Raw genomic sequence first — 144,179 nt, forward strand, 5'->3', positions numbered from 1 at the left:
ATCATGTCACCCCTAGTCCTTCTTTTCATAAAACTAGACATATCAAGTTCCAGCAACCGTTCTTTATATGTTTTATCCTCGAGTCCCCTAATCATCTTTGTTGTTCTTCTCTGCACTCTTTCTAGAGTTTCAGCATCTTTTTTACATCATAGCGACAAAAATTGGATGCAATATTCCAAGTGTGGCCTTGCCAAGGTATTATAAAGTGGTATTCTATCCCTCTGTCTAGAACTGTGTTGGCTTTTTTGGCAGCTGCAGCACACTGCTGGCTCATATTTAAGTGATTGTCCAGTAGGACTCCAAGATCCCTCTCACAGTCAACACTATTGCGCAAGGTACCACATGTACTGTACCTGTGCATTAAGAAAAGTCAAAGGTGGGTAGAAAGCATTTATAAGGTAACATTTTAGGTAAAGTAAAAAAGAATACATTTATTTTACAAGACATCCAATGACCTAAAAGGGTCAATAAATATTTTCAAGGGAGGCTTTTTAATTTTTCTTTTTTACAAGGGACAAAATGAGGGGAGGCATTTCAGAAGATTGGATTATAAAAATGTCAATCTCTTTCATGAGGAAAAATCCAGGTGTAGTTGTCGGGAGGTTTGGATGATGGTGCTAGGAAAACAATGGAGAAAAAAAATGAACAAATGGGATGAACATAATAAAACTTGGTGTAATTAAGTATGAAGCCAGGATTCCTGGGAGAGACGTGTAACCTGTTTTGGGATAAATGTTAGTTTATTATTTAATAGTATATAATATAATATAATAATTAATATAATATATTATTATTATTATTATTATTATTATTATTATTATTATTATTATTATTATTATTATTATTATTATTATATAATGCTTCTGAGAAGTAAATCTAAGGAGAGCATTTTCCAAATGATAATTTATTTGTTGAATATTCTCTCAAAGTGTTAAGTTTCTTCTTTCAAATGTAGTTAGATAGAATCTTCAGATCTTCTGCATTTTGGATTCTGCCTTCTTCCTCCTCCTCCTCCTCTTTTCTTGGTGTCAGGCAGTGTTTTAGTTGCTTAGTGAGTGGTATTTACATGACCACTGCAGCTATTATATCTCTATCTAGCAATAGTTAGTGGATAGATTAACAGTGTTCATAAATACTATATTTTTGAATACCTGATCTGGAGAAAACCAGGATGGGGTCATTGTCTTCCTATTACTTTGTAACCCAAATAATCCGTTTGCATTTCTTTATTCCTGCCAGCTTCCATAACCAACCCTGTGCTTCCTAGTCCTAGATTCAGAGAGCCTTAAAATGATGTTTAATGAGGCAGTCCTGGTGAAGATGTTTACAAATAGCATCAGATATGGCACGAAAAGAAAAGGGCTTAAGAAAACATCTGGCTGGCTAATGCTAGAATCCTCAAGATAGGTCAGTGGATGGATTTTAAATAGTTTTAAATAGCCATAATACTACTTTTTTAAAAAAGGCACGGACAAAACTTTTTGCTCACTTTACAAAACAACACTTTTATGGAACTTTTGAACAGTGCCCCATCTAATGAAATAATGACATTATTTTTTTTCCCTTTAGATGCTTTATAGGTAGTTCCAGCATTAACTCAGAAATCATTTTCTATTCACTGAAATGAATAAGGCAAAGTAGATGAGAGTTTCTTACATTCATGTGCACACAGAATCTTATTATTATATTTAGTGACCACAGGACCTTAAAAATAAACTTGGATGTGGAAACTCTTTGTTCTTTAAAGAATGGAAAATATTGTGTACTTTAAACCCTGCTGAGTCTCTAAAATTACTTGGATATTACTGCAATAGCAGTTGAATTGCATTCCGCATGCCTTAGGCATAAAGAATGCTTGAACAAGAAGAGAAAATAAAGAAGTATTTACTCTGAATGGCATATTCAAGTTCTTGCCTTTTCATCTTCTCCAGATGATTTCTGATACAGGCTTATTTTTATTTTTTTTCTCATAAGGGAGACTTTCAGAGAAACTTCAGCGAGAAATATTTTGCAATTAAATCAGCCATTGTTTGTAAAAGGATGTAAATCATCATCGAGATGTGATGGATTTCTTGTCATTAATGACTTATTGACTTGTGGGTGACAGTTTGATTGTCTGGGACAGGAAATAGAACCACAAACATTTGCATGCAGTTAAGAATGAAACATGCAAGGTGGAGGAAATGGCTTCAAGTGAATTGCTCTTTGGAGGAATGGGAAGAAAATGTTTGGAGGAATGGGAAGAATAAAGCATACTGATTTCTAAATCCATCACAAATGATGAACCTGCAGGCCAGATACCACTTCCATTGTAAGTATTATTATTTTTTTTGTTACAGATCAAAGTAAATTTCACAATTGTTGTGTCATGTCAATGATTCAAAGGGTTTGAACTCAACGGCTGAGATTTAGAACCAGACCAAATGAGTAAAATCCACATTGGGGAAGCTAAATATTAATTGTTCCTGCTTTTAATCTTAATACTTTATTTGTCAGATTTTCAGAGCATAAGAACGATATGGAATTTCATACACTTCAAGCCTATATAATTAGTTTATTCAGAAATAGTTTTTTCTGAAACCAATGAGATTTATGTTTATTTGAAAGGGAAGCCATAATTTGCTTTTATATTAAAAAAGTACATCTGTATATGTATTGCTACATACATAGATTTCCGTAGCTGAACAACTTAAAACTTAATTTAAATATTACACTGCAATTTATTATCTTTTCTACAATTTTATTTAGGAATAAAATACTTGACCTCAGTAGGACTAACTTCTAAGTCAACAAGCATATGATAAGTGCTATATCCCAACTGACATTGGATTTTAATCTTAATTTCCTCTTAGCCATGTCACCTATGAAATATATTGTATTTTACAACAATGTATGAGAGCCAATTCATACAAGCCTTTACTTTGCCTTCCACATACAATAAGCTTTTTCTTTTTTACATCGTATATTATGTTCTTTGCAAAATATATTTATATTTGCAAAATATAGTTGAAGTCAATGCTTGATGTAAATTTCCAAAGAGATTAAAATTAAATTAGACTGACAGCTATCTACACATATCTCCAACATTTGTTTCTTTTTAAATAATGAAGTAAAACTAGGTTACAAAATAATAGGAAGGTAAGCTACCTTTTGGGGGGGGGGCATTTTTCCATTGCCTGATTTATGTCTTCCTTGATTTTTTGGCAAATACAAGAGAAAGGACGCTTACTTGAAGATATCTTCCTTCAGCCAAAAAAATGCTTTTAAAAGTAAAAAAAAAAGCTTCTGATGATCACATGGCTCAGCTAGGATCGTCAGAGCCTTTTAAAAGCATTTTTTTTCTATAACCTCTTCGGCCGAAGAAGTTGTAGAAAAAATTCTTTAAAAAGGCTCCTCCGACGATCCCAGCTGAGTTGCCTGATCGTCAGTGGCTTTTTTTGTCTTTTAAAGGCAAAAAAAAAAGCCTTTTCTTTTCTTTTAAAAGCATTTTTAAAGCCAAAGAGGTTGTAGAAAAAATGCTTTTAAAAGTAAAAAAAAAAGTTGGCCATGCCCACCCTGTCACATTACCCTATCCCACCAAGCCACGCCCACAGAACCAGTAGTAACAAATTTTACATTTCACCACTGCATGGAACATTTGGGTCTGTGCAATTCTAACACTATTTCTTTTCAGATTTATAGCAAATTGCTGATGGCAGAAGGATGCAGATCCCCCAAATCTCGCCTATGAAACCCTGTGGTCTTCAAACCTTGATCCCAGCTCTTTCTTTGAGATAGTGATTTGATAGTTCCTGCAATAAACCTCTATTGCCCAGGAATCTCCTCAAAAGGGATCCAGCCCATAATTCTGGGTGAGGATTCTCACACCATCTACCACTTCTCATATGATTAAAAGCCAAATGCAGCCAACCATATTCAAAAGTCTAATATAAAGCCCTGGTTGTTGTCTTGAAGCAGATGAACCTCTTGTTCATATTTTTGCATTTCACCAGTTTCTGTGAAATCAATCAGATGCTCCCAGAAATAATGGAATTCCATTTTTATCCAACCTGTTTTCTTGGATTAATCAGCTGATTTTTTTCCCTCCAAGGGAAGTTTGTGATTCACAGATATCAAAAACTATGGTATGAAATAAAATGGACCTCTAAATTATAGCATTTTAGCCTATGTCATATATTCGGTAGTTTAAGTTGATTATTAAGTGTTCTTATCTAACTCTATTCCAGCCTTTCCATGAAAAAATGTGATGCTGGGTACAGGGCAGTTTATAAAATATTCATTCCTGCAACCAAGATCTGAAAACAGCCAGGCACAAAAGAGTGGCAATGGTTATTGGATATTTGTATTCTCAGCTGGAGCAATCAGTACACGACTTGCGTAGATGAACTGTGACTCCCTGAACCTTTGTTATCCTTCATAGTTTGCAACTGCAATCCTGCTTTTTTCAACATTAGTGATTTACCAGGGAAGCAGCCAAAGAAGTTTCTAAGGCCCAAATTAGTGGATCCATAAATTGCATATCTGTGTTCTTCATTTTTGAGTTTTATTTATCCTGATTTAAGCACATACTTGATTCCTTCAGATATAGGAAAGAACTTAAACCTTCTGCAACTTCTTAAATGTATGGAGGGAGCAACATGGGACAAAATATGAAATGTATATCATTATATCACGACATAAAAAGTCACACGTACTTCAGTGGTGGTTTTCAAAATTTTTTACTACTGGTTCTGTGAATGTGGCTTGGTGGGCATGGTGTGGCTTGGTGGGCGTGGCTTAGTGGGCATGGCAGGGGAAGGATACTGTAAAATCTCCATTCCTTCCCCAATCCAGGGGAAGGTTATTGTAAAATCTCCATTTCTTCCCAATCAGCTGAGGCAGAGAATAGATGGGGGTGGAGCCAGTCATAATTTTTACTACCGGTTCTCCGAACTACTCAAAATTTCCGCTACCGGTTCTGCAGAACTGGTCAGAAACTGCTGAAACCCACCTCTGAACTACTTCTGTCAAGCATTAAGATACAAGTACACAGGGAAGGAGGCAGTTTGTGTCTTGACTTCTATGTGTGGCTATGCCAATCTTTCATTTACCATTTCACTGTTTGTTTTAAAGAAAAAAATAAAACAACCCTGTATATGGTGTGCGTGTACATTTTAAAAATCAAGTTGTGGAGGAAAGAACCAGCTTCACCCACTCCATATGTTGGTATCTCAACCTAGAACAATAAATAAAAATCTAAAGTGGAGGACTGTCATGTACAATTCTATATTCACCAGCTTAGTTTGAGTTCTAGACCCAGCAGTTCATATCAATGGGAGCTTTTAGCATACATGGATAATCTATTTCTGGTGTCCTGTTTATGGAAACACTGAATAATCAAAATGATTGTTGGTTTGTTTATTAAATCTTAGGGATGAACAATTCACAAGGTGAGCTTCCAAATGATTGTTCATAAAACTGTGTTCCTAATTTTATATTAAGGTTAAAGAATGCATAGAGAAAAAGTTGGGGAGATACAAAGTTAGGGACTGAACACTGGAAAGAAGTCAAGAAAATCTCTTCATGTGATTTGTTTTGATTTGTAATTAGATATTTTTTTCCTAGAAGCCCTTGGAGTGGGAACAGAAAAGGAGACAGGAAAGAGAGAAAAAGAGAAAAAAGGGCTAATTCAATACACTTTAGGCTGTGACCAATGTATGAAGGAGCCTTCACCTGCATCCCAGATATTACATCTGAAGGAATACTGTCCTTTATAAAAATAAGATTACCCAACACATGAATAAATGATGTATAGATATGTGGATCCATATTCACATGATGAAAACGCTCAATGCATGAGCAACACTATTGACCATAGGTATAAAGATTTGGGCCTATAGATGAGGAAGAAGGAAAGAGGAAATCTTTTTTCTCTTAAAAACGGTAGCATCCTCAAGATATTCAATATCAGCCTTTTTCACAAATAGCATTCTCCTATTTTTATTCTAGGTAGCAGAGCCACAATATCATTAGTAAGTTCTTCTTTCATTTATCCATTAATTGACAGGAAAGAAAGGGGAACAATGAAACTGGTAAAACAATTAACCCAGATTCTATTGTGTTCTGACCCTTGAATAGTAGAGGAATGATCAACCCACTAGTATTGTTCTTTCAACTTGAAAAAGCCATGGTTCATGCCTTAGAACCAGTTTCTCATATTCAGAAGAACCATTCTACTTCTCTGCTATTGGTAGTTGCCTCCATTAGGAGCAGGTGTATCATCTCAATTATTTGGATGATGTGCTGCTTTGAATCACAAATAAGGAATTTTCTGTACCTAAAGGGTACATCAGAGATTGATAGGGAAATTATACTCAGAGATAGAAGCCTTTTTACAATAGGAGTTGTTTGATAACTGGACAAATACCTTCAACCTTAATTATTAGCTGGCACGTAAATTCAGGTGTTTCAGTTCCCTCTTAATGTATTTATCTAATGGACTTCAAGGTCACCCAACTCCAAAAAGATTCTGGGCAGCTTACTATTTTAAAAGCATACTTAATAAAGAAAAGAAAAACATGAATTCCCACATGAATAAAAACCAAAAAATCACCAGGGGCTTCATAAACACGCCAGATCTTCAGAGACTTATAGAACATTCAAAGGACAGGAACCATGTGCTTCCCCAGAGGGATGCTGTCCCAGAGGGCAAGTGTAATGACAGATTGTCTACTGCAATAGGAAAAGCAAACACAAACATAGAGAAAGAGAAGGAGGAAAAGACAAGGGAGGAACATTTTATGTTTTTTGAGATGAGATTAATTCGAACAGTCTTCCCCAGGTATCTAATGGATCCTATTGGGCTTCATAGGGAGGTTGGAGTTGTTCCTGTGGCTCTATTATATGGTTCATTCATCCCAGTGGTGGGTTGCTACTAGTTCACCCTGGATCAGGCAAACCGGTAGCAGCAGTGGCGGGAAGCTCCGCCCACCCACCCGGATGCTTCTGCGCATGTGCAGAAGTGTTGCGTGTGTGTGCAAGCATGAGCCCATGAGCCAACCACTAGTGACAGGTTTTGAAACCTGCCCCTGGTTCAACTAAAACCTTACTCTCTCACTGCTTTGAATATGAAGAGAACAATGGACTTAGACCGAATATGCAGAGTCCCTGTATGTGCGTGGATGTTCTAGATTAGGGGTTTCATACTCACATCGTTATGTCATCACTTGACGTATCGGGACTTTTTTCCCCTTTGCTAAACCAGGGGTGGGGGTGGCCAGGACATGACACATCCGGCCCATGGGCCATGAGTTTGACACCCCTGTCCTAGAGAGTCCCCTAATTTTCAGAGGAATTCTAAATGCTGAAACAGCATGACAGGTGCCTAGAGTAAGAAAAGAGTGAATGCAGCTGAGTAGGAGTAACAGCTTTAAGGATTGTCTCATAGCAATAAAGATGAGAAAATGTTATTTTTTCATTTGTATTACATCTGGGGACAGTTGGCTGGTGGCTTTAATTAGGGTAATTTAGTCTTTCATAGGTAAGAGATACCTGGGAAGCACTTAGATGCCTATTTTAGGCATGTGTTGGATAAAGTTGTTTGAACTCACTGATTCAGATGGCCCGAGATATGACCTTACCTGGTAATCTGGGGAGAAATTGGCCTTCTTAGCCTTGGTAGGGATTTAGGGCAAAGTCTCTGCTCTCTGGGGTGTTCCTGGGCTCTACCCTCTTCCCTGATCCTATTCACCATTTGTTAAGCTATTGGGTAAGATAGTCCTTGGACATGGGGCATATCAGTATGCTGATAATACCAGCTGCACATCTTTGCATTGGATCGACTAAATGAAGCTGCTGATGTTCTTTCCCAGTATCCAAAGCTTGTAGGGCATGATGATGACAACCTGCCTTTTTTATACATGTAACTCAAGGAGGTAAAGATACGTAATGCTCCTGCCTTCTATCTTCCCCACAACCACCATCCTGTGAAGTGGATTGGATTGAAAAAAAATGACTGGTCCAAAGTCGCCCAGCTAGTTTTCATGCTTAAGGATGCTCTAGGTCTCACAGTCTTTTGGTTCCTAGGTCAGCACCTTATCATACTGGTTCTCAATCTGTAGCTGGGGGAGAAAGAGGCCCTGGCACAATCTTGGCCAAGAGGTGCATTTTGCACTATGGTGTTACATGGTTTGCTTTTCATTTATTTGTCTATCCCATATGTGGCAGTCTTATGCCCCAGGTATGTATGGTGAACAGAATAAAACACAAAACATGACATTCCATTAAAACAATAAAAGAAACCAAATTGCATCCCCAATAATAATTTTAAAGTCATTTCCCACTTGCCCCATGTGCCTATATATTTTCCCTTTTCTCTGGCAATATATAAGGGGCAATAGAAAAGTAGATAGAATAAAATAACAGAGTTGGAAGGGACCTTGGAGGTCATCTAGTCCAAACCCCTGCTTAGGCAGGAAACCCTATACCATTTCAGACAAATGGTTGTCTAATCTCTTCTTAAAAATTTCCAGTGTTGGAGCATCACAACTTCTGGAGGCAAGTCATCACACTAATTGTTCTAACTGTCAGAACTCCTTAGTTCTAGGTTTTTCTCTCCTTGATTAGTTTCCATCCATTGCTTCTTGTCCTGACTTCAGATATCCCTCATCCTGTGATCCTGATAATATATCCCAAACTGTTGGAAATTCTCACCCAGAAGCTTCATGTAGATGTTAAACAGGAGCAGAGAAAGCACACAGTCAATGAAGCACCTCACAATTTAGGGGTTGTGGGCTGGACTTCTTCCCTCTGAATACTGATTGAAACTACCTCCAGAAGGAAGAGGAAAATGGATACAATATAGTTTCTCAACCCCAACTTGAGCTGGTCCAGAAGAATAACATGATCAATTCTGAGTAGAATTTGCGGTATATTCAGTTATTCCGGAGAAGTTATAGTAATTTAAGAGTCCTCCTCTTGTAGTTCCCTGCCTTACTTCATTTGGCAGGAGCATCTAGAAAACAGAAGGATCTGGGAACTCCATAAAGGAAAATGAATTATTTGAGATACTCTTTTCTCATGTTTTTCAGGACTTCGGTTCAATAATATACTATAAAGCCACTGAGAGATCAAAAAGAACCAGGATAGATATACTACTCTAATCATAACCGAACCTTAGGGTCCATCATTCATTTTTTATTGAAATACTTTTGGGGTAAGATTTGGGGGAAATCTTGTATCCTTTCTCCTATTAAGATGATTTATCCTAATTTGAGTGTGACATATATGGCTCCAAGAAAGAACTTCAACTTTTGTTAACTATTTAAAAACATTTTGTAGATTTGTGCTTTATTTTTATTTGGAGCATAAATAGAGGTCTCCTGCTTTGTCTTTATCGGTCAGCCTTTATTGATTTGTGAAAGAGATAATTCAATATACTGTAAGATTTGTGGAAGCTGAAGCTTCTCTATGCTGTATTTGTAATTCTTCATAATAAATTTCTTACCCTATAGTTAGATCACTTGCTATAAGCTACATGACCAAAATAAATAAAAGTGTAGGTTATAGCACAAGTATTAATAGAACAAACCCATTACACTGTCATTTAAATAAATAGCAGCTGTAGTAATAAATGGTAGCTAAGAAGACAATTTACCAAGTGTCTCTTTTTAATATTGCTATGTAATTTCTGCTTTGCTTTAATTCACGAGCTCTAGCATTAAGCAACTTTAGGAATAAAAGAGATTTTTTAAAAATATCACACTTGCTTGGCAACAGTTCTCTCAATGAAGACTTTGAAGTGTGTCAGGTCAAACCAATATATTATATAATTCTAATGTGTTGTATGGGTATGTAGCAGATATGGAAGGATAGGTGGCCAATTGTGTTGCACAACTGTTACTTATCCTAATTATGTGCACATCAGCTCATGATCCTTGTCTGTATGAAATACAGCTATTCTAGATACTGGTGGAGCTGATTCTGAGTGTCAGCCAGTCTGATAGATATTGTTCAAGGAGAATTAAAAGTAACTGATGTAGAAAGAGAGTTGCTTCTTGAAAAATTAAATAGCAATAGCAATTGAACTTGGACTTATATACCACTTCACAGTGCTTTACAACCCTCTCTAAGCACCTTACAGAGTCAGCAGATTGCCCACAACAATCTGGGTCCTCATTTTAACCACCAAGGAAGGAAGGAAGGCTGAATCAACCTTGAGCCTGGTGCAGGGGTGAAATGCTCTCGGTTCGGACCGGATCACTCGATCCGGGAGCGATCGTGGCGGGTGGTTCAGAGAACTGGTAGTGATCCTGGCGCAAGGCTCCACCCACCCGCCCAGTTGTCATTATTTCCTGGTTTTAACCAGGAAGTAATGTGTTTTGTACCCTCTGCACATGCAGGGGTACATGCCAGAACTGGTAGTTAAAAATGCTTTAAAAAGTAAAAAAAACCCTTCCATTGATCATGCATCACTCAGCTGATTGTTGGAACTTTTTTAAAAAACTTTTTAGGCATTTTTTTACTACCGGCTCGGGTGAATAGGTAGTTAAAAAAATGCTTTAAAAAAGTAAAAAAAAGGCTCCAACGATCACAGCTGTGCCACACAATCATCAAAGCCTTTTTTTTTTACTTTTTTAAAGCATTTTTTTACTATCTATTCACCCGAGCTGGTAGTAAAAAAATGCTTTTAAAAGGTAAAAAAAAAAAGGTTCCGAGGATCACAGCTGTGGTGCACATTTGTCGGAAGCTTTTTTTTTGTGGGGGTGGGGGTAGAGGGATCTGTTTTTGCTCCCAGCAGCCTTCCCTGAAGCCTGCTAGGCCAAAAATGGGTGGGGGGTTTGTAGGCCAAAAATGGGGGTGAGGTAGGCCAAAAATGGGGGGTGGGGTGGGGGATCCATTTTTGAAAGAGTCTCCATTCTCACTGAGTAGAATTTGCACTATATTCAGAGATTCTAGAGCAGCTGGGGCTCCTCTTGCAGTTCCTTGCCTTACTTCATTTGGCAGGAGCATCCAGAAAACAGAAGGATCTGGGAACTCCATAAAGGAAGCTGAATTCTTTCAGATATTCTTTTCTCATGTTTTTCAGGGCTTCAGTTCAATAATATAATTTTCTGGCTTCAAGTCAATCTTGATATCTGGCAACAGTCTGGACAAGTCCCGCAGTTTTCTTGGAAGGATTTTCAAAATTGGTTTGCCATTGCCTTTTTCTGAGGGCTGAAGAGATGGTGAATGTTCCAAGGTCTCTCTTCAGGTGACTTTGGCTCTAAGGACTAGAACTGAAGGGGCACTTCACTTCAGTGAAATGAAGCATCCCTTTGAAGATCTGATGGCATTTGTTTTTGGTATCTTAACTCTTAGCTGTTTGCTTTGTTTTCTGACCACATTAAGGAAACACCGAAAAAGGAAACAGAAAAGTTAATTATCAAGGTATATTAGTGCTGCTTTTGGAACTAGTGCCCCATTAGCTTTCCTTCAGAGAGATAATATTAATTCAAAAGTAGTAATGAGCTTTTTCTGCTGCACAATTAATCCATTGCAAATTCAGTCATTAATTTACATTTCTCTGGGAAGGAGACAAGCAAGTTGAAAAAAAAATCACATCACTACATTTTTTTTCCTGAAACCTTCCAATGATTAAAAAAAAAGTTGTAAATGCAAATACATATATAATATACATTTGGCAATATCTATATGCATTAATTGTTTTTAATTAAAGTGATAAATAGGGATAGCTATCTCATAAAATGGATTCTATCCAATGGAAAGTTCCTGAAATTACTGAAAGCAGCATGCAGTTTAGGCTTCTGAATGATAAAAAATCTCCTTTGAGTGGAGCCACGTTCCTGGGTGACTTTGGGGAGAGATTTTACTGAGATATAGATTCAAATGTAATATAGGAGATCTGTGTTAAGATTTCTCAGTGTCTTTTGCTTTCCTTCAAAGTAGGACAGGTGGCTATTGATTCGTCTTGATAGAAGACGAACCAATATCATATGTGTAAGTTTGGGAATTCAAGGAGAGTCAGAGAATGCAAACACCTAAGGGTGCCACCAAAGAGGATTTCCAGTTAGGGAGATCATAGTATTAGAATGTCCTTACTGGCCTCATCATCCTCTTCACACTAAGCAAAATGATCACATAAGAAAGTAAGAAGCATTTGCAGAATATCAAAATGAGGTCCAGAGTATTTTATCTCACATTACAACAGATATTTTGAATCTTACTTGTGAGAAGAAATAAGTTTGGAGCAGTGGTGAAATCCAATTTTTTTTACTACCAGTTCTGTGGGTGTGGCTTGGTGGGCGTGGTGTGGCTTGGTTGGCATGGCAGCAGATGGATACTGCAAAATCTCCATTCCCACCACACTCCAGGGGAAGGATACTGCAAAATCCCCATTCCCTTCCCATCCTGGGAGAAGGATATTGCAAAATCTCCATTCCCACCCCATTATGGGGCCAGCCAGATGTGGTATTTGCCAGTTCTCCGGATTACTTAAAATTTCTGCTACCGGTTTTCTGAACTGCTCAACGTTTCTGCTACCGGTTCTCCAAAACCTGTCAGAACCTGCTGGATTTCACCCCTGGGTGGGGTTTAAATCAGGAAAACAGGGTGGGATAGCAATCTTGTCTAGCTCGGAGCGTAGCCATTGCTGAAGCCACAGTTGGGGGAAGGAGGTTGCTGTGTGGCATAATGGAGAGGTTCCCATTTACAAAAAGCTTTTCTTCATACAGCAAGTGGGTCAGGTATAGTGGCAGTCAATTCCCCAACTGAACCATCTCTAAGATAAAAAACACCACCACCACCAGGTATTATACAGCATTCATTTTCTCCAATGGACTTGTGACAGCCTTGAGTGCAATTTACATTTAGGAAATTTCACTTAATTAACAAAGCAAATCTGGTAAGGGACTCACTCAGAGTCCAGCAAAACTAATATTATGCATGCAGAGGATTGAAATAATAAGTTAGAACGTTGTCTGTTTCCAAACTAGGCATAGGATATGAAATCATTATGCCTCAGTTAATCATCTTCATACTTTAGCCATACTTTATGGGTAAGGAAGAGACACAAAGACATCTGAAAATCTATATCTATCACACACTGTTTTTTCCCTTATTTTATTTGGAGACAAATGGAAAAAAAATAGCACAATATGTATAAGTGTATATGACCTTTGGTGTTTTTTTTTAATGTTCACATTTTACATTGACAGTGACTTTCAATAAAAATGAACTTCTTACGTGCTGATAAAGGAGAATATTTGTAGTTCAGGGTTGAATTGAGGGCTCCTTGGTGCTCCCTGAACTTGGTTGTTTTCCTGCAGATGTTTCATTACCCAAACTAGGTAACATCATCAGTGCACTTTGTTTGGGTAAAGAAACATCTGTAAGAAAACAGGCGAGCTCAGGGAGTACCAAGGAACTTTCACGTCTTACATGGATTCATTATTAACTTTGAAGGCATACTATTTTATAAATCTATTTTTAACTGATCTTTTATGAGTGCAGAATTATTTTGACTAATATTAATATTAAAAATTAATAGCCTTTTGCTTTATTACAAGGATTGCCTTCTTGTAATTAATTTGTAGTTATTTCTGGTAATTTGCTCCAGCCAATTTTACAGTAATTTGTTCTTTTTATGTAGTTTTTTTGTGAGGCACTGGTTGCAATCAGTGGCATTAAATGAAATGAATTATTTTCTTTAAAAATAATGAATTATAAACCAATTAATTGAAAAACAAGTGTAAAAGGTGTTTCCTGTTTCAGTATACATTTCCAATCCAAAACAAATATTAAATGGAGCAATCACACTTACCATAATATATATATATATATTTAAAACCAGTTGGAATTATCTTCACATATTTGTCAAAGGTATTAAACTTTGTCTTTCCTGCTGTGAGCAGATGTTATGTCCAGTAGCATAGGAAACATTTAGAAAAACAAAGAAAAAATGTAAGTCCATATGTTGCAATTCTAGTTACAGCAAATGAACCATATTTTATTGGTGCTAGGAACAATTTGCTTGGAAACACGTTTAATTCTACTGAATTTTTTACTTGTGATGAACCCAATTTCTGCAGGTTTTTAAAAAAGTCTAATAATTTGCTGCTTGAACCTGCTGAGGCCTGTTGATGTACTTTTGAAAAATTGGATTTTTCCTGGCATGAATGAATATAGTTTCTATACCTGGATTATTATTATTTTTTAAATAATAAATCAATTTGTTTAAACCTATATTATCATTCTGATAATGATAATTATCTTAACCTTTAAGAAAGACTTAAAGGTGCTTTATAGTTCATATTAAAATAATATGTTATACCAGAGAATTCATGCCATTCTAATATTTGAGGGGAGAGGGGTGGGTCAACTTATTTTCAAAGGCACCAGAAGGCCAGACAAGAAATAATGAGAGATTCAATCTAGAAATAAGGAGAAATTTTCTGACAGTGACAACAATCAACCAATGGAACAACTTGCCTTCAAAAGTTGTGGGAGCTTCATCACTGGAAGCTTTCAAGAAGAGGTTGGACTGCCATTTGTCAGAAATGGTGTAGGGTCTCCTGCTTCAGCAGGGGGTTGGATTAGATGACCTACAACAGTGATGGTGAACCTTTTTTGGCACTGAGTGCCCAAACCAGAATTCCGTATGCATGCATGCTGCCAGCTGGTCATTGTGCGCTCCAGTGTGTGCGCGGTGAAAACTCAAAGACCAGGTGGCCAGTGCTGGTCTTCGTGTTTCTGGCACTCCAGCCTGCTCAAAGACCAGTTGGCCGGTGTGCATGCACACACCAGAAACCAAAAGAGCAGCTGACGACAGCGCACGTGCCCACAGAGAGGGCTTTGTGTGCCACCTCTGGCATGCATGCCATAGGTTTGCCATCACGGATCTACAAGGTTCTTTCTAACTATTCTGTTCTATTCCATTCCGTTCCATTCTGACAATCATATGATTAGTCACATTTTTGGAGCAGTCAACCATCCGCACTAAAGAGAAAGTTGTGATTACATGGTCATGGTCTTGGTGTATTTTGTTCCTCTTATCGGCACTTCTGATCCCTATCCAACAGAAATAGGACCACAAGAAGGGGTTAGCTACAAAGAAGATTCACCCTTGGGAACTATGATGATGACACTCCTTGGGGTTTTACTGGGTGGCTAGTTTTTATTTGGAAAAAGCTGTCTCAAAGATGCCAGATTCTGAGCCATACAGGTTTTACAGGCAACAATTAACATCTTGATTTATACCTGGAAGCCTACTGGCAATCAGCCATGCTGAGTGGATGGACCCAGTTGCTCTTTGGTTGTCTGCATTTAGGATCATTTGCTGTTTCTAAAATGAAAGAAGTTATGGAATCCAATCACAAAATTAATGGCTTTGATTGTAGCAAAGCACATACAGTTTTAATAGAGCTGTGGTGGCGCACTGTGAAGAATGCAGTATTATTGCAGGCCAGTTCTGCTGAGTGCCAGTTATCAGCAGTTCAGCTGAATCTCACCGGCTCAAGATTGCTTATCCTTATGAGGTCGGTAAAATGAGGACCTAAACTTTTGGGGTCAATATGCTGACTCTGTAAACTGCTTGTAAAGCACTGTGAAGTGGTATATAAGTGTAAGTTCTATTGCTATTGTTAATAATGGAAATTACAATTTCCTTTTATTGTATATTTTATGAGGGTCATATATGTAATCCTTGAATTTTGCAAAAATTGAATTGTTATACAGAATGGAGAGAGAGCCACTTCAGTATAATGCTTAAGGCACCAGGCTAGAAACTGGGAGACCAGAAAATAGTGTGCAGCTTTAGCAGTGGTATGCTGGAACCAGCACATACTGACTGTCAAGTATATATGGATTATGTTTTCTGCATTTTTCTTTTAGTTTATAGATCTTTCCATGTACATTTTATTACATCAATCTTCCTATTCAGATAATCATCAGATCTATTCAGCTCTGGCATAATCTTATTATGATAACGATTTTGTATTTAATAAAATAATATTCTCCTGAAACCAGTTTCTGGAATTAGTTTCCCTTTTTGTTTTTTAATTAAATATAGGCCATTTTAATTAAATATAGCTCATTTCACAGTCTACCCGAATGAGTGTTTCCTATAAATCATTGATTTGTAATGCAGATTGCACTCCTAGTTTATCAGGGATGGTATCCTCTAATCTAATCAGTAATTTCAGGTTTCCAAGTATGGACCAATGAGGCTGCTCAGGACTAGCTATTTCTTTCCAGGTGCTCTAAAAAAAACCCCCACCATTATTAAAGTTACTAAAAAAGATTTTTTAACTCTAATGTCAGCATTCCTACATTGGAAGTGGGGGATGAAATGCATTAACTGTACTCACATTAACTCAATTATTAAAAACCAGTTTTCAGGGTTCTTACAAAGCACTCAATTATACATGAACCAAACAGATTGGTTAGCAAAAAAAAAAAAAAGATTGATAAAAAAATTCTAACCAAAGTTAAAACAAAATATGCTTAGCATGTTGTACCAATGAAATCACTAGCTCTTTCTCTGACCTGGTTAATCATCATTGTGATAGGAAGCCTACTAAAGGTGATGCCTCAAGAAAAACTATGGATTTATTATATAACCATGTACTTCCTGTTGACACATTCAAACCACCAAGACATCTACATCAACCTAGAGCTGATTTGGATTAATTTTCTACCAGTAGGTACAGTTAAAAAGGAAAGATCCAAACTGGGGAATAAATGAGTTAAAGAAAAACTGCTTCTAACCTAATTGTTGGTCCAAAATGGTTTGAGATAATATTTATTTACTTTAGATTTCCATTTTCACCCATCTCTCCTCTTCTGTAGTATCTGTTCTGGTAGAAAACAACACAGACATGATTTCCAACATCATGTAACATCATTTAAATGCAAACATACATACTAAAAAAATCAAATGTTATTAACCATTTCAAACTGAGCTTCCTACAATTAGTGTGATTTAAGTGTGCTTAAAACTGCAATCTTAAATCAATTGCAATGAGTTGTGGTCAGGAGTGAAATGCTCCAGTTCGGATCTGGTAGCGATGGCGGCTGCTGGTTCGGAGAACCGGTGGCAAAAATCCCTGGCCCCACCTCCCGCCTCATCAGCAGAGGTTTTTTTTTTTACTTTTAAAAGCAGTTTTTCTTCAGCCGAAAACATGCCTTTAAAAGTAAAAAAAATCCTTTGAGAACCCCGCCCCTCAGCTGAGATCGGCAGATCCTTTAAACTTAAAAAAAAATTATTTTTAAAGGCTCCTCTGCCGATCTCACCTGAGTTCCTCATCAGCAGAACCTTAAAAACATGTTTTCTACAAGTAGAAAACACCACAGACAATACATCTATTATTATTATTATTATTATTATTATTATTATTATTATTGTTGTTGTTGTTGTTGTTGTTGTTGTTGTTGTTGTTGTTGTTGTTGTTGTTATTTATTCAATTTTTATACCGCCCTTCTCCCGAAAGACTCAGGGCAGTGTACAGCCAAGATAAAACAAAATGGTACAAAAATATACAATTAAAATACAAATTAAAAAAACTTATTATATAGTTGGCCTAAAAACTTTAAAAATATATAAAACTAAAAACCCCTTAAAATTAGTAATAAATTTAAAACCAATAAAATTTAGGCCAATAAAATTTAGATGTGTTTTCAATTTGCGGCGGAAGGTCCGAAGGTCAGGTATTTGGCGTAAACCCGGGGGAAGTTCATTCCAGAGGGTGGGAGCTCCCACAGAGAAGGATCTTCCCCTGGGGGCCGCCAGCCGACATTGCTTGGCGGACGGCACCCTGAGAAGTCCCTCTCTGTGAGAGCGCATGGGTCAGTGGGAGGCATGAGGTAACAGCAGGCGGTCCCGTAAGTATCCAGGCCCTAAGCCATGGAGCGCTTTAAAGATAGTAACCAAAACCTTAAAGTGCACCCGAAAGGCCACAGGCAGCCAGTGCAGTCTGCGCAGGAGCGGTGTTACACGGGAGCTACGCGAAGCTCCCTCTATCACCCGCACAGCTGCATTCTGGACTAACTGAAGCCTCCAGGTGCACCTCAAGGGGAGCCCCAAGTAGAGAGCATTACAATAATCCAAGCGAGAGGTAACGAGCGCATGAGTGACTGTGCACAAGGCATCCCGATCAAGGAAGGGGCGCAACTGCCAAACCAGGTGAACCTGGTGGAAGGCCCTCCTGGAGACAGCCGTCAAATGATCTTCAAACGACAGCCGTTCATCCAGGACGACACCTAAGTTGCGCACCCTATCCTTTGGGGCCAATAACTCGCCTCCAACAGTCAGCCGCGGCTGCAGCTGACTGAATCAGGGTGCCGGCATCCACAGCCACTCCATCTTGGAGGGATTAAGCTTGAGCCTGTTTCTCCCCATCCAGACCCGTACGGCTTCCAAACACCGGGACAGCACTTCAACAGCTTCATTGGGGTGGCCCGGGGTGGAAAAGTACAGCTGAGTATCATCAGCGTACAGCTGGTATCTCACCCCAAAGCCACTGATGATCTCACCCAACGGCTTCATATAGATGTTGAACAGAAGGGGCGAGAGAATCGACCCCTGAGGCACCCCACAAGTGAGGCACCTCGCGGCCGACCTCTGCCCCCCTGTCAACACCGTCTGCGACCGGTCGGAGAGATAGGAGGAGAACCACCGATACACGGTGCCTCCCACTCCCAATCCCCCCAACCGGCGCAGCAAGATACCATGGTCAATGGTATCAAAAGCCGTTGAGAGATCTAATAGGACCACGGCAGAGGAATAACCCCTGTCCCTGGCCCTCCAGAGATCATCCACCAACGCGACCAAAGCTGTCTCCATGCTGTACCCGGGTCGGAAGCCGGACTGGAACGGGTCTAGATAGACAGCTTCATCCAGGTATTGGGGTAGCTGCCACACCACAGCACTCTCTACAACCTTCGCAACAAAGCGAAGGTTGGAGACCGGACGATAATTACCCAAAATAGCTGGGTCCAGGGAGGGCTTCTTAAGGAGGGGTCTCACCACCGCCTCTTTCAAGGCGGCAGGGAAAACCCCTTCCAACAGAGAAGCGTTGATAATCCCCTGGAGCCAGCCTCCTGTCACCTCCTGAGTGGCCAGTACCAGCCAGGAAGGACACGGGTCCAGTAAACATGTGGTGGCGTAGAGCCTCCCCAACAACCTGTCCACGTCCTCGGGAGCCACAGGATCAAACTCATCCCAAACAGACTCAACAAGACGTGCCTCCTCTCTCTCGCTTGGATCATCCCAATTTCAGTCCAGACCATCCCGGAGCTGAGCGATTTTATCGTATAGATAACCACTAAACTCCTCGGCACGTCCCTGCAAAGGGTCATCCCGCACCTCCTGATGAAGGAGGGAGCAGGTCACCCGAAACAGGGCGGCCGGGCGGTTATCTGTCGACGCAATGAGGGTGGAGGCATAGGAACGCCTCGCCTCCCTCATTGCCACTAGGTAGGTCCTAGAATAGGACCTAACTAGTGTCCGATCAGCTTCGGAATGACTGGACCTCCAAGTACTCTCTAGGCGTCTTCTCTGGCGTTTCATCTCCCTCAGCCCCTCGGAAAACCAAGGGGCCGGACGAGACCTACGCTGGGTCAGAGGCTGCAGAGGCATGACACGGTCCAAGGCCCCATCCGCGGCCTGTTCCCAGGCCACAACTAGTTCCTCAGTCGAGCCGTGGGCCAGATCCTCAGGGAATGGCCCAAGCTCCGTCAGGAACCTCTCAGGGTCCATCAGGCGCCTGGGACGGAACCAACGTATAGGTTCCGTCTCCCTGCGATGGTGGGTGGAGATTCGGAAGTCTAGGCGAAGGAGAAAATGATCTGACCATGACATCGGTTCTGTTACTAAACTATGATTCAACTATGAACTATGATTCAAAAAGACGTTGAACATCTAACCGCTTGGTCTAAAACTTGGCAACTCCAAATCTCAATCAGCAAATGCTCAGTCTTACATATTGGAAAAAAGAACCGTAACACTAACTACATACTTGATGGACATTACCTTACAGATGACTCCCATCCCATTAAAGACCTTGGAGTTTTCATGTCAAATGACCTAAGTGCCAAAGCCCACTGCAACTACATAGCAAAAAAGGCTCTAAGAGTTGTAAACCTAATCTTGCGTAGCTTCTTTTCCAAAAACACTACACTACTAACCAGAGCATATAAAACATTTGCTAGACCAATTCTAGAATACAGCTCGCCTGTTTGGAACCCTCACCACATCTCTGACATCAATACAATTGAACGTGTCCAGAAATATTTTACAAGAAGAGTTCTTCATTCCTCTGAAAACAACAAAATACCTTATCCCACCAGACTTGAAATCCTAGGCTTAGAAAACTTGGAACTCCGTCACCTTCGACAAGACCTAAGTTTAACTCATAGAATCATCTATTGTAATGCCCTTCCTGTTAAAGACTACTTCAGCTTTAATTGCAATAATACAAGAGCAACCAATAGATTTAAACTTAATGTTAACCGGTTTAATAATGCAGAAGATACGACTTCTGTAACAGAATCATCAGTGCTTGGAATACTTTACCTGACTCTGTGGTCTCTTCCCATAATCCCAAAAGCTTTAACCAAAAACTTTCTAATATTGACTTCACCCCATTCCTAAGAGGACCATAAGGGGTGTGCATAAGAGCACAAACGTGCCTACCGTTCCTGTCCTATTGTTTTTGTTTTTCTTCTTCTTATATATATATATACTTATACCTCCTAATATTTACATATATATATATGTTTATATACTATATAATCTTTTCTGTATGATACTTATATATATTGTTGTGACAAAATAAATAAATAAATAATAAGATTCTAAGGCACTTACCTGATTACTGATCTAACGCATGGCTTTCCCAGCCCGAAAGGAGCAGTTTCACTTTCAGCACCAGACAGAATCAGTTGCTAGCTAATCTATTTCCTCAGCGAGCAACTAATGCTGGCTGGCTTGCTGGCTGAGGAACTCTGGGAATTGAAGTCCACAAACCTTAAAGTTACTAAGGTTGGAGACCCCTGATCTAAAAAATATAAATAAAATAAAATAATAAAATATTTGTGCAGCTTTCTGAGATTTGGTGTGTTTCTGTAGTGTTTCACTCTAACTACAGAAACACACAAAATCTCACAAAGCTGTATGTGGCATTTTGTATGTATGTGTCAGTTGCGTTGTGTTGTGTGTGTATGTAAAGTGTGAAAGTTGGTATTTGAGATTTTTGTGGCTGTGTGAGGTTCCTGCTTGTTGCAAGGGCCATTTTGTGTGAAGTGCAGCTGCTTTTACATTGTGTGTGTGTCAGTTGTGTTGTGTTGTGTTGTGTGTGTGTGTAAATGTGAAAGATGGTTTTTGGTACCACTTATTGTTTTGCATACTTTGTTTATTATTTTTATTATTTATTGTTATTGGCCATGCCCACCCAGTCATCTGAACACCAAGCCACACCCACCAATTAAGCCACGCCCACAGAATTGGTAGGGGAAATTTTTAGATTTTATCCCTGGTTGTGGTTGTGTTTAATTTTGCCTTTAAATCACTTGGTTCATATAAAGAGAGGTATAGAAAGACTTTTCTGAGTGGCACCAGAATTAATTAAAATTAATTGCATTAGTGAACATTTCATGTGCAATTGGACTTATGAAAATACAGCTGGTGGACTGGGAATCCTACAATAAGCCTTGCACACAGGTAAAGGAGATTATACTTTCACAATATTAAAAATTATAATAAATGCTCTGCAAATTCTCAAACTTGCCACTTGCTGGAGAAGAAAGAATAGGATAGCACAAATTTGATAAATTAATAGTCTGATTATGCACCATTCAGTTTTGGCTATTTAGTAATCACATAGACAGACCGTTTTGGGGATTAACTCGCCCTAGTCTGCCCCTTCAAGTTTTCCAATAATGTATTCATTGCCACTATAATCAAGTCATCTGCATTAATGCTAGTTATCTTTTTTTCCCTTTTCTTCCACTTTTCCCATTATGGACTTTTCAAGAGATCTGTGTTTTTGTAATGTGCCCAAAATGTAATTGGTGTTACCACCATCTCAGGCAATATCATGAAAGGCTAATCATTACCTTAGGTTTATCTGTGACTTAAGAAAATTGCCTATGGAAGAAGTTATTTCTCCATTTTGTATAACATAGGGTACTCTTGTTTTTATTAAAAAAATATTTTTATTTAAATATAATGAAAACATGAAAATTTTTCTATATTTCTAACAAAATATTAACATTAGGTTCTTTCTCTTCACATCCTCATATGCTTTCAAAATGGTCTTAGGCATTTTTAAGATGGATGTTGCTAGCATATTATATTCATCTAAGATCTCACTGCCATTGCTGAAGTGATATAAAGTCTGTGTCAGTTTTGGAGCCACATTAGCCCGGAAACTTCCAAACTGCTACTGTCTCATGTGTGGGAAAGTAGGAGGGGGATTTAATTGAGGGCTTGTATTTAGAAAAATAGCATTCTTCCCGTCAGTCAAGGTCAGGATGAGCCTGCATCTGGAGAAGGAGTAGTTGGAGTGCTGTCTCGAGATGGGACGGATAGTGATTGGAGCATGTGATTGACTGATGAGTGAGGGGATGGTTTTGGTGGTTTTGATTTACTGAGAGAAAACCTGGAACTCTCAGATTTGGGTTTTCTCAAGATGTGCCAGTATACCTACTCTAATAAATGGAACTTTGAGAAAATGCTTACCTCAGAGTTTCTAATTGGAGCAGAGGTTTTTCTGGAACACTCACAGTCTGTCTGCATTATTGCCATTTTGGCACCACAATGGTCAGATAACTGTAGAAAACACTATAAATTGCTAGTGTAGGAATGGCCTAATTTTATGATAGTAATGTGCAGGGAATACAGCATTTGATTCAGAGTGCTTTGGAAAATATGCTGGTGCAATTTGAATAAATCATTTCAGGTTAGGGTAGGATTGATGGCCTTCATAGTTTATTGTGGGGAAAAAACATTTTTTGCAGTTAAACGAGTTTAAGTTTGAGGAATAGTAGAAATTTCTAGGACTAATGTTATGGAAACTACCAGTTCCAGAGAAAATAATTTTTATTTTAGACAAAAATTCCTTCAACTTTTCTTTTTGTTTGTTTCTTTGGAGGTATTAAAGGATGTTTACTAAGATGCATTACTTAGGCAAATAGTTAAGCAAACATTTTTTATTTAAAAATGACAAATGTTTCTTTATGGAAAGTACTTTAAGTGAAACCCCTAAACTCTTCCAGTGATCTGCTTTGGCCATTTGGTGACCATTAGGAGAGTCTAAATATTATTTATATATCTGAGATCAAATCAGACACATCTGCATGATAAAATGCTAGAAGCAGAGGTATGGTATTTTGATGCTAGCTGCATCCCTATATGATAACACAATGCTGCTTTCTTAATTTGGGACCTTCCTCTCTCCATAGATGTCTCTGAATCAATTTTTTCCCCTTATTTTCCTGAAACATGAATTATATTGGATTAAGTACTAAGAAATGTCTCAGAAGATGACATGGATCAGGTGAAGAATGGAACATTTGAAAAGCTCTAAATCATCTTTGTTCCCAAAAAGTTAGAAGTTGAGACTTAAAATATCAAGTGGGTATCATATACTGTTCATGTTGTGTCGTAAGGAGCAAAGCATTGTGTGAGAAACTAGACATCTGGAGTTTAAGTCCAGATGTTAAGGCCATCTTAACTGGCCTTCTTTTCCTTTTGGTTTGAAACATTTTACTACTTATTCAAGAATTGTCTTCAGTCCAAGCAAGTTGGTTAGGGGACCCCACATATGTCCTCCAGGGTGGTTTCATTTCTTACTTCATTTCTTCAGACAAGTTGTGTCTGAAGCCTCCATCACTATTGAGGAAAGGCTTTTCCACTTTGGCATAAATGGATTTCTTCACTAGAAATATACCGTATTTTTTGGAGTATAAGATGCACCTTCGTTTTTGGGAAGGAAAATAGGCGGGGGGGGGGGAACTGCCTATCAGGTGTTCATCTGGCTAGCATCCTTAGTCTGGTCAGCTTCAGCACATTAGTTTGCTGGTTTTGAGTGCACACACACTTTTAATCCCCTGGTTGGGGATAAAAAACATCTTCTATAGCACAGCTGATTGTCAGGGAGCAGCAATGAGAAAAGCAGGTGAAGCATAGAAGATTGCTTCATTCGCTAGTGCCTCATTAGAGCTGAAAAAGACCTTCTAAAGCACAGCTGATTAGAAGCAATGAGAAAAGCAGGCAAAGCGCGGAAGATCACTTCACTCGCTAGCACCTTGTTAGGGCTGAAAAAAAGCATTGAAAAAGCTACATTCGGAGTATAAGACACACCCAAAATTTCAGCCTCTTTTAGGGGGGAAAAAGTGCGTCTTATACTCTGAAAAATAAGGTACTTTGCAGTCTCAGTCTTTGTTGACATGTCTATCTTTTTGTGATATGTTTTGTCAATGTTTAAAAATGCCTGCCCAATAAAGTTTTGAACTAATCTAGCATCCAGACTTCAGAAGTAATCTGTAAATTGGAGTGCAAAATGATTACCCATTCTTGTGGTACTGGTATCAAAAATATGAGATGATCTGGTTTCTGAAAGAGATTGTAAAACAAAGAATCTGCAACTAAGGTCGATCCAGTCTGTTTAACACATATCCAGTCCACCATCTCTCTGCATAGTTGATTCCACTCTTAAACTATATTATCAAGATTTTTTTTCTTCACATTTATCCAGAATCCAACTTCCCAAAGCTTAATATTTTATTACACCTTCCCCATTTTGGTAAATCAAAAACAGGTGGCCAGGCCTAATTACCTATCACCAAATTAATTTCTATCCTATTAGTTGCTATTTGAATATAAACCAAGTTTTTTTATTGGTTCCACTATTCTTATAAAGTATCTGTGTACAAATGCTATGGATAAGAAGTAAAAAAAAAAAGGACAATTTGAGCTACTGAATGAAACTCCTATTACAGATTTCAAAAGAACATAGAGTGCATGTATTTAATATAACATCTTACATGAAGTGTAATGGGCGCAAGAAAACAAAGACAACTTTGAGTTGAAAATCTATTTTGGTAATTCAATGGATACAGCCATGCAGTTTACTTGGCAATAATAAAAATGGCCTGATGTTGTCTTTTTCTAGATTTCCCCCTCACCAATTTTCCAGTCAAAGACTGTAGTCCCGGGATTTCCTGGTAGTGCCTCAGCCAAGTGCTACTAAGAAGCTAGTTCCAAACCCAGACAAGATAGGCCACCTTCTGCCACCTTCTGATACATTCAAAGGGAAAATAAATGCAAAGAAAATAGAAGAATTAAAAGGCAGTGAAAACATAGTTTAACCACTTTTGCAATACTTTTATTCTGCATCCTTGAAACCTTAGGAGCAGATGAGTATGTGTGAGTAAGGGCTAAGAAAAGATACAGTATGCAAACTTAGCTAAAGATGTCTAGGCAAAATTCCAACCCATCCAATCCTGAATCAAAACCCTGACTCATGCATGTTTTCCTTGCTGGTTGGTGGCACACTAAGGGGAGCAGCAGCAAACCCTTGGGACAAATGCTGCAGAGAAAGGATGGCAATGGGTTACACACATTTTATGCCAATTTTCTTTTTTACTAACACAACAAAGAGACGGTAGCACTTTAATTCAGTAGTGAGAAATACTTTTTGAGACCAATTCTTAAACCCATGTTTTATGTGTGTTTTATTGAGTTCATGTGACAGCTCACATTATTCTTCTTTCTGAAAAATCCCCCCTCCCTACATGTGTAAATTTATTATATAAACTTTCCTAAATCTGAGATTGTTAGTTAGTTTATTAGTTTCAGCTAACTTGATCAATCAATCAGAAGAGCTGGAAGGGACCCCAGAGGTCCTCCAGTCCAACCCCCTGCTCAAGCAGGAGACCCAACACCATCCCAGACAAGTGACTGAATTCCAGTCTCAAGCAATCTGAAATTAAGGAGAAATGTCTAAATAAAGGAATGTTTTCCACATAAGTGTAGAAAGAATTGTAGGTCAAGAAACTTTCTGCCCTTTGGGGGGACCAAACAGTGATCCTGTTTGTAGAGGACCAATGCTATCAAACTTTTCAGGAAAAAAGAATGGTATTTTATGCATGAAATTTTCCAGGCCCTGACAGAAAAGAATTAGGTCAAGTAAATATGTTGCTATGCCTTTTTTAATCTAGAAGCTTTGTTTCAAAGTTTGTTTCAAGTTTTGCAGATGCTTTTAACAATCAGGAGAATTTCAGCCAAAATCTGCAGACAACATATGGCTGCTCTCCTAAAACAACTCTAGATTATTGGCACAAATGAAAATATTCTAAGGTCTAATGTCAAGAAAAGCATAGATACATTTATTTCATTTATGCATACTTTCTCCATGAAGTGGACTCATGACGCTAAATCCATTGATATCAGTTGCTCTGAGCACTGAAATTCAGTAAACACTTCACTAATGGGTGTATCCTGGGGAAAGTGTTGTTGCAACATAATTATTGTCACAATTATTAGAAGTTGGTTGAATGTGTTACTTGCTGAGACCAGGGCTTTTTCTGTTTCTGAGAAGCTTAGTTTATAGGAATATCTTTTGGCACATGTTCATCTAGTAACTTCATTTGATAGTATTAGTTTAAGACTTCAACATATTAGTTCAAGGAATGATGGCTGCCTTAACAATCTAATTACTCATTTACACGTTAAGGTAATTAGTTAACAATGGCAAATTATAGTATAATATATTCATATAGCATTCTTAAGGTGGAAATAACTTGACATTTCCTTTTTCCGGTTTTTTTTACAATTTCCTAGTGGTTTCTTATCCACATAATTAGTCTAATTCTTCTTAGGAATTTGGAAGAAGTAGGGGAGAGTATCAGCCAAGGTCAACTAGGTGCTACCATTTGATGCTATTTAGGCTGATTTTTTTAATAGCATTATCCGAGCTTTGGGATGCTGTCACACAGAAGTATTTTAAATATGTTAATATTTAATTGTAATGTACTTTTTGAGGCATTTTTACATTGTTTGCTAAATTTAATTAGCATCATTAATGTATGTCAATGTATAAATGGTACCATATTCAAAAAAATCAGAAATAAATAGCATGAAGCATCATCACCTACTATACTTTATAGATCTAAAATTGTATAATCACTTGAACCATTTACCATCACCTTTATTTGGCAGCATGAGTTAAATTAGGAGAAATATTATGTCTGCAGTGCAAGGTAACTGGGGGGATAGGGAAAGCAAACTACTGTGTAAGGAAAGCAGATCTAAACTTAGCATCTTTCCTGATGGGCTACTTTTATATGTATATGCAAGTATGACATTTACTTCAAATAAGAAACCATTTATAGTTTAAGCAAAAGGTTAAACATTCTAATGCAGTCTAAATCTACCACAGATGCATTGGATAATTTTATTTACTATTTAGCTTAGTTCTTAACCATGTGGAAAAATAATACAATAGCCAATATCACATACACCAGCTTTCTTGGCACTGAGATAGAGATAACTAGGATCAACCCCTAGTTACAGAAGAACACACATTTTCATTCATCTGTAAGCTAAATTAGCCAAATATCTTCTATTTTGTACTTACTGTCTTGATATCAGCTCTCCCGGGTAAAGCAGACAGGAAACACAACTGGATGAGCTAATTCTATTTTATTGTAAAGCTATATCTTGCAAGTCTGAAGGCAGAAACTTTCCACCACCACTTTCCACCACCTGAACAAACTTTTATTGTTTCCTAGACAGCATTTCCCCCCTCTCATCCCTCAAACTCATCTACACATTCCATTACCCTTGTCTATAAATGAATTAGCAACTAACAGTGACAGGTTCAAAGGAACTAATCCAAATGTCACTTGTGAAAATGTCCCAGGCTCTTTCTCTAATTTTCAACTCATTGGTCTTTATTCATACTGTTATTTTGTCTCACATTGACATGTATCTGGTTCAAACATTCAGCCTAGACAAGAGGTTGTTTCAGGGTCAGGGTAATAAAAGTGAAAAATGGCAATGCTAGTGTGTATATTTTCTTTCCTTTTCTACTCCCCTCTGGCTTCATCCTCAAGTCCACAGATAGTTATGATGATATCATCATGCAAATAACAATTACATATTTGCATTGTGTTGCAAATAGCTATCTCGGTCACTTCATGTTTGTGATGAAGTCAACATATCTGTGTCCCTTTTGCCCTCCTCCACAGATACTCATGTCTCTCATCTGCTGAATGAATATGCTCCGGTCATCATTTTGTATAGCTTGTCCTTATCATGTATTCTTTGTCTTATTATCTGTATCTTTAAAGTTATATTGAGTTATTCCAGTTCGTTTTCTCGTGGCACATTTGTCATGCATTTTTTGATGTTGCAGTAGATGAAGCTCCTATTGGCCACTTCTAGGGCTTGGCGGGATGTCATCCCCCACCTTGGTGACTGGAAATGATCCTTCTTGGCTTGGGATATAGGGAACCTGGCAGTGTCCTCATCATTTGGCACGTCATGTCTGATCAGTGTTTCCCAAAGGGCCCAATGGGTCTCAAACAGGTTCCTCTTTTGACACCGTGAAACCTATTTTTAAACTGATGTATCTAGACTGAAGGTTGATTTAAACTAGGAAAGAGTGCAGGTTCTGCCAACTGTGTTGCCAGTTCTGTCACCCTTGTATGAATTATTGGTTTCTGTTGCTTCAGGCAACAGGGCCATTCTTGTGGACACACTTTTTTTTAATGGTTTTGTTTTGCATACTCCCTTTTGGCTTCACAGCTGGCCTTTGGGTACTTTCAGGTACTGTTGGCCATCAGGACAGAACTAGACTTGTAGCCAGCACTGCCATTCTCTTAAGCCCTATTAGTCAGAGAGAGAACTCCAGCATTATTGACCACCCTGCTTTCTTCCCATGGCACACAATCTGTGGCCTGTCAGTCGGCTTGTTAAGGACCAGATATAATATAACGTTCTTTCTGTCAGTCAGGCAATTGACAGGTGCCATTCCAAGCTCCATCTCTCCCCCCCCCCACCATACCATTTATTAAGAAGAGCAATTGCTTTTGGAGGAAAACAAAGGCAGGGAGGAAATCCATCCACCGCTCTCCATCAATTGTCTCCCTTTAAAGCAGTAGCTGGCCGCATTCCTCATTCATTCTGTGGCAGAGGAGGGCTCGACTATCTGGGCAGCCATTGCTAGGTAAGTACACTTGTCTTGCGAGTCATCGCGCGGGCCATTTGTCTCGGCGCCCTTTGCCTTTGGAGCCCGCCGTCCTTTTCAGGCTCCAGGCGCTTCTCTGACTTCGCGGGCGAGTTCACGGACTAGTGAACCTGTAGCCACGTGTAAGCCAACGACACCGTGGATAGTATTAGGGAAATGGGGGAACAGCAGGCAGAGTTCAGGCGGGAACTGGATTCAAGCGGCTCTCGAGCTCTTCGAAGAACCCACCCCGCGTGAAAGGAAGGTCTGCAGATGGAGGTTGGACGAACCTGCTCCGGCGCCCGCCTTAATTCAGAAGGGGCAAGCCGTGCCACGCACTGGCGGAGGGTGTGGGGGGGGGGAGGTAATGAAGAGGGACGACCAGCAACCCCACGGTCACCTGCTCCAAGGAGCCGAGGGAGGCGGAGCCTGAGGGAGAAGTCCCCTTCCGTTTTACAAACCAAAACGCCGAGCCATCCGGAGAGATCCCGCGCGCCTGGGAGAGAGAGAGCAAGGGAGCGACAGCGTGCCGGCGGCCGAGCTCTGTTTCTCAGAGCGCGAGTTACCCACGGGGGGGGGGGGGGGGAGGAGCGAGCGAGCCACGCTTAAGAAAGCTCAGGGAGTGTCCGGGAGGGGTTCAGGCGGAAGAAGAGGAGCGGTGCTGAGGGAGTTTCACACATACACACCTTGAGTGGTGCCCAGACACCGCACGAGACGCACGCACGAGACGACACACACACACACACACACGCACACGCAGACACACACGCACATTCGCGCACGACTAGGCGAGCGCGGGCGGCTCACACACCCCAGCGAGAGGGCGCGCGTGGAATCCGAGCTCTCAGCATCCAAGCCTTCCCTGCTTTGCCTCTCCCTATCTCTTTCTGTCTGTCTGTCTGTCTCTTTCTCTGTGGTTCCTCTCCAGTCCCACGCGCTTTCTGGTCCTCTTGTCTCCCCTCCCCTTTCCTCCCCAGCCCTCCCACCCCCACCTCTTTGCTCTCAAACTCTGCCTCCCCGAGTCCTGAAAAAATGCCTGCCCGTGAAGCGAGGAGAGGGCACCGGGTCTGTAAATAAGAAGTGAGTACTCGTACAATGGCGCGTCTCGCTGGCTCGGAAAAGGAAAAAAAATAAATCCGGCTGCCTGGAAAAAAAAATGCTGCATGCTCCTTTGCTTTTGCCGATGCATCTTCGCTCTAGGGCAAAGGAAGCCCCCACCCACCCAGCCACCCCGGTCCTACCTTCCTCATTGCAGGCGAACCCGTCTTGCCATGCCCCCCCCCCGCGCCTTTCTCCCTCCCTCAACACCCTCCCGCCTCGCCATCCCTATTGCACGGGCCTCTTCCTGCTGCATGCAACACCTTGGCTCAAAAGCTCTGGGTTACACTTCATCTTTGTTGGAGGGGTGCTTAGCTTTGAGTGACGGTGGGGGGGGGCAAGGTGGGGAGGGCAAGGAAGGGAGGCTTCTGTTTTGAAGGCTCAAGCAAAAATAGGGTGATATTGTTATCAAAATAATAATAATAATAATAAAAGATGGGGCTTTTCCCAACTCGTTGCCTGCTATCCTTGTGGACATAGAAGGAAGATGTGCACTGGTGCTGTTGATTGGTTTCAGGAGCATCTCTTTCGGAGAACTGGTTGCTTCTTATTAAAAAAAAAAAAATGAAGAGGGAAGAATGGGGGTTTAATTTTCTTCCAGACATCCACAGGATCGGGAAGGCTTATTCCTTGTGTGTGTGTGTTGCTGTGTGTGAAATGAAACCTTGAATCTTGGCTGGATGGGAAAGCTTCCTATGAGCTAAAGGAAACAGGGAAGAGTGTGCAGTAGCACCAATTAGAACAGTGCAAGAGGAAGACACTTTATGCTGCCATCCCATTCCCATTGTTAGCTTAGCTGCATGCAGCTTCCTTAAAGGGGAGTGTGGATGAAGGCAACTTGGGAACTGCACTTACCCAGGATGTCAAGATTTCCTAGGGACTCTGGGCGCACAATGCCCCTTGAAACAAGAGGGGGGCGCTATTGTTATCGCTATGATAAATCACTGTTAAAAAAAGAACAGCAGGTGCAGGTGAATAGACGAAGGTTTGTTGCACTAAACCTGGATTGCCTCCATTTTGGGGTGGGAAGATGGATGGAACAGGGGACAACACACTCAGGGACAGGAGATCAAAATGGTAGGTGTTGTGATGATGATGATGAAATAACAGGATAGTTTTGAGTTTCTGCCCTTTGCCTGCTTTTCCTCCCATCACAAAATTCTCAAGATAAGCCACCATCCACTTAACATCTTTTTTTGGTGGTTGCATCCCCAGGAAGTCCACAGGGCTTCACAGCTAATACTGCAATTTAATTATCTGGTAGATTGCTTGGTTAAACTGCCAGACATTACCATTATCAGCTAAAAAGGATCTTACATGGAAGCCTCTAGGCAGCATCCTTTAGTTACTGCCCTCAAATCAATGACTCTGGGATACTCCTCTGAAATCAGAGGAATTACTACTTTCCTATCTCTTGCAGTTGGAGGTGGTTGTCAGATTGCATTTCTGGGCTCAGAAGAAGGGGATTGTATCAGGAACCTTGTTTTTGTGGCAAAACTTGTTCCAGAGCCATGATAATAAAGGAATAAGGTACCAATAGAGACACTCGTCCTAGGTTTGTAGAACTTGGGAAATATTAACTACTTGATGTCATTGTGCAGTAAAGTCATAAAGAATATTCACCTGCAGCTTCTTCCACCTTCTGTCCTTCACTGTGGACGAGAAAGCTCAAATTAACTCTGCTTTTTACATATTATCTTTGTCTTCCAAGCTCATCTTCCTATACCTCTTTCAACATTTGAAGATGCTGCAAAGTTATAAAGAACATATCCTGAAAAACATAGTTTGCATATGGACAATAATGCATTATGCTCTTTAAAACTTACCTTCTTTCAGAGTAGTGAGGATGGAAGAGGAGGGACAGATTTATATCTCTATTTAGGTGTATGATTTACTTTGACTATGAGGTTCATTCAGAGAAAAGTTAAATGAGAAGGAAGGACTACATTGGATATTGCCAATATCTTAATGACTTGAAAGGTAATAATATATATCTTCGCTGCACATGTTGTTTTTGGCAATAATGATAAGGAATGTTGGGACAATGCATCAGGACATTATATCAATAACAGTGTCAATGCATCAATAGGCAGCTGCAAATAAGAGAGGAAGGGAAGACTTTTATATGAGCTAGCATCTTATGGACCAAATTATCTAAAAATGTAATTCTGGCATTTTTTGGTTCGTTGTTGATTCTCAGATATGGGCAGAAATTTTGCAGCCCAGTTTCTTTAAAGGGCTTTCACTTAATAATATCAGTTGGTGATACTCTAATAAATAATAGTTAAAGAATTTCCATGAGAAAAAATAGAGTTGGATTATTAACACATTAATGATAGGCACATCATGTGTGAAGTTTCTGATATATGGTGCATGCATGCACAATGTGTATACATATATACATAAAAGTATCTGTTTTAATTAATATTCAGCATCATTGGCAATATTTAAAGTAGATCAGGATTTGGAAAGCAATGTGATAATCTGATAAAATATTAATTGGAAATTGTATCTTCAAATAATCAATATTGCATCATTAGTTTTACAGCCAGTAATTTGCATGATATTTGGGCAATAGATCTGGTAATAAAGTTACATGAGACTGTGGAAAAGAAAACGTAATAATTTTATCACAACAGATTGCTGCAACCCTTGATCCATAATAAGTTATTCAACAGGTAGAAAGTTGAATTCATTTCTAGGGCTACCATCTCTGAACTTAAATTAGAACAATTAGTAGCTTATCTTTCTCCTTGTCTAACAAGGAAAATACCAAGATAAGCACTGATAGGTGTTTTAAAAATTAACATTCTGTTTCTTTTCCACCCCTTTTTATTAGTGGCGGCACCTGACCTGTTGGACCCCAAATCTGCCACTCAGAACTCCAAGCCACGGCTGTCATTTTCTACCAAGCCCACTGTACTTGCTTCACGCGAGGAAAGTGATACAACTATTAATGTGATGAAATGGAAGACAGTATCAACCATTTTTCTAGTTGTGGTTTTGTATTTAATTATTGGAGCTACTGTATTCAAAGCCCTGGAGCAGCCACATGAAACCAGCCAGAGAACAACTATTGTGATCCAGAAGCAAATGTTTGTGTCACAGCATGCCTGTGTGAATGACACCGAACTAGAAGATCTAATTCAGGTAATTTCCTATACTGAAATGTGTTCTTGCTATATATTTAAATAAATTTTTGGCACAGTAATTTGAGTTACGTTGTAATGTATAAAAAGCATTGCTAATCCCAATTTGGTTACTAGGCTTGCATTCAACACAATCTTTCCATTAAATGCTACTCTTGTGTTTCCTAAATCGCTATTCATTGGCAGATGTAATCCAGTGAACTTCTGTTATATTGGGTCAGTTGCAAACTGATTTACTTGGAAAACAAGACAGAAAATATTATTTCTGGGCAAAAGTGAGGGGATTTTGGTTTTAACATCTCACTTTTTACTTGGATATTTATATTCATTCTTTACTTCTTCTCTGCTACTTAGACTACCACTATTACATGGAAAACAGTGCCAAATCATTATACTAAGAGTCCCATATATGTTATTTTAAAATATTCTTGCAAAGTTTACATTATGTTCTCATGTTGTGATTGGATTCATCATAGAAACTTACGTTTTTCTTGTTTTTTAGAAACTTGTCATCTGTTTCTACTAACCTGTCATCTTTTATGATTACTTTATTCTGCTTGAAAACACACTATGTTGAGGACAAGAGCTCAGTTGCTCATTCATAGCAAGATCAGTTTTGCTTCAGTGATGGTGTTTCCTTGTATGATTGAACATATAAACATTATTTCAGAACTTTTTTCAGAAAGATTTCTTGCTCCTAGTACATTATTAATGCACTGTTTAGAATAAAATGGAATACTTTATTGGCAACGTGTGATTAGACACATGAGGAATTTGTCTCCAGTGCAAATGCAAGCTCTCAGTGTACATGCAAAGCAACAGGGTGAAAATAATCATAATAATGATACCAATAAAGTGGGTAATGAAGAAAATGAGAAGGATAATAATACTACTACAGCCATACAATGTGGGGTCTGTAGATATTTTCTCAATATTCCTTCTGAACCAAATTATAACATTTGTCTTTAAAATAAATTTAATAATAAATAAATTATATATATACACACAAACACACACACACACACACATATAATTACATATATAATATAATTATATATATAATATGTATAATTTACTTTATATATATATATAATATAATTATATATATAATATGTATAATTTACTATATATATATATATATATATATATATATATATTTGTTTTCTGAGGTTTTCACGGGTGTTTGTATATAGGTCTTTGGTTGTTCGGGTTTTCTCCCGTGTAAAATTGGAAGTGTCTTGGCGACGTTTCGGCGAAGTCTCATTCGTCATCTTCAGGCTTCAGCTTCGTGCTTCTGGGAGCAATGTGTGATCGCAGCTGTTTCTTCCTTTTAACTGCTAGTGGGGGTTTGAACTGATTGGGTGGGAGCTTGGCTGTGCTCTGATTGGATGGGGTTTTTTCTGTGCTCTGATTGGCTGGGGGTGTGTCCTGTGTTGGTGGGGGCTTGGTTGTGCTCAGTCTAGTCTGTGCTGCAGGGGGATTTGAGCTGGTGAGCTGCATAGCTGTTGTTTGGCTTTGTGGTCGTGCTACATCTTCATAGTGGGTGTCAGTCTGCTGCATGAATGGATTGGAGGGGTTTGAAATGGCTAATGTTGCATATAAGTTGTAAAATATAAGTTGTAGGTCTTTGGTTATTCGGGTTTTCTCCCGCGTAAAATTGGAAGTGTCTTGGTGACGTTTCGACAAAGTCTCATTCGTCATCTTCAGTCTTCAGCTTCGTGCTTCTGGGAGCAATGTGTGATTGCAGCTGTTTCTTCCTTTCAAACCCCCACTAGCAGTTAAAAAGGAAGAAACAGCTGCAATCACACATTGCTCCCAGAAGCATGAAGCTGAAGACTGAAGATGACGAATGAGACTTTGTCGAAACGTCGCCAAGACACTTCCAATTTTACGCGGGAGAAAATCCGAATAACCAAAGACCTACATACAAACACCCACAAAAACCTCAGAAAACAAATAATATAAGTTTATTATATAATTTATATCATTATAAAATAACATAAATAAAGCACAATGTATGCATTATGCTTCAGCAAATTGGCAAATAGCTGCTTCAAAATGAGGAATAATTGGCTGAAGCAATCATACAAGTTCAAAAATGCTGAATTTTATTTATATATATTGTCAAGAGAAAAATAGATTGGTGGAAACATCCATGATGAATCCAGGCTTCTTTTCCCTTCTTGCTAGAAAATTTCTCTAAGCAAAAGATACATCTAAATATTCTCAAGTTAAAACCCCATCAATCCACATTTCATAATGATATTTTTTTATATTACTTCACCTTTCGTGGATAACAGGTCATCCATGATCCTGATAGATCACTTTGAATTTTGCTGACACGGGTAAAACTACTCACAAGATTAATTTAAAAAAGATTAAGTCAGCTCATTCCTAGACCAGTAGTCTTATCTAGCAGAGAAATCCAAAGCTATTAGCTACATTTTAAAACAAATGTGACTATATAAAACTGACCGATATAGCTATTTAAATTTATCATGAATCTCAACCTTTGATGGCACTTAAAAGGTAACTTCCTGAAGCTCTGTTCCTTATCAACCACTCAAAAGACAAAACAAAATCTTTAAATCAGGGGTGTCCAATCTTGACAACTTTAAGATCTGTGGACTTCAATTCCCAGAATTCCCCAGCCAGCCCCCACCAGCTGCCAATTCTCAGAGTTGAATGAGAGGATCACATCTATCAAAGTACCCACCATCTCTGTGCTGTGCTAATATACTTGTTCCCTCTGGAACAAGATTCCCCCCTGAGATGTGGATAGATCTGGTGACCCCCTCACTTCATTTGGTTTACCATCTTTATCTTTTATTGGTATTAGTTTAATTTATTTGATTGTTCTGAGCCACCCACAGCTGTTCAAGGTTGGGCAGCAAGCAAGTTTAATAAATATAATGTACCCAACAATGTGAAATCACAGCTGCAGTCTTTAGCTCTGTTGGCCTTTATAAGGATCTTCTCAAGAACCTATCTTGTGGTAATGTATCAGCATAATATATCCAAACAGTGTGGCCTTTTTTAATTGATGTGCAGATCTTCTAAGGTTTTTCTTTTTTGTATGGCACCTATTGTGTCACCACAGGACCCACCACATGATCAACTGTCTACTGTATTTGCCATAATCTTTCAACTTTGATTTTCAAAGCTTGATACTTAGTAATCCTTTCCGATTCTTTGTGTTCTGTTATATTATATCCTGGTATTATTACCACATCAATTATCCACACTTTTGGTTTTCAAACACAGTTAAATCCGGTGTGCTATGTGCCAAGACTTTTATCAGTTTGTATTTGGAAAGCCTACAATATTCTAATTTGCTAATTTTTAACCACTGTTTCAACTATATGTTCCTACCAGTTTTTGGTTACGGCACATGATGCTTTTTATAGATGTTCCAGTAAATAATTTTGGCAACTGTGGCATTATCATTAATATTATTATGGTTGATCACAGAGTGATCAGAGTATTTAGATTGGATTTGGCATTTGATCCACTTGCCAAGTCCTTCTCAAGGACCCATAATCATCAGATGTTATTTGATGGTGTTAAAGATATCATTGCATAATGTAAGCTGTTCCCAGTGAAGCTGCATTTTGAAATTGAATGATAGGGATTCTGTCAGTGCTGATGGTATTCATGTAGTGCTCCAAATGATTTGGGATTGCACCCAAGACACCTATTATTATCGGTACTATCTTTGCTTTCTTTTGCCATTGTCAGTCTACTTCTATTTTTTCTCTTCTGTTCTGCTGTCCCCAGGTACTGCCATGTCGGTTATCCAGACTTTCTTTTGCCTTTCTTACTTTATTAGGCTTGGGGTATTATGAGGCAGGTGCTTGTCTGCTTGTATTCTAAGTCCCAGACTTCGCATCTTCCATTTTTTATTAATTTCTTTATTTTGTGGTCCCACCAGTTCTTGCTTGCAAAGAACAGTATTTCTTGCATATATGAAGTTGCTACTTTTTCAGGTTTTTGTGGTCAGTCTGTGCTATCTTCTTGCAAAGGCTAACTATGTGGTCCATTGTCTTTTCAGTTTTTTTTTTTTAGATGTGGCATTTGCTGTCTGTTGCTGTCTACTTGCATAGATGTGTTCTTAAGGCTTGGCCTTATGCAGCCACAATTAGCCCCTCTTCAACTCTACTGCTCTTAGTCTTTGCCAGGTCTTGTTATCTGTTTCCCACTGGTTTTTTTTTTAATACACTGGCCATATAATACACTGGCAATATAATAATGTCTCTTTCCTATTCTGCAGTTGGTCTTTCTTGTAGGCCAGTTTGGTCTCTCCAATACTCACCAATCCTTCATGGTATATTAGCTTCAATGCCTCTTCTTCACTGTCCTTTAGATAGTCTCCCTGTGTTCTTTTTTCTTGTTCAACTGTCTGGGTATATTTGCAACATTGCTACATTATCGTTATGTTATTATTATGGTTGATTGCATAGTTAGTCACATGTTTAGACTGGATTTGGCCTTTTTATTCACTTATTGAACTCTTCCCAAGGATCTGGGATTATAATATATTAATAATAATACATTATGGTTTGTCAATTATTAATATAAACCCTGAGATTGTCATCTATAAGGAGTTGACATAATTATCCCCTCCTTGGAAATAAAACCCACCCAGATATTCTAAAGGAACTTTTGTGAATGTCTGTAAAGTTTGATTTTTCCATTAAGTTTTGGAGGCAGAGTTGTGCCTGTTGTGACTATTCTTCTACATGAGTTATTCTGTGGTTCTGTATGGTTAGACTTTCAGTTTATGTGTAGTTATATTGTAATCTACATTTTTTTAGTTTTGATATTGATTGTGTTGCTGATTATATTATATTTATCTTGTCTACTTCTTTTCCCAAGGTATGAAAGTTGGGGGAATTTACACTCCTCAGAGCTGATGTGGTTAGAATGCTTAAAAGTCCTGTAAAATGAATGGGCAAATGAATGGATGAGTGTATGTTATCCAGGAAGGCAGTGTCTACCTGTTTGATTCAAATAATGCTGTCCAGCTTAACTGCTCTGCTTCTTTTCATTGTAGGCAAATGACTCTATTCCATCTGATTATGGTGCTCTCTGCAGGAATGCCTCTTCCCCCTCCAGTCACTTTCTTTCATGGAAGTCCAGGAGTTTAAGGTTATGATGCAGAAAAGCTTTCTGATGAAAGTCTGCAAAGTGGCTGAACTACTATTAAGAAACACACAATTAGGAATAGAAGAGTTATAAATGTGATTAAATAGATGTGCTTAGTTCAAGATCTTAGATATCAACTTTCCAAGGCACTTTTTCACCATAACCATTGAAAGGAAAGCTAGTGATTAATTAGTATGATGAGACTGACTCAGGCACTGGTATTTTGGAAAAAGAAAGTGCCAGTTGTGTCACAGAGATATCATAAGTATCCAGTTGATCTGCCTTGGAAGTAGGGATGCTTCAAGCTTTGCTTATATATTTGTATAAAGTATTTAATCTGTAAGACTCTGGGGGAAGATTTAGACCAGCGGTTCTCAACCTGTGGGTCGGGACCCTGTTGGGGGTCGAATGACGATTTGCCAGGGGTCGCCTAAGACCATCGAAAATATGGGAAGTATACTTGCGAGTCGAAGAATCGCGCTCCAATTGTTGACTCCACAAGCCAGCTGCAGGCTCTTCAAATCGCTAGCCGAATTCGGCTTCAGGCGCGATGAATTAAAAAAGAGAGAAATCTTTGCCCTGATGTCTCCCTCTCAAGCCAGCTGCAATCACTCCCAATCACTAGCCTAATCTGGCTTCAGGCGCAATAAACTTAATAGGGGAGGAGTCTCCGCTTTAATGCATCCGTCCTCAAGGCAATCGCAAGCAGTTCAGATCACTAGCCAATACGGCTTCAGGCGCGATAAATTCAAAACAAAAATAATTTTATGGTTGGGGTCACCACATCGTGGGAAATTGTATTAAAGGGGTCGCCACATCGTGGGGAATTGTATTAAAGGGGTCGCAGCACTATAAAGGTTGAGAACCACTGACTTAGACAGAGGTTTGAGCTTGTTGCTTGGCTCCCAGATGTTTCATTATCAGACTAGGTAATATATTCAGTGGGTTTTTTTGTGAAGTGTCTTGTTAATATAGACCCTGGGTGGTCGGATGGTCTTGTGACTGGTTGAGTCCCAGGATTGGTTGAATCATAAGACTGGATCAAAAGGCTGGATCACAAAGACAAGACAATTCACCCCAAAATCCCACTGAAGATGTTATCTAGTTTGGTAACGAAACATCTAGGAGGAAAGCAGCAAGCTCGGCCTAAGTCAACTACAAACTACAAATATTCTCTACAATTTCTAACTCTGGATGAAGAAGTTATATAACAGGTTTAAAAAAGAATAATGGAGTAGTTTGTATATGAATCCCAGAATTAAAACTGAAATTATTGTTGACAGGTAAACATGATAAATATGTTGCAGCTGAGGTTGAAATGCAAAGGATTCAATCTATAATTGTTAGTCTCTATGTTCCAAAGGAATATAAAACAAAGTTTTTTTAATCATCTTATGAATTAATTATGTTTTTATATGAAAACTGATGTATCATGAGAGACTGGAGGACTGGAATGGGGTCAGTCTTCCACAACTTGAGAAAACTTCAGATAAAGAAATTAAATTTAACCAAGGCAAATTACCAAAATCTGTTTTTATGGACTCTTGGAGACAGAGATAATGACAGATGCAAATATTACATGTCAGATTAAATTTCAACAATTATCTATGCTAACTGTGAGAGAAATTGAGACAAAATTGAAATATGTGAATGAGAAGAATTCTGAATTTGCAAATAAATCTGAGAAATGGTTGGCTGAGAAAGGAAAGAGAAAAGAAAATGATGTTGAAAATAAGATAAGGACAATGCAAATATATAGAAAATTGACTGACTATTATTCTAATTTGTATAAAACACAAGATACTCATTTAGGAACAAATGGAGGAATAACTTAGCAAGACAAAATTTACCAAAACTTTCAAAATCCCAGAGATAGATTGTGTCCTGTATCTACAATGGATATTTTGGAAGTTATAAAAATATTTTGCAGGTGACATCACACTGCTTATTGAAACAAAGGGGTACTTGCAAGAAATGTCCATCAGTTTAGATAATAATGCCAACAAATTGGCTCAGATATAAATTTTGAGAAGACTAAGTTCATGAAAATTGGAAGCTCTCAGTATAATATGCTTATAACAGACTGTGACCAGGCTATAGAACAAATACAAAAATTTACTTATCTTGACAGTATTATATCTATCGATGGGAGTACAGATAAGGATATTAAGTATCAAATTGGAATGGCAGTGGCCGTGTTTCAATGCATGTACCAAGTCAGACTTACACCAGCCATAAATATTACCATAAAGATAAAACTCTTTAAGAGTGTTGTACCAACTGCAATATATGCTTGTGAAACATGGCAGAGTACAACCAAGATGATTACATAGTTAAATGTTTTCCAAAAATGCTCCTTGAGAAGAATCCTCGGTGTCTCATATCACGATCCCATCACTAATAAAGAGGTGCTACAAAGATCAGATTTAGATCTGATCTAAACACCTAGAACACCTATCAAGAACTGTGAATGAACATTGAATGCGAATTGTTGGTTATATCTTACATACACTTAAAGACTGGCATCCCAGAATTGCACTATGTTGGATACTTCATGGAAGAAAGAGGAAAAGAGGCTGGCCTCAGAAAACTTGGTTCCAACACTTAAGAAGTTTTTAAGATAATGAATTCCCTTGGAATGAGGTTGAAGATGCTGCAAATGATGAAAACCAAAACACTTGCTGCCCAATGTGCTCTGCACAGGACATGATGATGATGATATGATGATAAAAATATTAAAACAGGGAGGTCACCAGGTTTGGATGGACTACCAGTTTTGAAGATCAACTTTTGCAACCACTTCAGAAATAATGAATTCTATTTTACAAGGAGATGCAATGCCAACATCTTGGAAAAAAGTCAATATTATATTGTTACCAAAGGCAGGACAAAATTTAACTTCTATTAAAAAATATAGACCAATTTCTTTATCGAAGAAGGATTACAAAGTTTTTTCATTAACTTTAACAGGCAAGACTGAAAAGTTTTTACAAGAGTTTATTTAGGAAGATCAATGTGGATTTCCACCTAAAAGACAATTAAAAGACAACATGAGAACTATACTGGATATAATGTAATATTTATAACAACATAATGATAAACAAGTCTTATTAAAAGTTTTAGTTGTTGAAAAAGCTTTTAATAAGCTGAACTGCTTCTTGTTTAAAGTTCTGGAAGTTTTTGGTGAGAATTTTCTTCATGGAATCAAGTTGATATATACATCTCAAAAGGCTTGAATTACAGTTAGAGGTAATTTGACTAAACCGTATGATATCCAAAAGGACACAAGACTCTGTCCCCTTTGTTGTTTGTTTTGATTCTCAAAGTTTTGAATAGATACATTAGACAAGGTGAAAATACAATGGGTCTAAAAATTTAAAAAATGAGACCTTTAAATTGAAAGCTTTTGCTGATGATTTGGTTTTGATCTTACTGGACAATCTGAAGGGGATTGAATCTTTATTGATGAAACTGATTTTTTCTTTGGTGAAAAAATTGAAAGATATTGGCATATTAGCAGGTTTTAAGAGTAATAAATAGAAAACAAAGTTGTTGGTTAAAAGTATGACTATGCAAAATTAAGATATTCTGATGAAGAAATCTATTTCAAAATTGAGAAAAAGGTTAAATATTTGGTTGTTACTTTGTCTAATATAAATTGTTCAGAGTTGTTGTTTCAAAATAACTATGTCAAAGTATAGAATGGAGTTTAAAATGATATGCTGATATGGAAAGCATTGTAATTTTGGGAAGAATTTGTGTGATTAAAATAAATGTTTTACTTATAATGTTATTTTTATTCCTGACTATACTCATACTGATAACTGATTTACCATTTAAGCATTGGCAATAAATGGGTTCTTGAGCCAGCATGGCTGGGTAATGATGAAGAAAAAAGATAAATCACAATTATAAATGTAGATAAAGCTGGTGTATTGGAAAGTTTTTACACAAGGTGTTTTCGTTAGGAAAAGATTATGTGATTGGTCTAAAACTTTGCTACTGCTACAGCTTGGGATCCAAGCAGTGGTTCAGTCAACATCAATTTAACTACTGTATGAACTGAATCAGTGACAATGTTCATATCTACCAGAGTAATGATCAATTAAAAGAATTTTGAGGAAGTTAGATTTTCAAGCTCACCTTTTCTTATAAAGTAGTAATTATTCAGGAAGGTAGAAGTAACACAAATAAATTTGTGATTAATTTTGAATGGTGACAATGTTGGCACTCCCATAATTAAGTCTAAAGTCAGCAAACTGTAAAATATGCTGCATGTGTTCTTATTTTAGATTCAAATAAGATGAAATATAAAATACTATTAAATTACAATGAATGTAATTATACCACAGCCTCTATATATCTTGTTGTCTATATTTCTGGACCACAGAAATTCCCAGAGCACCACTGATGGCAGCTATAATTCAAACTATCTTGAAAATATCAGGTTAGGATATTGTTACATGCTGATTTGAATTATAGGTAGTCATCGACTTACAACCATAATTAAGCACAACATTTATGTTGCTAAGTGAGAGTTGTTAAGTGACTTTTGCCCCATTTTTAGGACTTTCCTTGCCACATTCGTTAAGTGATTCACTGCAATTGTGAAGATAATTACTCAGTTGTTAAGTGAATTTGGCTTTCCCATTGACTTTGGTTAGCAGTAGGTTGCAAAAGGTGATCATAAATCCTAAATATGAGCCAGTTGCCAAACATCTGAATTTTGATCACATGACCAGTCATCTGATTTGAATTGACCATTGCCTGTCCAGTAAAACTCACTGATGCAAAGGATATTTAGATTCACACTAATCATTTCCCTTTTTGCAATTTAAAGTTTCCCAAGGGTGAAACTCTTTCATCATGGGCCCCATCAATGGTTGGGCTTCCTGAAGACTTTCCTCCAACAATGTCATAAAGTCTACTAAAAGCTAGCTTTTGCTCTTCTCCAGTAGCTTTCAGGCTATCATCCAGCCTGGAGGGTCCTCTGTTGGTATCCATATCTGAATCACTGAGTTATTGCCATAAAGTATTCTGGTGAGATTTTTTACAAGGTAGTTCACCATTGCTTTCCCTCCCCATTTATCCAGGCTTGGGAATGGCATATGGTTGATGAATCAACCATATGGCTGGGTTGAACAACTAATTAGAAATAATAATAACCCTTCCAGGTAGCAATTCTATCATACATAATACACAGCTGTTATTTGTGGTGAATCTGGATGCATTTCTTTGTGACAATGACATAACACATTTCTTCAGTAGTCAAGCACTGTTTATTTATTTCCTGAACACTGTTTTCATTATGAACAATTATCCTAAATTTGAGTTAATTGTATGGGTTCACTACTATTTCTATAGTGCAGAGCTACAGGATAAACAATGGATAATTAACTGATTTTAGAAATTGGAATGGCACCCACATTTAGGATAGCATCAAAATATGCCAGCTAGGATTGTATTGAAATACTCCTACTTTTATGGAGGATAAGAAAGAAATAATTGTTAATTCTTATCTTTTAGGTACACTACCCTATTCTACATGATTAGCATTTTAGCATCATCCTTTTAGATTTATCTTTCTGAAGGTGCGCTTCACTTGTAAAAAGCTATTCTGCTTCTCTGTTTTGTTGTAGGTTCTGTCTGTCAATGCTTTAGCCTCTAAATATCTGAAGACACTAAAGCAGGGGTAGTCAACTTTTTTATACCTACCGCCCACTTTTGTATCGCTGTTAGTAGTAAAATTTTCTAACCGCCCACAGGTTCCACAGTAATGCACCGTGTATCGTCATCTGCGCATGCCTCTTGCGCATCGTGGATTGGGTTTGGGGGGGGGCACCGGCTACCAGCTCTGCTTGTCTGTTACAGCTGGGTGGTGTGGGGGGAGATGCACGAGCTATTCTGGGATGAGGCTCTTTTGTTTGCAGTCGCACTATAGTGCTACTTAGTTTCACTTACGTAACGTGAACTAAACTTATGTGATACAAATAGTATATTTTTAGAAATTTAAATTGTCACAGGGAATTTTATGAAAACCTAATGAAAATATTTTTGAATAATGCTATGAAAATTTTTTAAAAAGTCAATTAAATTAAAAGAAAGGAAAATGCTTCAGTATCGGACAAAACCCCTACTGCCCACCATGAAAGCTGGAACGCCCACTAGTGGGTAATAGGGACCAGGTTGACTACCATTGCACTAAAGGGACTATTATTTTTTTTTTACCATGTTCATTCCGGGGCAAAGAGTTTGCATTTTTCATACTCATCCCCATATGTACAACTATGAAAGTCAATTTCAGCAGTGAAAGCTTTGTGTATTACTTGGACCCTTTAATAAACACAGACAGCAATCTTTTGTAAATGTTATATTGCCCTTTTATAGGTTTCATTGAGTGATCAAAACTGGGGGAGTGGTTTTTGAAAAAGAAGATCAAGTTTGTTCCACAGTTCTTTTTATTAGGAATAATTCCAGATTGCACTGTTATAGAGACAAAACTGATTTTGAACTTAATAACTGCTGCAAGACTATTGATTGCACAATATTGGAAGAAAGAAGACTTACCTACAATTGGAGAATGGATTAGTAAAGTATCAAATTTAGCAGAAATGGCAAAAATTTCTGCCTACTTGAAAGACTGTACACAAGAAAAATATATTTTGGAATGGAGGAAGTGGATTGATTATATTCAAAATAAGTATCAGATTAAAAAATATCAATTAGTTTTTGAGTGAAGTTAGGAATTGCTATGTATTAGTTTAAGAAAGAAGGGAATTGATAGTGTGATGGTGTGAAATGGAATATGTTTTATGTTATATTTTAGATTATGTTTGTTAGTTACAATACCCTGTATTCTGTTCTGGGAAGTCTCGGGGGGGGGGAGGGGAGAAATGGGGGGGGGGAAAGGGGAAGATTATAAATTGATTGGTTGCCATTGTACAGGAATAATGGTAGAATTAAACAAGTTGGAATGGTGTAAAGTCGGGACTGCTCGGTAACCACTCCCGAAGGGAAAGGGTAAGGAAAGAGGAGTAAAGAAGGAAGAAAGTAGGTAGGTAGGTGGGTAGGTAGGAAAGAAGGGAGGGAGAAGAAAGGATAGGAGGAGAAGAAGAAGGAGAAGATAGAGGGTTAGAAAGGATGGTAGTGAGAAGTGGGAAAGAGGTGGGGAAGTAGGAAAGCGAGGAGAAGGATGGTGGGGAAAGTTGAAGAAGGATGAGAAGGGAAGAAAGGATTAAGGGAGGGAGTGGCGGTCGAGCAGCCCTGATTGAGTATAATTTGAGTATAGGATTGATTGTTGGATAAGTGATTGTATTGTACACTGGTCAAATTGTGGGAATTATTATGGAAAATAAAAATTTTGATTAAAAAAAAAAAAACCTGGGGGAGTGGTGCGGTGGCCTAGAGGTGGCGTTCTCACCTTACAATCATGAGGCTGTGAGTTCAATCCTAGGTGGAGGTAGATATTTCTCCCTCTGGGCACAATGAGAATATATCTGCTGTGAACTCCGCATTGGCTACAGGAAGGATATCCGGCCAGTAAACACTCAGCTCCATTCAGTTCCCACAACTCGACTCCGAAGCAAGGGATTATGGGATCATTAAAAGACAAAAAATAAAATAAAATTGAGTGATCAAAATTGGGAAGTTATTTGCAAACATATCATGCCATTTTTTCTCTCCTTTGGACTAAATATGTTCTTACTAAGCTAGTTATCAGCTTGCGGAAAGGTTACATTATTTAAAAATCTTGTTCATGAAAGTTTTGCCTATGTTTTCTTGCTAGTTGTATCTTTGTTTGTTTGTTTTGTCTCAAGGGCACAGACTCCTTTGCACAGTAGGCTAATAAAATGCATGGTGACAACAAGCCAATCATGCTGGATCCACCAACTGAGTCATGATTTAATACTAATGTAGTTGGTTACCACTGGAATGAATTAGGCCAGAATATTGTTCTGAAATCAGAAATATGAAGAGCTGAAGGAGTTGACCATTTAAGGCTACAAGAAGTTTGACACCACACTAGTTTCCCAAGAAGTTTTATGTTAACAGGGTGCTCAATCATATTGCCACATATATCAGAAATTAAATGGTTTAATGGGCTATTAAATGTTATAAAGTGACAAAATACATTTGTAAAATCACACAATCAAAATAGAGTGTCATGCAATGGATCCAAAGTGAGGCAGAATTGCATGAATGATTTTCATTTCTGGACATTGAAAGATGTGGTTGGTGACCTGTAAGGCCTGGATAATACAGTACTGGAAGCCCATAATAAAATACAAGTTATTTTATAAAGTGGTATTGGTATCTTATAAAATAGTAAAACTTATAAAGTGTATTGATCTAATGCATTATGATACTCATACTTCTACTCAGTAGGAAGAATGTCATCATTTATGGTATTGAGATCAGAAATATTGCCACCAAAAAATGAAAGATTTGATATGAAGCATCAAGTTTGCTAAATGAAACACAAATCCATTTTCAATTGCTAAAGGAATGTGCACATTATTTTGTTATACAATTTGATTAATAAATAAATCACTCTTTAGTTAATCCCTTGTTGTCTTTTACAGTGATACTGAAATAATATTAAATACTGTGGATATTACTTATTATAACTTTACCTGAAATGAAATATTTTATAACACATACAAGTGTTGTTTGGGAAGTGTGTAACTGTTTATTTCCTGAATTAATTTGTGTACTAGATGGCAGTTATTATAAAATAACTTAAAGTCATTAAATTTAAGTCATTAAGTGACTTAAATGACTCTTAATATGGCGGTACAATTCTACAGTAAAATATAAGCAAAGCAGCATTGTTTAAGTTAAGATATGTATGTCAGGATACACTTTTTAAAAATAAAGCAACTTTTTTTTTAAAAAAAATATTTTCTCTACAATTTTTTCTCAAATGGTTTCACAGGTACTCTTCCTCTGGGGAAAAAAAAGTTACGAAATGCAGTAATGAATGCAATAGATTGATGGACCCATGCAAAACTAGGGGCGATCTTGAACAAGCTGATCCATTCATCCTTACCAGATTCTATCTCTTCACCTGTTTCCCCAGCTCAGTCCTTACTCTTAGTGAGGAGCTTCCCTTGCTTCTCACAGATTTATTTATTTATTATTTATTTATTTATTCATACTTTTATACCGCCCTATCTCCCTAGGGACTCAGGGCAGTGTACAGCCATATAAAAAACACATAAATATACAAAGTAAAACATTAATCTAAAAAACTTATTAAATAGGCCAAATATTTAAAATAGACATATAAATAATAAAACCCGGTTAAAATTTAGTTTTAAAATTTTAAAAATATTAATAAAGCCCCAAATTAAAATTTGACACTATTATGCCAGTCCCGCTTGAATAAATAGGTGTGTTTTGAGCTCACGACGGAAGGTTCGAAGATCAGGCACTTGACGTAAGCCAGGGGGAAGTTCGTTCCAGAGCGTCGGTGCCCCCACAGAGAGGGCCCTGCTCCTGGGGCCACCAGCCGACACTGTTTGGCGGACGGCACCCTGAGAGACCCTCTCTGTGAGAGCGTCTGGTCGGTGGGAGGCATAAGGTAACAGCAGGCGGTCTCGTAAGTACCCGGGTCCTAAGCCATGGAGCGCTTTAAAGGTGGTAACCAAAATCTTGAAGCGCACCCAGAAAACCACAGGAAGCCAGTGCAGGCTACGGAGTAGTGGTGTTACGTGGGAGCCACGAGCGGCTCCTGTTACCACTCACGCAGCCGCATTCTGGACTAACTGTAGCCTCCGGGTGCACCTCAAGGGCAGCCCCATGTAGAGAGCATTGCAGTAATCCAACCTATATGTAACCAGAGCGTGAGTGACCGTGCATAAGGCATCCCGGTCAAAGAAGGGACGCAACTGGCGGACCAAGCGAACTTGGTAAAAGGCCCTCCTGGAGACGGCCGCCAGATGTTCATCAAAGGACAGCCGTCCACCAGGAGGACGCCCAAGTTGCGAACCACCTACTTTGGGGCCACTAACTCGCCCCGAACAGTCAGCCGCGGATGCAGCTGACTGTACCGGGGTGCCGGCATCCACAGCCACTCCGTCTTGGAGGGATTGAGCTTGAGTCTGTTTCTCCCCATCCAGGCCCGTACAGCTTCCAGACACCAGGACAGCACTTCGACCGCTTCGTTGGGGTGGTCCGGGGTGGAAAGGTACAGCTGAGTATCATCAGCGTACAGATGATAACTCACCCCGAAACCACTGATGACCTCACCCAGAGGCTTCATATAGATATTGAACAGGGTAGGCGAGAGAATCGACCCCTGAGGCACCCCACAAGTGAGGCGCCTCGAGGACGACCTCTGCCCCCCCGTCAACACCGTCTGCGACCGGTCAGAGAGATAGGAGGAGAACCACTGATAAACGGTGCCTCCCACTCCCAATCTCTCCAACTGGCGCAGCAGGATACCATGGTCGATGGTATCAAAAGCCGCTGAGAGGTCTAATAGGACCAAGGCAGAGGAGCAACCCCTGTCCCTGGCCCTCCAGAGGTCATCCACCAACGCGACCAAAGCCGTCTCCGTGCTATAACCGGGTCGGAAGCCGGACTGGAACGTGTCTAGATAGACAGTTTCCTCCAGGTGCTGGGGGAGCTGCCATGCAACCACACTCTCTACAACCTTTGCCACAAAGCGAAGGTTGGAGACTGGACGAAAATTTCCCAAAATAGCTGGGTCCAGGGAAGGCTTCTTGAGGAGGGGTCTCACCACCGCCTCTTTCAAGGCGGCGGGGAAAACCCCTTCCATCAAAGACGCATTTATAATCCCCTGGAGCCAGCCTCGTGTCACTTCCTGAGCAGCCAGCACTAACCAGGAAGGACACGGGTAAACATGTAGTTGCATGTAACCTCCCCAGCAACCTGTCCACGTCCTGGACGTGACTATATGCTACAAAGCTTCCCCATGCAAAAAAATAACTCCCCACACCAGGGGTCTCCAACCTTGGTCCCTTTAAGACTTGTGGACTTCAACTCCCAGAGCTGAGAGACTCTGGGAGTTGAAGTCCACAAGTCTTAAAGGGACCAAGGTTGGAGACCCCTGCCCCACACAAAGGAAACAAGCACACACAAGCATCCCTACACAAACAGAAATATTTTAAGAGCAGATACACTCTAATCACATGGAAATACAATCTAGCAAAAAAAGCAAACCAATAAATCTGAGTGGCTGGTGAGACCTTACATTATGTTTAGTTTAACAAAACAGTAAGACTTCAAGCCTAGAAAAATATGATTGAATATACATTTGAGTAGATTATGAATACATTGGATTGACTATTACGCAATTTAATACTAGAAAGGATTATACATAGCATATCCTCTTATATTTATCATTTTTGTGTTATTCTGTATACAATATCTACAACATTTCCCCTTTTTTTGGAAACAGAACTTTGAAATTAATTGCAGCCATACAGTGCAAAAAATATTAAAAATTGCAGCCTAAACCATTAGCATAAAGGAATGCGAACATATTCTTACTTCTTTGCTTTTATTGTTCTGTTGGCCCTGTTTAAGATTATTCATTCCCTGCTGGAACACTTAACAGGATCCTTATTTTGATAATAAAGTCACTCAAAGTTGCTAAAATCTTGAATCACCATAGATGATCTCAATAGCTATGTCTGGGCAATGTTCTGCATCCATTTCTGGGATTCATTCCAACTTGTGGATTTTGAAAAAGTGGATAGGATGCGATCCACCTAAAAGAAGATAATATGGCAATGGAAGTTTGTGTCCTTATACACTAATACCCTGTAATTTACCTTGGGATGCCTTAGAAGCAGCAACTGATACAGGCTTGCATGCTGATAAGTGGGACCCATCATAATCAATTATTACCTTTACTACAACCACTACATTGGTGAGCAGTAGACTTCTACTTAAAAGTTTGCCTTTTAAAGCCTTAAATACATCAGCTCCCAGCTTTCATGAACAGCTACCTTCTCCAAGTAGAAACTTTTTGCCCGTATCCTTATCCTGAATGGGAAAAAAAAATACAGATTCTTACTGCATAAGAGGTGAAGTTGGTGCTTTATGGAAGGATGTTTTGTGATCTAGGATTATAAAATAGTCTCCGTCTCAGAAATAATCTTGGTTCTCTTTGAAAAAGCAGTTATTCCATTGATTCTTTGGAAATTGATAGGCCCTGCCTGCCTGATTATTGAAAGCAATTATGAGCTTTGAATTCTGGCAGTATATAAATATAAATATAGTAAATACATATAAACTTCTTCAAGGCTGGCTGAAAAAAGGATAGGTGATACTGTATCACATTGTCATACACTTCATTCTATGTTGATTTCTACTTTAAGATCATTAAGGCAAATTGTTGACATTGTTTTTTCATATATCAATTGTACTAAGTTTATGTAAGCAGTGTCCGTGCTTTGGTTGAACAATGCCTTAATTATTGCTTGCTGGAATACTGAGTCAAATGCCTTTTCGTAGTCAATGAAAGCCATGCACAGAGGCATGGTGTACTCGTGCCTTTCAATGACTGCTGGACAACCTGGATGTGATCCATTGGCCAGTAGCCACTTCTGAACCTTGCCTGCTCCTTTGGCTGAGCATCGTTTAATGTTCTCAATATTCTTGGCACAAAGAGCCTTGGAAAAGTACATGCTTGGCATTACAAGACACGATAGAAAGACCCGCACATGGATTAGAGAGAACCAACAAAAGTATACGATATCATCAAGAGAGTAAAAGAATTGAATTGGAAATGGGCTGGTCACACAACAAGAAGAACTGATGGCAGGTGGACCAAGGCAGTCATAGAATGGATTCGACTTGATAAAAAGTGTCCACGAAAAAGATCTAAAACAAGATGGATTGATGACATTATCAGGTATTGTGAGCCCAATTGGCAAAAGAAATCTCAGGACTGTATTGGTTGGAAGCATGTGGAAGTGGCATTCATTCTGCAGTGGATAGTCAATGGCTAAAATGCATATAAATGTAAAGAAATGGATATCTGGTTAATTGTAATTTTGTTTTTCTAAAATGCCAGCTTCAAAAAAATAATTAGCGGCAAAACCTTTTTGTTTATTAAGAAGTTCCAAATGTAAAAATTTGCTACAAATGTCTAGGAGAGAAGAAGAGTGCAATGCACTGGCAGTGTTCTTGCATAATTTCTTATTGTATTAAATTTTCTTAACATTATTTATTGATTGATTATTGATATTTTTCCCACCTCAATTCTTATAGTGTTATATATTTGGAAATATTTTTTTGTTAAAATGTATCCCACTTGTGATTTATGCAAAGTAATCCATTGATTGTTTCTTCTAGAAATTGAGTCTAGCACTTAGCTTATTTCTGAGCAAGACTCATCTCATTGAGTCTCTTGTAATCTCTTGGGTCTGCTAAGGGATTCATGGTGTCTTTTAGCTGAGTTTTTCTTAAAATTACATATCTGTAGCACATGTTCAGATTTCAGCTTCCAGAATTCCTATATTGTTTGCGCCCAATTTAATGTAAAGCTGATATATTTCAATTGAAGTTTTACTTAAATAACAGTAAGAAAAACACATATTTCAATGTATTGATACCTTATTTACATAGGCTATTTTCCCAGGGAAATTGGGACCCCAAAGATAAATGTTAGGTAAATGTAAATACATTAAATAAATCTGCTTGTGTCATGCCAGTATGAATTGAGTAGTTTTATAGCAATTGCCACCTATAATGCTCCATATGAAATGACTGATATATTACTAATGCTATAACATGTGTTTGTATGGAAATATCAGCCGGTCATAAATGTGCCATCATATAAATGTATCAATCGATAAATTGTTCTGGCCTAATTGTACAATGCTTTTAAAAAGTGGGCAAATGTGTATCAGTGAAAGTGATAGTATGGTTAATACCACTATATATCAGAAATAGGATTGAACTAGGGAATGAAACAAGTAATTAAATTTTTTTTTAAAAAAACAGAAAAAAAGAATATAAAATTAGGAAAAAACTTGCATAAAACACCCCTTTTCCAATATATAGAATAACAGAGTTGGAAGGGAACTTGGATGTCCTTTAGTCAATCCCCTGCTCAGGCAGGAAACCCTATACTATTTCAGACAATTGGTTGTCCAGTCTCTTCTTAAAACTGTCCAGTGTTGGAGCATTCACAACTTCTGGAGGCAAGTTGTTCCATTGATTAATTGTTCTAACTGTCAGGAAATTTCTCCTTAGTTCTAGGTTGCTTCTCTCCTTGATTAGTTTCCACCCACTGCTTCTTGTTCTACCCTCAGGTGCTTTGGAGAATAGCTTGACTCCCTCTTCTTTGTGGCAGCCCCTGAGATATTGGAACGTTGCTATCATGTCATCCCAGTCCTTCTTTTCAATTAACTAGACATATACAATTACAGCAACCATTCTTTGTATATTTTAGACTCCAGTCCTAATCAACTTTGTTGCTCTTCTCTGCACTCTTTCTAGAGTCTCAGTATCTTTTTTACATCATGGCAACCAAACTGGATGCAGCATTCCAAGTGTGGTCTTACCAAGGCATTATAAAGTGGTATCACTTCACATGATCTTGATTTAATCCCTCTGTCCATGCAGCGTAGAACTGTGTTGGCTTTTTTGGCAGCTGCAGCACACTGCTGGCTCATATTTAAATGGTTGTCTACTAGGACTCCAAGATCCTTCACACAGTTATTACTATTGAGCCAGGTACCACTTATACTATACCTATGAATTTGGTTTTTCTTGCCTATGTTTTTCACTATTGACTTTAATTTTGTTAGATAGTGTTCAATGTTCAAGTCTGTCAAGATCCTTCTGTATCTTAACCCTATGTTCTGGAGTGTTGGTTATTCCTGCTAGCTTGGGATCATTGGCAAATTTGATGAGTTCCCCATCTATCCCCTCATCCAAATCATTGATGAAGATGTTGAGGACTACTGGACCTAAAACAGAGACTTGGGATACTTGGGATATTTTTTAAAGTATTAAAGTATTAAAGTTAATTCTGCTTAATTTTCAATAAAAATATTAACCTTTGATAGCATGAAAATGTTATTCACTTCATCTGTGATGTCCATTAAGGCCTTGCTTACAAATGGAAAGCAGACACCTACCCTGTTCAACATCTATATGAAGCCGCTGGGTGAGGTCATCAGTGGTTTCGGGTGAGTTATCATCTGTCGCTGATGATACTCAGCTGTACTTTTCCACCCGGACCACCCCAACGAAGCGGTCGAAGTGCTGTCCCGGTGCCTGGAAGCCGTACGGGTCTGGATGGGGAGAAACAGACTCAAGCTCAATCCCTCCAAGACGGAGTGGCTGTGGATGCCGGCACCCCGGTACAGTCAGCTGCACCCGCAGCTGACTGTTGGGGGCGAGTTAGTGGCCCCAAAGGAGGGGGGTCGCAACTTGGGCGTCCTCCTGGGTGGTCGGCTGTGCTTCGATGAACATCTGGCGGCCGTCACCAGGAGGGCCTTTTACCAAGTTTGCTTGGTTCGCCAGTTGCGTCCCTTCCTTGACCGGGATGCCTTATGCACGGTCACTCACGCTCTGGTTACGTCTCGGCTGGATTATTGCAATGCTCTCTACATGGGGCTGCCCTTGAGGTGCACCCGGAGGCTACAGTTAGTCCAGAATGCAGCTGCGCGAGTGGTAACGGGAGCCGTTCGTGGCTCCCATGTAACACCACTGCTCCATAGTCTGCACTGGCTTCCTGTGGTCTTTTGGGTGCGCTTCAAGATTCTGGTTACCACCTTTAAAGCGCTCCATGGCTTAGGACCCGGGTACTTACGAGACCGCCTGCTGCTACCTTATGCCTCCCACCGACCCGTACGCTCTCACAGAGAGGGCCTTCTCAGGGTGCCGTCCGCCAAACAATGTCGGCTGGTGGCCCCCAGGAGTAGGGCCTTCTCTGTGGGAGCACCAACACTCTGGAACGAACTCCCCCCTGGCTTACGTCAAGTGCCTGATCTTCGGACCTTTCGTCGTGAGCTTAAAACATATTTATTCATTCAAGCAGGACTGGCATAAATAGCTGTTTTAAATTGGGGTTTTAATAATATTTTAAATTTTTAAATGTTTTAATAATCGGCCACATAGTAATAGTTCTTTTTAAATTCTTTTAATTGTATATATTCCGTGTTTTATTTTGGCTGTACACCGCCCTGAGTCCTTCGGGAGAAGGGCGGTATAGAAATTTAATAAAATAAAATAATAAAATAAAATAAACCTTTGATAGCATGAAAATGTTATTCACTTCATCTGTGATGTCCATTAAGGCCTTGCTTACAAATGGAAAGCAGACACCTACTGAGATTCTAAATCTGGAATAGTCCTATTTTTCTAATATTGAATCATGAACTTATTTGCTGTGCTTCAGTTTTGATAAATTCACATTTCCTCATAGAAATGAGTTTGAAATTTTGAGCATGTAAACTCACCTCCTTAACTTGTAATGATTTTTATATTGTATTATTAACAATCTAATTGAAGCAAAATGGAAGATTTATATGATCATATCATATGAATAAGTATCCTCTTATCCATTTTTCATTCCTAATATTATGAAGTAAGTTATGCTCCTCTGGCTGAAACTAGTCCATAGAATGCCTTGCTAATTAGTTTCTCTAAGTGTTTTATATTTTAAGATAATACTAGACTGTCCCAAAAACCTTCAATGAGTTTATTTATTTACTGGTTTTATTTATCATCTCAGCGGAGTATGATTGTAAGTGATGTACAATATCCAAATCTGATTAAAAAAATATAGTAACATATAATAACACAAAATGCTGATTGGGGAAAAATCATTCCAACACTGGTGACTCCTCCCTGAGGATGGACTGATCCATCCTTAAATCATTGCAGCTAGATTTTTTTCATGTTTCTACTAGAAGAGCTACTGTTTATTGGGGACAGGTGGCTCCAAAAAATGAAAGTCTTAAAAAACACCCCTTCTTGTCATATCAGTCCTTGATTGTCTTTTAAACAAGCCTTACAAGAACGGCAAGAATCTAACTTCATTTTAAGATGATAGGCACAAATCTGAAAATTACTGTAATCATTGTTGTCATCTCAAAAGTGTTTTTTTTGTCAAAAGGCAACTATTCTGTTTCTTTTTCCTTGAGGAAGAATAGTTGTGATGGGGGAGTGGGGGGAGGATAGATACTAACAGTTGAGACTGGATCAGGGGTCTCCAACCTTGGCAACTTTAAGCCTGGCGGACTTTAACTCCCAGAATGCTGGCTGGGGGAATTCTGGGAGTTGAAGTCCGCCAGGCTTAAAGTTGCCAAGGTTGGAGACCCCTGGACTGGATAGTGGGGGGATGGAAGGGTTGTATTTATTTGCAGTCATCTGGTCCATTAACACTCTCTGTGAGAGCTCTTGTGGCCACTTGCAAGGTTTATCTTTGCCCTCAGGGTGCAGTTGGTTGTGGAATCTTCTTGGCACCATTGCAAGAGCTGTGTTGTAGATTGGAGATAGGTGGTACCTTATTCCTCTCCCTCTGTTGAGAGAGGGCTGCTCAATGTTAACACAAATGGCCTCTTTTACTCTTCTTTCAAACCAAAATGTGGACTTTGCTGTCTTCAAAAGAGTGACCATTGTCTTGCACATACAGATGGACAGCTGAATCTTGTCCTGATGGCTTTGATCTTCAATGTTGTGCCCTACTCTTGCGAAGTGGTTATTTAGTTTCACCACTGTACAGATCTGCACATGTCTCACTGCGCTGTATTGCATATATCACATTGCTCAGTTTATGTCTTAGTGTATTCTTGGATTTAAAGTCTACATGTTGTGTTGGTTGAAAATTCTGCTGAGGTTTTCAAATATTCCTGCAATGTTTAGAATAGAATAGAATAGAATAGAATAGAATAGAATAGAATAGAATAGAATAGAATAGAATAGAATTCTATATTGGCCAAGTGTGATTGGACACACCATGAATTTGTCGTAGGTGTATATGCTCTCAGTGTACATTAGGAGAATAAAATACATTCATCAAGAATAAAAAGATACAAGACAGTGATATTCAAGGTTACTAATAAGCTATCAAATCGTACTAGGAAACAAATAAAAACAATGTAATTGAAAGATACAAGCAACATGGTTATAATGATAAGTTGGAAGAGATAGTAAGGAAGAGAATAATAATAGTAATACAGTCTTAGTAAATTATTTGACAGTGTTGTGGGAATTAGTTGTTAAGCAGAGTGATGGCATTCGGAAAAAACTGTCCTTGTGTCTAGTTGTTTTGGTGTTCAGTGCCTCTTTTTGAGGGTAGAAGTTAAAACAATTTATATCCAGGATATGAAGGGTCTGTAGATATTTTCACAGCCCTCTTTTTGACTCATGCAGTATACAGATCCTCGATGGAAGGCAGATTGGTAACACTTGTTTTTTCTGCAGTTCTAATTACCCTCTGAAGTCTGTGTCTGTCTTGTTGGGTTGCAGAGCCAAACCAGACAGTTGGGAGGTGCAGATGACAGACTCAATAATTCCTCTGTAGAACTATATCAGCAGCTCTTTGGGATAACAATGTTGTCACATTTGTTGTTCTCTTCTTTGTTTGTAATGGAGGAGCTCCTGCTGGATCTTTTTCTGGAGTTGATGAAGGCCCAGTTAGGATAACCACAAGTTCCTTGCCATGTTCCCCACCTCTTCTTTATTGGTAGGCAAACTTTCAGTCCAGTGGTGTAGGGTTCTCATCACTCCCGTTTGTGCTCCGGTGAGTGGTGAGAATCAAAATGATTTGTACTATCCTATACTGATTTGTGTGTGAGAGTTTTCTGTGAAACTTCAGTGTTAAGGCTATTCTCTTCTTTAATGTGCTCTGCACAGTTTAGAAAAGCCAGACTGCTTTCTTTAACATCTTTCTGTGTGAACTTGCCAGCTGATAAAGGAAGATGCACGGTTATCCTATACTACAGTGCCACTACACACCTATGACTATAGTGCCAAGATGGTCGCTTTTCTGAAAGACACTACTATGTATGCTCCTGAATTTTAGCAATGTAATTTGGGCAGACTACAGAGCTGTATTTCTCAACCTCAGTAGCTGGAAAATGTATGGAGTTTAACTACTAGAATTCCCAGCTCGCTTGAGTTGAAGTCTACATATTTTCAAGCTGCCAAGGTTGAGAAATACTAGTGAGGCTATACAAAAGTTTGAGTGCATGTCATATCCTTCTCCTGCCACTCCCACCAAACAATGGCGACAGAACCGGTAGTAAAAAAAATTGAAACCCACCACTGGTGCATATGGTCTGTGCTCAGAAGTTAAGCATTTCAACTGAAGTGAGTAGATATTATAGCTAAACAGTGGCTTCTTTTCCAGTGTATGATTCTAGTATTTTAGGATTACAAATCGCTGAGACTTTCTCAGATTGAGCCTAAGTCCAGGTGATGATATATTCATAGATTTTACTTTCAACAGTATAAAAGTTGTTTGTCATTGCCATCTTCTAGAAGGAACACGAATACATGATTGTATTTTAGTGTGCACTTACTTTAATATGCTAAAACCAGGTCTGTGGGATTTAACATAAAAAAGGGCATTTACTAAGATGGAAATACCGATTCATTAAAATAACAGGTAAAACTTTTAGATTGCAAAATATCTGCTTTCAAAGGAAAGATTTGCATCAGCAGAAAACACCAGTACTTATATGACAATAAAACAGTAAAAGGCATTGCTGTCTGTGTTCTTCCATCCTACCCTTCTACTGGAACAATATTGTAAATGCTTAGCCCAGAATTAAAGCTTATTCTTTTAAGGAACTTGTCAGTAAACATGCTAAGGGTTGCAGTTTTAAATCTTTTAACACAGTGTTTTTCAACCTTAGCAACTTCAAAATGTGTGGATTTTAGCCCCTAGCATGCTGACAGAGGAATTCTAGGAGTTGAAGTCCACACATCTTAAAGTCAACAAAGTTGAGAAACACTGCTTCGACAGTAACAAAATAAGTCCTCAAATGTATTTTTTAATTATTAGGGGATACTGTCATACCACTTTTATTATCACTACTTCTATTATTAGAATACTACTACTATTATTACTATTAATACTACTATTATTCAGGATGTGTAGGTATCAACATGTATGTTAGTAGGTCAGTCAAAGCTATTTTTAGAATACTTTTCAACTGCATTGAATGCAGTGCTTATTACAGCTTATTAAATGGAATAAAGCATTTTATTGGGAATGAATGGAATGCTTTTTAAGTGGAATAAAGTATTTTTATTGTGATAGAATCCTTCAGCATCTATGCTGATTGTTAATAATTATTAACCTTTCTCTGAACATTCATAATTTGAGTAGGGGAAGTGATTTTCTGATACATAAAAATATTTATTTTTCTATAAATTATATCATAGTCAATGTGTTATTTTATTCATGATTATCCATGAATTCAGTGCATGAATAAAATTTAGCATACAGTTGCTTATTGATTTTATTGCCTATTTCAGAATTGAAACCCTTGTCAGTATTTTAATTTTTAATCCATGATTTCATGATCAGGTTAAGAGTTACTAATCCTAAAATGATTGCTGATTCAAAGTATTGATATACCTATCTTTATATTCTACTTGTTTTTTTCCCCCAAAGCTTACACAATATTGAAACGCCAGTGTGCTAAATTGCTTAAAATAAAAGACTAACACTCAGGAGATTCAATTCAAGGATACCCTTAGCCATGAACAGTTGCTATCTCTCAGTGAGTTCAATAATTTTAACTTAATTATATTTCATACTCAGATCACAGACTCTTGGAACTGAAGCAGTTTCAATGTGCTGTAAAATGTTCCGCCCCTTTTTTGGCTATTTTTTTAAAAAATCAGAAAGGCAGATTATTTTCACAAGCGTATGGAATAGTGTGTTCTAATATCCTTGTTTATATTTCATAAATACTGAGAAAATGTCTTTAAATTTTCAGCAAGTTGTGGCAGCAATAAATGCAGGAGTCAATCCTAAAGGAAATATGCCAAATCAAGTCAGTCACTGGGATTTGGGAAGTTCATTCTTCTTTGCGGGGACTGTTATTACCACCATAGGTAGGACACAATTTATTATTCTATTTGAACATTGATGACCCAAATTAAATTTAGCTAAAGTATGTGTTTATATATTCTTATTTGGGAACTTTGCCTCTTTTAAAGGTCCTATTTTCAGTAAGGAAATGTTGGTTAGATATGTTTCTTTCATATTTACAAATTAAGCATAAATAATCAAAAACTTTTAAGTACAAGGGTTTAGATTGTTTTTAGTTTAGATTTGGTTTGTTTAGCAATGACTGCCTTAATTTCATACCCTTATTCTCATATATTTTAATTGAGGACTTTGTAAAGTTAATCTAGCTGGAAAGTTTCTTTAAATGTTAAACATGTAAATATAATGAGCCTCAATATAAATCACTTGGTATTTTATTAGGTAGTGGGTAGTTTATGAACAGCATTCTATCTACTATATCAGGGGTCTCCAACCTTGGCAACTTTAAGACTTGTACACTTCAACTTCCAGAATTCTGGGAGTTGAAGTCCACAAGTCTTAAAGTTGTCAAAGTTGGACAAGTTGGAGACCCCTGTACTATATGGTACACATATTTTTCATGCAAGTACTATATGGATAGCTGCACCATACCAAATTGAATTCTATAAATGGATTACATTGTTTAAATATCTTACTGTTTAACATAAATATACCATCATCATTTACTTTTCTCTCAGACATAAACTTATTTAATGAGAGACAGGTGATATGGGTGTGGTCGTGATACATCCCATCCCATGTTTGTCACTATGAGGGTGTGTTCCACACATTATCTTTAGTCAGAGTAGAAGGGCTAAGAAGATACGCCTCTTTCTCCAATCAAAGATTATCTAAGAAAGGAAATGTGAATTGGACTAATCATGCCTCCAATTCTCATCACATTTTGCCTTCCAGAGGCCTTTGGATTGAGCAGCAAAATAAGAGCTGCAACAGATCTTATATATACACAAATTAGTATTTATGTGAGAACTGTAATATGGTAGAAATACATGGAATAGTGGATAAAAAGAGGTATTCTGTTAACTGTGTGAAAATGTGCATATACTGTATACTGTTGAAAATTTATCATATTATCTTGTTGCATAGGGAGAATTCAGCATGTTTTAATTGTTTTGTAATGAGCCTGTAAGACAATCTTTCACAGCCTGTGCACCTCAGATATCTTGTATTACAATTGCCACAATTGTGATAAAATTGAAGGACATTAGGTTGGGAAAAGTTGTCAAAGATAGTTTAAATTTGTTTTGATTGAGAAGTTCATAAACTTACGCATGCCCTTTATTATTTTCAATTACCCTAATCTTCCCTTCTTAAAAAATGAGTCTCAATATCTTTAATAAACAACCATTTTTAACCAGCCCACAAAAAAAGAAAAGAAATGTATGTAAGCCAACTATTGGAAGGAGGAACTGGGAGAATTTTTATTATAAATGACATTGATTCTGTTCCTGTATACTAATTCATTTCGGAACTAGAATAAATATTTCTTTAACTGAAGTGGATGTATCAAAATGATTTTAAAAACAACAATCAAATACCCAAAATACACTTGTTTGAAATATTAAAACAAAGTGTTCAACTTGTCAGAGAATTTCAAAACTGTACACTGATGTTGTTTTAGAGTGCTGCCATTGATGACTGGCATTTACAACTGGCATTTGGTTTTGACTGTACAGTTCTATGAATTCAGTCATTCTACTGTTTTCCGTAAAATTATTTTTGAAGGTTATATTTTCCTCAGCCTAAAATATATACTGTATTATTACATTTATTTGTGGCCCATCTCACTGTAAGGAAACTCTGGGCAGATTACAACATTAAAAGAGATGCAATCATAGCCATAGGACTAAAAAATTATGATTTAAAGACTACAAAATTATGATTAAAAAGGAGGGGGGAAACAAGTGGTGCAGGGGGCGAGGGGGGGGTCTATTAGTCCATCAACCATCTCCAACATGGTGCTCCCCCCCTTGGCACCCCAGGCCAACTGGCAGAGGCTCTTGAGGAAGGTCAGGCGGGTGGGAGCCAATCTTACCTCACTGGGGAAGATGTTCCAAAGGGCCGTGGTCATGGCCGTATTGTATACATACTGCCTCCTTAAATGTTTTTTTTTAACTGAATTGTAATTGCTATCTTCAGACATGACTTCTTAAGTCTTTGTATTTTTAATACTCTACACCGGAGTTTCTCAGCTTTAGCAATTTTAAGATCTGTGGACTTGAACTCTGCGAATTCCTCAGCCAGGTGTCAAAGTTTACACACTTTAAAGTTGCCAAGATTGAGAATCACAGCTTTATATACGGACACCTTATGTCAAAAATGCAGATCAGACTAATTAACATGATAGAGATGGAAAATCTTCCTTTCAGAAACCAATCATTATGATTATTTACACTACAATACATTATTGTTTTATTTTCACATGATTTGTCCTATTCATTTCCTAATAAGTATTTTCTGTGAACAAAAGTAACATGTAAGATGCATACATGTCTGGTCATAGTATTTTTCAGATTGCTGTTCCATGCACCTGCAGCTATAGAAATTGCTGTATAAAAAAGCTCAGAAATGTATATGTATATTGCCAGGTAATGGGGAAAAGTCATATTGAATTCTAAACTATGAGGGAGCAGAATGTCAGATAAAATGTCATGAGAAATATTTTTATTTCACTTAAGCAATATTGACAGTCATTTAAAAATAACTGTTATATTGTATTCCCCTTCATGGCATCCTCTATATAATTTACTCATCTCACAATACCTTGTGGTTCTGCTGGGGGTGGATGATGGAGTCCCCGATTAAAAATTTCTGGAAGATACAAGATTAGGAGAAAAATGGTGTAACCTCCAATTTTATCCTTGAGCCATTTTTATATTCAACTGTCACTTATGGCGAGCATCAGTTGCTTTGAATATAACATGAATAGCCTTTGGTATTTTATGAAATAATATTTGTTTAAGATTGCTCCTGCTTCTGTGCAAGGGGAGCAACTGACCTATACAAATATCAAAATCTCCTGCATTCTTTTGGTGTCATATTATAATGTCAAGCAAAACTGTTTTATTTAAGTGAAAAGATAGCAAGGAGCTACTGACATTCTGAAAACATGCCATATTTGATGGCAGGTTTGAGCTAGCACTTAGCAGACTAACGTAAATCCTTGTAGATTCACATTTGTGATTAAGTCTTGGTCTCTGAGCTCGAACAAAATTTTTATTGTAAATAATGTTTCTTTCTCCAGTGAATGTCCCCTGCAGGCATAAGCCTTTTCTTCTGAAGTCGAAACATTTTCTATCTTGTTACTGTATGTAGTTTATTGATTCCGCCGAACAATGGGGAATTGTACTATTAACTCTGTTATTGCTGACAGAATTTTATTATAATCAGAAAAGTCTGTGTTGAAATGCTCTTTTCAGCTAGACATTAACTACGTAATACACAATCTCTCCCTGTTCCCTGGAAGGCTGTGTAGCAAAGGTGGTATTCAGCAGGTTCTGACCAGTTCTGCAGAACCAATAGCGGAGATTTTTATTAGTTCGGAAAACCAGTAAATATGGCCCCACCCCCATCTATTCTCTGCCTTCTGAGTCCCAGCTGAACAGGAGGAAATAGGGATTTTGCAGTAACCTTCCCTTGGAATGGGAAGGGAATGGAGATTTTACAGTATCCTTCCCCTGCCATACCCACCAAGCCATGCCCACCAAGCCATGCCATGCCATGCCATGCCACGTCCACCAAACCATGCGGACAGAACTGCTAGTAAAAGAATTTGAATCCCACCACTGCTTTGTAGGAATAAGAAAGTTTAACAATGCATGTTGCATGAAAAGAAAAAGTATGTCAAACCTTTCTAACACCCAGTGTAATACGATTATACAGAAGCATGTTTACTAGATACATATTGTACAATTGTATTAGTTAATTTTTTCTCTTTCAATGATATGCACTTGTTTTTTGTTACATTAATAATTTTTAATCTTTCAACAACTCTTTAAAAAAATTAAATAACTATAGTTGTCATGACCAGGTTTAAGCTATTTGTTCTGAAACGCTATTTCTAATCGCTGAAAATATTTCATTTTATCAACAATAATGGCAAAAGAAAAACTGAGCTGGAAATAGGGCTGCCTTGGTCCTTGAGCCAGGGTGTCAGTTTCTGGCAGCAATTGATAAGCAAAAGGCAAGAACGAGGGGGAAAAAAACCCATGCACTTAATTCTCCCAATCTGGCCAGTCAGAAGAGTTCATGTTGCTGGCTAGTTAAAGGACTTCCAAATATTCTTTGGTTCTACAGAGACCTGAGATCAGTTTTGCAAATCTGAAGTACTGCAGAATCAAATTACTGTATCCAAAGAGAAAAACACAAAATGGTCCTAACAACTCACTCCTGAACTTCTTGAACCAGGACAAGGATTTGCTCCCAGGAGTTGGAATATTGTCCTGTTGTGCTGCTAGCAATGCCCAGCAGAACATGTGGCATTTGTTAGCTTGCTGGGTAAATCTACAAAGGCAAAATTCCACTCCTTACAGCTTGGAATGGTTAAAAGGAGTTTAGGATTGCAGATAGCTAGAGTTCATTGGGTTGCTGGGAATTAGCAGCATCAAAGACTAGTTATTGTGTCATTTTCCGCTGGTGATGAAACACAATTGTTTTCTATCTCTGCTTGCAAATAGCAGGCTTGCATGATCTTTGAGGTCTGACAAGAGTCTGCATGGTAAGAAGGAAATTTACCATGATGCGTAGAGTGAATAAACTTGTGTTAATCCATGAGAAATAAAGTCTAGTTAGGAGCAATGCCACCAAATTTAAACATTTTAATTTCACTAATTTCAGTGGGAGTGTTAATCACCTGCTTCATCCTCCCATTTAAATAAATAGGGCATAATATTGAGTTTCTATGGGCTGGAATGTCAAGTTTAATGAAAAGAAGGACCAGGGGTGTCAGGATAGCATGCTTCTAATATCTAAGGGGCTGCCACAAAAAAGAGGAGGGGTGTCAAGCTATTCTCTAAAGCATCTGAAGGCAGGACAAGAAGCAGTGGCTGGAAATTAATCAAGGAGAGAGGCAACCTAGAAAAAAGGATACGGTTACAACAATTAATTAGTAAAACAGAAGAGATTGGACAACCATTTGTCTGAAATTGCATAATGTCTCCTGCTTCAGTAGAAGACCTCCAAAGTCCCTTAGAATTATGTTATTCTGTATTCTAACTTCACTTATAAGAAATTCACTTATAAGAAATAAGAATTATGAAGTAATTCTGCGTTTTCCAGATTCTCTCCTTCATATAAGGCTTATGAGTTGAATTTTATTTTTTTAGAAGCAAAGTTTCCCCATTTTTAGAATATTCATCAAAAAGTGGATAATATATTCTTTTTTTTCCCAAAAAACTTTTTATTTCATTTTCTATCATCATATTTAATGTACAGTTATTTATCCATCACCTTTTAACTTTCATTTATTATCTATTCGGGCCTGCTCGTTTACCACTTCCTTCCTTAACTTAACCTTCCCTTCTCCTCTACCCTTCTCTACCTTCTTCTACTAACCCATCCTCCCTCTCCTTCCCTTTTCTACTTCCTCTCCTCCCTCCCCACTCCTCTCTTCTTCCCCTTCCTCTCCATTTCCCCCTCTTCCATCCTTCTCTCTTCTTTCCATCCTACTTCCTTCTCCCTCTCTCTCCTCCTCTCCCTTTCCAATCCCTTATTCTCACCAGTACAGTCTGAAGTGGTATTTGAGCAGCCCCGATTTCATTTCAAATACTTTTGCTTTTTGGTTACATATCTTCTGTCATACCTGTACATTTTTAATCAATCCATATACCATCTTCCGCCCTCCTCCTCCAACCCTTTCCTCCCTCCCCCCCCAGGACTTCCCAGAGCAAATACAGGGTATTATAACCAACAATCACAAACAACAATAAACTAATCATACATAGACTCCCACCCCTCTCTAAAACTTTAACTCCCCTTATCCATAAAAGCGAAGAAAGAAAATATAATTCCATCAATACAAATACAGTCTTCCCTTCGTAGATTTCTTCTTTCAGTCCAATTTTAAATTACAGTCCATCTTCTCCACTTATGTATTTTTTCAGATTTCATAGTTTTTACTGTCCAATCTTCACCAATCAATGCCACAATTAATGTTCCATCTTTCGATGTTGCTCCATCAGTCAAATATCATTACTACAATTACATATCTAACATTTAAATTACCAAACATTTAATAAACTATCCTTAGTCAATTAACATACTTAAAAATAATATTCGTAACATCATTTTTCTTCTTCATTCTTTATACATTTACACTCCATTTAACATACAATTTACTTCTTTCTCTACTCTTAATAATTACAATCTTGCTTTGATCCCCACAGCATTTGAATCATATAAATCCAACATTTTCAAAATCTTACTTATATTCCCACCACTATATGTTACAAAACTATCAAATATTTCATCAAATACCATTATTACAGTTACATACCCAAAATTTAAGGTATTAAACATTTAACTTATATTCAGTTAATATACCTAAAACTAATATTCCTAAAACCCTTTCTCTTCTTCATTCCCTAAACATTTATACTCCTTTTAACATACAATTTACTTCTTACTCTCTATTCTTAATAGTTACAATCTTTCTTTGATGCTCCCCCACAACCTTCTGTAATTCTGCTGCCAACATTAATGTCTCAGTTTCAAATTGTGTTCGCTTTACTTCCTTCCCTTCTTTAACCATTCCCACCTCTCCTTCCTTCTTACTTCCTAACAATGGTAAACATCCAGCCTTCAATACTTTAGTACAGAAATTTCTTGCTTTAAAAACTGTGTTAAGATAATGTTTCACTCCCTTATAATTTACTGTTATTCCAGCTGGTACATTACATCTATACTGTATCTGAAGATTTCTAAGCTGGTCCACCAAAAACGTATATTCTTTTCTATTTCTTAACATTTTAAAAGGAATTTCCTTCAATACCAATACTTTTTGTCCCAATATTTCAATTCTATTTTTATAAGAAACTTGCGAAATTTCATTCCTAATCTTCCTAGATGTAAAATAAATTACTATATCTCTTGGTAAATGCCTCTGCTTTGCTACCCATGAATTAACACGATAAATTTTTTCAATTTGAATTTCAGTATCCACTGGGCTCTGTACCATCAGCTGTTCGAAGACCTCTGCAAAAATCTTCTTTAGAGCCTCTCGTTTATATTCCTTCAAACCTCTTACTTTTAATGCTTATTCCATAACTCTGTATTGCAATAAAACCCGTTCATCCTCTGCTCTTTCCGCCTTGATCTGGAGCTCCTCTATTTTGTTTTTAAAATCCAAATTTACTTGATTAATTTCTTCAAATCTATCATCCAACTGCTTTATATCCTCCACCTTGATTTGAAATTCTTCTATTTTACTTTTTAAGTTCAAATTAGCTTGATCAATCCCTTTCACTTTTCCCTCCAATTTTGTTATGTATTCAGCCACAGCTTTAATTGCTGTCACCAGATCTTCTCTTATATCTTCTTTCTCAGCTTCAACAGTGTCTTTAATTTGCAATATTTTATCCTCAATTTCTTTAATTTTTTTATCCCGAGCCAACATTTGAGCCTTGAGAAATTCCTTCAATTTGTCTTGTAATTTATAAAGTTGGGCTAACGAAGCTCCAGCTTCCTTAAAAACTTTCACAGAAGCCATTTTACTTTTGTTTTATATTCAACCAAAGTCAAATCTTTTATTAAATCAATTATAAATCTTCCCAGTTCCACTTTATTTCTCCATATAAAAATCAAATCCAGCAAGTAGCAAAGTTCTAGGCAAAGCAATATTAAAAAACAATCTTTTAACTTTCACTTTCTTCACTTACAGTTTCCACTTAAAAGGAAGGGGAAAAAAAATAAAAAAAAATAATCTTGTTTCTTCTCCTCTTGAATTATAAAAAAATAAAAAATTTAAAAAAAATTATTCAAATCCTTATTCCTTTAACATAATCTCTTCAATTAACATCAACGCCAACAACTAACAGGCATTTCCTTAACTTTCGCTTTCAATCCACAAACGCCATTTTCTTTTCTTCGTCTCTATTTTTTCAAATGAAATCTTTAATTAGGGAGTTTCAATTGATACATACATGCCGGTATTCCTGTTTTTGTTCCGCCTGCCTTAAAATCCAATCATTGATCCCTATCGATGGCAGGAGTGGACGCTGCCTTTAGCTCTGCTCATTGGAACAGAGGCGCCTCTGGATCCGGAGCTTGTTCCGGGCTTTTGAAGGAGCTTCACCCTCAAGCCTCCAGAATCATTTCTGGGGCTTTCTGGGGGGCTCAACTTCAGCCCAAATGCTCTCCTTCCCCTCTTCGCCTGAGGAGAAGATTTCAGGCCGCCAGACAGCTGCTCTCCGCTGTCTGGACGGCTCTATGAGATCACGGAGCTGGCGGTCTAAAAAAAGACCACCATCAGAACAGCGGAGCCACCGGAAGTCCAAAAAAGTGGATAATGTATTCTTGACTGCTAACATTAGTCTTTTGCATGTAAGAGTATACAATTATTTATATTTAGTACATCCAGAAAGTTTGAACACATAATAAATTTGCTATCAAAAAATGTACTAATTCAAGGGCTCCAAAAGAAAATAAAGCAGAAATTCGTTGAAATAGCACCTGAAAGATTATAACAGGTTACATTACAAAAAAAGAGATATAATGTGTTTGATAGCACAAATAGATTGGTATTATTAAGGAGTGAATAACCAGGACTTGTCTTGATTTGCATTACTACAAGGTTGGGCAAGTCAAAATCTCATGTTTTGTTTTGTCGTTTCCCTGAATATATTTATCAATTCTCAAGATCATATTTTTCTGATGTTTTAAGGTAAAAATAATATTGTAATTCAGATAATAGATTTTAGAGGAAAAAGATAGCCTTCCTCAGCCTGTGCGTCTCAGATAACTTGTACTACAGATGCCACAATTGTAACAAAACTGAAGGACATTAGGTTGAGAACAATTGCTGTAGACAGCTTAAATTTATCTTGATTTAGATAAACTTAAGAATGCCTGTCATTATTTTCAATAAATTTAATTTGCCTTTCTTACAAAAAATGTCTCAACATCTTTAATAAACAAGCATTTGTTACCACCCCACCAAAAAAGAAAAGAAATGTATATATCTGTTGAATAGTCTGCCTTTTTCAAATCCAAGCATTAATGGGAGTTTCTACTCCAATTTTTTAGAATAAAAGAATGAAACTGTGGCCTTTGAATATCCTTGTCCTTAGATGCTAAACTTTGGCATCACAGTAACTATAAAAAGCAAGAATGTTCAATTATAATTGGGAGATTGTAGATAAAACGGAGATCTGAAGCTAATGTGATACAGGTTTCCTTTGGGACTGATGTTTTACTTTGTAGTGCTGATTTTTAAATTCTACACAGACAAACTAGCAGATGATGGAAAAGAATAAACACAAATTCAACAGAGACATTTTATGTAAGAATCAAGGGAAAATATTTCATTCTCCATTTTTTTCCACTTTAATTTTCAACTTTTAAAATAGCAGCATGAAAATACTGAATGAGAAATTAAAGAAGAACAAATTCTATACCTTTGAATTAAGTCTAGATTAATATGCCCTGTCTTGCTACTTTTATTGGTTAGCATATGAGTGTTAGGATAAATATTATATAGGTGGACTTGACAGTCACTTGTCTGAAATGGTAAAGGTCAGGATTTCCTGCTTGGGCAAGGGGTCTGGGCTAGAAGACCTCCAAGGCCCCTTCCAACTCTATTCTGATTCAGTAGTCCTCACTAGTACTGCAGTTTCCATCGCTAAGTGATGAGGTTGTAAAGTGTGAACATCATGTGACTTGCATCACTTAGCAACAGAAATTCCAGCATTTCTCTTGCCATTGTTAAGCAATTCACTGTAAGTCTATAAGCAATAATGACACATGGTCACTATTTGCAACCTTCTGCTAGCTTTCCCATTGATTTTCCTTGTGACAAAACCAGCAAAGAAGGTCACAAATTGGATGCTGCAGCAGTGTGAGCTTTCAAGGAATTACTGAATGAGTGGTTGTTGAGTGAAGACAACTATAATAACAAAGGCTATTGTAAACAGCTTTAGTGATTATTTTACATTTAAAGCTTAATGTAATTGTCTCCCTTTGTATCTTTTTAAGATTACATTTACATTAGTTCTTTGGTTTATATTTTATTTTCCCTCTATATAACAGAATAAGACCTCTGCTGAATCAGGTTTATAGCTCATCTAATCCAGCACTCTCTGTCACAGGGTGTTTAACAGGTAAACTAGAGCAGGGTCTCCAACCTTGGCCACTTTAAGACTTGTGGACTTCAACTCCCAGAATTCCTCAACCAGTTTAGCTAATTTAGCTTAACTTCACTTCACTTCACTTCACTTCACTTAGCTGACTTAGCTTAGCTGATTGAGGAATTCTGGGAGTTGAAGTGCACTAGTTTTAAAGTGGCCAAGGTTGGAGACCCCAGTTGGAGAACCAGAGAGCTTGCAAGCTTAGAAAAATAGCTCTTTTCCTCTGTCATTTTCCAGTGTTCAATATTTATGATACACTGCTTGAGATTCATTTTTTAAAAAACCAAATGAATTGGTATTCAATATTCATATGTGTGGTCCATTAACTCCATAGATGAACTATGAACTGTGTAAAGATGTATTTCCTTCAATCAGTCGTTAATCTCCAAGCATTTTGTTTCAACAGATGAGTTGCAAAATTGAGACAAAAATCTTAACATTTTTTGTCCCATTCATGCTTTTTTTAAAAAAATATTTTTATTAAATATTTGTTTTAAAACAAAAAGAAATTTTAACACTTTTTTCTTTTCAATAGTTTTGCATCGGTAACCAATACTTATACATTTTTCTCCCTTATCCTGATGTATCTTTTATACATATATTTCTAATATTAATTATTTTATTTATATTTATACATAAACATAAACATGTACATAATTTCCTTTCAACAATTTTTGTTTCCTTCTATTTGTTCTTATATTTCTACTCCTATTTCAACCATTATTTAATCTTTCCTTTTCTTTTTTCTTTTTCCTCCACCAATTTATACAATTTCTCCCATAATAGGTAATATTCTGTTTCTTCTTTTTCTTGTATCTCCTTCGTAAACTTACCCATATCCATTCATGCTTTTTCTGCCACTAGATTTTTTCTCTCTCTTACCTAGCTTTGCTCTAAGTGGACCCCCTCCCCCCCCCAAATTTTTTTTGTTGACTTTACTTTTTGAGAAGCTGCTCCAACCCTCTATCTTCTTGGCTGCTCTTTTCTACATCATTTTTGTATATACAACATCCCTTTTATGGTGTTGTATCTAGTACTGTACCTTTTCCAAGTGTGATCTCTCTGTAGATTTATACAAGACATCATCATTTTGGATAACTTATTTTTAATGCTTATGATTCCTAGTATGTAATTCTTATTCTATAACTTGGATACACAAAGAATTGTGGGGAGGCATTTCATAAATGAATAAGCATCATTTTTTGTTATGCCAAGAAGGACTAGTATCAACTTCTGGGCTGGCTAGGGAATTGATAGAACAATTAATGAGTGGAACAACTTGCCTCCAGAAGCTGTGAATGCTCCAACACTGAAAGTTTTTTAAAAAGAGATTAGACAACCATTTGTCGGAAATGTTCTAAGGCTTCCTGCCTGAGCAGGGGATTGGACTAGAAGACCTCCAAGGTCCCTTCCAACTCTGTTATTCTATTATTCTTATAGCATCACTGACAAATAATGTGCGAAATTCCTCAAGCACATTCAGGAAGCTATCTAGGTTTTTGAAGTAACTAGACCACACTATCTGAAGATTATATCAGCTGTCAATGTAAGAATTATCAGAATGATCTGTTCCTGCTAAGGAAATAACAGGGTGCCTCTATTTTCAAATCACTCTATCAAAGAGAACATAAAATCCAACATATGTGGATCTAACACTAGCTGGGACATGAAAACCTTAGTGAGAGGAAAAACAAGATTGCAAAAAAGTTTAGGTTTGTAGGGTTCATTTAATATTCAGTAACTCTGATTTCTGGGAAATTATGAGTATTTCTGGGATATTCAAAAGACTAATAAATAGCTTTTAAAAATAATACAGTGTTTTTACTGTATTGTATCCTCGACAGTGGATGATGTGGTTAGTTGTTGCAAGATCACAAACATTGATTACAAACAGTGGCATGACAAAGTAGCAACAATATTGCATTGGAATATCTGTGAGAAATACCATTTCCATGCAAGCAAGAACTGATAGCACCACAAAATAGACAGAGTAATGAAGAAACTAAAGTGCTCTGGGACTTTAGACAAATAAAGTGCTCTGGGACTTTACAAAGACAAATACCAGCCACATAACACTTCAGACTTAACAGCTGTCAATAAGACAAAAAAGGCTAGATAGTGGATGTGGCAGTATCCCGACACAGCAGAACAAAAGTGAAAGAACTGGAGAAAATCAGAAAATACAAAAACTTGAAATAGAAGTATTTGCAAGTTTGTGGCCAAAGAAAGTAAAGATAGTATCAATAGTAATAGGTGCCTTGGGTGTAATCCCAAAACATATGAATACCATCAGTCACCATTAGTCAATTGTAAAAGGTAGCTTTATTTGGTGTAGCTTACATCCTGCCAACACCAACATCTATCTATCCCAGGTCTGTGGGACAGATTCAATAAATGGATAAAAATGCCAGATCCAGTCTAAACATCTGGTAGACTTGTATGACCTACTGTAATCATATTTAATTTTTTTAGAAAGATTGTAATCTTATAAGAGTTGTGAAGTTCATATACTTCTAATAGCCACAGATCAAGTATAAAGGAAGCAGGCTTAGACAATGGTCTTCATATACTATACAATGAAACAAAAGAGAAGAATCTGAAAAGACATATAACATTAAATCTGTTAAAAAATTGGATTTTTTTCAAATGCTTTTTAATTCAACGACACTTACTGTGTTTCCCCGAAAATAAGATCCTGTCTTATATTTGTTTGAACCGTGAAATAAGCGCTTGGCCTTATTGCCATGTGCAATAAGCCCAATTGGGCTGAATAGAATAGAATAGAATAGAATAGAATAGAATAGAATAGAATAGAATAGAATAGAATAGAATAGAATTTTTTAATGGCCAAGTGTGATTGGGCACACAAGAAATTTGTCTTGGTGCATATGCTTTCAGTGTACATAAAAGAAAAGATACGTTCATCAAGAATTCTAAGGTACAACACTTAATGATAGTCATAGGGTACAAATAAGCAATCAGGAAACAATCAATATAATTTGTAAGGATGCAAGCAACAAAGTTACAGTCATACAGTCATAAGTGGAAGGAGATGGGTGATGGGAACGATGAGAAGATTAATAGTAGTGCAGATTTAGTAGTAGTTTGACAGTGTTGAGGGAATTATTTGTTTAGCAGAGTGATGGTGTTCGGGAAGAAACTTTTCTTGTGTCTAGTTGTTCTGGCTTGTAGTACTCTGTAGCGTCATTTTGAGGGTAGGAGTTGAAACCGTTTATGTCCAGGATGCGAGGGGTCTGTAAATATTTTCACAGCCCTCTTTTTGACTCGTGCAGTTTACAGGTCCTCAATGGAAGGCAGGTTGGTAGCAATTGTTTTTTCTGCAGTTCTAATTATCTTCTGAAGTCTATGTCTGTCTTGTTGGGTTGCAGAACCAAACTAGACAGTTATAGAGGTGCAGATGACAGACTCAATAATTCCTCTGTAGAACTGGATCAGCAGCTCCTTGGGCAGTTTGAGCTTTCTGAGTTGGCGCAGAAAGAACATTCTTTGTTGTGCTTTTTTGATGAAGTTTTTGATGTTAACTGTCCATTTTAGATCTTGCGATATGGTAGAACCTAGAAATTTGAAGGTCTCTACTGTTGATACTGTGTTGTCTAGTATTGTAAGAGGTGGAAGTATGAAAGGGTTTCTCCTAAAGTCTACCACCATGTTGTGTCTTGTCCGCTCTCACCGCAGCCGGGGTCTGCTTATCTGCTCCCGAACACGGAGGAATGTATGCCTCCCGGCCCCAGCCCTGGCTCCATGCCCAAGCAGGCTGCAGAGGAGGGAGCATCCCCTGGCCCCAGCCCTGGCTCCATGCCCAGGCAAACGGAGCAGCTAGACCCCTCCCCCTCCTCCACAGCATGTGAGCCTGAGGAAAGTTTACTTCCAACAGCTGATTGGAGTGACCCTCGCATCAGAAGATTGGATAGGTGGAGGCAACAGAAGGAAGGGAGGGGCAGGCCTTAATGAGGGCTGAGTCATGGAGCCACACCCCATGGCCTATATAAAGGATCTGCTTTCTGGCAGTCTCTGAGTCAGGCAAAGTCGAACTTACCTTGCTGAAGTCACTTACTGGTCTCCTGCCTGCTCTGAGGACTTTGCTAGGACTTTGGGCAGAGCTGCAGAGGCAAGCCTGATTCGGATTTCCCTGACCCGGCCATCAGCGGAGGAGTGGGACACGACACACCATTTCTATGGTTTTGAGTGTGTTCAGTTCCAGGTTCCAGATAGTTGTTCAACTTCCTGTCTGTATGTGGATTCATGATTGTCTCGAATGAGACCGATCACTGTTGTGAACTTCAATAGTTTAACAGACGGATCGTTAGAGATACAGTCATTGGTATACAGAGAGAAGAGAAGTGGAGAGCACACAGCCTTGGGGGAAGTGGCCCTGTGCTAATTGTACAGGTATCTGATGTGATTCTGCTTAACTTCACCTGCTGCTTCCTTTTTGTTAGGAAGCTTATGATCCACTTACAAGTGTGTTCAGGTACCTGTAGCTGCTTTAGCTTAGTTAGAAGAGTGTCTGGAATGATGGTATTGAATGCTGAGCTAAAGTCTACAAAGAGGACCCTTATGTAAGTCTTTGGAGAATCAAAGCTATTATCAGGGGATGTCTTATTTTGGGAAAAACCGGGTGTAATAAGAAAGATTTGATCATATATGGTACTTCTGGACTCAAGAAATAGACTAAATACATACCAGGAGTTGCTTAATGATTCTATTATGGTTAATATCGCTGGAAATTTTGCTTTATGAAAAAAGATTAAAAAATATTAGGAAGCAATATGGCAAAATGTCCAGAAAATTCTAAAATAAAAATTAAGTACCCAAATATTTTATTAGGCATGATCCCAGACAATATAAATGAAAAAATACTATGATTTATTGGGATGTATGCTGATAGTAACAATAATAAATCTGGCATCACACTGGAAAACAGAAACCTTGTGATATAAATTGGTGAATACATGGAAATGGAAAACTTGACTATACATATTTTTATATAGCAGATTAATTGACTAATTTGAGTATGTGCCATCAAGTCCTTTTCTACCCCTAGTGACCACATGGCACTATTTCATACCTGAAATTAATATTTTTAGAGCTCTGTAAATGTTTGAGTACATAATTCAATTACCATCAAAGCTGTCTTACATTTGGATAAAATAAATTGGGTGGCTCCAAAGTATGCCAGGGCTTTTTTAAACACTTCAGAATTTCAAAAGCTTTTCTGCTGTTCTGTCTCCTGTCTCTCTGTCCCTCCCTCCCACAAATCTCTCTCTCTCTCTCTCTCTCTCTCTCTCTCTCTCGCTTATCTATCTATCTATGTTGACTCAGTCTTCCACCCTTCCAAGGTGGGTAAAATGAGGACCCAGATTGTTGGGGGCAATATTCTGACTCTGTAAACTGCTTAGAGAGGGCTGTAAAGCGCTATGAAGCGGTATATCAGTCTAAGTGCTATTGCTATATCTATCTATCTATCTATCTATCTATCTATCTATCTATCTATCTATCTATCTATCATCTATCATCTATCATCTATCTATCATGATCTGTCTATCATTTATCTGTCTTCTACTTTTATTATGTTTTATAAGTAACCCAAAGCAGGGAACATACATAAAACATCTTCCTTCTATTTTCCCATAACAATAACATTGGGAAATGGGTTGAGTTGACAGAGTTAACCCAGACAGTTTTCATGCCTGAGGCAGGACTAGAATTCACAGTCTCCTGGTTTCAAAGTCGACATTTTAACTACTCAATCAATCTGGCTTTGTGATTTTTTTTTATTTGGGTTTTTTTCCCAGTCAATATACAACATTGCAACTTCACTTTTAATAATTGTTTTTGGGAAATGCAAAGAAGTTTGTGGATTGCAGTTGTAGACTTTGTGACATTGACATGAAGAGCTGACTAGTGAAATTTATCATCTTTTAAAACTTTCTGCCTATCAACTCTTTTGAGGCAGTAAGGTTAATATTACATAAGACTTTTCTCAATTTTCAACATTTTTATCTTTGCTCTTTCTTGTGTTAATGGAGTATTATGCTTCCATAATACTCCATTGGTTTTTGTCAACATAACTGGGTCTCAACTCAGTTCTCAGCTATTTTAATATGGGCCCAAAGTTTACATGCCTTGCCTTGAAAATAAATGAATGATCATCAGGCTAACACGAGCACTTTCCCAAACCTTTACTGCTCTAAATATAGCATGCAGGAATCAATCATTTCGCCTCCCCAATGATAGGATTTAGATTGACTTCCAGGCAAGCATTTAATTCTAAATGATATGAACAAAAACATTAGCTGATCTGTGGGTGATAATATATTCTGGAGAATTCTCCCATAGTACAGGTAATCCTTGCTTACTAACCATTAGTTCAGTGACCTTTTGAAGTTATGACAAAACAAGGAAACTTATAACTGCTCCTTGAAGTTGTGGCCATCACAGCACCTCATATTTACATGACTTGTTGTTTGGAACCAGTCATGCATTTATGATGGTTGCAACATCCCATACTTGAACCTTCACAGTGGATTCTGACAAATAAAATCAACAGGGAAGCAGCAGTAAGTTTTAAGTTGCAACCACATGGTGTCATGCTTAACAACTGTTAGTGATTCGCTTAACAACTGCAGCCAAAACTGACAAACTGATGTTGTAAATAGGGCACAGTGATATGACTTTTATAAGGTGCTGACAACACAGCTTATAATAAAAACATTTAATAAGTAATGACAGCTGAAGTGTTAAAATCTTATGCCAATATGCTGCTTTCTATGTTAGCTGCAGAACAGAGATCTTCTCTCCTTGGCAGGCAGCATAAAAACGAGGTGCCTGACTGCCTTTGTAGGCAGGAGCAGGTGTGAGCAGACTCGAAACAAAGCTGTTGGAAATGGTCTGGACTGCCAACCCCAAATTTGTTCTATGTACAGAATCTGTCACCCACGCAAGTGGACTTCCCATAATAGTCCTGATTGAAACAGGAGGAGTAATATTTTAGCTCTATTAAAAATAATATATCTTTGAAGCCTTGTCTGAAGTTGTATTTGATTGAAAGTTCAGGATCAATTCTTCTATTAAGTTTAGAACTTTTACTCAAACATTATTTTTGGAACGTCTCTCTGTGTATTTTAATACCCTGAAAAAAAAACACCTACCATATTTAGCAAAACATAATTTAAATACAGTATTATTTCCTTCCTCTGCCCCTCCAATTAATTTACTAACTAATAACTCCAAAAATTGGAATTCAAGGCTTTTAAATTGAAGGTAAATGGAAAGGGAAGTGAAAAATAATAATTTTCCATTTTGCTGGGTCAAATAAAACTGGTAACATCAAGAATATTTACATTTAACTTATGCCCTGTATCATTAATTTTTCACTACATTTTCAAGGTCTTGAACTGTGAACGAATTATTGAAAGGTGCAAATTTAAGTACATTCTAAGTGTTTCAATAGTTGCAAAACCATTGCCTTAATTGAAGGAGCCTTTAAAAATAGACTACTTTTTGTGCTTTACATGAATAAGTTATTTGGCTCTGGGAGTAGTGAGCTTGCTCAGCACTTTGGATGGCAGTCCACTTCCTAAGAGCTCAGTGGTGCTGGATCTCGTAGGGAGAAAGGGTAGTGCTGATAAGAATGGAATTGAATCTTACAGATAGGATTGTTACGAAAACTATATACCAATGCGGAAGAAGGTTGAATGGAAGAGATATTTCCCACTTCAAGCAACTCAAAATAGCTGCAATATTTAGGGAGCAGTCTCATTATTATGACCACACAGAAATATGGACATTGCACACTATGCATTTAGATTTTTTTGTTGTTAGTTGTGAAGTTGTGTCCAACCCATCGCGACCCCATGGACAACGTTCCTTCAGATCTTCCTATCCTTTACCATCCTCTGGAGTCCATTTAAGGTCATGCCGACTGCTTCAGTGACTCCATCCAGCCACCTCATTCTCTGTTGTCCCCTTCTTCTTTTGCCCTCAATCTTTCCCAGCATTAGGCTTTTCTCCAGTGAGTTCTTCCTTCTCATTAGGCGGCCAAAGTATTTGAGTTTCCTCTTCAGGATTTGGCCTTCTAAAGGGCAGTCAGGGTTGATCTCCTCTAGGACTGACTTGTTTGTTCGCCTTGCAGTCCAAGGGACTCGCAGGCGTCTTCTCCAGCACCAGAGTTCATTTAGTGCATTTAGATACCATCCTATAAAACACTACAATTTTGTCAAATCTTTAAATCCTGTTTTATCCTTTCTTCCTAAGGACCTTGTGTTGTATCATTTATTAGGAAAAGACTAAAGATGTGCTGTTTAGGTATTATAGCAATTAAGGCACTTGGGTTCCGGTTCATTTCATTATGAAGCAGCCAATACTACAAGTGCTAATTAGTAATTATTATTTATAAAAGGGACTTGTGGCAATATTCTAGCTAGCCTTTCCCTTCAGAGAGAATATATTTCCAACTTCTATATTCTGTTTTTTCTAAATGATACTCATCACTGGGGCATTGCGTTTTGAAAATGTCTTTGTCCTTTTGCAAACTGTAGAGATCCTTTGACTAGATGCATACTACCCTTTAATTTCTCAGCGGCCCTGTTTTGGCAGTCATTTCAGACTGCCTGGAAAGGAGTAAAGAATCATTACTGGTAAATAGCAGGAAACTCACGAATATTAGTAAATAGCAGGAAACTTATAAATATTTATTGAGTACAGGGTATGCTTTATGTCACATAGCTATGGGGTTACGCAACTGGCAAAGTGTATAGCACATAGAGTAAAAAGCACGTGGGACGTGATGGCTTAGTGGCTCAGACACTGAGTTTGTCGATCAGAAAGGTCAGCAGTTCAGTGGTTCAAATCCCTAGCGCCACGTAATGGAGTGAGCTCCCATTACCTGCCTCAGCTTCTGCCAGTTCGAAAGCACATAAAAATGCAAGTAGAAAAATAGGGACCACCTTAGTGAGAAGGTAACAGCGTTCCGTGCGCCTTTGGCGTTTAGTCATGCCGGTAACATGACCACGGAATCATCATCAGACAGCACTAGCTCTTTGGCTTAGAAATGGAGATGATCATCACCATTTGAATGGGGAATGACTAGCATGTATGTGCGAGGAGAACATTTACCTCATAGCACCCAGGTTGCATGCAGAGTTCAGCATAAAAATACTGCTTATTTAAACCAAATCAGTGATGTCTATAAGCTCATTATTACAGAAACTGGTGAATTAATAACATATGGAATTTCCAAGTTAAACTTATTAAAACAAAGACCAATAAATATATGACAGAAGTCATATAGGTGTGTATGCATAATTTGGCTAAGGTCTTCTCCTGCAAGCATTGACTAAAGTGTCATCAAATCTTATAATTCTCAGATAGTGGGATAAGTTTTTTTTTCTGAACTGAAAGTCTAGGTAGACAAATGATAAACTCTCTTCATTCTTTTTTTTTAATGAAGAATATTTATATTACTTTTCTGAGAAGCATAAATTTCCTTCTTGTCTAACAAGGACCTTGTACCAGCAATCTCTTTTTAGCACTGGAAAATTATTATCCCACTGTCATTTTGTTTGAAGTAAATACAGTACCATCAGATCACTTAACCTCATATAATAGATGCTTAGGATGTGTAATGAAGGAAACATGCCCTCCTGAAGCTCATATTCTTGTCACTCTTATTTTATACAGCTATTTGTAGTTCAACCATATGCTGTTGTGCTAGTGGTATCTAAGAGATGAGATTGTTTTGGAGACTATCTCTCTGATTTGCATCACAGTTAAAATTTACTTTTGTTCTGATAGTTGATTGTTAAAAATAAAAAAACAAAAAAACATGATAATTTTATTTTTTTTCTTCAAAGAAGTTCAAAATAATTGGTCTTTCAAGTTATTCAATGTATGTTAATATATGTTAATATTATTCTGGTATCTACTGCTATTTTTAATTATTATTATTATTATTATTAATCGTATTTATATTATAATTGAGAAAACTATTCAAATGTGGATTGAAAAATTCAGTGCATAAATTTCTGATGGGTAAATCCCAATGATACAAAACTACATTGAACAATAGCATTGTCCTACAGTGTAGAGTTCCTTATCCATAGAGATTATATTGGTATTTTGAGATCGGGTTAAACATGACTGGAAAGATGCATTGGGAATTATGAATGGAACAAGGCAGCTATAGACCTCTCTTAAAAAATGATGATAGTTTTTGCTGTTTGAGTGTTAATTTATTTATCATTCTGCTACTTTCCCAAAGAGCTTAAGGGTGGCTTATGCACATTTCTGTGGAATTTAACAATTATTTGGTTTCAGCAGCAGATTATTGATTCCAAAGACTCTTTCAAAAAGTAAATTCCATTGTACCTAGTGAACATGTTTTTGAAATAAACTGGCATAGATATTTTTACCTAAATTTTTCAATTTAGCTGGTGTGAACCTCAAGAAAAGAATCTTGCAAGACTTTAAAAGTTTAATTCTCAGACACTATAGTTTTCTGCAGTTTGGATTCTGCATACACCACACAAGAGTCTTCAAAATAGTGTGAGAGAACAAAAATAAATAGTTCTCACTTCCTGTGGTACATCAAAAGTACTGTCACTCCACAGTGGACAGTTTAATTGCATTTGAATAATCTTAGAAAATTTGCTATATGCCAGCTATTTAAATAAGAGAGCTCATTAAAGGATGGGGCTCTGGGGAAGTCATGAGAAAACAGCCTGGGAGGACCTTCAGAGTTCTGTTCCTCATCCCTCAATCTCAAATATTTGATTCTTCTTTGAACCAGGGTTGTCCTGGTTATTGCGAATATCAATGATATCATTTCCTGACACATTTCTACTCTGGGATGTTAGCTACTTTGGGATGTGAGTCACATCCTTGGGTGGCTTATTAGTTTTATGATTGACCAAATATGGTTCATGTGAAGATGAATTATTCTGCAAGTGTATTGTCAGTTAATTACAAAAGCTTATGCAGATAATATTTATAATCACAATAACACCAGTAAATACTTAGGAATGTTTGATTTCCACATCAACCTGCAAAGAAACAAGTAAAAAGTAAAAACTTGAGCAAACAATTGTCAAGTAAGTGTCAGACAGGAATGAGCATTTAAACCAGTACTTCTCAACTGCAGCAAGTTTTAAATGTATGGACTTCAGCTCTCAGAATTCCCCACCTAGCATGCTGGGAGTTGAAGTCCAATCTTAAACTTGCTGAGGTTGAGAAACACAGATACACAAGAAATGAAGAAATGAAGAACTGAAGATCATCCATAGAAGAGTAAATGCAACAACTGCTATGATTCAAAAACAAGCCCTATATAGAGAAAGAGTGTTCATATTTTCTTGCATTTCATGCACGGGTGATAGAGGGAGCCCCTCGTGGCTCCCATGTGACACCCCTCCTGCGCAGACTGCACTGGCTACCTGTGGCCTTCCGGGTGCGCTTCAAGGTTTTGGTAACTATCTTCAAAGCACTCCATGGCATAGGGCCGGGTTATTTACGGGACCGCCTGCTACTACCGAATACCTCTCACCGACCCGTGCGCTCTCACAGAGAGGGACTCCTCAGGGTGCCGTCGGCTAGGCAGTGCCGGCTGGCGACGCCCAGGGGAAGGGCCTTTTCTGTGGGGGCTTCCACCCTCTGGAACGAACTTCCCCCAGGACTTCGTCAGCTTCCTGACCTCCGAACCTTCCGCCATGAGCTTAAAACACATTTATTTATCTGCGCAGGACTGGATTAGATTTTAAAATTTAAATGGTTTTAAATGGGTTTTATTATGTATATTGTGATTTTAATAATTCGGCCATTTCTAATAAGTTTTTTAACTGATGTTTTATTTTGTATTTATATGTATATTTTTATTTTGGCTGTGAACCGCCCTGAGTCCCTAGGGAGATAGGGCGGTATAAAAATACGAAAAATAAATAAATAAATAAATAAATAAATTTTTCTTCCAGCTTGCTTTAATGGGTGATTTGATCCACATCTTTTTCAGGGATTGAGTGGCAGGATAAAGCTGCTCTTAAAAAGTACAGAGAGCTACTCTAGGATATCCTTACATTTCCCCATATGCTCTTTTTGTCTTCACAACCCTATTTTCTGCTGTGTTTCTCTTTATTATGCGTGGGTAAACATATTTTTTGAGTCTCATTGCAGTGATAATTGTAATGATATTGCAAAATTGATTTGATGTGAGAATGGTTTCAGCTTTCTTAGTGTAGAATAGGGGTGTCAAATGCTGGCCATGCCCACCCCAGGTTTAGCAAAGGGGAAAAAAGTTGCAATATGTCATGTGACGACGTGTTATTGCGAGTTTGACCCCTCCAGCTGTAGAATAAAAAGCATTTTAAAGTGACAGATTTCAACTATTTTTCTACTTTAACAGAGTAATAAAAATGCAAAGTTCATAACTAAACTTGCTTTTAAGGATTGATGGCATCGTGCCATGTAACATTTATTTTCTTGCCCTCTTCTTTACACATTGATGCCATTTAAAAGTCATTAAAATTTACTATTATTGTCTTCCATTACTGTTGCTCTTTCTATAATTTTCCTGTGCTTTTATGATTTACAGGAAGTAGTAAGGCCCTGTTTCCTTAATGAAAAAATTGCCCTTGACCTTTGGACAAAGATATGTTCTTCTTATAACCAGACAAAATTCACTTGTATTTCAGTATATAAAAAGAATAAGATTTTGGTGGCCGAGCAGTTTGTTTCTGACAACCAAATATTTCTGATATCGTATGTTGGATATGATATCATATGCTGCAGTCCATATCCTTTAAATGTGGCCAGCAGATTGCTATATTTAGGAAATGTAAATCCTATATATTATATTTTTCTGTATCTGGATTGATTAAAGTACGTAGATTATGATGAGGTAAAAAAGAAGAAAATCTAGAGCTGCTCCTGACAAATCATAACATAGATTTAAAATATCTAGTTTTTTAAAAATTCTTATTGGAGCATAAATTAATATAAAGTTAGATATTAGAAACAATACATTTTTTTAAAAAAATGTGATTTACAGTATTTTGCATTGTCTGAAGGACACCTGTATTTTAAATGTATAACCATTTATTTCATCTCCTCGGATTTATAGAAATACAAACATTTTGCTCTCTCTAAAGTTGAGTTAGGAGAACTTGTCACAAATAACCAGGTACCTATTCCCCCCCCCCCGCCCCGAAATATCATTCTACTCCAGCCACTAATAAATAGTGACTAAATTAGTAGACCAGCGAAATATTATGGACATAATATACTTATAATTTGCTGTAAATTATTATTAATATTAAGTCCTCCTCTTGGGCTGTGTCAGTAACAAAGATTGATATTTATTTATTTATTTATTTATTTAAACTTTTGGACAGTCCAATAGACTGTTGGACAGATAGGTTTTAGGGACATCTGGAGAAATTGTCAGTTCATTTATGCTCTGCTACAAAAGAGTCAAGCCCTATAGCAGCTGGGGATTCTACATGTCTTTAATTTCTACATTATGGAATTGAGACTATTTGTGTCAGAAAGTAAATCTCCCTTTGTCCGGAATAGCTGTTTTGAATGCAAAGGGAAAAAATGCATCTTGAGCCTGTGTCACATGGCCACCATGGCCACATCCACTTTGGCCATGCCTAACTTGGCCACGCCCCATGCCCGCCCCCAGCCCTCCGAGGTCAAGAACAACCCTGATGCGGCCCTCAATGAAATCATGTTTGACACCCCTGCTCTAATGTTTGAGCTAGATAAATAAAGAGCCAGGGTATAAAAGTTTGAAATATTTAAAACATTCCAGCTTGTTTAAAATAAAAAATGAGGTTAGATTTGATTGTATTCCTGTTCATTTTTGTGTTATGCAACCAAAAAACAGTTCTTTTTTTTGAAAAGACTGACAAAGGATCACTGCTGCTCACTTCAGGCTACAATTCTAGGAAATAATGTTAATCCTGATTTCTAGGAAAGACTACCGTTGTTACAAGAGCTGATGGCACCAGTTTCTGCCCCCTCCTCTTGAAATCTAGACTAGGTCCAGTTGCGGAAAATTAAATAATATGTACATTGAAAATGAGCCAATTATATGAAATAATGAAAATGAACAATTTCCGCAGATCAATTCCTGGATGTTCTTCCAAAACCCAGCGGCACACGGATGCTGTTTATTAGAAATGTTCCAATGCCAAAAAAAAAAAAAGTTTCCTGTGAGCTGATACATAGATTATTCTGAAAGGGTACGAATCATAATGAAAGAAAACCTGTTGAATAACAAATTGAATTAAAAGTAGATCATTATATAATAATATTTTCTCCCAAATAAAAATTGCCAATGAATATACTATTTATTGATAGAATTAATATGTAAGTGTGACCGTGAGTTTTAAGCTCTTTCCTATTCATCATTGCTGGTTTCATGTTCATTAGTTATACTAGTTTCCCTAACCTACTTCTTTAATTCATGGTTTCATAAAATAATAATACCATGAAGATATACGAAAAAAAATGGATTATAGATTATTGCTATTTCTGATTTAAAAAGATACAATGAAGATATATAAGTAAGCATAATACTAAGATCATATATGATCATTTTGATCCAAAAGCTCTGTGATTGCCTAAATTTTAGGGGGCCGGGGGATGTTTGGAGTTTGAGGATATATTGTGAGCACTCTCACGAAATAGTTGCTATATAGATGTCGCCAGAAAAAAGACCTAGATCCAGAAGCCATACAGACCATTGGACTGGAAGTTCCCAATTTATTTTCTAAATATGCTTCTGAAATCTATCTGGAGGTGAAAAGTGTTGTTGGAAATACAGGCTATGTCTGAGACAGGCCTTTGCAACATCCTAAAATGCTTTAAGAGTTCAGTAGAGTAGGAACCTTGGAGAATGCCAAGAATATATGAAAAGTTACATTATCTTGCTTGCGTCTTAAGTCATATCATTTATAGAAAAGAGTTACACAATCATTTATACAACAATTATGGGGAGGAAAATAGAATGTAGGATTGAATCATCCAGTCTATATGAAGAGCCGTGGTGGCGCTGTGGTTAGAATGCAGTATTGCAGGCTAATTCTTCTGATTGCCAGAGGTTTGATCCTCACTGCCTCAAGGCTTCCATTCTTCTGAGGCCAGTAAAATGAGGACCCAGATTGTTGGGGGCATTATGCTGAATCTTTAAACCACTTAGAGGGTGCTGTAAAGTACCATGGGGTGGTATATAAGTCTAAGTGCTATTGCTTTGTGCAATTAAAGTTGTAAATCTTATACTCAATGACTATAAGTGGACAGTGGAAAAAGAGGATTTGAAATAGTGTGGTAGGTGGCACCAGAACCTTTTATACAGTAGCTATACATTATTTAGTAACTCTCTGAGAACTTAGTATAATACTGAAAATTACTTATAAGAAAATTTTATCTCTGAAATAAATTAAAAATATTTCTGAATAAATCTCTATAGAGATTGAATTTTGAAGAGAATCTTTCCACTATTTGTTTCACCTACGTGAAAAAGGTTGATTCTTTGAAGAATTCCCAATGCAGTTCAATTTGAGATGAATTTAGCAATCCAATTAGTGTAGAATCTCTGCATTAATCTTTTAATTAATGGGATCTATATTCCTATGGAACATTTAAAAAGTGTCCTTATCTGCAGTGCTAATTAGATGTGTAATTTAATGCCTTTAACTGATTTATCAACAGCTCAAGTTGTTTGTAATTTAGGATTTGGGAACATCTCACCACGTACAGAAGGTGGAAAAATATTCTGTATCATCTATGCCTTACTGGGAATCCCTCTCTTTGGTTTTCTGTTGGCCGGAGTTGGAGATCAACTAGGGACCATATTTGGGAAAGGAATCGCCAGAGTAGAAGACACATTTGTTGTGAGTATGCTATATACATTGCAGATATGATATGATTGTCCTGCAGGTACATTATTCTGAAAGATGATTAAGTTCTATTCACTTTGAAAATATTTTATTACAGATATTTGATTTTGATCATGCCTTTGTGGTTAAAAGTCTGGCATAAAGTAAACTCTACATAACAGTGTATTGATAAAAAATATTTCTTCCTATAAATATACCATAGAATGTTATATTATCTTTAATTTTAAAATAAATTCAGTGTTGCAGGCAAACACGTGTTCTCTTTCTTATTCATCTTTGTCCTTGTCCACTTTAATATTAAAAACATTGATGGAAAAACAGAAGCAGCATTTAATTGTTCACTTAACAGCCATTCACCTCTAAATACCCTCTTATTTAGCATTAAGAGTTGTGTGTTCCAAACAGATATTTAAGCCAACAAAGCCAACAGTATGGGTGCATGTCTGTACAAGTGATAATAGTGGGAATAGAAGGATGTAATTTAGATCAAAAGAAAAAAAAGAAAAAAGTGAGGGCTAGTATTCTCACCAGTCTTGAATTTAACAGAGCTTTTCAACTACTTTTCAAACAAATTGTGGGTCCCAAATTATATTCATTTGTCTAAACATCTAGTTTGACATAAGATGTTCCAGTTTGGAAGCTAATCAGGGATGAATCTGGTTAGCTCTTGTATGGGAGACATTCAGAGAATAATCTAGGCCAGGGGTCTGCAACCTTAAACACTCAAAGAGCCATTTGGACCCTTTTCTCACAGAAAAGAAAACACCGGGAGCCACAAAACCAGGGTGGGCATGGCCAACTCGACATCACTCTCTCCCACCCAGTCACTTGACCCCCTGCCCCAGTCAGGCCTACCCAACCAGTCATTATGGCAGAGAACTGGTTGTTAAAAAATATCGGGAACCACAAAACCCTTTTGACATCTCTCTCTCTCCCCCCTCTCTCTTTCTATCTCCCCTCTCTCTCCCTCTCTGTATCTTCCTATCTCTCTGTATCTCTCCCTCCCTCTCTCTGCCTCTCTCCTTTCTCTCTCTGAATCTCTCTGTCCTCTCTCCCTCTATTTTCCCCCTCTGTATCTCTCTCTCTCCCCATTCTCTATATCTCTATGTCTCTCTCCCCTCTCTCCATTTCTATCTCCCCTCTCTCCCCTCTCTGTATCTCTCTCTACCCCCCCTTTGAATCTCTCTCTCTTTATGTCTCGCTCTTCCCCTTTTCTTTTCTCGGCAACTTTTTGGAAATCTGGGTTGGCTGAGGAATGAGCATGAGCCACAGTGGAGGCTTCCTTTTGGGTGATCTTCCTCTTCCTCCCACTCCTTCTCCTCTCATGACCTCCTGGCCAGCTGTGGTGGGTCTGGGAGGGTGCACACGAGGGTGGAGACCCTCCTCAAGCAAGCAGCCACCCACCCCGTGTGCATCTTTGCTGTGTTTTGCTGTGCCGAGCACAGCCACTCACTTGAGGAGGGTCTCCCCACTTGTGCTCACCCTCCCAGTCCTGCCACAGCTGGTCAGGGGTTACGAAAGGAAAAGGATGGTGAGGAGTAGGAGGGTCACTTGAAGGGAAGCCTCTGCCGCAGCTCACACTTGTTCTTCAGCCAGCCCGGATTTCGGGTTTGATTAGTGTCTCGGGGCGGACGCTTGTGCATCTCCCCAAGCGACCGAGGCATGCCCAACACCAACAAGAGCCAGAAGAAGCTCCAGTGAGTCGCCAGAGAATCAGCCCTGGCCACTTTTCCATGCCCTGCCGTCACCCTTACCTTCTCATGCCAGGCAAGGAGTGACTGGGAGGGGAGGGCAAGGGATGGGGCAAGCCAGTGGTGGGATCACACAACAGGGAGCCACAACAGAGGGCCCAAAGAGCCACATGTAACTCCAGAGCTGCGGGTTGCTGATCTAGGCTGTAGGCTAGATGGAAAAATCTGAAAACATCTTCAAAAAGCAATGGGAAAATATTTCTATACTGTACCAAGAACATAGTAAATATATGGCTGAAGTCCAGGATTCCTATATTCCAGAAGACAAGCCACTTTTGAAAGCAAGCTTGGGAACTGGCACATATTAATGATAGAGTTATGCGATCACTTTTTGTGATTGTCTGACAAGCAAAGCTAATGGGGACCCAGACTCATTTAACAACCAACTTATTAATTGCAATGATTCACTTAACAACTATGGCAAGAAAAGTGGTAAAATAGGGCAAAACTCATTTAATAACTGTCTTACTTAGCAATGGTTCTGTTGTGGTCATAAATTGAGGACTACCTGTACAGTTTTGCTCTATATTTACTCCCATGTTCTCTTCAGGCAAAATACAAAACAATTGATAATTACTGAGCTTCCACATGATTTAGGTCCATTTGAGAGACACAGACATTTTCATAGAGCAAACATATGATGATGGAGTTGGACCATAAGAAAGGCTGAGCACCAAAGAATTGAGGCCTTTGAATTATGGTGCTAGAGAAGACTCCTGTGAGTCCCTTGGTGATCAAACCAATCAGTCCTAGAGGAGATGAACCCTGACTGCTCTTTAGAAGGCCAGATCCTGAAGATAAAACTCAAATACTTTGGTCACCTAATGAGAAAGAAGGACTCACTGAAGAAGAGCCTAATGCTGGGAAAGATTGAGGGCAAAAGAAGAAGGGGACGACAGAGAACAAGGTGGCTGGATGGAGTCACTGAAGCAGTGGGCATGAGCTTGAATGGACTCTGGAGGATGGTGGAGGACAGGGGGTTGCGATGGGTCAGATACAACTTCGCAACTAACAACAAAAATGATGATAGAGATCATGTACACCACTTGGTTGTATGAGCTGTGGTTGCACATTAGTTAGAATGCAGTATCGAAGGCTAACTCTGCCCACAGTCAGGAGTTCAATCCTGATCGGCTCAACATTGACTCAGCCTTCCATTCTTCAGAGGTTGGTAAAATGAGCATCCAGATTGTTGGGGGCAATATGCAAATAATGCTTATATTGTAAACTGCTCAGAGAGTGCTATAAAGCACTATGGAATGGTATATAAGTCTAAGTCTAAGTGCTATTATTATTGGTCCTACACCAATTATAATAATATTAAGGGATCCTAAAGAGTATGTTATGAAGGTAGCTTAAAACTATGAGACAGGATTTTGTGCTGTGGGCACAATATCATTCTCTTAATCAGGTAGAGAGTTGATGGGATTTCCCTCAAAATATCTTTTGGTAAATGTTTGCTGTATTTGAAAGAGTGTCCCATTCCTACATTTTAAGGTGCAGAACCCTTTTCCAGGTCTTCCAATAGGGGCAGAAACCCCTTTCAGCTTTTTTACTTGTATTTAATATCCTAGTTAAAATTTATGACATTTTCCTAAATAAATTATCAACAGTTCAGTAAAACAAGTAGTGGATGGAAGCTTGTTAGAGATGCAGCCTAGAAATAAGGAGATTTTTTTTTCCTGACAGGGAGAACAGTTAAATTAATGGAATACCTTGCCTCTCAGAGTTGTGGATGCTCCATCATGGGAGATTTTCAAAAACAGACTGGATAGCGATTTGATCAGGATGGTATAAAGTTGTCTGCTTTGAGTAGGAGGTTGGACTAGTAGACCTCCAAGGTCCCTTCCAGCCCTAAGATACCATATTCTATGTTATAATGACTTTGAAGGAAATTCTGTTACTGATTTCAGGTCAGTGGAAATAAATTGCCTGAATACAAAATGTACTGAAATCAGATTAGAGTATTTTAGCTGACCAATTCAACACTTGACATCATGAAAAAAGTATGAACATTTTGTGTGACATATAATTTAGTATTTTTGTTATCATATCATTTTCTTCTTAAGAGAATTTCCTACTTTTTATTGGGAAAATAACTATATAAAATTTGGTAATTATAACTGGTAGGTTAGCTTCATGCTGTGAATAGCTATTGCAGGTGGAACTATTGAAGAAAGGTAGATTATTCTTGGTATAAACAATTTGTAGTGAAATGCATCCATTAAATATTCATTTAAATGTTATTTACATCACCTATTCACCTTACTGTGTTTTTTTCTTTTCCCTTTCCCTTTTCTACCTACTGTATTTACAGAAGTTTGTTGACATGATGAATCCTGAAGTTCCTATACTTGAAAGAGAATGAGAGTAAATTTGAAATTTAGCTTCCCTCTGCTCCTATTTATTCATTGCACATGGTTGTAATTTCATGGACACTTACTTGGCATTGAATCCCATTGATAGCAATTATATTCTCCTAGATAAATATCCATGGGAGCAGACAAATTTCATGATCAATGCTTGTATGAAGACTTACCCATCTATTTCATTTTTATCATAAATAATTCCATATATGCTTGGTGGGTTTGATAGTGATTACCAAGAAATATTCCTAGAGACCCACTGTATATCTGATGTAAATACTTTACAGATAAATACTTTTTTAACCTTGTGATATTGCAATGGCTTTAATCTATTCTGTCACCCTTTTATTACACTGTTAGAACTGTTTAACTGTCTATTTTGATTTAAAACTTTACAGACGGTGTTACCTGGGCTTTAGTAGAAAAATTTACATATTTTATAAATGCATACCTACATAAACATGCGTGAAATAATATTACTTATTACTAATAATGGATTCTTTTCTCCCATCTTTCTTTCTCTTCTTCCATCCTGTGTTTATTCTTTCCTCCCATCACAGAAATGGAATGTGAGTCAGACAAAGATCCGCATAATATCAACAATAATATTCATACTGTTTGGCTGCGTTCTGTTTGTTGCTCTTCCGGCAGTCATTTTCAAGCACATAGAAGGCTGGAATACATTAGACGCAATATATTTTGTAGTTATCACCTTAACAACAATTGGATTTGGTGATTATGTTGCAGGTAATTTTTTACCCAGTTCTATTTGGAAAAATAAATCATATACCTTTATTATGTACATAAATGCCTTCTCAGTGTATATTGTTACAAGAGACACTTTCTCTAAGCCCAGCCATCAGTATTGATCTAGCAGTATTTTTTCCAGCATGCCAGTCTGGTGTTTTCTCTAGGTCTCCCTGTTAGAATTGAAGTAGAGACCTTTAGAATGCAATATACTTGCTCCATTCAAAAACCTTAAAAGTTGCTTCAAATTTACTACATATTTTACCAAACATTTCCCATGAGAAAGAATACCATTCAATTAATTAACTAACTAACTTTAAAATTGTAAAATAAGGTATCATCACAATTTTAGGTGCTTTTGTATGAGAATGCCTGAATGATGATACAGGTCAATATCCAAGTACTGTATAAAAAATGAGCAATATCTTGAAAATTTCTAAATGTTATGAGTTTCATTGCTCTTATTCCCAAGATCTCTTAGGAGACATTGACATTCTGAAATTTCACAAAATATCATGAAACAATGTTGAAACTTCATAGTAGTTTTTACATTCAATATGCAGATGTTATCTGGGAATTTCATGGGTATTTGTGGGCCCTCTCTTGCAGCTGGAAACTACATTAAATTGCTTTACTTGATTCTGTTAAATATTCAGGTGAGAAGAAATTAGGATCTCTATATAATTTGTGTTTTATAAGTGTGTATCACATCTGTATGGTAGTTTTACACTGTTGTAAATACCACTGTGCATAGATAGATCCATACTATGCATAGTATGGATCTGTCTACATTGCTGCTTCAGTTTTCCTACTTACTGTGTTCAATTGATGATTCTTACCTCCAGAAATTATCTTATTTATGCAGATTTATTTTCATGCTGCTACTACATATTATATAAGATGGCACATAATCAATCAATTTGCAAAAGAGAATGTTGTTGCATTATAAGGTAGTTACAGCAGGCAAAGAAAGGATGTAAGCTTGAGAATCAGGCTCATATTCATGCCTTATCATTAATATATATATGGGATATATCATAAAAGCCAGTATTTGTATGGATGGATATGGTGTGCTATTATATTTTATATTCATATTTGCATATAATACATTTAGTTTGTAAGATGAAAATGGCATCACTAGCATATTTTTTTCTAGTCTGAATGTTTATTTTTTTCCTATGTATAAAGGTGTCAGATATACACTGGGTTCCATACCTATTTTTAAAAGTTCAATGACTTTCATGCATTAATATGTATAGGGATACATATAGGGATTATTATAGGGATATGGACTTGCTTTAAAACTGGTGTCTTTTTCAGAGCTAGAACAAAAATATTTTTGTCTTGTTTTTATGCACTAAAATGTATATTCTGGTTATGTTTATAGTAAGAACAGTATGTACCAAAGGCCACTTAACTGAAACTGGAACACCAAGTACATTAGTAGTCTCTATCATTATACATTAATATAATAATTTGTCCCTGCAGCTTTCACTGTTTTTATAGTTTTCATTACTATAAAGAAAATCACAGTTATTATTATAGGTTCTGTGCATCTGTGCTATTAAATGTTTTTTCTTCTTTTTGCTGTGCCTTGCCGTCTTTTGAAATAGAAGAATGGATGGATAGATGGGTGGATGGATGGATGGATGGATGGATGGGAGGGAGGGAACGAGAAAAGAAGGAAGGGAATAGAATTCCAGAAGAACACGTTCCTAAGTACAGAAGGTAGGACAGCCTAAATGGCAGTAGGTGGGACTTGGAGCCCAACATGTTTAGAAGTGGTTTCTCACAGCAAGGGAGATTGCTGCTTCTCTTGCTCATGTCTCCAGGCAGGGCAAACGCCCTACCATGATTTTAATTTCTAGGCTAGGGTATTGACAGGGATCTTTGCTTCTGTCTCTTCACCCTTCTAAACCAACTAACAGATTGCTTCCTGTTGCTCACCCAGGCTGATCCAGAGAAGAAATGCTCTATCTTAGAAAAGATTAGTTATCATGAACCTGACAGAATTACCTAGCCAAAACTAGGTAATACCTAGCCAAAACCACTGATAGCTTCCAATACTTTGTATTTTAAAAAGACAAATAGAGAAAACGACAATGATTAGCCTTCAATCTTCTGTGTAATTAAAAACAACAGCAAAATTTTAAGTACATTAGAGTGACAAAAATCTCACAAATTTTTAATGTGCATGTGAGAGGAAAAGTAAAGTATAACTTGAATTGCTGGTGTATATATCCTGTCTTTTCATGGAAGAAAGAAACATTCAATGCATGGATAAAGGGAGAACGTGTCAGACTGGTCCCAGCTAGATCTCTAGGAAAGAAAGTTCCTCGATTCCATTTGAAGTGACAGGCTCTTTTATTAAGGATTTGTGGTTGCAATAGAAGCAGGGTAGAACTAATGTTCCCTCACAAAGAGTTACAGATTTTCCCCTTCTCCTCAGCCCTCCTCCCTTGACAGGTTTGTCTTCATGCAATGGTGTGCCATATAGGTGTTTTGGGAACCGTTCAGATGTTTGGTCCCACTTGGTGCAGTTCACATTCCTTTCCCAGGCTCCATGGCCTTGAGGACTAGAACAAGCTGGCTTTCACACCTCTGGTTTCTGTCACCCTTTCCCCTGTGGCTTATCTCCACTCTACATGCCTCTTCCCCCCCAGCCACTTAGCAAGTTATGGCAGATGACAGAAAGTACAAGAAAATAGGAATCTGAATTAAATCAAATAAAAAGTTTTATCTACCATATCTCTATGATATCTTTCTGAATTTCAGTCTCTGATTGTTCCCTAGATGAACAGAAGTGTGAAGTGGGAAATCAATGCTTAATTTAACTGATCTTTGAATCTGGTGCCTTGCTGGAAAACAGTACAATCACCTCTAAATATAGGATCAGGTTGCCAAGCAAGGTTTGGCTACTGTTGATAGCAGACTAAATGTTTTGTTTGCATTTCCAAGATTTTATTTGAAAGTCTGATGCATTCTGTTTATAATGCTTCTGCCTTATTTATTTATTGCAGCACTTATGCCCTGCCAGATTTAAGTACATCCATAATTAGTGTCAGTAGACTGCTTCTTAGGTTTAATATGTTGGTGCTGATGATCGGATTGCCCATTGGCTGAGGACTGGATCAGTGGCCTGGAATATTAAGAGGAAGATTTCAGCAATTTCACTAATTTACTGGAATGAATGAAATTGCTTAACTTGTAATTGAAAGTACTATTAAACATGCATGAGAGCTTTTACCTCATGTTGCCATGAAATGCCAAAAATATAGGTAGTCCTCATCCTTATGTCCTTAGTGGAACCTGCCCCTTTTCGTTGTCAGTCGTGGTGATTGCAAAGTGGATCATCATGTGACAGACTCAGTCTTATGGCCTTTTTCTGCTGTGGTCATTAAGCAAACCTATTAGCAAAAATGCTATCAGACATTTTTGTTGAAAACTGGAAGTTAACTGGGTTTTGGCAGAAACAATCATGGTCATGTGATTGCAAGATGCTGCAAAAGACTGCAAATGGGAGCTGGTTGCTGAGCACCTGAAATGTGATCTTATGACTTTGGCGGGGTGGGTGGGTGGGTGAGCATCCATAAGAACCTTTTAGTGGTCCATCTTAATTGTGAACAGTCACTAAGCAACCAGTCATAATTTGAGGAGTACGTGTATTTTGTGCTTCAATCATTGAAGTCAGTTGCTTTAATTCTGACATAGTAGGGAAATGAAGAAACAGGCATCAATCATAAATGCAATGCAGAAAATAATCAATTTTATATTTTAGTAATAGTTTGCCAGTGTTACTTAGATAACAAAATTTCAGGATGCAAAGAAAGAAAAAAGGTAAACAAATTATAATAAAATTAAAACATAGTAGACCTGAGTACATTGTGAATTAAACACTAAATTTTTAAAATGCTTAGTGGGAAAAAAGCTAGGATGCTAAAGAGAGAGAGGGTAAATTATTACTAAAATGGGAGTCAACCTATTCTCCAAAGCATCTGAAGGCAGGACAAGAAACAGATGGAAACTGATCAAGGAGAGAAGCAACCTAGAATTAAAGAGAAATTTCCTGACAGTTAGAACAATTAATCAGTGGAACAACTTGCCTGCAGAAGTTATGAATACTCCAACTCTGGAAATTTTTAAGAAGAGATTGGAGAACATTTGTCTGAAGTGGTATATGGTTTCCTGCCTGAGCAGGGGTTGGACTAGAAGACCTCCAAGGTACTTTCCAACTCTGTTATTCTGTTATTAAAAAAGAAACAGAAACCTTCCTTCTGTCAACCTTAATAATTTCAGAGAGAAACACACTGAGCTGCAAGAATAAATGATCTGTGTTCAAGGCAGGAGCTGAGTTCTCTTGGCCCCTTCTTAGATGTGGCCTCTCAATGATGAGAGGACTCAGATGTTAAGCTCCATCTCTGGATTGCAGTAATTGGGGAAAACGAAGAAAAAGGGATAGTCATACAGCCCCTTCTTCCAGCAGCAGGCCTGAGTTCCCAAGGGTATCAACCTTACCTCTTAAGTCAACTCCTTTCCACACCACCTCATATTCCATTGCCTATCCCCAAAAAAACTATCTTGCACAGATCACATCTGAGCTATGTCACACCATGCATTTCAGCAGCCAGATATTGTAGTCCTATCCCACCTAGTCAGAACTGTTGAATACTCTAAGCAACAGGAGCCCAAGAAGCTTTGTGTGCTTGCAGGCCCCAAAATATTTATCTCCTGCCTTCACCTTATTTATGCCATGGTCTGTAGTGCAAATGGGATTCTTATCTACTATATTTAAGGAAATTCTACCATAATCTATCACAGTAAGCCACCATCTCAGTAGACAGCAGGGTTATACCTATTATAGGTTCCAAATATTGTGCCAAATGTGATGATAGAAAGCTTAATCACAGCTGGAATATAACTGGTTCACCTGCTGTGGAAGGACAAGTACTTTCTGAATTCTTTTCTGTGTTCTGAGCAGAAATAGCTTTCTGTTTATCCAAGGCAATGTTTCTTAATCTGAGCAACTCTTTTGACTTCAAATGCACATATCTTAAAGTAAAGGTAGAGAAAAACACTGATTCAAGGAATGAAGATGATGATCACAGGATTGGTCACAACCATTCATCTTAAGTTTTAGCCTCCAGTTTCCCTAATCATCTTTGTTGCTCTGCTCTGCACTCTTTCCAGTCTCAATTCTTCTTCTTCTTCAATAATTTTAGACTTCTTCTTCAATATTTTATTAGAGTTTTCAATACAGTAAAAGATTAAAAATAAAAGAAAAATTAGAAAAAAAAGATTAAAAATGAGAAAAAGGAAACGACAGAAAAAACCCAGAAATATGTCTTCCACCCTTCTTCCTATTGAGTAATTTCCATCTTAATACTTTTCCCTTCCCCTTTAACTCTTTGAATCCTCAAATCCATAAATCATAAAATTATGAGGCTGATACTATCCTTATGTCATTTTTTCTTGCTTTTCTCTCTTAATTATATCACTGTCCATTGATGATTTGATGATTCATGGAGTTTTATTCACTCTAGTATCTAGTAGACTGTATTTAATATTTAAGTAGGAAAATTATCCATTGCACCCTTCCCTAACTACAGTATTCACATGCTCTTAGAGCTAAGAGCAAGCAATCAACATTTAATTGATACAGGTTTTAGTTTTCTCCCAAGAAATGTAGGCATTAAAATCAGTAAAAGCAACATAAAGTACAAACCGTGGCTTGTATATCTCTAAACCTAATGGCTCAATACAATCCTTCAGTATATTTTGTGTCTTTCCTCTCTAAAGCCTTTCCCTCATCAGTGGGAATCGTTTCCATGAGAAATGAGTCTATCAACTTTTAGTATGAAGGCCTATTGTAAATCTTACTGTGTTAACCAGTTTGTTTTGCTAATAACTTGCTGGCAGCTCTTCCCCTGCCTTTCTTAAAATTTGGCAGAATTACTGTTAATTCCTAGTCTTTGAGGACTCTGTCAATACAAGTATATAAATAAAATAAAAATGGAAGGTTTGGAAAGAGGAAGGTTGCTGTGCTCCTATATTGCTACTAGAACTGGTAGTTGGAGCTGGCTGATTGGAGGGAGCTGTTAGAAAATTCACAGATCTCCTTTTATCAGTGTCATTAGTTTTTGGCACTGCTAGTTTGCTAGGTCCTTGTTTGAATGAAGTTGACGGGGGAAATTGGGTAAGAACATGGATTGTTAATATGACTTAGGAAGTTGATTTTCCATGAACATTAAAAAATAGGAGGTATGATCATAGATTGACCCTTGCTATTATAGAAAGAGAAGTAATTTGGGTAGATCCTTCTGAGTAAGACTTTACCAGTTTAATGGAGAAAGTGTTCAGTTTCAGAAGCAGAAGCAGATGCTTCTGAAAAGGAGAATACACATTCATGGTATACAAAATCACAGTTTAGTAGAATAGAATAGAATAGAATAGAATTTTATTGGCCAAGTGTGATTGGACACACAAGGAATTTGTCTTGGTGCATATGCTCTCAGTGTACATAAAAGAAAAGATACGTTCATCAAGGTACAACATTTACAACACAATTGATGATCAATATATCAATATAAATCATAAGGATTGCCAGCAACAAGTTATAGTCATACAGTCATAAGTGGAAAGAGATTGGTGATGGGAACTATGAAACGATTAATAGTAGTGCAGATTCAGTAAATAGTCTGACAGTGTTGAGGGAATTATTTGTTTAGCAGAGTGATGGCCTTCGGGAAAAAACTGTTCTTGTGTCTAGTTGTTCTGGTGTGCAGTGCTCTATAGCGTCGTTTTGAGGGTAGGAGTTGAAACAGTTTATGTCCAGGATGCGAGGGATCTGCAAATATTTTCACGGCCCTCTTCTTGATTCGTGCAGTATACAGGTCCTCAATGGAAGGCAAGTTGGTAGCAATTATTTTTTCTGCAGTTCTAATTATCCTCTGAAGTCTGTGTTTTTCTTGTTGGGTTGCAGAACCGAACCAGACAGTTATAGAGGTGCAAATGACAGACTCAATAATTCCTCTGTAGAATTGGATCAGCAGCTCCTTGGGCAGTTTGAGCTTACTGAGTTGGCGCAGAAAGAACATTCTTTGTTGTCCTTTTTTAATGATGTTTTTGATGTTAGCTGTCCATTTGAGATCTTGCGATATGATAGAACCCAGAAATTTGAAGGTTTCTACTGTTGATACTGTGTTGTCAAGTATTGTGAGAGGTGGAAGTATGGAAGTGTTTTTCCTAAAGTCTACCACTATTTCTATGGTTTTGAGTGTGTTCAGTTCCAGATTGTTTTGGTTGCACCACAAGGCTAGTCGTTCGACCTCTCGCCTATATGCGGATTCGTCATTGTCTCGAATGAGACCAATCACTGTTGTGTCATCTGCGAACTTCAGTAGCTTAACAAATGGATCATTGGAGATGCAGTCATTGGTATACAGAGAGAAGAGAAGTGGGAGAGCACACAGCCTTGGGGGCCCTGTGCTAATTGTACAGGTATTTGATGTGATCTTGCTTAGCTTCACCTGCTGCTTCCTGTTTGTTAGGAAGCTTGTGATCCACTTACAAGTCTGTTCCGGTACCTGTAGCTGGTTTAGCTTAGTTAGAAGAATGTCTGGAATGATGGTATTGAATGCTGAACTAAAGTCTACAAAAAGGACCCTTGCATAGGTCTTTGGAGACTCAAGATGTTGTAGGATGTAGTGCAGAGCCATATTAACAGCATCATCTGTTGATCTATTTGCTCGGTATGCAAATTGCAAGGGGTCTAAGAGCGGATTCGTGATGGTTTTCAGGTAGGAAAGCACTAGCCTTTCAAAGGTTTTCATGACTACAGATGTTAGAGCAACTGGTCTGTAGTCATTCAGTTCTTTGATGGTGGGCTTCTTGGCACTGGGATGATGGTAGGCGTTTGAAGCAAGAAGGAACATAGCACATCTCTAGTGATTTATTGAAAATATGGGTGAAGATGGGGCCAATTGGTCAGCACAGACTTTTAAGCAAGAAGGAGTTATCTTGTCTGGGCCTGGAGCTTTTCCTGGCTTTTGTCTGTGAAATAGGTCCTGCACTTCCTTTTCTGTGATCACTAGGGGTTGTGAACCCAATGAAATGGGGTCAGTTGTAGGAGGCTTGGCTGTTGTTAGTGTGTCTGAGATGGGGTTGTGGAGATAGGTGGCTGTAGTTTCCTTTCAAACCTGCAGTAAAACTCATTCAGGTCATCTGCCAGTTGTTGATTACCTTCAGCCTGGGAAGGAGGTTTGCCATAGCCGGTGATATTTTTAAGAGTTTTCCACATGTTTGCTGGTTCATTTGCTGAAAATTGATTCTTTAGCTTTTCAGAGTAGCTTCTTTTGCTGCTCTTATCTCCTTGTTAGTGCATTTCTGGCCTGATTGTACAGCATTTTATCACCTTTTCTGTAGGCTTCCTCTTTGGAATGTCGTAGCTGCTTAAGTTTAGGTGTAAACCAAGGTTTGTTATTACTGTGTATTCGCAAGTTCCTTGTAGGTACACATAGGTCTTCACAGAAGCTGACATATGATGTTACAGTATCTGTGAGTTCATCCAGGTCTGCAGAGGTATCTTTAAAAATATTCCAATCAGTGCAGTCAAAACATGCCTGTAGCTTTAATTCTGATTCCTCCGTCCAGGTTTTCACTGATTTAATTATTGGTTTTATGGCTTTAAGTCTTTGCCTGTAAGCAGGTACAAGGTGAATCATGCAATGATCAGAGTGTCCTACAGCTGCACGTGGTAAAGACCGATAGGCATCTTTTAGTGTTGTGTAGCAGTGGTCTAGAGTATTCTTGCCTCTGGTGGGACAATTGACATGCTGAAAGTATTTTGGTAGTTCTTTCCTTAAGTTTGCCTTGTTTAGATCTCCCAAAACAATGGCCAGTGAATCAGGGTGTTTGGCTTCAGCCTCCATGACTTTGCTCAGCTAGAGTTCGTAATGCCTCGTTTACACAGGCTTGTGGTGGGACATAAACAGCAATTAGAAGAAATGAGGAAAATTCACGAGGCGAATAGTAAGGTTTGCAGTTGATAATTAGAGTCTCTAAATTGTTGTCACAGAATTTGTAAATTATGTTAAAATCTTGACACCAGGTTGAATTAATATATAGGCATAAGCCTTTCTTTTTACCAGATGTTTCTGGAATCCTGTCTGATCGTTCAATTTGAAATCCTGGAATGTTCAGGCTGCTATTTTCAATTGATTCATTTAACCAGGTTTCAGAGAAGCATAGGACTGCTGAATTGCGAAAATCAGAATAGTATTTGTTTAAGAGGAGTATTTCATCCATCTTATTTGCAAGTGAGCGTATATTTGTTAGGAAAATTGAAGGCAGAGGAGTTTTAGTGCGAGTTCTTAGCTTGATTAAGATCCCAGATCGTTTACCTCGTTTCCTTCGTTTCCGTCGTTTGGTTTTTTTAGTAATCCATGGCTCCGTGGGAATTGCCTCCTCCTGTGTTAGAATCTCCTCCGTGTTTGTAAAGACAGGCGGGGGTGAGATTAAAGAAAGCTGCTCCTTAAAGAAATGTTCCTTAATTTTTAGCAGATGGTCTCGTGAGTAGGAAATCCATAGTGAGTCACAGAGAAAAATTAGAAATAAAGAAACAATTAGAGAGCATTTCACCGAGGCAGCCTTCGTCGGCGCCATCTTAGGCTAATATGTTCAAAAATCTATTTGATTTAAGAACAAGTTATCTTTACCACTGAAATTGTATTAAAGTTCTAAACTGCTTGGAATATAATTCTATCTGTTAATTTAATATTGAATTGATTTTGGTCTTACCTGTGTTGTTCTTGAAGTTAATAACTTTTAATAAATAGTAAAAGAAGTATAAAGGACAGGAAACAGGTATCCAATACAAATCTATATTTATTTTGTTTCTTTTTAGGGGGATCAGATATTGAATATTTTGACTTTTACAAACCAGTTGTGTGGTTCTGGATTCTGGTGGGTCTTGCATATTTTGCTGCTGTCTTGAGCATGATTGGTGATTGGCTAAGAGTTATATCTAAAAAGACCAAGGAAGAGGTAAGGATCTCCCAAGGAATTTGCAAAGATGTTATTAATACTATAATACTTTAATGACTTTTGCCCCTCGCTATACTCATAAATAGCCTAGATTGGACATTTATATTTCATCAATATTATTTGTATCATTATTATTATTATTATTATTATTATTATTATTATTATTATTATTATTATTATTATTATTATTATTATTATTGAATAAGTTTTTTATCTCACTGCAATCCAATAAACAATGAGTTGCTTACAGTAGAATAATCAAAAATACCAAAGTTAAAAAAATGAAAACCATAAAATCCAAACAAAGAGAATCATGACCCAAATTGCATTTGGAAAGGTTGGATGTTCAACATCTTCTGGAAGGTATCCAAGGTAAGTGTGGATCTAACCTCAACCAGACATCATTCTGGCACCGCCACTGAAAAACAATACTTCCAATTGTCTGACCTCCCCACAATCCAGCAAAAGTGAGGAACAATCATCTATTTCTTTTGCCACAATTTTAATTGACTTCTATTCCATAGATATGGTCCTGTAGGTAATTGAGCCTCAAGCAGGGGTGGGTTCTACTTATCTTTACTACGGGTTCATATTGTGTCTGCGCGCGATGATGTTTGGGTCAGTGGGTGGAGCCTCCTGCCAGTTTTACTACCAGTTCTATAGAACCAGTGCGAACCGGGCGCAACCCACCACTGGCCTCAAGCCATAAAAAGCTTTATGGGTTAACACCAGCACTTTAAATTTCACTTAGGCAGCATCCTCAGAGCAGTCTGTATTCATGATGTATACCTGGGTATCATCTCAAATACCTAAATGGTATCTTCCAGTGGCTTTATATAGAAAGAGGGAGAAAACTGATCCCTGAAGTACAGTACAAAGGAAGACCCACTAAGCTGATTTCTCCTCCCCTATCACTACTGACTGGAACCATGGTGGCACAGTGGTTAGAATGTAGTACTGCAGGCTACATCTGCTGACTACAGACTGCCTGCAATCTGGCAGTCCAAATCCCACCAGGCTCAAGGTTGACTCAGCCTTCCATCCTTCTGAGCAGAGGTGAAATGTAAAATTTGTTACTACCGGTTCTATGGACATGGCTTGGTGGGAAGGGTAATGTGACTGGGTGGGCGTGGCCAACTTTTTTTTTTTACTTTTAAAAGAATTTTTTTCAGCCGAAGAGGTTGTAGAAAAAATGTTTTTAAAAGCCTCTGATGATCAGGCAACTCAGCTGCGATCGCCAGAGGATCCTTTTAAAAGCATTTAAAAGCATTCCCAGATGAGTTGCCTGATCACCGGAACCTTTTAAAAGGATTTTTTACAGCCTCTTTGGCTGAAGAGGTTATAGAAAAAATGCTTTTAAAGTGTTCTGACAATCCCAGCTGAATTGCCTGATTGCCAGAACCCTTTAAAAGCATTTTTTATAGCCTCTACGGCTGAAGATGTTATAGAAAAAAATGCTTTTAAATTGTTCTGATGATCCCAGCTGAGGGTAATCAATATCTCTGTAGAGTTGACAATACAAAAGAATATAGACTGTGGTTTGTACAGCATCAAGTTACTGGGGCTATTTATTTATTTATTTATTTAACCAATTTATACAACCAATTTATACCAACAAGTGGCTCTGAATGGTTTACAACAAATCAACAAATTGGTTAACAAATACATTAAAAAGTATAAAAATTAAACCAAAGCAAAGAATAATAGATGAAGGAATGTTAAAAATAGCAGAGCCATCTCACTAATCAACTTGTCACTTCTGGGGTTTCATGTGGGGTTTTCCTATATTTCCCTTCCAAAGCAGCTGCAGGGACAGCATTACACTGGGCTAGTTCTGTTCTGTACAGAACATGTTACTTCAATATAGATGAATTATTTTAGCTGTTCATCAGACAAGTTGTCCACTGTTGGTGAAGGATTTAGTCTCACAATGATCTCCATTCGTTTGTTCTTTTTTCTATCTTCCTTCCTAGCATGGTCCCATAGTCTGGGAATTAAATTATGCACTGTTTTTTTTTTTAAATTATTTTTTTTTAAATTATTTTCTATACTTTCTAATACGACACTTTGGGCCCTGCCAGCAACCTCCAGAGGGGTTTATTTTATTTATTTTTATTTATTTTATTGGTACCCCACCTTTAGTATTTTTATGAATAACTCAAGGCAGCGAACATGTCCAACACATGTTCCTCCTCCTATTTTCTGCACAACAACAACAACATTGTGAGGTGGGTTGGATTGAGACAGAACGACTGGCCCAAAGTCACTCAGCTGGCTTTCATCTGCTGCTTTCATCATGCTGAGAGTTGCTTCTGGGGTATAGCATCTTTTTCTGTATAAGTATTTTTTTAGAGCTGTATAAATACCTTGATCACATTTGGAACTCTCTTAACTGATCAGTGACCTCTGCACCCTGCAATAGTGTTCAATATGCAGAAACAATTGTAAAGGTGAAGTCCTTGACCTGTGAAAGTCAAAAGCTTTAAAATTTGATCAAGAGAATTGCTTGACAAAATATGCTATGAGTGGCAAAATCATCTTCTCTGTACCATGAGTCTTCATACCTCCGGATCAGGGAGTTTCACATAGCAAATGAATTCCTCAAAATCTTTGGTTATCACTTACTTAGCATATGTTGAATAGGGAAATTATCAAAGCTTATGATTTAGGAAGAGTTTAAATATCAAAAGCACTTGAATGTTTCATTACCTTGAAAACTAGTTTTGTTTGCAATCCATATACTTCATTCTGCACTACATTTTGTAATATTGTGAAGTAATTAGCCTCAGGGATGGACCTATGTGTTCAGCTGAAAAATCTAGTTTTAATTTATGTAAATTATATTTTTTAAAATATTAGCCTGGATGGTATTTGAGTGAATCTTCTACACTTCTAGATATAGAATGCATGAGATAGACATCAGTATTGCATTATAGCTAAATAGTATTAAATGTTTTTTTAATAAATATATAAAATATGTAATTGTACAGATGGAAATAAGTTATTCCAACAATTATGCTATTTCTGTAAAGTTCACAGCTTGTTTTTGCTTTATTTATTGAGGAACATGTACATATATCAATTGTAAAATCACAGTTGATATGAATCTAACTCACAAATCAGTATTTTGATTAATTATGAAAGAGATTTCCATTCCAGATAATAATTATAGTCAGTGATTGACAGTAGTTTCTTCCTCTCTTCCTCTCTCTCTTTCCCTCCCTCCCTCTCCCAATCTCTCTTCAGGTAACTCTTAGACAATAATTGTACTATGCTTAAATCGTATAAGAGAAATGATCTCCTGAGATACTATTTCCCCAACTGATAGGTTTTGCAGGCTATTTTAAGAAAAACGAAACCATATTTTCAATCTTATAATAAAAATACTGACACGTACTCCATTTGAATTGCAGTATTGATTTATATGGATCTATCTTTCAAAATTGTTCAAAATTTCAGTGGGTCCAGAATGTCCTAGCCAAATTATTGACTGGTTGCCGCAACAACCCGTCATGACTCCCTTCATTGCCTATCTTTCCTTTGCAAAAATAAAAAAATGTTATTATAATTTGTAAAGTTTTATATGGCTTGAAATTAGGCTATCTAAAAATGATATTCTTCCTTATCAACTTGCCCAGAGTTTAAGATGTTGAAAAGGTCTTTTTATTTGATTATCACCACCATCAAAGATATATCCAGAGGCAATGCAAGACATTCTCAATTACTTTTTCTAGGCATTTGAACTTTCTGTCAAGAGAGATCAAGCTTTTCTTTTGTCATCCTTCTATTAGGAGGGAGAAGTGGTGTTTTTTTAATCTAGGGTAGTCTTTGGCGTAGAGGTTTTGGATTGCTGGTGAGAGGTTACTACTTGTTTTATTGATGGAATCTTTTATTTGTTTTAATGGTGTTCCATTATTTTGATATCTTTCATTTTTATTATCAAAGGCAATGCAGATATGTCACTATAATCAGTGAGAATTTTTCACTTGATTTCATAGAGAGATGAATTTTACAAAAGTGTTGGTTAACTCTATAGGGAGAGGAAAGGGAAGCCAAGAAATACCATCTTGATATTAATATTGCTAATTACTAATTATTAATATTGCTAATCAATATTGCATCTTGATATTAATATTGCTACCTCCTAGCACCTATTTTACTACTAAATCCACCTTCACAAAGATTTTTAAAATAGAGTTACAAAAATATTTAAGGGATGTCAGACTAAGCTCCAATGGCACAATGACATTTTAATCTGATTCAGGTAAAGGTTTCCTGATCTAGTCATTTCTGACTCTAGGGTGTGGTGCTCATCTCTGTTTCTTAGTCGAGGGAGCCAGCATTGTCTAAAGACATTTCCATGGTCATGTGGCCAGCATGGCTATACACCAAAGATGCACAGAATGCTGTTACCTTACCACCAATAGTGGTACCGATTTATCTACTCACATTTTCAGTGATTCAGTGTTACTAGCTCTTGCTGGACTGCTGATCTGCTTTTTTGCCCACCTGTGGTCATAACACAATGGAATACAGGTTATCTAGTTATCTGTAAAACCCTTGTGCTTGATTGGAATGGGCTTGAAAGGAGAAAGACATTGTAAGATTTTTGCTGTAATACAAAAAAAAAAAAAGGGTGAAAGGTGAAAGAACTTTTTCATTGCATTTAAATAGTCTATGAAATACAGCTTATTTAAAAGTTAAAAAACAAGCAAACAAACCTCATTCTGACTATTTCAGAAGAATAGTTTGATATAAAGTATAGCTATGGTCTATAGATATTTTTCTTTTTTATATGAAATTGTTATTGTTTTCTGATATTCTACATCAGAAGAATACTATTGTTCATGAGATTTTGGCTTCAAAAGCATAATGAGCTTCAATAATTATAAAACTTCGTACTCATTTAGGTGGATTATAAACCATAGAGCTTCCTAAATTTGGTTCCTGGGGTATTCGGCTTCAATTAAATGCATTGGGAACAGGGAATTGGAGAAAATAAAGACCAGACATTTATTAAAAATATTGTATTTTCACCTTGAAGAATTTCCTTTACAGGAAATCTACAACACAAGAGTGGAACAACTTTGCTAGCCAAGTGCCGAATTTGCACAAGAATCCTGCTTTCTAGTGACTCCATCTGAGTCATCTGTTTTTGAAATAGAAGCACACTCAGCAGTATTTTTGAGATATCAAAAAAGGTTATTCTGGAATGTAAAGACAGCACATGCTCTATTCTAATCTTCTGCCTGACTAATGTGACACAACTATTCTTTTTAGTTAGCTTGATGTAGTCTCAGGAGGATAATGGGGAGTTATACTTTAAACAACTGAAAAAAAAATCAAGAAAAAAAATTACAGAACTTCAGACAATGGATTGCTGATAACATTAAGACATTACAGAAAAGAAAGTATATTGAAGCCTTCTCAAGCCTTTGATAATTCATCCTGTTATTGGCGTACTGAAATGGTTTGAACCTACCTGTTTGTTATTTTACTTAATTTTCCACTTATGGAAGTATGGTATAAGAATATATACTTCTGTATAATGAACAACTAAATGAAAAATAATCTGCATCAATCCTGTGGACTCACATATACAATAAAATAACTTTACTTCAAGGGGACATTGGTTTTATACTAAATCTATTACTCATTCCATTCTGTCTATAGAGCTATTAAATTATGATGTGTCTATTAACGCTTATTATTCAGATCACATATTCATGAGGTTTAGTTTGTTATTTATGTATCTGTTTGTCAGATTTGTTATAGCCACCCTACTCCAATGGATAGTGTACAGAACCCCCCAAATTAAAAATCCATAAAAAGAGATAAAACACAAAAAACTCTGAGACAACCACAAAAATGATCTTAAAATCAATGCAAATTAAACAAAACAGGACTCCAAAAATACAATAATATATTACCTCCAGGCCTGGAACCAAAACTAAGTTTTTAGAAATTTCTAGAAGCCTAGGAGAGAGGGCACTGTCCTTATTTTTTATCAATTGTACAGGTAGTCCTCGACTTACAACCCCAACTGAGCCCAAAATTTCAGTTGCTAAGTGAAACATTTGTTAAATGAGTTTTGCCCCTTGGTACGACCTTTCCTGCCACAGTTGTTAAGTGAATCACTGCAGTTGTTAAATTAGTAACACGGTTGGTCAGTGAAGCTGGCTTCCTCACTGATTTGGCTTAATGGAAGGTTACAAAAAGGGATGACATGACCCTGAGACACCCTATTTACCTTTACTACCGGTTTGCAATGGGATTGCACACGTGTATGAGCAAAGTGAGTGCGCGTGCCGAGCTTTTGTACATTCACAGAAGCTTCTGCACAAGCGCAGCTCACCTATGATGACATCTGGGTCAGTGGGCGGAGCCTCCCGCCGGTTTTACTACCAGTTTTATAGAACCAGTCCGAACTGGGGGCAACCCATCACTGGACACACTGCAACCATTGTAAATATGAACTAAATACCAAGCATCTGAATTTTTATCATGTGACCATGGAGATGTTGGAGATGGTCGTAATTGTGAAAAACGGTCATAAGTCACTTTTTTTAGTGCCATTGTAACTTTGAATGGTCACTAAATGAACTGTTGTAAGTCGAGGCCTACCTGTATTGTGAGAGCAAGAGAATCATTTAAAAGGCACTAGAGAATATGTTATATAGGTACATATGAGAAGACTATTTTATAAAGGTGCTGTACCAATAGGAATGTCAGTCCTGGAAGCCATCTTTTGCATTGGGCCTTCAGGCCTGCCACATTTAGTGGTGTGGGAAACTGGGAGGGAGGATTGTATGGAGCTGGGAACTATATATAGTCATAATAACATTCCTTTCTCTGGGAGTCAAGGACATCCTGCTCTGCACCTGGAGGGATGTGTTTGGGAGGCATCTCCAGTTGGGACGGTTTGATTGGACCATGAGATGGACATGTGGATGCTAGGCAGGGACTTGGACTTTCTTTTGGGTGGGGAAAACCTGGAAACTTTCAGATTCAGGTTTTCCCAGATGTGCCAATATGACATCTCTAAGAAAACGGAATTTTGAGGAACTTCAAGCCTTGGAGTCTTCTTTTGTTGGGGGTGTTACTTGGAACCCTGACAAGGAAGTTCCCACTCTCCAACAATACTAAATCTCCAATAGTCAAAGTACTTGAAACGGTCAGTACATTAAAGCATATCACTGACATTGAAACCAGCTCTCTGGACAATGAGGAGTTTGCAGATCTGTGCTTTGAAATGGTTGTTTATTAAATATATATTTGAGCCATTTTTTTCTGCGCTTAGACAGTAGCAAAAATGTGATTGACAGAATATGTTCACAAATGCGGAGATCCAGTTTATAATATTCAAAACCAGTTTATGGTGATGAATTGAATTGAGAGGAGGCAGTTTGCCCTCCCTCTGCAGCCCTCCACGTACACTTTAAAAATTTGCTCCAGATGGTTCTCTAAGCTGCCAAATCATTTTAAGAGTATAAAGGCTACAAGAGGGAGAAGAGGAGCAGAAAGTTCCTTCTCTTGCGATTCTGGAATGCACTCATTATGCAGAAATACTAATGTGTATGTTAAATGCAGGCACAAACAATATCATTTCTATTCAAAACACAACAAAAAGAGGGGTTCTGAAGCACACTGTTGGAGTTGCAATTTCAGTTACATAAAGGACGTGTATTTCAATCATGCAGCATCAGTTACTGAGTTACTGCCAGGCTACAAATTAAGATTAAAATTGAGTGTAGCTTGAGAAAATGTCATACCTCAAGGACAAAAGAAGGCTGAATAGGCACTAAAGATTTTATAATAGGAAGAAGAATTAAATTACAATAGTTTGTTGTTTATATGCTCTGGCAGTCTGAAAATTACATAGTTCTCCATTTGTAACCTTTTGAGCTTCTATCTTTAGCAATCCATAGGAAAGTGAGCTGCATTATGAAAATGTAACATTTCCTTTTAGTGCATTTTAGGACGCAGAATTATTGGGAGTCCAGAGAATCTATCTGGACCATTATTATTATAAACTGTGTTCTGATATAGCAAAAGAATGATCCTACTATATATAGGTCTATTCGCAATCTGATACATAATCACTCTTCCAAAAACGATCTTACTGTTTCTTGCATTAATTCTACATTACTTATATAGGGTTTATGAATTGTTTCTATTTTAAATGCATCTAGGGTAATGTTAAAAGAGTTATGGAGAATTTCATTTCTAAATTAATATTACCGAGACTACAGAGACCCATTGTGATAAAACAATTTGTCATAATTAATTTGTCATAATTTGGATGCTATTTTTGGAGTAGTTTAATTGTTTATACATGTCTAGAGAGCTAATTGGTCAGATGTAGATGCCATCACTGGAGGTTTTTAAGAAGAGATTGGATAGTCATTTGTTTGAAATAGTGGAAATATATCCTGCTCTTGTATGAGGTTAGGAGGTAGGAAGATGCAATGGCATCTCCCCCTCATTTCCTAGTTGTACCTCATCCAATTGCAATGATCTAATCCACATTGATTTTACTGACGATACCATCATAAGGGCACTACACAAACTTAAGCCATCTCTATCTATTGGTCCTGATGGAATATGTGCCTTCTTTCTTAAAAAGCTTTACTCCCCCCATAGCTGAACCTCTACGCACCATCTATGAAGTATCTTTTAGAATGAGCTCCTTGCTTGACATATTTATTTATTTATTTATTTATTTATTTAAATTTTTATACCGCCCTTCTCCCGAAGGACTCAGGGTGGTGTACAGCCAAGGTTAAAACAATTAAATATACAAAATTAAAATATCAATTAAAATACATATTCAATAATGGCCAAATTAAAACCGTCAAATTGACCTAGACTAAAATACCCCATATAAAATTACTAAAAATTAAAAATTTGAAAATTTAAAAATCAAGCCAGTCCCGCTTGGATAAATAAATAAGTTTTTAATTCACGGCGAAAGGTCCGAAGGTCAGATAGTTGGCGCAAACCGGGGGGAAGTTCGTTCCAGAGGGTAGGTGCTCCAACAGAGAAGGCCCTTCCCCTGGGGGCCGCCAGCCGACATTGCTTGGCGGACGGCACCCTGAGAAGACCCTCTCTGTGAGAGCGTACGGGTCGGTGGGAGGCATAAGGTAACAGCAGGCGGTCCCGTAAGTACCCGGGCCCTAAGCCATGGAGCGCTTTAAAGGTGGTAACCAGAACCTTGAAGCGCACCCGAAAGACCACAGGTAGCCAGTGCAGACTGCGCAGGAGTGGTGTTACCCGGGAGCAACGTGGAGCTCCCTCAATCACCCGCGCAGCTGCATTCTGGACTAACTGGAGTCTCCGAGTGCACTTCAGGGGTAGCCCCATGTAGAGAGCATTGCAATAATCCAGACGAGAAGTGACGAGAGCATGAGTGACCGTGCATAAGGCATCCCGGTCCAGAAAGGGGCGCAACTGGCGAACCAGGCGAACCTGGTAAAAGGCTCTCCTGGAGACGGCCGCCAGGTGATCTTCAAACGACAGCCGTCCATCCAGGAGAACGCCCAAGTTGCGTACCCCTTCTGTTGGGGCCAGTGACTCTCCCCCAACAGACAGCCGCAGTTGCAGCTGACTGTACCGGGGTGCCGGCATCCACAGCCACTCCGTCTTGGATGGATTGAGTCTGAGTCTGTTGCTCCCCATCCAGACCCGTACAGCCTCCAGGCAACGGGACAGCACTTCGACAGCTTCGTTGGGGTGGCCCGGGGTGGAAAAGTACAGCTGAGTATCATCAGCGTACAGCTGATAACTCACCCCGAAGCCACTGATGACCTCACCCAACGGCTTCATATAGATGTTGAACAGGAGAGGCAAGAGAATCGACCCCTGAGGCACCCCACAAGTAAGGCGCCTCGCGGTCGATCTCTGCCCCCCTGTCAACACCGTCTGCGACCGGTCAGAGAGATAGGAGGAGAACCACCGATAAACAGTACCTCCTACTCCCAAACTCTCCAACCAGTGCAGCAGGATACCATGGTCGATGGTATCAAAAGCCGCTGAGAGATCTAACAGGACCAGGGCAGAGAAACAACCCCTATCCCTGGCTCTCCAGAGGTCATCCACCAACGCGACCAAAGCTGTCTCCGTGCTATATCCGGACCGGAAGCCGGACTGGAACGGGTCTAGATAGACGGCTTCATCCAGGTACCGGGGAAGCTGCCACGCCACCACACTCTCTACAACCTTCGCCACAAAGCGAAGGTTGGAGACTGGACGATAATTACCCAAAATAGCTGGGTCCAGGGAAGGCTTCTTGAGGAGGGGTCTCACCACCGCCTCTTTCAAGGCGGCGGGAAAGACCCCTTCCAACAAAGAAGCATTTATAATTCCCCGGAGCCAGCCTCGTGTCACCTCTTGAGTGGCCAGCACCAGCCAGGAGGGACACGGGTCCAGTAAACATGTAGTGGCATGTAACCTCCCCAGCAACCTGTCCATGTCCTCGGGAGCCACAGAATCAAACTCATCCCAAACAACATCAACAAGACGTGGCTCAGTCATCTCACCCGGATCATCACAATCTTGGTCCAAACTATCCCGAAGCTGAGCGATTTTATCATATAGATAACCACTAAACTCCTCGACACGTCCCTGCAAAGGGTCATCCCGTCCCCCCTGGTGTAGGAGGGAGCGGGTCACCCAAAACAGGGCGGCCGGGCGGTTATCTGCCGACGCAATGAGGGTGGAAACGTAGGAACGTTTCGCCACCCTCAGTGCCACTAGGTAGGCTTTCGAAAAAGACCTAACTAGTGTCCGATCAGCCTCGGAACGGCTGGACCTCCAAGTACTCTCTAGGCGTCTTCTCCGGCGTTTCATCTCTCTCAGCTCCTCAGAGAACCAAGGAGCCAATTGAGATCTACGCCGGGTCAGAGGCCGCAAAGGCATGACACGGTCCAAAGCCCCAGCCGCGGCCTGTTCCCAGGCCGCAACTAGTTCTTCGGTCGTGCCATGGGCAAGATCCTCAGGAAACGGCCCAAGCTCCATCAGGAACCTCTCGGGGTCCATCAGGCGCCTGGGACGGAACCAACACATTGGTTCCGTCTCCCTGCGGTGGTGAGCGGCGGTCTGAAAGTCTAGGTGGAGGAGAAAATGATCTGTCCATGACACCGGTATCGTCACTAAATCCCCTAATACCAGATCATTAAACCACTGTCCAGAGATATAAATCAAGTCCAGTATGGACCCCTCCGTGTGTATAGGGCCATCAGTTACTTGAATCAGGTCCAAGCCCGTCATGGAAGCCTGGAACTCCTGAACCACCGTTGACGACAAGCCGGCCGATGGCAGATTGAAGTCCCCCATGACCAAAAGTCTGGGGATCTCAATCGCCACCCCGGCAAGCACCTCAAGCAGCTCAGGCAGGGCTGTAGTCACATAGCAAGGAGCCAGGTACACGATCAACAGACCCATCTGATTCTTATGGCCCCACTTCACAAGAAGGGATTCACAACCAGCTATCTGAGGCACAGTGGACTCTCTCGGCTCCAGACTTTCTCTCATCACAACCGCCACCCCTCCACCCCTACCCTGGGACCTCGGTTGATGGAATGCTCGGAAACCCGTAGGGCACAGTTCAACCAGGGGCACACCCCCTTCTGTGCCCAACCAGGTCTCCGTAATGCCCATAAAGTCCGCGGACTCCACCTGAATAAGATCACAGATCAGGGGGGCCTTATTGACCACGGACCGGGCATTGCACAACATCAACCGAAGGCCCGGGCCCTGAGGATCCTGACCTTCTGGGGAACGGGTAAGAACTGAGGGACCGGAGCACGTTATCGCTTTTAAACAGCGAGCCCGTGCTCCCAGAAAATGATACGGCCCCTTGCTTCCGCCATATCTGCCCCTCCCACTTACCGTACAGATGGAACCAACCTCTATGCCTGGAATGAACCCCTCACCCCCCTCCCTCGGACCAGATAAAACGCCGTGAACAAACCCCAGGACTGGACCTACCCTCCTTGACGGGTTTCCCCCCCCCCCGTCGCTTCCCTCCCCCCCTTTAAAAAGCTCTTATTAAAAAACCTATTTACAAAACCCCAAAGATTCTTCTTCATCACATGCCACCTCTCCGGGTCCCAGGACCCCTCGTTAAGGCAGGCTCTCGATAACCCAGAGGGCCATTCCTGTGAGGCGGGGGAACCTCGCAGTCGGAGAAGGTCAGCAGACAAATATTTCATTGCAAGAGATTATAAATAACAGTAGGAGAAAAGGGGTTCCCTAGCCGCTCGATGATATCGTGGCCTACGAACAAAGTCAGGACAGTCACAAAACCAAGGCCAGAATGTCCGGTAGGGGCAATAGTCAAGATGGAAGTTCAGCTGATGGATTCCGCCCGTTAATGCCGCCCATAATAAATGCAGCAAGAGTTTTTGCCCACTAATGCCGCCCATGACCAAGTCTGAGGCCGTCCAAAATTGATGCCACAAGTACCGGAAGCAGAAAAAAGTTTTCAGCCGCAGATGTCGCACGATGTTATATACAAAGTCAGCTAAAATCGAAATTCCGCCTGCCTGAGCTACCTGTGTCGAACGCTGCTGGTATCAATGCCGCTGAAAATAATACGGCAAACAGTCCAGCCGCCAGCCGCTGATGACAAATCATTAGCAAGTCATACCTATCTTTAAACAAGGTGACCCCGGCCTTGTTGAGAATTATAGACCAATCTCGCTTTGCTGCGTAATGTGTAAAGTCATGGAATCCATCATAAACCAATCCATCACCCTCCACTTAGCAACAAATAACCTACTCTCTAATAAAAAATTTGTCTAATTGTGAAATTCTATTTTTTCTTTCTATTTTTTAAGTTTATAAGCTAACCATCTACCTGGTTTATTAGCATTTTCAAAATAATTCTGTTTTGCCCCTTTAATTTTTTGTGCTAATTCTTCCTTTTCAATCAAAGCCATTTTGTGTTTAATTAAATCCATTCTCATTTTAATGTCTATCTTCTCTGGAAATCTTTTTAGTTCTTGTTCCCATTTCCTATAGTCATTTTCTAATATTTTAAAATGCTCATGTCCCACCCCATGGCTGAACTGATCCATTGATTGGACGCCTGGCCGCTCTCTCCCTCCTTGTCTGACAGCCTCAGCTGCCATGTCCTCTGCCAAATCCCGGAACTAAAGCAGCTCTTCATAACGCCCAGCCCTCATCTTCCTCTATCCCGGCTGCCAGTGTGCTGATTCCCTTCCCATGCTTTTTATAAGCAGCTTTGTCCTCTTTGCCAATGATGTTAAACTATTCAACACCACAGGCAACTCTATTACCCTTCAAAATGACCTAGACTATGTATCTGAATGGTCAAACAATTGGCAACTCCAAATCTCTGCTAACAAATGCTCAGTCCTGCACATTGGCAATAGAAATAAGAACCTCAAATATTTGCTAGGTGGAAACTATCTAAAAGTTGACCCACACTCTGTTAAGGACCTAGGAGTACTCATTTCAAAAGATCTAAGCCCCAGAGCTCACTGTAAAATCATTGCAAAAAAGACATTAAGAGTTGTCAATCTTATTTTATGAAGTTTTCTCTCTGGTAATGCTATACTTCAAACTAGGGCATACAAAACTTTTGCCAGACCTATACTTAAATACTGCTCACCTGCCTGGAACCCTCACTGTATTTCAGAGAGAGTGGGTCCAGAGATATTTTACTAGAAGAGTACTCAAATCGTCTGCTCAAAATAAAATTCCCTATACCACCAGGCTTGAAATTTTAAGCCTCAATAGTTTCAAACTATGCCATCTACATTCTGACCTAAGCTTAGTTCATAAAATTATTTACGAAAACATCCTACCTGTAAATGAGTACTTTAATTTCAACCACAATAACACAAGGGCTATTAATAGATTCAAACTCAATGTAATTCGCTCTAATCTTAATTGTAGGAAATATGACTTCTGCAATAGAGTAGTAAATGTCTGGAACACTCTACCTGATCCTGTTGTTAATCTCTCTAATCACCATACCTTTTACCTTAAACCGTCTACTGTGGACCTTTCATGTTTTTAAGAGGTCCCTAAAGGGGCGTGCATAAGCGCACCAGTGTGCCTACTGCCCCTGTCCTACTGTTCCCATTTATATTTACTCATTTTATGTGTTTTGCTTATTTATTTCCTTTTATTTGTGCCAAAAAATTTTCATGTGTCCATGTCTATGTCTATACTGTTACTTGTTTCCTTGTACTTGTAAATAGATAGATAGATAGATAGATAGATAGATAGATAGATAGATAGATAGATAGATAGATAGATAGATAAATGTATGTTAGACTAGTAGACTTCCAAGTTCCCTTCTAACTCTGTTATTCTGTATTCTGTAAATAGAAAAGCATTACAAGTAGCTGAGGTGCCTAACATTGGAAAATTATACCAGTGGCTGGAAATGGCTGGGTTAAAAGACAGCCCTGAGGCACAGATCAAAGCAACACAAAAACAGGCACTATATACCATATCCATTTTGCTGGGGTCGATTGCACTAGACAGGATCCAAGGTGCAGACTATGTAGAGAGAGACAGTTCAACAGGTAGTGGCAGGATGCAACATGCAGGAACAACATACATTGAAAGGCACAACCAGGTAATTGGCATTGTGTACAAGAACATCTGCACAATTTATAAACTACACTCTCCCAGGTTCAGGTGAAGGATTCCACAGAAGGTTGTGAAGAATAAAAGGGCTAAGATCTTGTGAGATTTCCAGACAGGAAAGGCAGATACTGGCCAATCAGGCAGCCATCAGGGTAGGATACAAGAAGACAAGGATCAGAAGACAGTAGTGGTGGTAGATGTAGAGCTGCCAAGTGGCAGCACTATCAGGAAGGAGTATAAAAAGTTGGAGAAGGAGGGACTAAAGAGGGTCTGGAATGTAAACGCCAAAATGATTCCAGTAGGAGTATTTGGGATTATGACTCCTAATTTGGGAGAGAGGTTTCAGCAGATTCAAGGAACAACTTCAGAGCTCTCTGTCCAGAAGAGTTTAGTACTAGGAACAGCTGAGATACTGCACAGATCCCTCAAACCGGGAAGCTCCAGTAGAGGACCCAAGATTGAGAAAGACACATACCACCCATAGGGATAAGGACAGAATTTTTAATTTTTCTTATATGATTGAGTTGCTTATCTTTGCTTCATAAATTATCATATTTTTACTATGCACTTAATCATTTTGATAAACTTACTTGGACAAGGTGTTTTATAAATCAAAGTTTTGAGTTTCCTTTGAAAGCTGGCCAAAGCTCCAATACAAGTACTTTTTAATACTGGGCAACAAAATCCAGAAATTATAGCCAGCAAGGAGAAGGGGAGGAGAGTCTTTCATCATATTCTTTGAATGAAGCACTCCATAAAATGGGATATGGTTTTTTTTTTAAAAAAAAACCAGTTTTGAAAATGTGCATAAAAATTACAGTAAAAACTAATTAATTAGAATTAATCAGTATCTATCATTTTGATCTAGTATGGAAAAGCAATATGGCCATAATGCTTTTCCATTGGTTTTGGTTTTTGAACCAAATGAGGTAGTCTTTTAGTAACAAATGCTTCTTAATTAATGTCACTTAATTAAAAAAAAACTATGCACATTTGATATCTATTTGCTTATCAATGATTGAATATTTTATGGTTACATTAATTTATTTAAGTGTTTTTAATTTTTATCAAAATATTCATTGGAAATAATTCAGATAACAATCTATCACTTTTTTTCTGAATGTAATAAGCCATGAAAATTGGAACTGATGGAAACATTTAGGCTGCATGTTTCTTTGAAGAGGTACCTTGTTTTGTTGAAAATATTAATATGAAACCCTGGTAACTGAATCAGATCACCTCACTGAAGAAAATAGGCCTCCAGAATCTTGGATAATTGATTTGTTTAATTTATATGACTGTCCATTCATGAATCCAGTAACAGTTAACAGAGTTGGAAGGGTGGTGGTTTAGTTCAACCCCCTGCTCAACCAGGAAACCCTATAGCATTTTAGACAAATGGTTGTCCAATTTCTTCTTAAAAACCTCCAATGTTGGAGCACCCACAACTGCTGGAGGCATCTTGTTCCACTGATTAATTGTTCCAACAAGGAAATTTCTCCTTAGTTCTAGGTTGAAAGTCTCCTTGAATAGTTTCCATCCATTGTTTATTGTCCTGCCTTCAAGTGTTTTGGAGAAAGGTTGACCCCCCCCTCCTCTTTGTGGCAGCCCTTTAGATGTTGAAACACTGCTATCTATCACTCCTAGCCCTTCTTTTCATTAAACTAATTAATGATAACTCTGCAATGATAGATGAGCTTTGATTTGGGGACAAAGAAGGATGAAAATATTGGAATGGGATGAGCTCTTGCTTGTTCTTTTTCCCACCAGGATGTTTGGGGACTTTGTGTTGTATGTATGTAGGTATTAGGAGGACACTGGCTCAGCTATTAAAGACTCTGAATTTGTTAGCCAGAAAGCTGACAGCCTGAGTTGGAGACCTGAGCGCCGTGCAATGGGGTGAGCTCTCATTACCTGCCCCAGCTCCTGCCAACTGGGCAGTTTGAAAGCATGCAAATATAAATAGATAAATAGGTACCACTTCAGTGGGCAAGGGAACAGTTCATATACATAAAGAGGGATCTGTTTTATAAAAGGACTACCTTATTTTATAGGAAATTATTTTCAATGAATAGTTATTATTATTTTTTGTGCTGTTTTTGGCATGTTTTAGCATATAACATTTGGATGCAGTTTGTGTACATTTGCACACATAAATACAAGTAGTCCTCATTTAATTACCACAGGTTTGTCAACTTGGTAGCTAATCACATAGCTGCAACAGGCTTGTGATGTCATCTCCCTTTGATCATTAAACGAATCACTGCAGTCATTAAGTGAGACATTGTGTGACTGTGTCTTACAATTTTATTTTTTGTGTGCTCCATTAATTTTGTTTGTTGGAAGCCAGTGGTGAAGTGTGTGAGTGGCCATCATATGATTGTGAGATGATGTGACAATACTAAATATGAGAGTTGGTCACCAAGTTGGTATTTTCACACTTTTGTAATGTTTCATGGTCGCTAAATGAGGCAGTCAGTAAGCAAGGGCTACCCGTATGTGCAAAAATACCCACATGTGTCACACAAAACATTTATGGGGAGAGGGTTATCCAGGACTGGTTTGAGCTGAGTAGATAATTCTGTCTTGGCAAGGTGGGGGAAACTGGATATTACCTAGGAGTATGGAGTTTAGAAAGTTTCACAGTCAATTCTTATTTGGGGTGGAAGGTATTTTAGATTCTGCTGATTCTTCCTTTCAAGTAATTGTCAAAATGAAAATCATCCCATAATGTCACTGAACGTAAAGAAATATTTGTCACATATCATCATATCCAGTCTCTGAGCCCATATGCATCAGATTGGAAAATGTTAATGTCAAGAAGAATCTTATTCTAGTGTATTGTAAGTCTCACATTATAATATTATACTGCAGTGGAAGGAGAAGCTGGCAATTGTTCTGCTGACTTGACTAAAACTGTCACTTGCATTAATCCTCAGTTGGAACTGGCCCTAAAAATAGAACTGCGACAGCTGACATTTTTCTTTTAAAAGCCTTCTCCATCTAAATATAGAAAGGACTATGTTGCCTCTCACAGGAATTATTACATGCAAAAGCCAGGGTATCCATAAATAACCGTGGCATCTCCCCTGGTAACAACACATAACATGCACTCAGGATTGCTGGGAATTCAGCTCTCCTATCCAGCTGGGATTGTCTCAGCTGTCAAGCCTTAATTTTTAAAAGCAATTTCACCTCAATGTCCTATGTAACATTATAAAAAGAGATGTGAAATGTTTTAGAGGTAAAGATCTTAGATGTTGCAATGTGTGTCCTTTTTATTAGATGAGAGCAAGGAGGTGGTTAAATCCTTGGATTGGAATAAAATAGAGATTAATTAAATAGCTAAGGAAATAGCCAAGGGACAGAAGATCTCTTAGAAAGGGTAGCTGCTTACTGTCAGGTTTTGAACACAATTTTTTTTCTTTGCAACTGTATCCACATAGACCAGGGGTCTGCAAACTTGGCTCTTTTAAGACTTGTGGACTTCAACTCCCAGAGTTTGCTGGCTGAGGAACTCTGGGCATTGAAGTCCTCAAGTCTTAAAAGAGCCAAGTTTGCAGACCCCTGACATAGACCATTTTTAAAAATAAAAAATGTAATGCAGTACTAATTCTCTCTTTTTCCTTCTTCCCACCTGATTCCTTAGGTGGGCGAGTTCAGAGCTCATGCAGCCGAGTGGACAGCCAATGTTACCGCAGAGTTCAAAGAAACCCGGAGGCGCCTGAGTGTTGAGATCTATGACAAATTCCAGCGGGCTACCTCCATCAAAAGAAAGCTCTCTGCAGAAATGGCAGTGAATCACAGCCAAGACCTGACCCCTTGCAAAAGAACCTTGTCTGTCAACCACCTCACCAGCGAGAAAGATCTCTTGCCTGCCATCACAAAGACAGATAGCATTTATATGAATGGCTTGACTCCTCACTGTGCAGCGGAAGAAATTGCTGTGATTGAGAACATTAAGTAGAATGACTTTGAAGCCTGATCTTTTAATAAGAAGCCACCTATGGTTTAGACTTACCTTGTAGGTCCGATTATTTTCCCTCTGTCCATAACCGATGCCAATAGCATTTTTTAAAAATCATATGCATGAGTTCCAACAGAAATCTACCCACAATATGGAGTCATCATTATATTTCTTGAAAGACACAAGATGAATGGCACTTTGGTCATTGACAAATGCTGGACTAAGCAATGTTCAATGCCTTTTTTTAAAAAAAGTATATATTGGTGCCCAGACTGGTTTTTTGTTTTTCTTCATCTCTCCTGTTGCGCCGTAAGGCGTTGAGAATGAATAATGTTGGTTTAGGTTAACAATGTAGCTTTGAGAGATCAGTCCTTAAACTTTTCAGGGTCTACCATGCCAAGCCTAAGAAAGGACCATACATGGACTACAATCTATATGTAAATGGCAAGAAAATCTTATGCAGCCTTTTACCTAAGAAATTTTTGTCAGTGCCTTATCTTTTAAAGAAACAGAACCTCTATATCTTTCATATGGGTTTTTGTTAGTTTGTTGGTTCTTGCATGAGTACAATATCTCATGTTTATATTTCCTCTTGCCCTCCCACAACCATGTTTTAAGGATGTCTGAAGCCAAGGATACCAGCGTTAAGAAATATGCCAAATCAAGGACATCAAAACGCCACTTCTAATTTAGCTTTAAAGGCACTGCAATTATAAGGGTTGCAAAAGGTGTCCCCTATAATTTTTTTTTAAACTCAGGTGCAGATAATACATGTACACTCAGTTGATATGTAGAATTTATGAATCCATGTCAGGTCTCATTACTGAAACTCTACTCAACCTTTCGTACCCATGCACCATGTACCGAAAATCTTCAGTTGTGTGTTATTAAATTTGATGAGATACATCTTGGTGCAATAGATTCTTTTGCATAGATTCAGACCAATCCTGAATCAGCAGCAGGTCAGCTACTGTAAATGCAGTGCTGCTGGCAGAAAAGCATTCATTCCCCCCGCCCCCCACCTCCGTTTGTTTTATCTGTGTCATGTTAGAAGCTCACTTAGCACAGGGACCGTGCCTGCTGGATTGCTTTCCTTGAACGTTACATCCTACATTTTTGCCCACAGCAGCTGGGAATAAAAGTAGGAATGCAATTGAAACTGGCATCACTGTGACTTTCAACACCAAGGATATACAGTAGATGGTATCTGAAGACAAACACAGACATGGAAATAGTTGATCAATAGCACAGAGTACAATTAAATAGATGGTCCTTGGTTGATTATAATAGGCTGATAACGCAGATCTGAAACTAGTCCTTAGACTTTCTTTGATTGTTTTAAAAGAAAACAACTTAATTTTATAGCCTCTTGTGTCTTCTGTTTCTAAGTGTGTGTATGAGATTCAGAAGGAATGCAGAATTTAAAATAATGGAATGGAATGCAATGGCTTGTCTTTTAAATTGTTTTCAACATTTTATTCTATTGCAACCTGGCTGTATATAAATACCCCTTAAAAGATTAATAGGCAGCCTGATCCTCAAAGCATAACTAAGGTGCAAGACTCCACTGAAATCACAGGAGCCTACACCGACAGAGCTATCTGAGGCCTTCACTCTTGGCTCTGATACAAAATGGGACTTCAATTGGATTAAATAACATATCCGTATCATTTGATTATTATTAATAACAGTATAAACTATGAATGTTAAATTTATGAATGCTTCGTTTTCTTTTTCTAACAAATCTAAGTTATAGGTGTAAATAGCAATCGGTGAAGAGTTAACAAGAGTGTACATCGCAGATCAGTAAAGTTCCATTAAATATATATCAGGCCAAGCTCTTCAAAGAAAAAGGCCCCATCACCACCATTGCCCTCCCCCCCAGCACAGTGTTCTGAATGTCAACGTGGTAAGAAAAGTTGTCTTACCATGTATAAACTGTGAATTGTAATGAAAATATAAAATAATAAAGTTTTTAATTTAAAAAAAAATGTTTCACTGAATCTCCTACTTGTGGCTACTTTAATGGTGGGAAAACTATAAAATCAGGATAGTGGAGCTCTCAAATTTGGATGGTTTCTATACCCAATTGCAGCCTTCTTAATTTTAATAAAATTATTTTGGCTGATATAAACAATATGTCCCTCCGGAAACATTTTTTCTCTTCTCCAATGAATTGTTCAGTGTTCCCGTCCCTCCCCCCACCCCGTACTTGCATTTTATCTTAAACACGTTGACCTTAATGCAGCAAGCACAAAGTGGTACATACCAGAGATGGGTTTCAGCAGGTTCTGACCAGTTCTGGAGAACCGGTAGTGGAAATTTTGAGTAATTCAGAGAACCGGTAGTAAAAATTCTGACTGGCCCCGCCCCCATCTATTCTCTGCCTCCCAATTCCCAGCTGATCGGGAGGAAATAGGGATTTTGCAGTAACTTTCCCCTGGAGTGGGGAGGGAAAGGAGATTTGACAGTATCCTTCCTCTGTCACACCCACCAAGCCACGTCCACCAAGCCATGCCATGCCCACCAAGCCACACCCACAAAACTGGTAGTAAAACTTTTTGGAACCCACCACTGGTACGTGCAATAGGGCATTCTTGGTTTTGTTCATAAAAGCTGCCTTGTCTCTAAAATGCTACTGCAAGGCACCCTTTTTTATTTCTAAAACAGACACTTTCACACACATATTTAGATAATATTTCTGTTGGGTTTGTTTTATGCAAAGTCCTTTTATAAATCCAGTTGCATATGCGAATAATCTACTTAAATATTTCATGGCTATAACATTAAATTTCTCAAATCTCAGTGAGCAAGGTTCCCAAGCAATAGCCATCAGATCTATTTAACTTGGTTTAGTAGGGGGAAGATAAGGGTATTAAAACCAATCAAAATCCATATCTATGCAGGTGTGAACATGGATTTTTGATATACCTAGACATCTATTTTAATAGGGGGGTTCATGTTTTGTATTTAATGGAATATGTATACTAGGTAGGCTCTTCTTGGATAAACAAAGCTGGCTGAGCTGAATTGTCTTATACAGGTTTACAACCATTCATTTAGTGACTGTTCAAAATTACAACAGCGCTGAAAAAAGGACTTATGACCACTTTTCACAGTTAAAATCCTTGCAGCATCCCATGGTCACATGATAAAAATTTGAATTGCTTGGCAATGGGCCATGCATTTATGACAGTTGCAGTGTCTTGATTACCTTCTTTGACCCTTTGAGACAAGCAGATCAATGACGAAGCCAGATTCACTTAACAAACATGTTACTAACTTAACTGCATTGATTTATTGTGGCAAGAAAAGTTCAAAATGGGGCAAAATGACTTATCAACTCTCCCACTTAGCAACAGAAAATTTGGCTTCAATTGTGATCATAAGTTGAGGACCACCTGTACATAAAAAAACTCTAGACTAATAGAAAAGCTTCTTTACCAGGGTAGTATTGGACCCTTTATTCTTTGACCATGGATTGTGACTTATTGTTTATTTTGGTATGAAACATCAGTGTGCTGAAACCAAACATCTGGAAATTCTTATAGACATGATATCTGGATAACTCTGGAACATTACAAGATTAGCAGTGGCATAGTAAGGAAGAGGATATTCAATATTGAGGATAGCATTTACATAAAGCAAATATTGATCTAATATATGCAGAAGAATGGCTCTATGCTTTACATGGTGGTTCTTCTTTTAGTGCCATCTCCTAGCTATGCATTCTTTTGATGTTACTATTTACTCACAGCCACTGACGATTTTCTGGGGAAATGTGATTTTCCATTGACTTCAGTGATTTTCCATTGACTTCTGCAACATTACATGGTTGTTAAAAGAGTTCAGTCCAACTTTGTATGTGATTATATGCTGAAAGATTATATAACTGCTACATATTATTATTAGGAATTCTTTTGAGGCACAGTCAGTCCAGCACTGCCTAACTGAACTCAGCCCACAGGATTAAACCTGGAAAACTAATGTGAACTGGAAAAACAGGTCATTGGGTGAATCTAACTGGCTTCATTCAGGATGGAAGGCCAAAAGTGTTACATTAAATGTTACAGAGAATAAATGTATTATTGCATTTGAAGAAGTATTTCAGAGTCAGTACTGTGGCTGCATACTATGTGCTTTGTGCTTGATGATTCGCAGATTATACTTATTGTTAAAATTGATATTCCATTTTTTTCACTTTTTAAATATCCAAGATGAAATTTAAACAATATTTTTGTTCTCTCTGGTTGAGTTTTACTAGCAAAAGTAGCTATTTCCTTGAAGAGGAAGAGTTCCCATAGGAAAGGCCACCTACAAATTCTGAAGTCAGGTTTGATCTTCCTACAGGGAAACACATGCGCATGTGCGCACACAAACACATTTGGAGATTTGGTTTCTTTTGATTTTTCCGCTTCTGATTCTTGATCATCAGTTTTCTTCTTCATCAGAATAGAATCTGGTTCATGATAGTTCCTTTACTAAACAAATTGGGATATATCCAAAATATGTGAATAACTGAGTCTGTGACTATTACTTTAGTCACCAGAAATAGACTAAATCCTACATCTGTACTAGATCAAACTTATTTCTGCCCCATTCTTCTCAACAGCTTTATGATTCCTTCTTCTCTTATTTTGGTATTTGTGTATAACTTTATTTCTGTCCATAGACTCAGGGATTATTTAGAAATCACCTGATATATAAAAATGATACTAATTTCATTTTTTCATTAGTAGAATAGTTGTTCAGATGTGAAAAAGTATGTAATATATAACCTTGATATATAATGTCAATGATGAAAGTATTCAGTAGAAGTCTTATTATAGTGTGAAATCTATTTATTGGTTAACCTTGTAGATATACTAACATTTAAAAAGTAATCAAGCTACTGATATAACCAGGATTAATTACCAAGAATCAGATTACGAAGAGTGCATTTTCTCAAAAAAACAACAACTAATTGTTGAAATCCATATAAACGTGTTATACATGGAAACTATTAGCCACAGTACAGTGCTTCATGATGCAACCAGGCAAGGTCACAAGTTCTTGAAATGTGAAATGGTGTGCTTCATACACCACACAGTAACAACAGCAATTTTTCAGCTTCTCCAAATTCATTAGAAATGAGCCATAACTCTTAATTCCATACTGATGGAATACTCTTCTGGTGTCCAGCAACCACTTCATTAGTATTCTTTGGTAACCAGGAATTCATGAGTAGGTCAATAAGCATTTTAAAAGTTTTTTGTGAAATGACAGCTATATTCATGTACTGGTAGCCTTTGATTTACAACAGTTCATTTAGTGACCATTCAAACAGCATGGAAAAAAGTGATTTATGACCATTTTTCACACCTACAACCTATCTAGTATTCCCATGACCATGTGATCAAAATTCAGATGCTTGGCTACTGGTTCCTACTTATGACTGTTGTTTACCAAGGTCATGGGATCATCTTTTGCAACCTTTTGACAAGCAAAATCAATGGGGAAACCAGATTCACTTAACAACCTTGTTACCAACTTATCAACTGCAGTGATTCACTTAACGACTGTGGTGAGAAAGTTTATAAAATGGGGCAAAATTCACTTAACAAATGTCTCACTTAACAACAGAAATTTTGGGCTCAATTGTGGTTGTAAATCGAGGACTACCTCTATAAAGGTAAAGGAGTTACTGCAAATTTTAATCCACTACTCATTGCCAACTATAGGGAGCAGTGTTCATCTCTGTTTCAAGGCCATTGAGCCAGCATTGTCTGAAGAGATTTCAGTGGTCATGTGATCAGCACAATGTCATGGAGCACTGTTAACCTTCCCATCAAAGTGGTACTTATTTATCTACTCACATTTGCATGCTTTCAAACTGCTAGGTTGGCAGGAACTCGCGGAAGGATGGGAACTCATCCCATCACCTGGTGTTTCAAACCTGGGCTGCCAGCTTTCCAGTTGATAAGCCCAGCATCTTTACCACTGAGCCACTGCCCTGCACCATATTCATGTATATGCGAGCAGATTCAGAATCATATTTCTCTTTCTTTAAGATGTTTAAAATCTCCTTTCTTTCCACCTTCCAAGCATAATAGACTTCTCAAGAGAGTTAGCGTGGCCAACATATGATAATTTGAGCCTGGTTATTTGTGCCTCAAGTGAGAATTCTGAAGAGGGCTAGATACCTGATGAGGATGGTGTGGAGTTTTCTGTTGTTTTCCTGATCCAGTTATTTCCTTTAACCAGTTCCCCTTATTAAGTATCTTATTAAATAGTGTGCTAAGTAAAGCAAGACGTTCATGAAAGAAACTCTGCAAAGGAAAGCAGATTAAAGCTTATTTGGAAGACTCAAAGGAGTTTGAAAAGGCTTCCCCTGATGAAGAAAAAGCAATAGAGAAAAACACTGCCCACAGCCAAGGAGAGACATCTGATAAGGAGGTGATTGGGCAATTAATAAAACAACTTTAAAAAGAACTAAAGACAGAATGGGAGTAACATGCTGTGGGAGTATCTAGAACTTGGCAGTTATGCCAGAGAAAATGAATAAACAATTTAAGGAAATGTCACAGCAAATAGCAGATATTGCTCAGACAGATAATGGCTACAAATAACACCCTTGAGATAGACAAGGCTCAAAAGACTATTTCTTAAATAAAGATTGAAGTGGAAGATTTGCAGGACCATAGCAGATATGGCATAGCAGATATGACCATAGCAATCCATAATTTAAGAACTAAAGGAGTGGCAGAGAAAAGTGAAAATCTGAGTTGTTCTAGGATCCATTTTTTTTCTTACCTTGGCTATCCATGAAATCTTCTCCAACATCAAAGTTCAATAGCATCAATATTCTCTCTGTTCTACTCCTTCAAACTCCAACTTTTACTTTCATAGATTGAATTTCGTCATTGGGAAAACCATTGCCTGCATGATTCTAAAGTTTTAGGCATAGATACATCAAGGCATCTGAATATCTTTTTCACATCCTTCATGGCTACCCCACCAAGTGTTAGTGTATGGCATATGTCTTAACTGTTCCTTTATTATTCGTGGTTGGTCCTATAGAAGCTGTGTGTAATGGAATGAGTGGATGGCCTTGGAGAATAAGAGGAAGAGGTTCTGTCTACAGAACAGTCAGAACAAGAGAGGCAGAAGCTCCCAGTGGCTTAACAGTCAGGGAAAGAAATTTAGGAAAGTCCCAGTTTAATTTTTCAGATGGTTTAAATGTTACAGTGTATCACCAGACTTCCAAGATTCTATTAATATACTTGTACAATAAAGTAGAATTAGCTCATCTAATCAATTTCCCTGGGAAGATTGACATTGTCTGCTGCTTCAATATCTTCGTTGTCAGTTCTAAGGCTGGTTGCTGCTCCTGTTATTATTAGTTTAATATGTTTACATTTAATCTTAGTTCCATTGTTTCACCATTCTTTTTCAATTAAGAACCAGTGCAATTGGCTAGTTCAATTTTTAAGGAAAAGGGTGGGAAAAGATATAATTTCTTGGCTATTCTGCCTCCGTAATAACACTTAGGGGTGGTTCTTTTGATTTGAAAGCAGAAAAGGCCATTTTCACAATCCTTGCAATTTGTATCTAGCGCATGATAAAAGAAAGTACAAATGACATAATATAAAGGCAACAAAGGGACAGTCCCATAATCCACATGTACAGGATACCTTCAATGTAGATGTGATCTGGAGAAAATTGTCAGCTAAATATGTTTTCCACTGCAGTGAGGGAAAATCACCCATCCAGTCATTTTGGGATCCACATGTCCTTTAAATGGATAGCAGTCTAGCTTCCTCATTTTATACCAATCGCAAATTCCAGAATCACCATACAGACTGTGTGGATAGTGGCTAGGATAGTGGTCATCAAAATGTGAATCACTATTCAGAAACCAATATGGACAGATTTCAGGATATCAACACTTGCATCTGTGTGTAATGCTTCCTCTTCAAAATATATCAATAAAGGAAGAGAAGCAAACTTTTAAATATCCAGTTTCACATGAAATTGTCACAAGGCCACGACTCCTTAATTTCTTGTTCCAGAGATCAGCTTCTGGAACAGCTTCCAATATTACATTTTCTCTTTGGTAATGACTGCTCAGCTTCTGCTTGAAATAAATGTTCAGAAAATAAAATCGCCAAATGAATTTCTTTTTTTGTTTTCTGTTACCATGTCATCTTAACAAATTCTTATAAATTAAATAAGCAAGCTAGGTATGTCCTGGAGTAAATTGTTGAGCAGGACATAGGCAGGCCTGCAACTGTTCATTAAGATTAGGTTTGACAGTTATTTATTAATTTTATAAATTATAGCAGAAAACTAAATATAGAATTGTATTAAATCTATACACTCAGGGGAATGCATCTTTATAAAGAAATACATTTTGCTCCATCACAGTGTCACAACAGTCATATGTCAGAAATGAACAAAATCAAATTTTCTAGACAATGTGATTGAATTATTTCTCCTTCTGACTGATGCTCATATCTTATTCATTGCTATTACATTCTTTATCTTTTTCGTGATAAAGAAAGTACTATATAAACTCTGCTAAAATTATACATTATATACAGTAATGATAATCCATGTCCATAGGTAACACAATGCATGGAATCCAATAGTTACTTTCTGCTGATAAAAACTACTTGCAGAAGCTCTCAGATCTATTTCTGAAGACTAAGAGACCCTCTAAACTAAGTTTTATTGAGTTGAGATGGTTATAGAAGAGGGAAGGAAGGTGGAAATCAAGTTACATCAGTTTATTTATTTACTTGGAAATGTGTTTCATATATCATGGATTGATTGTTCCTTTATTGTCCTTTATAATATGTTCTAAAGATTAAAGAAAATCTAATTAAATTTTATAGCCCTTTCCTTTCCTTTCCTTTCTTTTCCTTTCCTTTCCTTTCCTTTCCTTTCCTTTCCTTTCCTCAACTGCATCATGATTGGTCTGATCAGCTTAGATAAGGAAATATCTCTGAAACAATGAGCCAACATTGTTTAATAACCATTTAAAAGAAAAAAGAGCAGAAGATAAAACAAGAACAACAAAACAACCTCTGGATTACTCTTCAGAAAATTCAATTTTTAATGGCTTCATCTCTGGAAAGATAACTCCACAACTCTGGTTGAGAAAATGTGCCTTCCAGCCTCTATTCCTTTCATGTCCTGGAAGCAATGCTGGCTCAAGGATATATGGCATCCCTGAGTTACAGTAATTGTAACTGTCTGCCAATGCAAATATTTGTATTTATTTGAATGATTTGGAAGTAGGGGCAGAGTTGGTACCAGCCTAAATCTAGCTCTCTGCCTAGAAGTGTGGGACCATGTAATGTTTTCCCTCAATGCTTTAATAAGTTGGGCTGTAATAATCCTACATGTATCCAACTTCCAAGCCACAAAGGAATTTTTAGACTCAGAGTATCACTTCATATTGTGCCCAGAGTGTAACTGAATTCTCTTGAAAATAAAAGCCAAGGGATTTCCACCAATAGCCTGGATACCAGCTCCATCAACCTGGGGATTCCCCCCCCCCCCGCCCCCGAGTAGCAGAATAGCTGGTATGGTAGCAGAATCCCAAACTTGTCTCTACAGCTCAAACTGATATATAGACATACATATCTAGCTACTCAAAGGCAAAGCCCAAATCATGGATAAGGGATACATCCAACCTTGGTATCTAAATATGCAGATTTCAAGATCACAGCATTGCTTTTCCTTAGCCAGATTTCAGTAATACTTACCAGATCTGCTATCTTATCAACCAAGTTATGAATAAAAGTGATTTTGTTCATTAACCATTATATAGTAAATATGGGAATGAAAACAGGTTGAAAATGCTGGATACACTTTCTCATTCACACACAGATTTTTTTTTTATCACAAAACTTACATGTGTGAATGAGAGAGACCACCATTTCCATAATAAGAGATGGAAATATTTTCCCGAACAGTTCTTTTTGCGTGCTTCTGATACGCTGATAAATTCTTTTATTATTATAATTAAGGCATCCATTATGACTTAATGATTCTGAGATGAGACACCCTCTGCTTTGGCTGTAATGTCCTGGTTGTGGCCTCTTTCAAAGAAACATCCTAGCACACTATAAGCAAATGATTTGGATCACGTTGTCTATGTAGAAATATGCCTTAGGATCTGCTGCTTGCATGGAAGGCTCCCTGTTAACTCTTCAAATAGAAATGGCTCCCCTTTAAATAAGAGTAGGAGAGAAGGTTAGATAGGGAGGAAGTAGGATGGAGGAAAAGAAAGGAAAGGGAAGTAGAGAAGGAGTAGGAGAGGAGAGAAGAAAGGAGGTATGAAGAAAGGAGGGAGTGAAAGGAGTGAAAGGAGAAGAAAGGATTGCTGTGAAAAGAAAATGAAGGAAAGACAACCCCGAATATATTTGAATATATTAGGATAAAAATTGAAATAGTTAAAAAAAAAGAATGAAAGGGAATGAATATGAACAAAAATAGAGAAATTAGAACTTGAGGCCGAAAGAAGATATGATTTAATAAAATGAGCAAGGAAATATTAGGAAATGAATAAAAAACTAGGAAAAAAGAATATTTTGGCAAAAATTGTAACTAAGTAAAATATATTTGAATATATTGAATTGTATAAGATATGATATGGCCAATACACTATTCATGAATTGTGTATGTATGTGGGGGGGGACGACTAAAAAATCAATAAAAAACCTTACAAAAAAGAAAGAAAGAAAGAAAAGAGATGGCTCCCCTTTCACTGTACATCTCCGTGAGGCAGGGCTTCAGAATTTATTTATTTTTTATTTATTTATTTATTTTTGTCACAACAATATATGTAGGTATCATACAAAAAGATTATATAGTATATAAACACATATATGAGTAAATATAAGGAGGTATAAGCATATATATATATATAGGAAGAAGAAAAGAAAAACAATAGGACAGGAACGGTAGGCACGTTTATGCGCTTATGCACGCCCCTTATGGTCCTCTTAGGAATGGGGTGAGGTCAATAGTAGAAAGTTTTTGGTTAAAGCTTTTAGGATTATGAGAAGAGATCACAGAGTCAGGTAAAGTATTCCAAGCACTGATGATTCTGTTACAGAAGTCATATTTTCTGCAATCTAGATTAACTTAATTGACATTAAGTTTAAATCTATTAGTTGCTCTAGTATTATTGCAATTAAAGCTGAAGTAGTCTTTGACAGGAAGGACATTACAATAGATGATTCTGTGAGTTAAACTTAGGTCTTGTCGAAGGCGACGGAGTTCCAAGTTTTCTAAGCCTAGGATTTCAAGTCTGGTGGGATAAGATATTTTATTGTTTTCAGAGGAATGGAGAACTCTTCTTGTAAAATATTTCTGGACACGTTCAATTGTATTGATGTCAGAGATGTGGTGAGGGTTCCAAACAGGTGAGCTGTATTCTAGAATTGGTCTAGCAAATGTTTTATATGCTCTGGTTAGTAGTGTAGTGTTTTTGAAAAAGAAGCTACGCAAGATTAGGTTTACAACTCTTAGAGCTTTTTTTGCTATGTATTTGCAGTGGGCTTTGGCACTTAGATCATTTGACATGAAAACTCCAAGGTCTTTAACGGGATGGGGGTCATCTGTAAGGTAATGTCCATCTAGTATGTACTTAGTGTTTGGGTTCTTTTTTCCTATATGTAAGACTAAGCATTTGCTGTTTGAAATTTGGAGCTGCCAATTTTTAGACCAAGCGGTTAGATGATCAAGGTCGTTTTGAATGATAGAAGTATTTTCTGTGGTGTTAAATAGTTTGACATCGTCAGCAAAGAGAACACAATTATTTGAGATTTGGTCACAAAGATCATTAATGTATAGTATAAAGAGTGTTGGTCCAAGGACGCTGCCTTGAGGAACGCCACTCTTGACAGGAACAGGATTTGATAAAGCATTGCCAATTTTGACCACTTGTTGTCTGTTAGACAGAAAAGCAGATATCCATTTGTGAAGGGGTCCTGAGATGCCATAGGATATTAGTTTTAGGAGAAGTTTATCGTGTACTACTGAGTCAAAAGCTTTGCAGAAGTCTATGTAGAATGCATCTATTGATTTGCCTTGATCAAGATTTGTAGTCCATATGTTTTTACAGTGGAGAAGTTGTAAGTTACATGATAATTTTTTCCTGAAACCAAATTGTTTGGTTGAGTAGGTTGTTAGTGTGAGGTAATGGATTGGTTGATGATTGATTCCATGACTTTGCAGGTGATGCAGCAAAGAGAGATTGGTCTGTAATTTGCGACTAAGCTGGGGTCTCCTTTTTTGAAGATAGGGATGACTGTGGCTAGTGACCAAAGTTTGGGAAAGGAACTGGTAGTGAAAGCTTTATCGAAGATAATACTTAGGGGTTCTGCTATAGTAATGGAAAGTTTTTTTAAGATGTATGCACATAGTCCATCGGGTCCAATAGATAGCGATGGTTTTAGGTTATGAAGAGCTTTTCCAACATTATCTTCTGTGAAATCTATATGAGTTAAGTCATCATAATCATTGCTGGTACATTTGTGGAATGTCGGATATGTGTTATTGGAGTTAACAAAAACTGAGCCAAAGAAAATGTTGAAGAGGTTTGCTTTAACTGTTTCATCACTGCATTCTTTGTTGTTAGAATCTTTTAGTGGTGGGATGGATCTTGAGTCTTTAAGTTTATTGTTAACAAAATTATAAAAGGCACGATTGGAATTTGTGCGCAGAAGGTTCTCTTCTTGCTTGGTGTAGTAATTTGTGCATTCAGTTTTTATTTGGTTGCATATATTTCTGTAGCAGTTTTTGAAATTTGCAACATAGCCTTTTTTGTTTCTTTTCCAGAGGGATTTTTTTTTTTGATTGAAGCTTTTTTATTGATATGGGTAGTTTGTTTTTCCTGATCATGGTAGTCATTTGTGGTACATATAGTTTAATGACTCTATTGATTTCAAGTAGGAAGACTCTATAATGTCTTCAGCGGTTATGCAGGTTGCAAACAGATTTTGCCAGTCCAGAAATGAAAGATCATTGTTTATAAGGTCGTAATTGGCTTTTTTGAAGTTGTAGTTGGGAATACTGTTGTTATGACGATTGAAGTATGGACGTATATTGAGATGAAAATCAATCATGCAGTGGTTACTGTTGGAAAAAGGTTCTTTAATTTGTAGTCCATAAATTGAGTTTGAATTGTTGCAGAACAATTCAAGATCAAGGCAGTTGTTGAGTCTTGTATTGTTAGTTACAAGTTGTTCAAGACCTAGGTTTGTAACAGCGTTTTATAGTGTAGCATGGATTGGGTCAGTTGAACATTCATTAGTTATCCAGTTAATGAGAGGTAGATTTAGGTCACCCAGGAAGATGAGAGGATATGGGCAAGAGGTAGCCCATGTTAGCATTGAGGTTAGCATATTTGCATGGGTAATGTCATAGTCAGGGGCTCTGTAGCATAGTAAGAATCAAAGAGTAGTGTCAAGGGATAGGTCGCATACAATAGTTTCAGGAAGAGAAAGTTTATGTGCTACTTGGATATTTTTTAGATTCAGTGACTTTTTGTAAAAGATAGCCACTCCACCACCTCTTCGGTTTTCATGATCTGATCGATAGACTTGATATTCTTTGTCTGAGATAATGGAGTCAGGAAGGGATGAATTCAGCCATGTTTTACAAACAAAAATGATATCAAATGTGCCATTGTTTAACAAGAGGATAAATTCAGGTAATTTGTTGACAATGCTTCTTGCATTTATCAATTTGCATTTGAGATCTGAAGTGATTGGTGTTGAAGAGGTAAGGGGCGTGCATACCTAGTTTTGGATGTTAGTAGGTTGGGGGTTGTGTACAACAGATGGTTGTATAGATGGTTGGATGGTAGTTTGGTTGTTTGGATGGATGGTTGTTTGGATGCCTGGTTGGGTGGATTGTTGGGTGGCTGTTTGGATGGCTGTTTGGATGGCTGTTTGGATGGCTGTTTGGATGGTTGGTTGGATTGTTGGTTGAATGGCTGTTTGGATGGCTGGTAAGATGGTTGGTTGAATGAGTGGTAGGATGATGGGTACTTGATTGAATATTGAATGAACTTCTCTGCCACATTCCTCACTTTTCTTCACTGGGATACTGTTACGAATTCAGCCAAGTCATAAAAAATGAATGTCAATGAGAATAAAAGAAGAAGAAAAAAGAATCCTCAGTCCAAATATTGGATGCCTAGAGATTTAAATAAGACTGTGCTGGAAGAAGGATGGATATGGAAAGCTAATAATCACAACTGGTACAGTTTCTAATCATACTGCACTTTTCCTTTGAATCTATCAAGCAGATGGATCTCAACCTCCTCTTTCATATGTGCTTGTTTATCTATGAATGTAAACTCATGTGCTTAGATAGATATCCAAGAAACAGAAATGTGGCATCTTTAAAAGAGATAGTACACTAGAGCAGGGGTCCCAGAATAATAATGGAATGCTCTTCATTAATTTGAACTTGGCAGGCTCTGGAACCTTGAGCCCCAAGTTTTCCAAAATCCAAAGGACTTAGGAGACAAAGGCAAGGACATGAGGTTATCCAAGTGCTGGAATCATCTGGTCCAATATTTTGTGAAAAAAGACAAACCAACCTTTTGATTAAATTTAGCCACTGGTAGCAATCAGATTGTCTTCTTTCTTTGTAAGATGTGGGTCCCTGAGGAACAATAAAAGGTCATTTGCCCTGATAGTATGCTCATGTTTTATGATTTTATTTATTTATTTATTTTATTTATTTATTTGATTTTTATACCGCCCTTCTCCCGAAGGACTCAGGGCGGTGTACAGGCAAAATAAAACAATACAATATACAGATTAAAATACCATTTAAAAAACTTATTTAAATTAGCCTGAGATTAAAAATTTCCATACTAAAAAACCCCATTTAAAAATTAATAAAATTTCCCATTAAAACTAATTTAAGCCAGCCAGATGTTTTTAAAAACATCTTACAACGTTAAAGGAATACATGAAACAAAACTGTTCTCCAGCATCATATTTCTTTCTTTTCAGTAAAATCTCTATTTTGAAGAGATGCCACTTCACCAGCAGCAAGAAGACCACAATGGAACCTCTATCTACCCAAATCATTTCAATTTGTATGACATTGTGGCCATTATGTAACTCAACCAGCTTCATTTTAATTATAAAGAAGAAACCAGAGATATGACACATAACACCATCTCTCTCTCTGAAACATGTTTTTATTCAGCACAAAGATGTTTTCTTTTAAATGTCATGGGAGAGTTTTACATTAATTCTACACAGTTTATCCATAATCAGGCAATGTATTATGAAAATATGGGTATTAAGCCAAATGTGCCTCTTTCAAACATTCTGGTTCTAATTTCCAGCCCACTGTGTAAAACATAAAGAATGTATGTGTCCTTGTAACCTTGGAAGTTTTCAAGAAGTCCTGATTAGTCTTCAAACAATCTTAGATAACTATTTTATCAAAAGGGAAATGCAGAGGAAAAAATAATGCTTGCAGGCCAGCCAGATGGCTTGGTAAAAATTAGGATCTAGAAAGAAGGAGTTTTCAAGCATATCTTCTGGTGAGTAATATGCATTTGAACCAATGAAGGCAACCAAATAAATGAAAGGAAGAAGTTGAAGAAACAGAGAAAAACAGTAAGAATAGGACAGATTTTCAAGCTATAATTTCTGACTCAGAATTAATGTTATCTTATTTTTTTCTATTTTTTTCTATTTTACAAACAAGAACACTTTTTAAAATTTAAGCTATTCCTGATTTTAGCAATGGCACCAGAGTATCAACCAGTGATTTTAGCAATTGGAGAAATGTTTATCTGAAAATCCACAGTGATTTTATCAGAGAAAATCTATTATGCATACTATCATGAAAATTTTAAACAAAAACAGAGAAGGTGCTTTAACCTTCAAATGCAGAATGAATTACATTGTAAAGTAAATACCAATTTAGAACAGCATTATCCAATGAAGTATTATAAATAACTAAGTTTGAATATGAGCCTACTTACTGTAAACTGAGGCTTACTAGGATAGCTATTAGTGTTACGCTGGTCTTCTTTCTCTCTGGGACTGTAAAATATTTTGTCCTTTGTTTGCTCAAGTATTTACTGTATCCGGCAACCATGTTTAGATAGAGTGGATTTAGCTAAGCAGGCTACAAATTGTGGAATGCTGCACTTTGTGTGATATCACTAGCATCAGGGGTGTGATAGGAAAAAAAAAGCAATATGGAGTTTGTAACAACACTATTGAAGCCCTGCCTTTTTGTATATACATTTCATTATCTGCCATCTTGCCTTTCTTTGATGTCCCTACAGAGTTCTTCACATCAATGGTTTATGAAAACATTATTTCTGGTTAGAAAATTCACACTGTCACAAGGCTGACTTTATACTCCACACTTCAAGATATTGCAATTAATAACTTCAGGAACCCATCCAGGCAGTAGTCTAGAGCAGGGATCTCCAATCTTGGCAACTTTAAGCCTGGAGGACTTCAACTCCCAAATTCTGGGAGTTGAAGTCCTCCAGGCTTAAAGTTGCCAAGGTTGGAGACCCCTGCTCTAGAGTCAAGACTAGCTCTAAGAATGCACATATACAAATCTAGAAATATCAAGGTCATTTTTCTCATTTGCTTGATGGCCAGTTCAAATATTCCCATTTCCCAATACTTTTAATGGCAGATTCCAATGAAAGGAATGGTGAAGGATTATATAAGGGGCCATTTACACAAATATACATTTGGTGCACTGGCAGCTTTAAAATTAAGAATGAGCTTTTCGACACAAAATCCAGTCATAAAATAATGCAGTGATTTTTGAAGGCATATCTGATTCAAAGGAATTGCTATGATCATTTAAAATATTTTAGAATGCCACCTTTATGGTATGAGTCAATTTTAATGTGGCTCATAATAAAATAAAGTGAATCTGTGTCTAAGAAAACTCAGGTCAAACTATCAATGGAGAAACTGCAAGAACTAATGCAGGGGATGACTAGAATGTTGACCAGAATTTATCCCAAGGTTAAACCAAAGTTTTGGAAAATATGTAAGGCAAAGTAGAAGATTCTGAGGGACACATGAGACCTTTATTTCAGATGATTCTGAGCTGGATAAAGAAGACCTGCTTGAAACTATGAGATTTGTTAGTTATATTTTAACTTTGAGAGGGCAATGAAATATTATGCAGAAATAGGGTTCTGTTAGAGACACCAGCTTGGCGGTAGAAAGTTGAGTGTCCTCAGAGGTGATCCTGAAAATCATGAGTTGTAGAGAGAAAATAGCAAAGGGAACAGAACAGAACAAAAACCAGTCAAGTAGAAATGTTATCCCTGCCAAGAACTGAACAATATTTTAAAGTGTATATATACTATGTGTTCAGGTGACATAAACCCTCTTGCTCACAACTTATTGCAGAAAGGTAACCATTGTGATAGATAATGGTTGGATGTTCTAAAGAGAAATCCCTGCCTAATCTGAGTAAGCCATTCCTTGGTCCATTTTGTTTGTGTTTTCACACTTTCATTCTGCAGTGAGACATCATAGGAACCCAATGCCAACAGCAGATGCTTGGCTTTGCAGTAGAAAATCCCACATAGTCACCAAGCCCTTCTGCCTTGCCAAGTCAATGGAAATGGTACATAACACATATGTCTCCATGTGGCTAGAAATTCAGAACCTAAAAGCAGTTGAGCAATTAGCATTTAAAAATTGGTTTAGAACCAAGAAGAGTTTTATTTTTGGATGTTAGCTCTTAAAAATTGAAAGAAGAACATAAGGCTAAGAAGGGGTAAAGAACCTTCACAGATATAACTATGTACACATGCATTTCTACTCCATCCTTCTACTAGATTAAAAAAAAACAATTCTCAAGGTGGTTCACAATTGGCTAATATAAAAACCCAAAGATTTTTAATGGTCTCACTTATGTTCAGCATGTTGACCAAAATCATGTACCATGTGCCTGAAGCACTTCCTGTCAATAATATAAGTAGAAAATATAGAAGGAGAACAGCTGAGAATGCTGTGGGCCATCTCAAAGGGGATGATTATGAACAGGGTTTTTGATCTATTCCTTCACTGTTTTTACTATGATAACAGAAATTGCTGTCTGAGCACTGATCTGTGGAAAGTTCCATTTATTTATAAATACAGTTTGAATGCAAATCTTATAAACTGTCTTGATTGCTTGATTGCCGCGAGTGATATTCTTATGCAACAGCCATTTTAAAATATTAGCAGTTCTACTTATCGATGAAAATGCATTGTAAAACTCAGATTGAAATACTATTTTTACTCATGCAAGAAAGGACCCCCCCATCTTTATTAATTCCATTTCAGCTCTGTAACATTTTGGAGTCAAGAAGATTTTTCAGCTCTAAAGGGTATTGGAAGTAGAAGGTTGGAAATGAAAGTGGAAAATCCCAGTTGTGTAAATACAAAAATTTTGAATCCAAACATTATGGAAAATAGATCAACATAAGTCCTTAATAATGAATAATGAAATAGCATTATAGGTATCTTCAAGAGGGAGTATTCTGGTTAATGGGAGGGCAAATAAAGTTTTATTAAATTATTTGTATTCTTCTTGAATGATTAAAAATCTGTAATATCTTTCTCCTTTCTCTCTGAAACTCAACCCTTAATAGGATATTGCAATTGCTCTGCTAGCATTTTACCTCCCCACACCATGACTGATATATTGATTGCTCTGTTAAGAAATTAGCAGAAATAAGCTTGATACTTCAGTCTTCAATCTGGCCACCGTATGAACAAAACAAATAGTGATTATGATTTCTAAGTTTTAGGAGCTTGCACTGGGATTATAGTTTAGCAATGTTAGCAAGTTGTATAACTTTTTCGAGAAAAAGTTGCTTTCCTTTATTAAATTATTAATTCCTTTATTAAATTATTTATCCCCTTTATTAAATTATTCTAATTTCTTTTCAATGTGCCAATAATTTTCACAGGAGGATTCATACACTGTTGCTTAAAAGTGTAAGCTTCATATTACATAGTTATAAATGGGGTATTAGAGTTATAAGTGCATTTGGCTCACCAAATGTAACCATGCTTTAGTTCCTGGGATTCCAATGTGAGAGCACCTCATATATGTTTTGTTCCTTATCAAAATTTATAATTTGTCTACTAAATCAGTATTTTTTAAACCTGTACTACTTTAAGATATGTGGACTTCAATTCCCAGAATTCTGCAGTCAGAATGGGTTGAAGAACGCTGGGAGTTTGAAGCCCATACTTCTTAAAGTAGCTGAGATTGAGAAATGCTATAAGAAATCTCACACTGTTCAATGTGGCTCCCAGATAGGATTCCATCAGATTGCAGCTGAAGAGTCTCCAGTCACAGCATTTCAGATGCATGGCAAAATCAGGGGCTGGGAGAGAAAATTATTTCTGATTGCTTGGAGAGAAATGGGAAAGGAAAGCAAGAGTGGTCAATTTAAAGGCAAGCACTAAGAATTCTGGGGGGATTGGAGAATGCTATGGAAGTTACCAGAAAGTAATGTTTAAGTAATATTTGTCTGTCTGTCAGTCTATCTGTTTGTTTATCTAACTAAAACTATCTAACTATCTAAATCAGGGGTCTCCAACCTTGGCAACTTTAAGACTTGTGGACTTCAACTCCCAGAGTTCCTCAGCCAGCAAAACTGGCTGAGGAACTCTGGGAGTTGAAGTCCACAAGTCTTAAAGTTGCCACGGTTGGAGACCCTGATCTAAATTGTATATGGCCACTCATATACATGACTCTGGGCAGCTAACAGTTAAAATCTTATATTTTAGATTCATCAATAGAATTTTTTTGAGAACTAAAAGAATTCAAGAAGGATAAAAGCCTTATGCTAATGAACAGATTTTCATCAGGTTGCTGATGAGGAAAAAGTTTTCAGACTCCTCACTAATTAGGCTTTTTATATTTCCTGCCCTTACTATTGACAGCTTCTCATCTATTTCTGTCTATTTTGTAGGACCTAAAGTGGATTTTCTCTGATCTCTATAATTAAAATAGATTATAGAAATGAAATCCCCACCACACAGTTCCTGCTAAAGTAAGTCTTACAAAAGATTCTAAAATAGTCTTACAAAATGACGTTCTATCATAGTTTTGTAGACACCACAGTTCTTCCTGGTTGCTTGCCAGTGACCTAATCTCTTACCTATTCTCTCAAACAAACCCAAATATTTTTTTAAAGGAGGGTGCATTGACTACCCAATCTGGAGCCCTCAATATGTTCTCATTCACTTTACATTGTTCCAGGAGTAATCTAGCGTGACTTGAGCCCTAAATCGGAAATGTGATTTAACACAAAAGGAACCCCATGGTCTCATATTTTACGAGAGTACCTTTTTGTCAGCACAATTTGATGTAGGCTATTCAGTTTGGTTAAGACATCGGGCTAGAAAGCATGAATGTGTGAGGTCTAGTCCTACATTAGGCGAAACGTTGAGTCACTGACTCAGTCTATCATGGCAAAATATTCCTGAAATTTTATTAGGAAAACTGCAGAGTCTTGTCCAGGTAATCGTCAGAAGTCAAGACTGATGGCATCCAAAGACACCCAAAAACAAAAGTGCCTTTAAAATGCCCATATGCTTATGTGCTATAATTTGATGAAATTGTCAGCAATAATAGTCCACTTTTCAGTCGAATCTCCTTGCCAAATTTCAAACCAATATTGAGTCTATGAAATATCCATAAGATTAATAATTCCTCTTCCTGTGTGTGATGGAATTGAAGGGGTTGAAGCAGAGGTTAAATCCACTTACCTTCGCTACCGGTTTGGGAATGGGAGCACGCGGGAGTGCGCACGTGCTACACAAATGCACACTTCTTCTGTGCATGTGTAGAGCCTTATTTACAAATGGGATGTAATGACGTCCTGGAAGGTGGGCGGAGCCTCTCACCGCCGGTGCTACCGGTTTGCGCAAGTTGGATAGATCTGGCTGGATTTCACTGCTGGGTTGAAGCATAAATAATGATCTTGTTGATGTCTTCCACTGAATAAATAATTCCTGATATACAGTACTAGGTCACCCAAGTAGTGCAGATCTGATAAAAGACTAGAAGCAATGGGTTGAATGAAAAATGCAACTAACAGTCTTCTTGTTAGGAACATAACATAATAACAGAGTTGGAAGGGACCTTGGAGGTCTTCTAGTCCAATCCCCTGCCCAGGCAGGAAACCCTACACCATTTCAGACAAATGGCTATCCAACATTTTCTTAAAAATTTCCAGTGTTGGAGCATTCACAACTTCTGCAGGCAAGTTGTTCCACTTATTGATTGTTCTAACTGTCAGGAAATTTCTCCTTAGTTCTAAGTTGCTTCTCTCCTTGATTAGTTTCCACCATTGCTTCTTGTCCTGCCTTCAGTTGCTTTGGAGAATAGCTTGACTCCCTCTTCTTTGTGGCAGCCCGTGAGATATTGGAACACTGCTATCATGTCTCCCCTAGTCCTTCTTTTCATTAAACTAGACATACCCAGTTCCTGCAACCGTTCTTCATATGTTTTAGCCTCCAGTCCCCTAATCATCTTTGTTGCTCTTCTCTGCACTCTTTCTAGAGTCTCACCATCCTTTTTACATCGTGGCAACCAAAACTGAATGCAGTATTCCAAGTGTAGCCTTACCAAGGCATTATAAAGTGGTATTAACACTTCACGTGATCTTGATTCTATCCCTCTGTTTATGCAGCCCAGAACTGTGTTGGCTTTTTTTGCAGCTGCTGCACACTGCTGGCTCATATCTAAATGGTTGTCCACTAGGACTCCAAGATCCCTCTCACAGTTACTACTATTGAGCAAGGTACCACATATAGGATACCTATGCACTGTACCTATGTTAATAGTCTGTTAACTGACTTCCGGTGGCTCCACTCTCTTCGACGGATGCCTGAAAGGCGCCCGCGCTGGGATTCTGTAAAAAGCTGGCAAAAACAGTGAATATCAGCTGTTCCCCGGATAAAGGGGAAAGGAAAGAGCAGAGGAGGGATAGGAAGAACTCCCTAGAGGCCCCGCTTTCTCGATTTGAAAGCAGGGAACTAGAGGGGGAAAGTTCCCTGGAAATCCCTCTGCAGCAGCTCCAGACCCAGCGTGTCTCTGCTTCGGCAGAAAGAGAAGAAAGCGACCATTTCTGCTTCAAATGATTGCTATGGATTTTAATAAGCATACGGAACAAACACAAGAGATCAGTCATTTAAACTGCAAGTATTAAATCTGACTTCTATTTTTTCTTTAAAACTTTTTTCCACTTACAATCAACATTGAAACAAAATGGTGCTCGTTAGTTGCTGAGAAAGTGAAAGTGAATGGAAACTCTATTGTATCGTGCTGGACTGTAAGCAGAGCTGACTAGATTTTTGCTTATTTTTAATTTTTTCTTTTTTTATTTGGATTTAAACAGACTGCTGGATTACTTCAGTTTGTTTAGGTATTTGAGAAGGGGATCTCAGTAAGAATTTGGCCATGAAGGTTCTTTCAGAAGAATGGATTCGTGACTTTATACAGGTATATAGAGAGAAAATGTATGTAATTATCCAAAAATATGAATTGATAAAAAATTGGGATGATTTGGATGAGAGTTTGGAGGAAATCAGTCCAATCAGTACTTGGAAAATGGAGTGGAAGAGATACAAGCAAAAGTGGATAAAAATGAAGATATGATCATGAATAAGCAAGATGATGTAAAGAGGCTTTCTTTAAAAGATTTGGATGAAACACTTCAATTTGCGTTACAAGAGATTGTTTCTCGAACCGACAAAATACACAGAGCTAATGCTTTACAAGAGTTTTCCTTCTGGATTGATGGAATATATGGTAGTAATTTGTGGATTGCTGGACAAAAGGAACCATTAGGAGATATTGTGATTGACTTTTTAAAAGGAGTAATGAAGGAAAGACAGAGACTAATGCATCAAAAAACTCAACAAGAGACAAAAGTACTATTCTTGAAAGAAGTTTTTTTTGAAATATAAACAGATAAAAATATTAGCGTTCCTGAAAGACTATATGTAAGAAAGATCTGGAAGAAATGGGTTGATTATATGTTTGATATATATCACAAAAGACTAGATATTTGGAATTATATTGGATTTTTTTTTCTTTTCTCTTAAGCTTGTGTACTGAGTAAAATGGCGATGGTCAGAGGAGGAAGGACTGAAGTTGAATAGAGATTGTAATTTGCTGTACTGAAATTATATAATGTGTTTTACTGAATTGTAAATAGAATATTTTCGAAAGACTTTATGTAAGAAAGATTTGGGGGGAAATGGGTTGATTATATGGTTTATAGAAGTTACAAGGGAGATATTCTCTGAATTGGATTGGATTTTTAAGCATTATCTGGTTTTAAATACTTTAGGATTAATCTGCTGTATTGAATATATTTTATCAATGTTAATTGTTATTTCTTGAAGGATTTTGGTTATGTAAGGGGGAAGTCAGAGCCAGAGAGGAAAAATTTGTATAATTGTTTTGGAATAATTTAGCTTATGTTTGTTTTTGAATTATACCTTATGGGTGTTCTGGGAAAGGGAAAATTTAGTGAATGATTGTTTTTTTAACTATACCTTGTGTTTGTTCTGGGAAGTCGGAAGGGGAGGAGGAGGGTGGTTTTGGAGGGAGGGGGGAAGGGGAGTGGAGTGGGGGGGAGGGGAAAAAAGGGGGTTAAAAATTTTTGTAAAAACTTTTTCAATAAAAAAAAAATAGTCTGTTAACTAAAAGTCTTCCCACATGCCCCCCAATTTTTGGTTGGAATGATTTATGGTAAGCTACTAATGGCCTGATGCAACAAGAATCACTATAGTATAAAGGTATAGTTTTGATTTCAATATTCTCCCTGCTTTCTATACTTCTCCCAGGCAAAAGGCAAACATTAGGGTTTTTATTATTATTTTCAGTGCAGCTTTTACTCATAGCACAAAAAGAGCTCTATGGAATGATAGGTCCTACAGCTATTAACTAGGATGAGATTGTTGGAATAGGTGTACTACTATAGGAATCTAACAGGACCTTTCTATCCTTCCTTTCTTTATATTTCAGACAGTTCCTCCCAGATAAATCTATGAACTCCCAAGAAACATGATCTGGAAAAAATATTTTTATTATATTGGCTTCATAAAATATTCTCCTATTTTATGCTATACTATTCTATCCAAAGACCCAGAAAATTTCTCCTTTTGTTCTTGTGAATGCTAATGATAGCCAAAAATTGAAATATAAAAGAAATACTTTTATTGTTTCAAAGAACAATGTTGAATACTATTGTCAGGTTCCAATTCTTGAGATCCTTTTCATGAGTTCTAAGCCTGAGGGAAAGGAGAAGAATCTGGGTTTTTCCTCCCTGCTAATTTATATTTTAAAAGCTGCAGCTTGAGTAAGTAGTTTATTTCCAATTAGCAACAATTGCTCCTCAAATTAACTTCACTGGCTATGATACTGTCATGGTATAAAGCTTTTGACCTTTCCCAGATTTCAGCTTCATCCTCTTTTATTCCTATTTCTTAAGTGATTTATCTCAAAAACTATTACAGGCACAGTTAGAATGAGACCTTTTGATAATTTGGCAGGAGTTTGGAATTAAACCAGAATTTAGCTCCATATTAGAGGGTTTTGTAGACTCTGATTACCAGACTAACAGCTTTCACTTAGCTAGCGTGAGAAGAGCACCTATCTTCTAGGGAGAGATAATCAGGGCTTTTGCGAAGAAAACACAAAGACATAGGCATTCAGCAACAATAAATCGTTATT

General features: G+C 37.8%; 1 protein-coding gene across 1 annotated transcript; it reads left to right on the forward strand.

The window, feature by feature from the left end:
• The first annotated feature begins 33,199 nt into the window (after positions 1-33,199).
• Positions 33,200-119,868, forward strand: KCNK2 (potassium two pore domain channel subfamily K member 2). Its single transcript, XM_058165404.1, has 6 exons — positions 33,200-33,455; positions 59,545-59,662; positions 85,748-85,908; positions 90,592-90,778; positions 100,680-100,819; positions 119,094-119,868. Exons 1-6 carry the CDS (start codon positions 33,267-33,269, stop codon positions 119,409-119,411), a joined length of 1,113 nt encoding a protein of 370 aa, XP_058021387.1. The 5' UTR covers positions 33,200-33,266; the 3' UTR covers positions 119,412-119,868.
• The last annotated feature ends 24,311 nt before the right edge of the window (positions 119,869-144,179 follow it).

This window comes from Ahaetulla prasina, chromosome 1 (genome assembly GCF_028640845.1).
Source record: "Ahaetulla prasina isolate Xishuangbanna chromosome 1, ASM2864084v1, whole genome shotgun sequence".
In the NCBI taxonomy this organism is placed as follows: domain Eukaryota; kingdom Metazoa; phylum Chordata; class Lepidosauria; order Squamata; family Colubridae; genus Ahaetulla; species Ahaetulla prasina.

Coding starts and splice junctions, on each gene's coding strand:
- KCNK2 (XM_058165404.1), top strand. CDS start 33,267: ATGAAATGGAAGACAGTATCAACCATTTTTCTAGTTGTGGTTTTGTAT. Junction 33,456..59,544: donor AACTAGAAGATCTAATTCAG/GTAATTTCCTAT, acceptor TTAAATTTTCAG/CAAGTTGTGGCAGCAATAAA. Junction 100,820..119,093: donor CTAAAAAGACCAAGGAAGAG/GTAAGGATCTCC, acceptor CTGATTCCTTAG/GTGGGCGAGTTCAGAGCTCA.